Source organism: Diabrotica undecimpunctata, chromosome 4, assembly GCF_040954645.1.
Source record: "Diabrotica undecimpunctata isolate CICGRU chromosome 4, icDiaUnde3, whole genome shotgun sequence".
Taxonomy (NCBI): Eukaryota; Metazoa; Arthropoda; class Insecta; order Coleoptera; family Chrysomelidae; genus Diabrotica; species Diabrotica undecimpunctata.
The window spans coordinates 96816143-96960321 of NC_092806.1; the positions used below are offsets into that span (position 1 = coordinate 96816143).

The 144179-nt window shown below is 32.9% G+C and overlaps 4 protein-coding genes and 2 non-coding genes across 7 annotated transcripts in view; 4 read left to right on the plus strand and 2 right to left on the minus strand.

Moving 5' to 3' along the window:
- Nucleotides 1-570: 570 nt before the first annotated feature.
- On the plus strand, nt 571-26949 carry LOC140439810 (uncharacterized). 2 transcript variants are annotated; one of them, XM_072529959.1, is made up of 3 exons: nt 571-1029; nt 1092-1217; nt 6129-8730. In XM_072529959.1, the coding sequence occupies exons 1-3, from the start codon at nt 909-911 to the stop codon at nt 7109-7111; spliced, it is 1230 nt and encodes a 409-aa protein (XP_072386060.1). In that variant the 5' UTR covers nt 571-908; the 3' UTR covers nt 7112-8730. The 2 variants fall into 2 exon arrangements, with proteins under 2 accessions (XP_072386060.1, XP_072386061.1); XM_072529960.1 differs by lacking the exon at nt 6129-8730 and adding an exon at nt 25567-26949 and having other exon boundaries at nt 592-1029.
- Nucleotides 26950-49182: 22233 nt separating this feature from the next.
- On the minus strand, nt 49183-57763 carry prel (preli-like). The gene is made up of 4 exons (XM_072529961.1): nt 57435-57763; nt 57092-57305; nt 52348-52503; nt 49183-49655 (listed from the first exon to the last, which is right to left on the minus strand). Exons 1-4 carry the CDS (start codon nt 57524-57526, stop codon nt 49479-49481), a joined length of 639 nt encoding a protein of 212 aa, XP_072386062.1. The 5' UTR covers nt 57527-57763; the 3' UTR covers nt 49183-49478.
- A 4401-nt stretch (nt 57764-62164) lies between these two features.
- On the plus strand, nt 62165-62236 carry TRNAQ-CUG (transfer RNA glutamine (anticodon CUG)). Its single transcript has one exon. It is a non-coding gene; the product is annotated as a tRNA-Gln (tRNA).
- On the minus strand, nt 62183-75492 carry LOC140438832 (uncharacterized). Its single transcript, XM_072528475.1, has 3 exons — nt 75115-75492; nt 69549-70640; nt 62183-62272 (listed from the first exon to the last, which is right to left on the minus strand). The coding sequence occupies exons 1-3, from the start codon at nt 75490-75492 to the stop codon at nt 62183-62185; spliced, it is 1560 nt and encodes a 519-aa protein (XP_072384576.1).
- A 57806-nt stretch (nt 75493-133298) lies between these two features.
- TRNAK-UUU (transfer RNA lysine (anticodon UUU)) lies at nt 133299-133371 on the plus strand. Its single transcript has one exon. It is a non-coding gene; the product is annotated as a tRNA-Lys (tRNA).
- A 381-nt stretch (nt 133372-133752) lies between these two features.
- Ide (Insulin degrading metalloproteinase) overlaps nt 133753-144179 on the plus strand; it is a 163888-nt gene continuing 153461 nt past the window's right edge. The window contains exons 1-2 of the mRNA XM_072529962.1: nt 133753-134203; nt 134264-134308. Coding sequence (XP_072386063.1) covers nt 134151-134203; nt 134264-134308 — 98 coding nt within the window. The 5' untranslated portion in view covers nt 133753-134150. The remainder of the gene's footprint in view (nt 134204-134263; nt 134309-144179) is intronic.

Sequence of the window (144179 nt, forward strand, 5' to 3'; positions counted from 1 at the left end):
CTGTCCACGATTTCTTCGTAAGAGCCACCTGCAAGCCCAAAGGCGTCTGATCTTTTTCTTCTTACTGCTGTAATCTGTATGCAGTTGTTGCCGGCGTGTTATTATTAAAAGTTGGGAAGTCATTGCAATCAACGATTTATTTTCCATTATAATGGTTTAAAAATCTAATAGTTGATACCTATACTGTGTCTAATATCTCTATGACCATAAACAAAAAGAAAAATCAAGAAAATCTCACTCATTGTCACTCATATCATAAGTCATAACTTATCATGCAGTGTAAACACGATTTTTTAAAACATCATAGAAACGAGGAATCATAACAAATCTCATATGATATTGTCATATGATAAAATCATGTAATGTAAAGTCTACTTAAAGTAGACTTACGCTACCAAATTTGACAGGCCGCTCCGGAAGTAGCGTATCGGTAGCGGTTTGATTTTGCAGACTTTTACTCAACAGTTGTGGAGCAGCTCCGTCTGCTGAACGCGCCCAATGACGTTACGTCATTGGTGCGAATTGCGAATGGTCAACCCCCTACAATGACACTTGTGAATCATAAATTGTAAATTTCTCAATAAGTTTTTATTGTATATGCATTTAATTATTATCTTTAATTTAATTAAAATCTATGAATTTTTATATAATTTCAATGCATTTCTATAATATTATCTGAGAGTATGAAAAAATTGAAGATATGGCAACTCTGACACCATTTAAGCTTATGCATAGATAAGAGGGTTAGGTTAGGTTAGAGCTTATGTTAAATGTCAAATAAAAGTTTGGTTATAAATGGGTGCCCTAAACTCTAACCAAAACTCTAACTCTAAACTAATTAACTAATCATTACCCAATATTTATTTTCGTTATCAGTGTAGTAAGGGGGTAAAGTTAATTTTTTAGCTATGGAATTTAATATTGAAATTAAGGAAGAGTGTGTTGAATATGATCAAAGACATATAGAGACTCAGCTATCAACATCAACATATCTTGGGCACTTGAAGAATGATCCAGAAAATAAATCAGGTAAGTTAAATAAAAAACAATTCAATAAACAATGTGATATACCTAATTCCTATTTTTATTAGCTGTGGTAGTAAAAACTGGCATTAAAGAAGAGTTTGTTGGAGGTGACCAAAGATCTATAGAGAGTCAGTCATCTACATCCTTCAATCTGGAATACTTAAAGAATGAATCGGATGAGTATAACTCAGGTAAGATAAATGATTAAAATGTGAAGTTACAGCTTTCATTTATTGTGTAGTTACTTTTTCCTTGACACCTAATAGTAGAGGAGGAATGATTTTGTATGTGTGTGTACTTTTTAATACATTCAAGAGATTTTATGTGTCAGTGTGATTTTTTTCTTTTTGTTTCTATTATACTTGTCACCTAAACTTGTATATATTTGGTAAATTGAGTCTTTTTATGTTTCTACTGTATCCTTTCATAATACCAAAGAGTATAGACCTCAGTTTATTGAGTACTAGTACAAGCTTAGGAGCTTTAGGAACCTTAGATAAAGTACTGGAATGAAAATTAATTAATAGGTTAAATCCTATTATAGGGATGCAGATATAATATAAAAAATGGTCATTTCCTGCAAAAATTATCAGAAATCACTATAACCCAAATATCATTTTATTTGACATCACCAGATTATTTACAAATTGTCCTGTAAATAGAGACCTTGACACTAGAACTGAATTATCAGCTATGATGAAACTCTTAAAATTAAGTACTAACATCTATTTTCAATAAGTCTAGTCAATGACTTATAAACAAGACTTTAGCTTATCAATGGACTCTTCACTATCTCCATTATTAAAGATATTTTTTTTGGAACAATTTGATGAAGAAAATATTTTGGATAAATAGGACCAAAATTCCACATTATGGTGTATCAGATGTTCTCTATTTGGCCTCACAAACAAGGATCACTGAACCATCTTACTTATCGAAAGACAGTGTAGAGAAATACATATACTTAATTGATAATATGTACCAAAAGGCCATTGACTGAAGTCTTTCAGCCAATTTACAGAATTAGTATACATACTTATATGCATTAAATTATTTGTTAAAACTAAATATAATACAATAATTAAAAAAATAGTGGTAATTACAGTCAGGCATGAAAGAAAGACACTCAAAGAAAGTTGTATATTGTCTTGATATGTAGAGGATTTCTTCAAATGATATTTTCAGTTATGTTTATAACATGCATATTAATCAATTCCACTATCAATTAAATCTTTCTCTAATAAAGAATAAAACAAATTATTGAGTCTCTTATTTATGTTCTATTCCATGTTATTGTAAAGTTTTCTATTTGATGGATTATGGAGTGGGTTGTCAGGATGACACATTCTAGTAATTTGTCAAAGACTGGCTGTTTCACCCACTTGATAACTTTACAATTATAGAAAATTGTAGAACCATATTTCACCCTGGGTTTGCAAATCACATTAATATTGACAACAGTTTCAATTATAACTTCCTCATTCTTATATGTTAAGCTTCTAAAGTGTTTTGCTGCAGTTTAATTTTTCTTTTTATACATGATGTGTGGTAGTTGAACTTTATTGTTATCTATTTCAATTCCCAAATACATGACATATTGGGAGGAGTTAATAATATTGTTTCATATGTCCATAGGATTAAAGATATTTAATTAGAGATTAAGTTAAATATTATTAGTTGTTGTGTTTTAAAGGTATTTATTATTAATATTGATTTATCGGCCCAAGATATTGTGTCATCCACCTACCTAACTTTGTAATAAGTTAATTGTAAAGTAAAAGGGAAAACTCCCAGTGGTTGGCTGTATACCATAGTTTAAAAAAACTTGCATAGAAGTAAAGACCTCTGGTATATAATGGTATATTTTATTAATAAAAAGTATTTAAAATTTATCCAAAAAGATTACAAATCGTCAAAGCGTTTTTGGTCCAGTTGGACCATCATCAGTGAAAAATGTGAAACTATATTCCCACTTTAAAATGACAAAATATTGACTGTTAATTGCTTGAATTGAGTCAATGTATGATCCTGCATTTGAGCAATGACATTACCAACTACATGATAAAATGATAGAAACTATTATATATTGATAATAATTAAGTATATTTGTATGATAATGATTGAAGGAGAAAAAGAGATTGAATAAATAATGATATCCACTAAATAATGTTTCTCGTCAGTTTGGTTGCCTATGTAGACAACTATTAGCTTGTTTAAAGAGGGTAAGTAAATTGGATTAAAATAAATAAATCTCTATGTGAGAAAAGGTATATACAAAATAAAGTTATGGAAAATATGAATCTGAATGTGAAACCATATCAATTAATTAACTATGAATCAATATACAGAGAGGGAGAAATTGATACAACTATGATGGTTCTTTTCTGTCCTGCTGTATGGAGTGGAAGCGTGGACTCTAACTGAGGCTATCCTTAAATGCTTGACAGCCTTTGAGATGTGGGTATACAGACGACTACTGAAAATAAGCTGGGTTGACAGAGTTAGAAATGAGGAGGTCATTAGACGGCTGAACCAAACTACACAACTGGTCAATATAATAAAGAAATGCAAGCTGGAATACTTCGGTCACATTATGAGACACCCTGAAAAATATGATCTTTTACATCTGATCATTCAGGGAAAGATCCAAGGTAATCGTGTTCCTGGTAGAAGAAGAACATCATGGCTGAAAAATCTAAGGCAATGATATGGAAAATCAACTACATCGTTATTTAGAGCTGCTGTCATTAAAGTCACGATAGCAAATATGGTAGCCAACATGATATCCAACGATCGATAATGGTCATGGAACTAGAAGAAGAAAATGATGGTTGTAGATTGAAATTTAATTTTACACTTAATTCTCATTCACTTCAAAATCAAATTTCAATCTATAACCATCATAGTTGTATCAATTTGTCCCACACTTCTTCTTCTTCTTCTTCATGTGCCTTGTCCGTTCCGAACGTTGGCAATCAACATGGCTATTCTGACTTTGTTTACGGCAGATCTGAATAGCTCAGCAGATGACAATCCGAACCATTGCCGCAAGTTTTGGAGCCACGAGTGTCTTCTCCTCCCTGGACCCCTTCTGCTGTCTATTTTCGCTTGAACGATTAGCTGTAGTACTCTATATTTGTGTCCCACACTGTATATTCATTTATACGTAATTAATCGGTATGGTTTGGCATTCAGATTCATATTTTCTATATACCTTTTCTCACATAGAGAGATATTTTAATCCAATTTACTTACCCTTCTTAAACTATTATAGCTAATTGTTGTCTACATAGACAAGCAATCTCACAAGAAATATTATTTAGTGAATATCATTTATTCACTATATTTTTCTCCTTCAATCCTTATCATACAAATATAATTATTACTAATATGTAATAGTTTACCTCACTATCATTTTATCACGTAACACATTCTTACCCAAATTTGTAATGTCATTGCTCAAATGCAGGATCATACATTAACCCCAGTCAAGCAATTAACTTGTTTTTGCTAGCTAATAATATAACTTTCACAATTAAATTTAATTTAATTTACCTAGTAACTTAATTTTCTTTCACTTTAATTTTAATTATTGTAACAATATAATTCTTTAAAACAATTTTACACGCGTTTTTGTCATTTTAAAGTGGAAATATACTTTCAGGTTTTTCACTGATGATGGTTGACTGGACCGAAAATGTTTTGAAGATGTGTAATCCCTTTGGATAAATTTTAAATAATTTTTATTAATAAAACATGCCATTATACACCAGAAGTCTTTACTTCTACGTAATTTTTTTTTAAGTTAATTGTACTTATTTAGATGTATAAAATGGTAATAAAACCAACAATTACCTACGCATCAGTGGTATGGTGGCCAAAGGTGAAGAAAAAAAGTGTCATCCTCACACTAAGCAAGGTGTATCAGAATCACAGGGGTTATAGTTATAATATAAATGAAATTGGGGATACCTAATGGATGATGATTTCTAACCATATGGTACCCAAATATATATGGGCACCTGGGAATATACGACAATGAAAGAGCTGATGCACTTGCCACAAGAGCATTAGCTACAGAATACTTCGATCCAGAGCCAGCCGTGGGAGTGCCAAAAAAATATGGTCCACGACAGGAAAAAAGTCTGGATCTGAAAGCAACATAACTCTTATTGGCAAAATGCATCTGGCCAAACCCATTGCAAAATATATATTGGACGGACATGTGCTAATAGAACTGAAGCACTGTGGAAAACAAGCAGGAGTCAGCTAGGAGTCATAACAGGTTTCCTTACTGGACATGTGCTAGTCAAGGGATACCTACATACAAAGGGCGGTTTCATGGAGACTTAAGCTGCAGACTCTATAGCAGAGAACCTGAAACAGTCAATCATATCGTGCATGACCGTGAGTTATTAGATTATAGGCAGCAAACACTTTTTGGAGACAACCAAGAGACTTGAAATATATGATATCCATCCACTAGACCTGTATAAACTGTAATGGGTATCTTCAATTGGCTTAAATATGACCAGTTTATAACAGAAGGGTTTCAGGAAAAAATATATGCCATATTTCCAACTCTGTGACTGCCCCTAATGTCATGAGCTTAGTTTTATTTTCGTTTACCAGACCCATCTCTCCTGCCGAGTTGGAAAGTGCAGCGCATGTCTCCCTGGATTTATAAGTCGTATATGCAACAAGACCCATGCCATCTGCATAGGCTAGTATTTGGGTAGACTTATTAAAAATTGTACCTCTATTGATGACATCTGAGAGAACTATGCTAATAGATATACTAAGGGTTAGTTGCCATAGCAACAGTGATGTTGATGTTATGATTGATGTTAAAGATGGGATATTGTGCCATTTGATAGCTGTGATTGACTTATCATATACTATACTGATTTCTCAAGACTTGCTTAAAATAAAGGTGCAACTTAAGCATCAACAAGACAGAAACGTAAGTGAATAAAAAATATTTAGTATATGATTGGGTAGAAATTTGCTGTCTGCAAAAGCATTTTATGATTTCTCCTTTACTTTTTTTATTATTTTGTCTGAATTCATTTTTCTCTTGTAAAAAATGGTTTGTATTTTAGGTTTTATTCAGGAGGAGAACAAAACGAAAATAATGGAGACTATTTTCGAACATTCATCCCATAAAGGACACTATATGAGTCGACATAATGAAGGCAAAACCTTAAATAAAAATATAAAAGTTCAGACTAGAAAGCGACCTTACAATTGTAAAATTTGTTTCAAGAAGTTTTCTCAAACATCTAAATTGAAAAAACATTTGATGGTGCACACTGGAGAAAAACCTTACAAGTGTGAAATTTGTTTTAAGAGGTTTGTTGAAACAGGAAATTTGAAACAGCATTTGAGAAAACATACAGGGGAAAAACCTTACTCGTGCGATATTTGTTTTAAGCAGTTTTCTAAAGGAAGTAATTTGAAAAACCATTTGGTAGTACACACTGGGGAAAAACCTTACCAGTGTGAAATTTGTTTGAAGAGATTTATTCAAAGAGAGAGTTTGAAAAAACATTTGAGAAAACATACAGGAGAGAAACCTTACACATGTGAAATTTGTTTTAAGCAGTTTTCCACAGCAAATAATTTCAAAACTCATTTGGTAGTACACACTGAAGAAAATCCTTATAAGTGTGATGTTTGTTGTAAATACTTTACACGGAAAAGCACTTTGAAATTGCATTCTATAGTACACACTGGAGAAAAACCTTACAAGTGTGAAGTTTGTTTTAAGCAGTTTAGCCAAACAGGTACTTTGAAAAGACATTTGACGACACACACTGGAGAAAAACTCGGTAATTGTGATATATGTTTCAAACAGTTTACACGTAAAACTGCTTTGAAATTACATTCTATAATACACACTGGAGCAAAACTTTACAAGTGTGAAATTTGTTTCAAGCAGTTTTCTCGAGCGGGTAATTTGAAAGAACATATGAGAATACATACTGGAGAAAAACCTTACAAGTGTGAAATTTGTTTTAAGCAGTTTAGTGTTGCAAGTGGATTCAAAACACATTTGAGAAAACACACTGGAGAAACACCTTAGAAGTGTGAAATTTGTTTTAAGCTGTTTAGTCAAATGGGAAGTTTGAAAATGCATTTAAGAGTGCACACTAGAGAAAAACCTTAGAAGTGTGATATTTTTAAAGCATTTTACTGATAGGGGTAATTTAAAGACACATTGGAGACTAGGTACACACTGGAGAAAAACCTCACAACTGTGAAGTTTGTTATAAGCAGTTTTCTTAATAAGTTCAATTGAAAAGACATTTAATACAACACACTGGAGTGAAATCCTACAATTAAACTGATTTTTTTTACAGAGAGATAATTTGAATTATCGACCACATCGACTTTTAATTTAGTGCATATTTTTACAAATAAAAACACCCGTTTTCACTGTCATTGTCTTTACATCCCAAACTTTATAAAATACATGCTAGCCCCTACGCGATAGTAGTAAGATAATTTATAATTTATAGTGAAAGTTTGGACATCAACAACAAAACTTTCGCAGAATTCTGCATTCGTCATAGTAGCGCCCAACAAAAAATTTTTCTTCTAGGGAGTTTCGAGTGATGGGGCATACAAAAGGGATAGGTTATTTATAACTTGACTAAAAATGGCTACACATTGTCATTTATACACACGGAATTCCACAAGATTGAATAAAGAAAACAAAAACAAAAAACATCAAAAGAAATCCAAAAACACTCACACGAAGGATTCAAAGATGACAACAATACCGTATGCAAAGGGCGTGTCAGAAAAATTGAAAACGATAGAAAATTAGTACACTATCACAACAACCAACACACCGAGATCTATCCTGTCCAAAGCAAACACAAAAGAAAAATTAAAAAATTGCATTTATAAAATACTCTCTAAATGCAACAATTTCTACGCAGGAAATACCGCAATACCACTAAGTGCCAGAATAAACTTGCATGAAACATACATCGAGAACAGAGACTTCAAGAAGTCCCATATACGCAGACGTGCCTGGGATAACGAACACAAACCACAATGGAAAGATGCATCAATAATCATGAAATAAACAGACCCGAAAAAGAGAAAATTCAAAAGGAAGCTATCATACTACTTAATGAAGAAAAATGTGTAGCAAATCCATCAAGAAAATGTATCGGGTTTTGAATAAGAATACTAAAGAACTCAACAACAAGAATATATCAACAATAGCGGAGTAACAGGAGGTCGAAAAACATCACCTACAATCTTATACACAACACTTATGCAACACACAATACATAAATCTACGTTGTACAATTTACTTTACACAATTACGTTACGGTTTACACGGTAATGATTTAGTAAGTACGCCTCATAAATGCCGAATTTTTTGTGAAATGTGCCGAAAAAGTAAAAGCAAACTCAAATTTTAATGTTTTCTTTGCTGGAAATTAGGAAAAGTGACCAACAAGTAATAGAATAACTAAAAAACATAGTGAAAAGCCAACAAAAATATGTAATTCTCTTAATCATAAGAAATAATATTGTTTAAAGTAATCAAGATTTTTAATCTTTCAAAACAATATGGCTGATATGCACATAAAGTAAAATTTTATGTACATTCGACATTGTTGCCACTTTTAAAAGACCTAAAAACTTGACTTGAAAAATTTAATCTAATTTAACCTAACTAAACCTAACGAAACTTAACCTAACCATATCTAACCTTAAACTACTAACAAACCAGTAATTTTTGTTAAAAGTAGTTAAGAATAAAATTTTTTAATCTAACCTAATCAAAGTTAATCTAAACTTGCTAACAAACCATAGACGTATATATTAACATAGACTGAGCATGCCAGAAACGAGCAGTGATGACATCTTTTGCGGTTGTTCGTTTGGTATGTCTCTCTATAGCGCATTGAAACTCCTCACTCGCTCTCTCCCGAACAAAAAAGACGCTGCTATAACTTGGTGTAAGAGACACAACTAACAACGACAACAAAGATAGTGTCGTCATTTAGCTCTACAGACTGCTCGGTCTATGTTAATTTATACATCCATGTCCAAACTGGTAATTTCTTCCTCTTCGTCTGCTCGCAATAACTGCTTTTTCTCTAAATCTTTACATTATACAAATTTAAAACCATAACTTAATTTTTACTAAAGCAAAGGTAATTGTTTGGTCATCTTAGAACGGGACTCTTATAAAGTTACATCTTTCCTAGAGGACAACCATTTTACCCTTTTACCAGTTGACCCTTCTAAAAGATTTATATTATTCTGAAGCTATTTTCTTGTGGCATTTTAAAGTAATTACTATTTAAATGGGAATAAGCCACAATTGTAGGTTAAAGTAAGTTTATTGACGTTTTAATTTCCACCTCGGAAATCGTTCTCAAAATACAAACATTAGTAAATTAAACAATTTTTTTTAAATTTGTTTAATTTACTTAACTTATTTAATAAACTTACTTTAACATTTCTTCTTCTTCTTGTAGTTCCTTCTCCTATCGGAGGTTGGCTATCATCACAGCTATCCGTACCTTATTGGCGGCTGCTCTAAAAAGTTCTACTGAGCTGCAAATATACCACTCTCTTAGGTTTCTCAGCCAGGAAATTCTTCGTCTTCCTATGGAACTTTTACCCTTGATTTTACCTTGCATTATGAGCCTTAATATCTCATATTTTGCACCTCTGGTAATGTGACCTAAATATTCCAGCTTTCTTTTTTTGATGCTTTATGACCTCGCAATCCTTTTGTAGTCTTCTTAACACTTCTGCGTCTGTAACTCGTTGGGTCCATGGTATTTTCAAAATCCTTCTATAGCACCACATCTCAAATGATTCCAACTTCTTTATATTATCAACTTTTAGTATCCAGCTTTCCATTCCATACAACAAAGTCGAGAACACGTAGCATCTTAAGGCTCTTATCCTCAGATCCAGAGGAAGGTCTCGATTGACAAACACTGTTTTCATTTTTATAAATGCTTGTCTTGCAATTTCAATGCGTGCCCTTATTTCTCTACCTTGGTCATTGTTTTCATTTTTATAAATGCTTGTCTTGCAATTTCAATGCGTGCCCTTATTTCTCTACCTTGGTCATTGTTTTCATTTACCCAGGTTCCCAGATATTTGTAGTTATTCACTCTTTCTACTCGTTTTCCCTCGATATCTAGCCTTCCTACTGTATGTTGCTTAGAAATAATCATGAACTTGGTTTTCTTAACGTTCATTTGTAGTCCATATTTGATACTGACTTGATGTAATCTATTTACTAAGCGTTGTAATGCTTCTAGACTGTCTGCAAAAATAACGGTGTCGTCTGCGAATCTTATGTTGTTTAAGATTTTTCCGTTTATTGATATACCCTGTTGTTCCTCTGATATTGCTTCCTTGAAAATAGCTTCGCTGTACATATTGAATAACAATGGGGACAGCACGCAACCCTGTCTAACACCTCTTTTGATTTCTATTGTTTCTGTTTCGACATCTTCGATTCTAATCTTTGCTTTTTGATTCCAGTACAGATTGACAATAACCCGTATATCTCGACTATCCACATTCTTTTTTTTCAACAGTTTTACGAGTTTCTGATGTCGTACTCTATCAAAAGCCTTTTGATAATCTATAAAGCAGACATAGAGATCCTGGTTCATATCTAGTCGTCTTTGCGCGAGAACGTTAAAAGCGAACAGAGCCTCTCTCGTTCCTAGTCCTCCTCTGAATCCAAACTGGGTGTCATCTATATCTTCTTTTATTTTTTTGTATAGTCTTCCATGTATTATTTTAAGAAATATCTTAAGTGTGTGGCTTATTAAGGAAATTGTTCTGTACTGGGAGCATTCTGTCGCATGTACTGACTTTGGTAGTGTTAAAAACGTGGACATCAACCAATCTTGGGGTATTATTCCTGTTGTATATACTTTGTTGAACAGATCTAAAAGTATATGCAGTGTTTCTTCGTCAATGCATTTAATTAGCTCAGTGGGTATCTGATCTGAGCCTACTGATTTTGTGGTCTTTGCATTTTTAATTGCCTGTTCTAATTCGCACATTATTATTTTCGGTCCTGTTTGTTCCTGTGGTTCTTCTTGTATCATTCTATCATCGTCGAATAGTTTCATTATGTATTCATTATGTATATATATATATATTATGTATTAACATTTAATTGTGGCTTATTCCCATTAAAATAGAACTCTTGTATCTATTTTATCTAAATTCATACTCCAAACTATAAAAAAATTAACTAACCTTACCCCTCAATTCTCAGTCTTAAATTGTTACCAATTTAAGTTACCAATTTAATCAATTAGTTGACAAACTTTAACTCAATAATCTAAATCTATCTATTATCAGATTCAACAACCAATTCAATTTTGGTATCTACCGCAAACCCACCCAAACTGACCATGTCATATATTCTTTTTCAAATCATCCTATTTCTCACAAATTATCTTCTTTCAGAAGTTACATTCAGACTTCTTATCATTTCTTTGTCCACTGATGAATTTAATATTTCAATTTAACAAGGAATTGTTAACATTTAATATTATCAAACAAATAGCGGCTAACAATGGTTATGATCATCATATCATTAATAAACTTATCAGAAAAAAATAATCTAAATTACTTCAACATTCAGCATTTATTTCAAATTATTCTATTTCCCCTAGTTATAGATCTTTACCTTTTCACAATTCGGTCATATCAGAAAAAATTAAACACATTTTACTGAGTTACTCTAACATTAGTAGATATAAATAGGCGGAAGATCAGACTTCCGGTCCGGTCTGTAAGACCGGCCCGAAAGATCCGATCCTCCGCCTACATAGGAAGATCCCATCGTCCGCCACTTGTATAGGATTAGGAAGATCTAATCGTCCGCCACTTATATAGAATTAGGAAGATCCTATTGTCCACCCACGGATCGCTGATAACAAATCCTCCCTACAGGAAAGATCACTGATAAGAACAGCAAGATCGGAAATCTAAAAATAAAGAATCCGTTAGATACGAAAAACCGTTACATAATCTATCAGGTAAGAAATAAAGAGGAAGTTCAAAAATAAATCGGAGTAAGATAAGAATAAATATAAGATAATAAATAACCGTTGATAAGGTGGAAGTCCAAGATAATAAAAATTGTTAGAGAAAAGGAAGTCTGAAAATAAGTATATTACTGTTATAAGATAAAATAAGAAAAACAGTTAATTAAGACCAGAAAGCTTATCAATAACAAGAAATGACAGGATATCTTATCACTGCAATCATTATTATAAATAAAAGATTATTACAGCAGTATTTATTTGTATTCAATACTTTGTCAAGATGAAGTGTGATCAGTGTCAACGAGACTTTGCTAACAAAAGCAATTTAACTAGACATAAACGAAAAAGTTGTAGAGGAGTAGAAAATATATCCAAGAAACGAAAAATTGATCTGCCTGTTCTAGAAAATCTAGGAGATGGTGTTGAAAGCCTACAACAGGCATTCCAGTGTCGTATTGCCACTTACAGGTTTCGTGTTAAAGGAGACTGTATAGATCCTTTGCAGTTTATAAATGAAGTAAAGCAAAAAGTGAGTGATGTGTTGAGTGATTATATTAGAAATCACCACAGCTTAAAGGTTAGTTTGGAACTTTTTGGACTTTATTTTATACCTGCTAAAGAAATAACAGAAATCCTCTGATCTCAACCAAATTTACGATGACTTTAAAGACATAATAATGACCAAAGCTTCTGAGTTTGAAGAAGCCAAATCTGGCTGAAGTTTAAAAAAAGTTATGTTTCTGAATTTATACATTAACAGGTACAGTCCTCTGACAGCGTCTTCGTATACAATATTACCTTGCTCAGTTGAAAAAAAAGGAGGTACACTGAATATAAAAAATCAAGATAATGCCTGCTTCGCTTGGAGCATTAATGCGGCGATATTCCCACATGATGGTGATCCTACTAAACCAGATTCATATCCCCATTATAATACAATGCTCAGTTTTTATGATAGAGATATACATAAATTCGAGCAGTTAACCAATATATCTGTCAACGTGTTTGGGCTTGAAACATATTTCAAAGATGGAAAAATGGTCACCGAAGTAGTTGGACCTTTCTACCATACACCCAGCCGCCAAGCTACTCATGTGAATCTTCTATTAACAACAGATGATAATGGAAACAGTCACTACTGCTTAATTACAAATTTATCAAGACTTGTGCGAAGTCAAAAAACAAAACATGAACATCAAGTTTTTATTTGTGACGGATGCTTACAATTTTTCATAACCCAGCAACATTTAACCACACACCAAGAATTCGACTGCAACCATCTGCGAACAGAGGTGCCATCTACCAATTTAAAAATAAATAAATTTGGTGAGTACAGACCTGAAAACATACTTACATTTATTAATTTTGCAAAGCAATTAGCGGTACCGTTTGTCATATACGCTGATTTTGAGAGTTTATTGAAATCTTTTGCTTACACTGAACCTAACAACAAAGAATCCTTCACTTTAAAAACATATGAACACGAACCTTATTTGCTTTTTACCTCAAATGTAATTTTAATGATACATGTTCTAAATATTATTCTTATCGGGGGCCTAATTGTGCAGAAGTTTTTACTGCTATGATTGATGGTGTAGTACAGGAACTGTATCATAAACATCTTAAACATGTTAAATCAATGAGCCCATTAACAAAAGAACAAATTAATGAGTTCAATAAGACTACTTCGTGTCACATTTGCACCAAGCCATTTGAAGCAGGAGATGAAAAAGTGCGAGATCATGATCATTTAATTTCGGAAAACAATTTTCGTGGTGCCGCCCACTCGGTATGTAACTTAAACTATAAAATTCAAAATTATATTCCTATCATCCTACACAATTTGTCTTATTACGATTGTCATCTGTTTATCAAAAAACTATGTATGGACGAAGAGCGTATTGATGTAATTGCACAAAACAAAGAGAAGTATATTTCATTTTCTAAATATTTATTAGTGGAAAAGTCTAATGGCCCCAAAGTTCCAAATGTTTATATGAAACTGAGGTTTGTAGACTCTTTCCGCTTCTTAGCAAGTTCTGTAGATAAATTATCTGAAACATTAAAATCAGATCAGTGTAATGAAGTAAGGAAACATTTATCCAATGAAAAAGAATTTGGATTGATTAGACAGAAAGGTGTTTTTCCCTATACATATGTAGACAGTTTTGAGAAATTGAACGAAACGTGGTTACCAAGTAAGGAATGCTTTTACGATAATTTAAAAGGAGAACCCGTTTCTGACAAAGACTATAAACGAGCTTCTGAAGTGTGGACAATTTTTAAATGTACTACACTTGGTTCTTATTCCGATGTGTACTTAAAATCAGATGTTCTTTTATTGGCAGATATCTTTGAAAATTTTAGGAAAGTTTGTCTAAACCAATACAATTTAGATCCTGCGCATTACTTAACATCGCCTTTCCTAAGTTGGGATGCTATGCTTAGATGTACAAAAATAGAGTTTGAAATTTTGGTAGATATCGATATGGTTCATTTTTTCAAGAAAGGGATTCGCGGCGAAGTGAGTCAATGTTCAAAGAGGAAAGTTGTTGCTAATAACTCATTTGTATCAAATTATGATCCTTTACAACCAAATGCTTATATTATGTACTTAGATGCAACCAACTTATATGGAGCTGATAACGGATTTGATATTTATAAATAGTATATGTAATAGGAAATAAGACAGTGTTTACCTATTAGAAATAAAAACCTTGGGATAATTTTTTTGAAGATCATAGACAAATACACAATTTATAAATACATTGTTTTTTAATTGATATATTAAACTTGAGTATACCATTGAGGTTAAAAATGAAATAAACCTGTTTGTGTTTCACTAAGTTTTATTATTTTCAATATTACAAAATACACATCTTTCTGTGAAAGGGCCACATGTGTCACCCCACTCGTGTTTAAAATAGTTCTTTTTGCAAGGTAGATATTGGTCCAGTTCATTTCTGATTTCTTTCGGAATTTTCCACCAAACGGAGTAATGTACTCCAACAAAATTGAAATAATGTTTTCTAATTGACATTTTTTCTGAGATACTACTACTGATTTAACTCGTTTAGGTTCTATCATACTATTATTCTTTTTGAATCTTTGGTAATCTTAAAATACAACTCTCCACTTATCCATTTTACGCTTGACTGAAAATTGTTATATCCTATTAGCCTTTCTGAATGTTATTATCGCTGATCCTTGTTCCTCCGCCCGTGTGTTGTTATCGCTGATCCTTATTCCTCCGCCCGTGTGTTGTTATGTCTATAGGCGGTAGTTTTAATGACTTCCGACCGTGTGTTGTTATCAGTGATCTTTCCTGTAGGGAGAATTTATTATCAGCGATCCGTGGGCGGAAAATAGGATCTTCCTAATTCTATATAATTCTATATAAGTGGCGGACGATGGGATCTTCCTAATCCTATATAAGTGGTGGACGATGGGATCTTCCTACGTAGGCGGAGGATCGGATCTTTCGGGCCGGTCTTACAGACCGGACCGGAAGTCTGATCTTCCGCCTATTTATATCTACTCATATTTCTTTCAAAGTTGGCAACACGCTAAATAAAATTCTTACCAACACCAAAGATTCCATTCACTACATGAACCGCAGTAGAGTTTACAGATTGTCTTGCTCTGATTGTGTTGCTTCATATGTTGGTAGAACAAATATATCTTTATCGACCAGAACTGCTGAACACTCTAAACGAGACAATACTTCAGCCATATCCCATCACCTGAAAGTCAGTAAACACAACTTGAACATCTCAGATGGTGTCACATTTATACGTAACATCCAAGACAAAAATATCTTAAGCTTAGATCTTTATGAAGATTTGAAGATTGTTAGAGACATAAGGACTGGTCCCAATTGCGTCAATCATCACTCCTTTAACTTTGACTTCACTCCCATACACCGTCAACTTTTTTCATAACCCTCGTCTCAAATAGAAGGCCGTAGATGTAAAAAAAAACAGGTTTCTTGTTTAAAAAAAATCGTGAATGGAGTGAGATATCAAATGCAGGACAATTATTCCATGTGGCAGAAGATTGAGAAGCCTTTGCAGTGGTAATCGCCAACGTCGGATAACTCTGATATGGCACGTGAAGAAGAAAAAGGTCGTTGTGCTCCATTCTACTTAAGTACCATTTAACTTTCAATCTTCCAAACTAATCACCTACTAACACCTCCTTGAAACTTGTTTCATTGCATTATCCCTTCCCAATTTTCACCTTTCTATTAATTTCCTAACACAGTAATTAAAATTATAAATCTTAATTATCTAGCCCAACTTTTTATTCTACATCATCAATTTAATTTATCCGTTCTAACTTTTGACACCCCAATTCCAATCTCCATTTTTATCTTTTCCATTACAATTAACAATATTTCTCTGGCTTTCTTTTATTTGTATCCATAATGTTTTAAAATATTTTCATTAATTTTTTTAAGCTTCCTTAATAGTATACGCTCTCTGACAATGTCCATTTCACACCTTCAATATTCTGAATTTTTAAACATTTCAATTCTCCAATTGTTCAACTTTAATAAAAGAAAAATACCTTTTTTCCTGTTTTTACTCATGATTTACTATGGAATCACTAAGGAGAATTTTACTGTCATCATGGCATGTGGTTATGCTATGATTTTTCTGACGGATATTCTTATATATATATATATATATATATATATATATATATATATATATATATATATTCAGGGATTCTACAGTATTCACTGCCTTCCCTCGCTCAACCGTTTCCATCTCTCACTGTTGTCCCATTCTCCATCGTTTAGGCTTCTCTTACTCATGGCGTCGTCTACTCCGTTCCTCCAGGATTTTCGGGGTCGTCCTCTTTTCCTCCTTCCTATGGGGCTCCATTCGGTTATTCTCTTTATCCATCTACTGTCACTAGTTCTTCTTACATGTCCATACCACTTTAGTATTTTTTGTTCTATGTATGTTACTTTGTCTGTTTCTATTGATGTTCTTTGCTTTATTTCGTCATTACTTCTATCCATTCTTGTTACTCTGCAGGATCTTCGCAGGCATTCCATCTCTGTTGCTACTATCTTACTGCTGTTTTTCTTGTTTATGATTCAATTTTCAGCCCCATATGTCATAATACTTCGCACTAATGTTTTATAAATCTGTGTTTTTGTCTTCATATTTAGGTGTCTATCCCACCATACTGAGTTAAGTTGTCGGATTGCTGTTCTTGTTTGTCCTAATCTTTGTGTAATTTCTTCCTCTGTTGTTGTCTTTTTCGTGATTATAAACCCCAGGTATTTGAATTTATCCTTTCCTTTGATTGTTACGTTGTCATCAATCTGTAGATCTTCTGTGTCTACTTCACTTGTAGATAGGTACTGTGTTTTCACGAGGTTAATATCTAGGCCAGCCTTGGTATATTCTTCTTGTAGTTTCTTCATCATGTAGCCGAGGTCGTCTTGGTCTTGTGCAATCACTACTTGATCGTCTGCAAAGCTTAACGTATATAGGTATTCGTTTCGTACCGGTACTCCTATGCCTTCGCATTTTCTTTTCCATGTAGTCAAGGCTTTCTCTAAGTATATTTTGAATAGGGTTGGAGATGTGGAACAACCCTGCAGGAGCCCTTTTGTTGTGGTGAAGTCTCCTATGATTCTTGTTCCCATTTTAATGGACACTATTTTCTTTATACAGAGCTTTTGTAGCTTCTATGAGTTCCGTCTGTATTTCTAATTTGTACATTGCCTCCCATAGTTCTGACCTTGGTACAGAGTCATACGCCTTTCTCAGGTCCACAAATGCCAAATGTATATCTCTATTTTTTGCTTTTTTCTTTTCCAACAGTTGTTCCATTGTCTATATGTGGTCTATGTATGATCTTCCTGCCGTGAAGCCTGTCTGATCCTCCTCGATTTTGCCTTTTATCGCTTGCTCTATCTTTTCTCGCATATCTTCCCATATAATCTTCCTATTGATGATATTGCTTATTCCTCTGTAGTTTTCGCATCGTTTTCTATCCCCTTTCTTAAATATAGATGTCATATGCCTCCGTCCATTCCTTAGGAGCTGTTCTCCACATATGGCTTTCTGAAATATCCATTGTATCATCCGGTGTAATTTTTTTGATCCGTATTTTATAAGCTCAGGTGAGATGCCTCCAGGTCCCAGTGCTGTCTTATTTTTGATTGCTTTTATGGCCGTTCTCATTTCCCTATCTGTTATTTCTATTTCTTGTTGTGGGGATCTGCTTCGTCTTCGCCTGTTTTCTTTTCCAATGAATTGTGGTCTTTGTTCTGTTAACAGTTCCTTGTAATAGTCCTTCCATTCTTTGTCCTGTATATTTCCCAATTTAATTTTTTCTTTTGGATTTCCCGGATATTCTTAATATAGTTAAAGTTGATTTCATGTAATTGAATGAACTATCTATCTTACAATAAAATCGTCCCAGGAACGCAACACAGCAATATCATTTTAAATTCGTCTGAATTGTCGATATAAATGAGTCAGATAAAATTAAATCATTATAAGCATTTTTCACCAAGTAACAAAAAACAGAATTTGTTTAATTTATTGTTTGTATTTTGAGAACAATTTCCGAAGTGGAAGTTGAAATGTCAATAAACTTATTTTAAATTTTCAATTGTGGCTTATTCTCATTAAAATAGTAATTACTTATTCACACATCTTAAAGTTTACTTTAACTTAGTTGTCAATTTAACTCCGGCTTTGAACTCAAGCTGTAAATTTTAAAAAATTTTCATACACTTTCTCCTGGGGTACTTTCAAAAATATATTAGAACACAACAGCTCCAATTAGGTTTTTAAACATATCATCAACAAAACACTCACTCACCAAACCCACTCTTACAGACACTGCCTACTGCAATTTTACTGACATATTTAGATACACTTAACTTTTTGGACCTAATGGTGCTTTTGAGTCACTTATATTTGTGCCTATTCATAATAAAAATTACCGTGATTGGCATATATACTAAAACAATTTTTAATTGAAGGTGATTACTTGTCAACATCGCTCTTAACCATAACTTTTCAACGAAATCATATTCCACTTATCAATTTAGCGTACCAAAAAAAAATTTAATTATTTATTTAAACACATACGTAATTACGTAAACATTCAATCTAAGACCGATATAATTATTAAATTATCATGTTTTTTTTAACGGGTATCTTATAGTTGTTTAATAAAATTTAAGTAAAATTTTATTCCTATTAGAAAGTACCTAATAGAGAACTTCAAAAAACAGAAAACTTTGGAAAATACTTTTTTTTTTCATTAGACTAAAAACAATCTGAAATTTTAACATACGATCTCGTCATTACACATCATTCTCTATTTATAGAATTGCTGAGTGCTCCCCCCACACAGGGGGGATGAATGAACCACCCCCTGGGGTGGTTCATTCATCCCCCCTATCTACAGCAGCCCATTACTTAGTAATAGGCTGCTCCAAAAGGAGACACACACCGTACACTAGATACAAGTAGAAACAAAAAAACATGTATGTTAATTGATTTCTGTAATGTAGTCAAGTTCTTTGAGAATTCATTTAAGATTTCGGCGTCAGTAGTGGAAGCTGAATAGTGACTCACCCCACTGACGCCAACAGATACAACACAATAAAATAAACAGTTCACCTTTGTTGCAGTCTCCTCTCTTTCTCTTCCTTGCGTTTTATAGTTTGTCACAAAACCAATGATCAAGTCAAAAATTGTTTTGTTTTTAATTGATTTATCCATTAGTTCATGTAGCTCGCCTAGAGGTGACCCCAGGCGTATATAATAAGTATTAGCATGCCTTATCATCTATTTTATCACATTACACACTTTTACCCAAGTTGATAACGTCATGACTCAAATGCATGACCACACTTTCACTTCATTCATGTAAAACCCTCGATTAATTTGTTTCTGATCCTAGAGATGGCTCTACTGCGGCATACTACTGTGGTAATTTTTTTAACTTAATCGTAGATTTCTACATGACGACTCTGTAATATTTTCAAACCCTAATATAAATTACAGTTTTCTATAATTATATCCATTGGCTGAGGTGCCAAGTTGTGCAGACTGTAATTTTATCAAATACCTAGTAGACCAAATAAGCAAAGATATCTTTAACAACATCTTTATGTATAATATTTTACTGCTCCGCTGTGTCAATCGGAATGTATTAAAGTTACGCATTTGCAAGAACATAATCCACACCATATCATTGAAAAATGACACATATTTATTATGTAAACATTTTTATCGACAAAGAGGTACTTAGCGGCGCTATCTGTGAATATCGTATTACCACTAAATTTATACATGCAATCATATATTAGATTTTTGTTGATAGAATAGTTAAAAATTAAATTATCTGGTATTTAATATTTTAGTGGGATTTATATGAAAAATGGTCAATCGTCAAAAATGTTATTTAAAACATGCGAACATGTCTTTCTTTTGGTCTGTTTATTACTGGTTTCAGGTTTGTTATCTTCCTTATTAGTGCGTCTTTTTCTCTTCTTTGTATGTGTCCAAACCATCTCAGTCTGTGTGGATTAATAAATTTTACTATGTCTTCCCCTTCGGTTATATTTCTATTTCTTATTTCATGCTTTATTAGTCTTCTATATTCTCCTTGTTCGGGCTTTATTGGGCTGTTTATTCTTATCATTTTGCTTTTAATAATTCTTACTTTTTCTTTATATTTTACTTTTTATTTATATTTTTATTTTCTTTATATCTATTTTCGTACGACATATTACTTTCGCTACGTATGCTATCACTGGTCTAATTGCTGCTCTATATATTTTTGTGTTTGTTTTTTGCTGTTTTTTATCTTTAAGTAGTGAATGATATTTCCAAAACACGATGTTCTTCTCTCACCTTGTGTGCGTGGTAGTGTCATGCGTTGGATGTACGATTTGGGGTAGTTGATGCCTATTTAGTTATCACGGTTCTATTTGGTCTAATTAGTTCTTCAGTTTCCGTATTCGACCATTTTATAAAGCCAAATGAGTATGTGAAAAGTGGTATTGCGTATGTGTTTATTGCTTTTACTATGTGCTTGAAATTAAGTTTGCTTTTGAGTATTAGTATCCCAGATTTAGTCATACGGCTCACACTCCATCTAAGGGGAAAATTGACTCATCCCAGATACCTACGGTATCAAAAGGATTGAGCTCTGGTGGGACTCTTTCCGTGTTACCGAGCCCTAGGTGGCTTGATATGTTGGAGTATCTCCCAAAAATTTTCGTACACATCTGGACGTTGAGGGTACTACAGCTTTCTGCATAGTCTTGTAGAGATGTTCATTCAGACCTAGCTTTTTTATGTTTTCTAGGAGTTTCTTTGGAATTACTCCAGTAGTAGAGAGAATAATAGGTATTGTCTGGGTACTTTCCATTCTCCACTGTCTTCGTATTTGAATTTCCAGATCCCTGTACGTGGCGATTTTTTCGTTCTGTTTAACACGAAGATTATGGTTGTTGGGTATCGCCACATCAATTAATGTTATTTGTCTCTTTAGTTTAATAACTAGTATGAGATCTGGTCTATTATGTGCCACTGTTTGTTCTGTGAGCACAGTGCGGTCCCAGGATAGCTTGTAGTTGTCATTGTCAAGTATACTCTCAGGAACGTATTGATAATATGGAAGATGGTTTGTTTGAAGAAGTCCCAGTTTGATAGCTATCTCTTGATGAATGATCTTTCTTACTGAGTCGTGCCGTTCCTTATATTCAGTTGCAGCAAATGCCTGACAGCCCCGGTAAGATGTTTGATGGTTTCCTGAGCTTAACATCCATATCGGCATTTGTCATTCTGGACCTGAGGGTCTTTGACGATATATTTCAGGTAATTTTTGGTTTGTATAACCTGATCCTGAATGGCTAGTAGTGAATCTTCTGTTTCAGGGAACATCTTTCCTGACGTCAGCCAATAGTTCGACGCTATATTGTCGACATGGTCTTGACTGACCTCATTGGGATGTCGCCCATGCAGAGGTTCACTCATCAAACAGAGAAAGAAATAGGTATGAACCCTGTGACTGTAAGAGAGATGATCGTGAAGATGACTGGAGGAAGTACGGAGGAATGGAATAGTGTTCACAATTACATCCGAGCAGTCATTAAAAAGAAAGAAGAAGAAGAGAAACACCAACCGAGCCAACGACAGAGATAAGATCTAATTACTATTTTAATGGAAATAAGCCACAATTGAAGGTTAAAATAAGTTTATTGACGTTTGAATCTTTGATCTTTGATCTTGCACTAATAACTTGTTTATACTCCAACAATTAATAGAAAAAAGAATAGTAGTTGGTACCAAAGTACATCTAGCCTTCATCGACCTAGAAAAGGCGTATTATACAGTTCCAAGACTTAAATTGTGGCAACAACTCGACATTAGTCCATACCTTTTAGGAATAATTACAGAAGTATACAGGGAGAACACTACTTACCTAAAAATCGGAAATAGACTATCAGAGCCAATAAAAGTAACTAAAGGACTAAAACAAGGATGCATAATGTCACACTCACTGTTTAATTTATATATTGAGGCAGCCCTCCATAATTGGAAAAACCACTGCCTGGGAATGGGAATCCCCATAAGAAATGACGTACTGTTCTTCCTGAACTTTGCGGATGACCAAGTCGTCCTAGCTCAAGATTTTTATGATCTAGAATTTATGATAAAGCGTCTATACAGAGAATATGTAAAATGTGGGTTACAAGTCAGCATGAAGAAAACAGAATATTTAGTTATCAATTCAGATGCAAGGTTTGAAGTGTTGATCGACGAGGACGTGGAAATCAAACAAGTGGAAAAATTTTAATATTTATGTGCACTCATTACTAAGAACGGCTTGGGACAAACCGAAATTAAACACCGAATTACTCAGAGACGTAAAATTGTAGGATATCTGAACTCCTTATGGTGGGATCGCAACATTTCCAAAAGGAACAAAAAAAGAATAGGGCAAACCATGGTCGAATCAGTTCTTTGTTATGGCTCTGAAGTATAAACAATTGTCAATGCAGACCTGAAGAGAAGATTGTTAGCAGTTGAAATGGATTATTTGAGAAGAAGTGCTAGAACATCAAGCCAGGAAAGGAAGACCAACGCTACAGAAACGGTCATTGACAGAATAGAAAAAATGAGGTTCAAAATGGTTTGGACACCTATTGAGAATGCCTGACGAACGTTGGCCCCAAAAACTTCACAAATGGATGCCCCCCCGGAAGAAGAAAAAGAGGTAGAACTTGACGCTCATGGAATGAAGGAATTAGAAGAGCGATGGAATCGAAAGGTTTGGAGGAGGAGCATGCCTTAAACCGGCAGAATTGGCGGAGAAGAACGGGAATACGGCGATAGCCGTCTCCAAAATAAATTGTATTTACAAGTTGGCTTATTCCCATTAAAATAGTAATTACTTTAAAAGCCACAAGAAAATAGTTTCAGAACAATAGATAAGATTTAGATAAGAGAAGTGAGTGTTCCAAAAATGTCTTCACCCCACTTTCGGAGTACGGTACGTGCGACAGTCAAATGCACACAAGTAAGAGAGGGTGGTTTTAGTTGGTAGGCAGGATAATAGATACCTGAATCTTTGGCACTGCTATCTTTAGTACTTTAAATTAAACTAAAACCCAAATTTTATGGACTCAAAATGGAGGTAGCATAAAAAAATTTCAAACCCCCCCCTCAGACAAATTCTGTGTACGATACTGGTTATGCAAGAAACACTATTTTTATAAATACTAAAATAATTAACCATAAACGCCTAAATAGGTTTTTAAAACTAAATAGGTTTTTTATAGATATATTACTTATAGAGTGTAAATTTTATGATATCCTACTTTCAAAATAAAAGTTGCAGTATCTACTATTCTGTAACTCTGTAAGTTTCAGCATGACCGGTTCAAAGTTCAAACCGATAACATTCCTATTAAATTTTGTTGTTATCTGCCAAAGTGTTGTACAAAGTAATTGATATGGCAACCCTGTTAGTGTGACGTTTTGCTTGAAGCGTTTCGAAGCCGAACGTAATGCTATCTATCGATGATAAATACTACCATTGCTTCAGATGGAGCCATCTCCCTACATTACGATTTGAAGGCGGCAGTTCAAGACATAATTCTTATTTAACGAGATTTTTCATATGTTTAGGAAAAAATATTTAACTTTTTGTTGCAAATATTTTCCACTTTTACAGTTTTAAATATGTTGTTATTAAAAAAATTTTCGGTTTCTTACCGGTAACTTTATTATAAGCCGAAACATATTATTTTTTCCTATTGGAACAAAACTGTAAATTCAAAAATTTTCAAAAAATTCATAAGTATTTCTTATAATCATATCTTGATGCTGTAAACAAAATAAACAAAATCCTATGTTTGGTTTTCCCGCTTTATACTTGGAAAAAAGTAGTTTTTTTGAGTTTTTTCAAAAACGAAAACATGAAGTTTGTTTAAAAGTTGTCAAAATACTTCTAGACATCACATATACCTTCTCAAATTTTTTCAAATTTTTTGAATTTGGGGTTTGTCTTTTGGGGGGTGCAGATTGTTTTTGTTAACAAACAATTTAACTTCATAATTAATTATTTATTAAATTCATCTTTTTAGCAAAATTTTCAAATTTTAATTACAATACTATGTTGCTTTAAAATAATTTTTACACAAATATCCCTAATGGATTATTGTTTGGGTCACCAAAAATCCACTATCCGCTGTCTTGAGGATCTATCAATTTCAACAAAATAAATTTTTACTTAACTAGTTTCAACTACTTTTAATGTAAGTATTTTCCACATGTATCAGTCAAAATTTTACCTTATGTTTCTTGTCATTTTAAAGTGCAAATATACTTTTAAGCTTTTTTACTGATGATGGTCCGACTGGATCGAAAACTTTTTGAAGATTTGTAATCCTTTTGGATAAAATTTTTAAATTATTTTAATAAATAATATACCATTTATACCAAAAAGTTCTTACTTCTGTGTAAATTTTTTAAACTATGATATACAGTCAACCACTGAGATTTCCCCTTTTACTTTGTTATTTCTTATTATCTCTGATTCTGCGTAACTTACGTGTTAGAAATGCCTCCTAATCCTAAACTGACTGTCAGTAACCCTTCCACTGAATTTGAATCAGTGCAGAGAACTTGTGCCTGAAATGTAGTATAAAATAAAGTGATCATAGTTTGTGACATGACACCTGTCTGTTCATGTTACTAAATCGTTGTTGTGAGCTATGTCTAGTTCCTTGATTTTTTTTTGTTTTACGTAAAGTTTTTGAAGAAACTTATGAGATTGTGTGCGACTGTTAGTGATGCTAGTGATATATGCTGTTTCATTGAACGAGGATATTGATTCCAATCACGAGAGTAAATTATAGTTATCCGATGAAAATATCAATGAAAATAAATATATAATTATGTAATTTGTATTTTAGGTCGTTTCCATGAGGATATGAAAATTGTGGAAATATTAGCTGAACATTCATCCCATAAAGAAAAAAATAACAGTCGACACGCCAAAGAAATAACAGTACTAAATGCAAATATTAAACTTGAAACTGAACAACTTGCTTACGCAGGTGATTATAGAGAGCAATTGAAAACGCACACTGAGGAAAAACCATACAAGTGTGAAATTTGTGGCAAACTGTTTAACCACGCGGGTCATTGGAAACAACATTTGATGACACACACTGGAGAAAAACCTTATAAGTGTGAAATTTGTTTCAAGCAGTTTTCTCGAACAAGTGATCTGAAACAACATATGAGAATTCATACTGGAGAAAAACCTTACAAGTGTGAAATTTGTTTCAAGCAATTTCCGCGAACAGATACTTTAAAACAACATCTGACAATGCATTCTGGAAATAAACCCAAGTGCGAAATTTGTTTCAAGCACTTTTCTCGCACATTTGCTTTGAAAAAACATATGGAAATACACACTAAAAAACGTTACAAGTGTAAAATTTGTTTGAAGTCGTTTTCTCAAACAGTTGCTTTGAAAGAACATATGAGAATACATGCTGGAGAAGAACCTTACAAGTGCGAAATGTGTTTCAAGAATTTTTCTCACACAGGTGATTTTAGAAAACATTTGATGACACACACTGGGGAAAAACCTTATAAGTGTGAAATTTGCTATAAACAGTTTACTGGAGCAAGTAACTTGAAGAAACATGCGATAATACACACTGGTCAAAAACCTTACAGTGCGAAATTTGTTTTAAGAAGTTCAATGAAACAAGTAATTTAAAAAAACATTTGATGATACACACTGGTGAAAAACCTTACGAATGTGAAATTTGTTTCAAGCAGTTTTCTCGAGCAGGCGATTTGAAGCAACATATGAGAATACATACTGGAGAAAAACCTTACGAGTGTGAAATTTGTTTTAAGCGGTTTAACCACGCAGGCAGTTTGAAAAAGCATGTAATGATACACACTGCACAAAAACCTACCAATAATTAAAGGTATTGTAATAATAAATACATTTAATGAAATACTCGATAGGATAATAACCCATTATTATAGACCAGCATCCTATTTACAGATTACTGAAAATTTTATTTTTTCATCCCTTAAAAGTTGTTTAAATTTAAAGAAAATTTTTCCATATATATTATAAGCTGTAGTAAACTGAATTATAATTTGGGTTGTATTATATTTCCAATATCCTTTCAATAAAAAATTATAAACATGGGATATATTTACTGACTTGTTTAGATTTCCACATTTAGTAATAAAAGTTTCTTACCGGCCCTTTTTTATAATTTACTGGATTATTCTTCTATCTACTGGAAATAAAAATTGTTGATTCATCAGTATAAGTTTTATTTTACTAATCTATAAAAATTACACTTAAACTTAGCGTTATCAAAATGTGCAGCATCGTAGTATTCAGTGGAGTGTGAACCTGTGCACAAGTCGTTTTATTTTTTTAATTTTACATTTTCTAATTGCGATTTGCATAAAAAGTTTTATATTTTACCATATTTAGGAGAAATTGTTCCGCAGTAACTAATGTTTTAAAGAATATTATTTTGGATAATAAATGTAAAAATAAAGTAAATGAAATAATTGCAAAATATTATGGACATAACTGATTCAAGCAATTCATACGTGGAAATTCTATTCTACAAATGCTACATTTGACTTTTATACTGGTAAAACAATTATCGCGAATATTTGACTTCAGATTCCAAGAGTAGTACTTGATATGTTAGATTGCATTTCTGAACCTGCAAGCCACTGGATATTTTTTTAACAGTTTATTTACCGGCAATAATTTTTTTATTTCATTCACACATACATTATTTGAATATCGAGCAACAGGAGCCTTGCAGGAAAATAAATTGGTGAAGTGTCCTATAAAAGATACAAAAAGTCTTGGTAAAGAAGCTAATGGATCATATGATTTTTAATTTGATGTAAATGAAGAAATACTTTTTGTAAAATTGAACGGTAATAAGTGTGTTACTATAGCATCTAATCAGATCAGATCGGCAACGGTGTACTAAGCAGATAAAAGTAAATTTATTTTTCTCCTACTAAAATAACTCGCTTTCAGTAAAAACTAGTTTTTGAAGTGATAACACAGTGTAGACAATACCAAAACAATACTGTGGTGATAAAAGTAAGTAAGGTTATTTACAAGTCGAAACAGTCATACTGGTGGAACCACAAGGGTGGAACTCTGTCCGTTAGTTTTGCGACGTTGCCAAAGTTAAAAATAATTCTGCTAACTTGGGACTGGTAGGAACTGGATATTTAAGCGGTTGAAACGGATCTAGTTCTTTTCGCGGTCCTTAGAAACAGATATGATGCACACGGACAGTGATCATAACGTGTCAGAAGGCAAGAAGAGAAAAGATAGGGGGTTAACTTCACCTTTCCTGCAGAGTAAAAAAACTGCCAGGACCCCAAGCAAAAGAAACACAAGGGAAGAAGATTCAGAGGATGAGGACGACGTTATGAGTATGTTCAAGAAGATGATGGGGGAACTGAAAGAAATCAGGAATACAAATAAGGAATATAGAGAAGAGATGATAGCGCCGAAAAAAGAAAATATAAAGATAAAGCAAGAATTGGAAGAAACAAAAAACAAATTAACCCAGATTGAAAACAAAGTAAAAAGAATTGAAAAACAGATGAAAAGAAATAACAGTAATTACGGCTCTACCAATAGTCGCAACACATGAAACACTCTTAAAAAATAAAAGATTTTATACAAAAGCACCTAAAAGAGGATGTCGAAATAGAATCTGCAATAAAGCTAAAAAAACAATATACATATGTCTGTTGCCTATGATGACCTGACCGAAAAGAAAAGACACATGAGGCAGAAAATTGTAAATAAAGGCAAGGAATTAGGGGCTGAAGGTAAAAACGTGAAGATAGGGTACAAAAAACTAACTGTGGATGGCATAAAATGGGAATGAGCCGGAAATGGTACTTTCAAACGAGAAAATTCTAGAAATATGGACCCAAAAAACGGCATATAGTAGTGGAAAAAGAAAAAAAACACCTATTATGCCGACAGACCCTAGCGATGAACAGGAAAATGAGTTTAAACAATAGCAAAACAAAAAATAAGAATACGTACCTAAATTTTGCGACATGGAATGTACGAGGAGGTAGAATTAATTAACCTAATAGAAGAACTTAAAAAATATAAAATACACATCATACCAATACAAGAAACACATTTGACTGGAAACAATATTATACAACAAAAATCACATTGGGCGAAAGTAAACATATGAATACAAATGATAATAGCCAAAGATTGATTACATTCACAATTGAAAACAGGATGAAAATAATAAGTACCTACACATTTCAGGGGGAAAAAAATATAAAGGAACGTGGAAAGTTCCGGGATCCAATGAAACTAATCACATAGACCATATCTTAATACAAGAGAAATTCTCCAATTTAATAACAAAAGTGAAACGATAGCATCTAATTTTAATAATATGGAATCTCTCGCACAAGCTAGTAGGTGGAATGACAAGCTCAATGGAAAACGTTTATTTCTTAACCGCAAGTATATATTGCATTCATAGCAGGCATGGATTAACACCACTAGTTGTACTTGCAATCTTCTTTAAGCGTTTGTAGTATTTTGCTTAGTTCAACTGTGTCAAAGGCTTTGTGAAAATCGATAAATATTAGCAATAGAGGTTTATTGTATTCCGTTACTTTCTCTATTAGCATTGTTTATTAACACACCGTAACTACCGTTAGATTTTATGACATTAATTGTATTTTATTTTCGCGGATATTAAACAGTGGGTCGCCGAGTCGTACATCCAAATCGTAGCCGCAGAATTGGCAGGGTTATGCTTTCCGACGCTGAATCACTATCTACGACATGAAATGCCGTACGTAAAATTTTGAATTTCTCTCTTGGAATTACGTTTGCAACTAAAGGCAAACGCATTTCGTCACGCCAGTATATGTATAATCGTTGATAAGGGATACAACTCATAATGAGATGTAACCACAATGAGTTTTTTTTTAATTCTGTTTCCTTAGTGTTCAACATACGACCAGTTTTTCGGAGTTGGTAATTATTATTACACATAGCAGCATGCTAAAAAAAATCATCATCAACATAACCTTAAATATTGATGTGGATTTCTGATGGAGGTTGATTGTCTTACTGAATAACTTTGATCTTTTTGAATTTTGATTCAGTAGATCTTTGACTACTATTGTCTCCTAGTACAATAGCGTTTTTATAACCAGAAGAACAAGAACGTTCTTCGATGTGAATGATATTTTATAACGGTTTAATACTTTCTATTTCACCTATACTTTCTACTTCTGAATTATCTCCATCACCAATAAGCTGCAGAACTAAATGATCCGTTAATTCGACTTCTGCAAACAATAAAAAATAAGTTAACTAAAAAAAATTATAAAACCATATTTTCTTCTTCTTGCAGTGCCGTCTCCTATCGGAGGTTGGCTACCATCACAGCAATCTTCACTTTGTTGGCCGCAGCTCTGAACAACTGTATTGAACTGCACCCATACTACTCCCTTAAATTTCGCAACCAGGAAATATTCCTACGTACCACATTTCTCTTTCCCGAGATTTTTCCTTGGATTATGAGTCTAACCAGAGAGTACTTTTCTCCTCTCATTATGTGGCCCAGATATTTCAGTTTTTTCGTTTGTATGGTTTTTATGACTTCGCATTCCTTCCCCATCTTCAGCAGAACATCTTGATTTGTTACTCTTTCTGTCCATGGTATTTTCCACATTCTCCTGTAATACCACATCTCGAATGCCTCAATGTTTTTGATGTTTATCTTTTTCAGTGTCCAGGCTTCCATGCCGTACAGCAGAACGGAGAAAACATAGCACCTTAACATTCTCGTTCTTAAGTTTATATTTATGTCCCGGCTGCATAGGAACTTTTTCATTTTGACAAACGATTGTCTCGCTATCTCTATTCGCCTCTTGATTTCTCTTGTCTGTATAGCTGTGTATAGCTTCTTTGTTACAATCATGAATTTAGTCTTTTTGATGTTCAGTTTTAGACCATATTTTTTGGTATGGGTGTTTATGTTTTCCATCAAAAACTGTAAATTTGCTAGGTTATCTGTTACTATTAGCGTGTCATCAGCGTATCGTATATTGTTAATTAACTCTCCGTTAATGTTCATACCAATGTTTTGCTCTAGGAGCGCTTCCTGACATATTGTTTCGCTATATATATATTGAATAATAGTGGAGAAAGCACACAACCCTGACGCACACCTCAACGAATCTCAATTTCTTCGGTTAACTCATTATCAACTTTGATTTTTGCTGTTTGTCCCCAGTACAACCTGGATATGATGTTAATGTCGCGACTGTCGATGTTTTTGCTTCTTAGGATTTCATACAGCTTTTGGTGTCTGACTTTATCGAAGGCCTTCTCAAAATCTACGAAACCTACGTAGAGGTCTTGGTTTACATCCAAACATCTTTGCATTAACACACTCAGACCAAACAAAGCTTCCCGTGTTCCCAGTCCACCTCTGAATCCTAACTGTGTGGCGCTTATGTCTTCTTCTAATTTATTAAATATTCTTTTGTGAATTATTTTTAAAAATACTTTTAGTGTGTGGCTCATCAATGCTATAGTTCTGTGGTCTGAACACTCTCTGGCGTTATTCGTCTTCGGGATTGTGACAAAAGTAGAGGAGAGCCATTTCTTTGGTATGATGCCTGTTCTATAAATTGTGTTAAAGAGGTTCACCATTATTTGAAGTGCGTCGTCGTCTATTAGTTTCAACAATTCTATAGGAATTTCATCTGGTCCTGCAGCTTTACCCCCTTTTGTGTTCCTTATAGCATATTCTACCTCGCTTTTTAGGATTTCAGGCCCTGTTGTGTCGTCTGTAGGTTCTGCCACTGCTATTTCTGGTCTTTCGTCTGCAAAAAGTTCTTCAATGTATTCTGTCCATCTTGCCAGTTTTTCATTTAAATCTGTAATTATTTTACCTTTTTTGTCCTTTACTATCGATGCTTGTTTCGCTTTTTTACCTGTTATTTCCTTGATCTTTTTATGCATGTTAAAGCTATCGTACTTTCTATCATATTCTTCTATTTCCTTGCAGTTGTCCAGAACCCAGTTCTCTTTGGCTTCTCTAATTTTTCTCTTAATTTCACGGTTCACTTATTTGTATTTTGTCTTGTTGGTTTTATTTCTTCGCCTTTCCTCCATGAGATGCAAAATTTCGTTTGTCATCCATTCCTTTTTCTTAATTTTGCTTGGAACTAAGGAGCCTTCACCAGCTGTCATAAGGGCCTTTTCTATCTCCATCCATTTATTCTCTACATTGTCTGTGTTCCTATTTTTTGCAGCGATGTTTCTAAAATTGTTGTTTACCTGTTCTCTTGTCCTTTCCAGTATAGTTGCGTTTTTCAGTTGCTTAACGTCTATCTTTTGTTTAACTGCACTTTTCTGTAGTTTCTTGAATCTTATATTTACTACAGCCACCACCGGATTGTGATCCGATTCTATATCAGTGCCTGGATAGGTTTTTGTGGACGTGATGGAGTTTTTAAACCGGCTTCTGATTAGTATATAATCGATTTGATTCCTGACGATGTTGTCTGCATTATCCCTTGGTGATGTCCACGTGTACAATCTACGGTTTGGCAATCTGAACTTTGTGTTCATTACTACAAATTCTTTTTCTTGGCAAAATTGTATGAGCCGTTCGCCTCGGTCATTTCGTTGTCCAAGTCCAAATTCACCAGTGCATCCATCAGTTTTCACCTTACCAACTTTAGCGTTGAAGTCGCCCATGATTACGGTGACCTCTTCTTTTTTGGTCGATTGCAGAATGTATTCAAGTTGTTTGTAGAATTCTTCTATTTCCTCATCCTATTTCTCTGCTATCGGTGCATAGACTTGAATAATGTTAATTTTTCCTTTGTTCGACTTTAGTTGGATTGCTATGATTCGTTCTGAATATGGGGTAAAACTTAGTACCGATTTGTTGACTTCCCTTTCTACTATTATTCCGACGCCATAACGGTGTTTTGTATCATCAGTTCCCGAATAGTAGAACGTGCCGTTTCTAGTTGGACATTTGCCGGAACCTTTCCACTGTACGTCGCTGATACCAAGTATTTTCACACGTAGTCTTTCCATTTCTGTTGTTATGTTGATTAATTTTCCGGCTGCATACAAGCTTCTTGCATTCCAAGTAGCTATTCTCATAACTTTATTTTTAAGTTTCACGACTTTGTTCGCCACTGTTCCCCCCGGGGAACCGATTGGGGAACTTTTTACTCCGGAATATTTCGTTTTGAACATTGTCATTGATGGTTTTTTACAAGGGAATCCATTTGGATATTTAATGCAGTGGTTTCCCGTTGCCTTCTGCATCCTGATGCCGTTGACCACTGTCTTGGTTCCTCCACCCGAGCTTCACCAGCTCCTCCGCCCGAAGCCGTTGGCCGGTAGATGGGGGATTACTTATACCGGTAATCGCTCGGTTACTAGAGGGTGTAGTAGAAGGAAATATAGTGACCCGTCTGCTTTCGGAAACCTAATCGCCATTCAGGGCCAGAAGAAACAAGAGTTGGCCAAGAGAGGCTGATAGGAAAGATTAAAGACATTTTACTCGAGACAAGTTTAAAAAGAGTAAAATGTGAAGACAATTAAAATTAGTGAAAAATGGTACTTACTACGACCACTACCATCATCAATATACCGACATTTTGTTTCACCACTGTCTATTAACATTATTATAAGACGCGTTAGGATACATTTAGTATGATTCACGTACTATCATTTAGAGCTATTTTGACCCTGAAACGATGAGTTAATGGGATATATTATATATATATATATATATATATATATATATATATATATATATATATATATATATATTCTTCTATAACGTTTTGTGACTAGGTGAGCATTAATCATATAGATGTATTGGGTTTTGTAGTCGTCGATTGGGCTTTAAGTAAAATTCTTTGAGGTCTGTGAGATTATTTAACTCATTATCAAAACCGTACAAAAAATAATAACTACATTATAAAAATACAGTTGTTATTAATATACAGACTTACCCTTGTGAGGATGCTATACTAAAACTACTAGCACAACCTAACATAACGAATTTAATTTATGTTTATAATTTTCTTATTTTTCATCACTTTATCAACTTGTTTTTTTATAAAATATTATTACACTGGACAGTGTACATGTGTCTCTTCTATTTTTGTTTTATATATATATATATATATATATATATATATATATATATATATATATAACATAACAAAAATAGAAGAGACATGTACAGTGTAGTGATACATAAAGTTAATACTAACAATCGCTGATATTTATTATTTTTTGATTACGTTTGTTATGATTAGGACAATTACATTAATTTTTTTGGCTTTTCACATAATTTTTATTTTTTTGTGTTTTTGAGTTTTCCTTTACTTTTTCGGCGCAGTTCACAAAAAATAATGTACAATAAGTTGTCATAACATAAAACATGTTCGAGTACTTGGAGAAACGAAGAGGAGGCCTATGTCCAAAAGTGGATGATCTTGGCTGATTAGATAGATATATACATAGAGTGTACAGTAAGCTAATTGACAGTGTATGAACAATTTGTAAGAGAAATCTTAAAAAATAGGTATAAAAAACCATCTTTTATTCTATGGATTTTCAGCTAGTTCATTTTTGCCTAAATGTGACACCATATAAATTATCAAATTAAGTAAGTAACTAGTGATAAATTTTAGTATTAATTTGTCCATAATTGTTATTTGAATCAATTCTAGTATTAAATAATGTAGTTAATAACATTTTTTTCTGTTTTAAATTTACAGTAATATTTACATTTGATAAATTCACATAATTATCGCAAATTTGTCATTACTGACTTAGTAAAATATAAAATAGGTAAAATTTTTACTACATGTTACCCAATTTTATATCATTAAGTAGACTTTTGCTGGACATTTTATTATGCTTCGCTTTGTTTATTAAAGATATTAATTTGTTTTACAGTTGTGTTCATTTTAATACCTGTCTCCTCTTTTCTTCATTAATTTTTCATTGTAGAAAAATGTTTATGGTTGGTTTGTATTTTAGAAGAACGAAATGAAAATTATGAAAACAACTGAATATTCTCCTACGAACCTATGAATCTCCTAAGGACAATATAGCAGTGGAAACTGTAAAGAACCAACATTAAATATAAGTATGAAACTTCAGACCAGCCAAGGACCTTACATATGTCAAATTTGTTTAAACCAGTTTTCCCAAAACTTTAATTAAAAAAACTATTGATGATACTCACTAGAGAAAATCCTTACGAGTGCGAAATTTGTTTTAAGCAATTTAGTCAAAAATGTAAACTTTAAAAAAGCATTTGAGGGTACACACTGAAGAAAAACTTTACCAGTGTGAAATTTATTTAAAGCACAAAAGTAATTTAAAAACAAATATATGAGATCGCGCACTGGAGAAAAACCTTACAAGTGTGAAATTTGTTTTAAGCAATTTAGTGAAATGGGAAGTTTAAAAAAGCATTTGAGGGTTCACACTGGAGAAAAACCTTAATTACAAGTGTGAAATTTGTTGTAAGAAGTTTTATGTGGCACACCAATTGAAACATGTAAGTATGCTCACTCAAGGAAAACCTTACAAGTGCGAAATATGTTTTAAGCAGTTTACTACAGGAAGAAATTTTAAACAACATATGAAATCGCACACTGAAGAAAAACCTTAAAAGTGCGAAATTTTTTTAAGGCAGTTTACTTACGGAAGTAATTTGAAAAATCATTTGAGGGCCCGCACAGGAGAAAAACCTTACAAGTGCGAAATTTTTTTAAGCAGTTTATTACAGGAAGTACTTTGAAACAACATATGAGATCACACACTTAAGAATAACCTTACGAGTACGAAATTTGTTTTAATCAATTTACTAGAGGAAGTGATTTGAAAACTCATTTGAGATTGCACACTGGAGAAAAACCTTACAAGTGTGAAATTTGTTGTAAGGAGTTTCGTGGAGCATATCAACTGAAACAACATGTAAGTATACACACTAAAGAAAAATCTTACAAGTGTGAAATTTGTTTTAAGGTGGTATGTCACAATGTTAAAATTTATATATACTTTTTAGGTATAGTTATCGTCACTATTTTAAAACAAATCTTCAACTTATGAATATGTACGTAAACTGTCTATTTTAATATCTAGTTAAAATTTCCAAAGAAAGCAGTAAATTTCTCATAACTGTACTTAAATGAATCCATGTCATAACTTACGTGGTAACGTGCCTAAAAATTGGTATTGTGTAATAATTTTTGAACTTAGGTACCAAATACTACGTTAAATGAATTACTATCCAAAAACGTATATTTTAAGCAAGTATTCATTATCCATACTGCCGTAATTTTTAAATTAACTGTACCTAAAGATAAAATTACAATCAAAAGCTGCAAACTAGGAATTTTGTTGATATTACCGTAATAAGTTGACATTTTGATGGTGAGAAATTAGTTCGGCTATCACTTAATAGATGGGAAAATAAGTTCACGTGTCATTTAGTAGAAGGCAGCAGTGATGTATTAAATGGCGACAGATGCACGTTTGCCGAACTTAAGATCTGCAAAACATTGAAAACTAGTTTTGTGGTTATGCCAATTGTCTATGGGTTATGCATGGTTATGCAGTAACCATAGTAATACGAATCACGTGGTTTTGTTTAGCAAAGCGGCCTCTATCAGTTAATATTTTGGCTTTGTTTAACTTTCAATAATTATGATTGTATAACGTCACAGTGTCTTACCAATACAAGTATACCGCACCGTGACGTTATATAATCGTGGTTGAAAGTCAAACTGGTTAGTCAAGTTTACTGGGGGTCAGGAGATTATACTGGTTTTTACATAATACATAAATTACATAAGCTCTAGCATGTCACGTTGGGCTTATCTAAAAATAATTCCAGTTTTATTCACTTTCGGGCAAATTTAATTTTTATAGACAAAACAATATTATGTAATCATGGATTAAATTTTGTGGATTAATTATTTCCGTAAGTGAAAAAGATTATTGAAATTTACTTGACTCATAATTAGAAATAGTCCAGTCGTTGACCCCTAAAAATCATACGAACAAGATGGATTTTGCAGAAAATATTAATTTTGGGATCCCAAAAAAGATGCAAAAAAGTTTACCACTTTTATCCCCGGACTTCCCTCTAAAATCCCCCTAGCAGGGGGGTAAAAATTAAAAAAATCGATTTACCAAGAATCTGTACATGCTAGAAAAATATGTTTCAAATAAAAAATATAGCTGAGATAATTTTAAACAAAAATGTTTATAAGCATTTTTTGTGTACAATGAACCGCTCTCTTAAAGCAACCGTCGATTTTGCATGTCAATCACGCGCGCAAAATCAATGTTCAATAAAATTTGTATCAGCTCGACGGTAAAAATTCAATATCTTTTTGATTGACTAACATTGATTTCGCGCGCGTAATGTAATCGTTGTTTCTTCTGATGTAAAATTTTTTGCATCTTTTTTGGGGACCCAAAATTAATATTCTCGGCAAAATTGAGCTTGTTCGTATGATTTTTAGAGATTCAGTGGCATTTTCGTCTCTGACGACTGGAGTAAAATGAGATGAAAAGCTGAAATTTTCAGAAGAAAAAACTTCCACTGTTGACATATATATTCGAAAAAAAAAAACTGTTATTGTAGTGACGCTGTTTCTCAACAGACTAACGTATTTTAGATTTCTTAGAAATACTGTTCCTATAAATAAATAGTAACTTTATCTTTATTCACTTGAGAATTACCATAATCCCATTTTTGATCATTATTTACCTGTTTTTCAAACAATTCCAAATATCTTGATCAGTTTATCAGAATAAATATTTTTGAGCAGGTAAAGAATTCAGAATTGTTAATAAAATATTTCCAAATTAATGACAGTCAGAATTAGTCAGAATTTACCCTTTACCATTATCAAAAAGCCTCTTTTGTTCAAGTATCATGGTCATCAAATTATTATAAAAAGGTATTTGTTATCGATTAGAGAGATTAGTAAAATTTTGTTTGTATTACATTAGCTTTTCCTATTCTCAGAATTCTCTACACAAAAAAGAATGAAGAAAAATATGATTATTTTTATTAAATTTTAATTTGAAAAATCAGTAAACGTTTGAAATTAATTAAAAATGTGTATAGTAGGATAAATACTAATAATAATAATAATTAATATGTTTACTTAAAAAATTCCCTAATCAGTACATCGTCTCTCCACCGCAGTGTTGGTGTGAGGAAATTAAATTTTACGACTTTTGGGAATGTAGGAAGTATCATATTAATAATATTAGAATTGCGTAGATATGGTTAGTCGAGTTTGTACCACCAAAATAAAACTTTGAAGCCATACTTGTGTAATTTAATACAAAAGTAAGTTTTGTGTACTTGAAATTTAATTTAAACTCAAAGGTAAATAAACAACAACACGATACAAAAATTACATGGAATGATCCAATCCGAAAATTAGAATTTTTAAAACTTCACTATTCACTAATATCAACTTACATTGGAGAATACTACCTATTAAGAGCGAACTCTACCAATCGTAATTTCCAGCACTTGGCATCGGCAACTGGCAACAACGTCGCTGTTCAGAGAATTAAATTTCGAGAAAATTAAAATATTAGAACATGATGTACGTGCTGCCATGTACTCAAAGAATTGTTAAACATTAGTTTATTTGAATGCCACTCATTTTAACTGCGGCGTGAACATACTCCCTTAACCAATTTAGTGAAACGGGAAGTTTGAAAAAGCATTTGAGGCTTCACACAGGAGAAAAATCTTACAAGTGGGAAATTTGTTTTAAACAAGTTTCTCAACTAGGTGATATGAAACGTCATATTAGATTTCACATTAAAGAAAAACCTTAATTGTGAAGTTCCGTTTATGAATGCATACTAGAAAAAAACCTTACAAGTAAAATTTGTTTCAAACAATTTTATCATAAAGGTAATTTAAAAAAAAATATGATCCCATGATTGAAGAAATTTCAGTTCATTTATGACTTTATATTAGTAGTTATTATACTAACATGATACAACTTTCTTGTTTCGTATAATTAAATAAATTATTGTTTATTTACTCATACAACTGCTGTGTCTAATTATTAAGGATTAGTCCTTTAAATAACGAAAAACACATTTGTTTTAAACAATTTTCTCATAAAAGTAATTTAAAAAAATATATGATCCTATGATTGAAGAAATTTTAGTTCATTTATGACTTTATATTAGTAGTTATTATATTAACATGATAGAACTTTAAATTATTGTTTATTTACTCATACAATTGTTGTATCTAATTCTTAAGGATTAGTCCTTTAAATAACGAAAAACACATTGAAATACTCAAACAAATATTCTTGAAAACTGGCAAAGGTTTCTGTCTTGACCCACATCTAGTTTGCCGCGAGATATAATTGCAAAAATAATAATAATAATAATAATACTCTCCCGTTTTATACCGCTTCGCGGCTTTGGGAGTATAGCAGGGTAGTCTGCTATATCTAGGGCCTACGGTATACAAGGAAGGTAACATGGCCAGTGCTACGCTTCAACCGCCTATTATTACCCCTGGTTTTACCCAAGGTACTCATTTTTATTCAGACTGAGTCGACCTGGGGCCTATAGACATTTTTTTAAAATGTCTAGTTGTTCTTGCCGGCGGTAGGATTCGAACTCCGAACCACCGGCTTGCGAGGCAAGCATCCTACCGCTTGCGCTACGCAGGCCCTCAAAAATATTAATTACTTTATTAATTTAAAATATAAGAAAACAGAACATGCCGCCCACCTTGAACTACTGAAGTTCAAAATGAGGGTGTCGTTTGACATCGATAATCCAGGAAGTGGACACAATTTTTTAACGCAGCGCTTATATTCTCTAGTTTTTGCTTCCAGCTTTCTGACGATGCCGTCCTCTCCAGGGTGCACTTATGTGATGCGTCCAACTGACCATTGCAACGGTGGCAAATCCTTCAGATTTCCAACGAAAAAACGATAACTTATTCTTGAGACACTTCACTAACTTTTGTATAGCACCATTATTTTACGAATATTAACTCGACTTTAATTTAAAGCGACAAAATCACAAACAAATAAACAATTCTATTTTTTCGACGATAACTCAGTTCAATTCTTCAAATATCCCACTCGAGGACCATGCCTTGACCCACGGCTAGTTTTACGTGAGATATAATTGCAAATACTATTACTTTATTAATTTAAAATATAAGGAGAAGGAAGTTTCCTTAGTTTGTACATATACATTCTTAATTTTATCCTTTGTTGTTACTTCATTTATCCATCTATACATTCTGGTTTCTTTCACATGCATTTGCTATTATTCTTTCCTATTAGTTGTCCATCAGTACCATACATTGTAATTGGAATATGCCTTTCAAATTCATTTTCTTTTTATACTTATTCAAATGTGTTAGTGTCTTTTACACTATTTGTTATTTTTTCAGCAAAAAATATATTTGATTAACTGTTATTTTACCACAATTTTATGTGCATAAATTAAAATTTTAGTCTAAGTACTCGAAAGTTTTGGTGTTCAGTTTGTTGAAAGCTTTAAGTCTACAGGTTTAGCTTTGCTTTAAGCTTGTGTATACCTAGAATATGGTAAATACCTGCAAATAAATTATGTATTTACAAATAAGTATATCTCACATCTAATATCTCCATATGGCTCCTATTTATCAATGGAATGGGTTAAATGAAATATATATTTTATTTCGTTGAATATACAGGGTGTAACAAAAAAGTAGTTAATACATTTGCCACATATTACGATGACAAAAATGATCAGGTTTACACACGGACATATGTTTAAATTTATGGAATGAAAACCGTACTATGATTTGTATTTGACGTTTTATTGCCATTGTTTTTATTTATTTTTCCTTGCATTTTCTATTCTTTTGTCACTTTCTATAATACATATCAGTTTTTATTAAAAAAATTGTATTATTGGATTTCAAAAATATACATTCGGTGCTAAATACGATTGAAAATTATTTGGTTATGTGGCGACAACTGTCTTCTATTATGCCTTACGTTAAAACGATATTCTGACGTCCTTCCGCAAAGGTCTATTAAAACGATGCAACTATTAAACATATAAAAATATAATTTTCAACTGATATTTAATAAAAGATTAAGATAAATACACGATTTTCACTTTTATTACATATAGACGCTTTTTAAGAGCATGTAATTCAACACCATTTAGAATACTTAGAGAAGGATACTGAGAAAAATATATGGTCGAGTACAAGAATAAGATGCCACTTGCATAATCAGAAGAACGGTGAAATCAATGGATTGAACTATAAGCATGATATTGTACTATTTATAAAAAATCAGGCTAGCATGTCTGGGATATATTGAGTGATTAGTAGATATATCATTTTGCAAAGTAAAAACGTTGCACGTCACAATTTATATAAAGTGACGTCACTTATATTTAAAATTTCCAGAACGTCAACCTTAGAGTTCAAATTTTTCTAACACAGTTAATAATACGAAACCCATACGGAGCTGCTCGATCTTTCATAGGCGTCAACATGGTATAATAATCAGAAAAATGTAATATTCCTCAAAATAATAATTTTAATTAAATAGATTAGACAATTGTACGCAACTGATACGGGAATACTTCAATTTTAATGACAGTTCAGCATGTGGCAAAATTGTTTAAAGCGTTGCCGCTTTTTTAGAGTAAGAATTTTGTTTATTTTTTGATTTCTTTCACAATTTGATCATAATATATTATATATTAATAAATTGTATTTATAGATATATATTAAATTTAGATTAATAGCTTTAGAAACTAATTATTGTTGTGTATTGTGATTGTTCTATGCCAAAACAACTAAATAGTCTGTAGAAAGCTGATAAGCTTTCATATAAGATAGATTATTTTGAAAAAGAAATATTGGCCGGACGTTTTTATTATTAATGCTCTAAAATTTAGAATATATAATTTTGTATTAAAATGTTTTCTTATGTATTTTAGTGTGGTGCAGTAGTCTTAAAACTAAGTGTTTTACTGTTATTAATATAACAGTTTGACAAATAGTTGACATTTTAAAAATTCCTCACTTTCGATGTTTTGGCAACGCTGTGGGGTTCTGACGTCGTAAATCTTGAATGACGTGCAATCATTTTTATATGAAAAATTCTATACAAAAATAACAAAGAAGATATTAAAACAAAAAATATAAAAACGACAAAGATATTGTGACAATGGAAACCGATAGGATAGAAAGACAAAAGATATGAAACCCAGAATGATATGTTTGGATGACGTGAAGGATGACCTTAGCATTATGAACGAAAGAGAATAAAGAAGTGCCCAGTATGCCAAACGGGCAAATACCTACCCAGGATTATTGATCAACACAAAAAGAGTAAAAAAAATTATTTTTAATCGAAAAGTACTTAAATTTAATAATATATTTTTGAACAATATAAATAGGGTAAAAGCACCAGTTATTGACCTCTTAAGGAGAGCACGTCGATATATCTATGAAATGTTTTGACACTGTGGGCTATTATGACTATTTTTGACATTATGGAATTTTATTATTATTTCTGCATGTTGCACAATTTTATTATATTAATCTTTCATGTCTGAAATTATTTTACATTCTTTTGTAAATGTGCAAATGAACCAGATATTGGCCACACTGGTCCAGTTATTGACACGATATGTATTAGTGATTGGCCATCATTATTTAAAGTGATATTTTACCACTTAACTCGTAATTTAGGATAGGTAGGTAGGTAGGCAGGTACCTATTTGGGTAAGCAAGGATTTTGTAATGAGTGTGGACACAACAACAAACAGCATGCCAAAGTAAACCTTTATTTTTTATTCTGACAAGATTGGCAAACATATACTTGATCTGTGTCCTCATAGAATCTAGTTACGCAAGTTACATGATATGTTCTAAGACACATTTGGCATCCAATGTCTTCCTTATACTCTGTAATATTTAGTACACATAGATAACACACACCTTTATAAACTTTTTGATTTTTAAAATGTGATGGAATATTTGATACCAAGTTTGTATTTTTAAAGTGCGATAGAATGTTTGATACCGAATTACGATTTTTGAAGTGTGAAGTAATATTTGATAATAAACTATCAGACAGAATTGTAATTTTTGTTGAGGACTGTTTTGTATTATCATCAAATAATTTTCGTTTGGGTACAATTTTTTTCTCAGGGCTTGGAGATTTAGTGTGGGCGAGAAATATTTTGGAGATAATCTTAAATTCGTTTCTGGTGTAGGTGACTGCTTGAAACTATCAATATTATTTTGGTTATATAATAATTGGAATAAATTCTGCTGTAGGAACTTTAACAAATTCAGGTAGTGGAAGCTCAAAACCTCAATATTGTTACTTCTACTTTCCTCGTCTAGAGGTGTTAACACTTTCAATGCTTTTTTTGACTTTTCTTGATATTTTGAAATGGGAAAGTGAACTTTTACACTTTTTTTTTTAGTTTTGTTAAGGTCATTTCTATGAGTTGTATACTTTCCTCTTCAGACTTTAGAGTTTTAACTATTTTTTTGATTATCCGAGCTTTTTATTTTCTTTTGGTTTTCTTTCATAGGTTGTTTTTTTCTTTCTTTTGAGTTTTTTTTTCTATATTTCTTCTATCTGAGGAAGAACAAATGGAAGCTATTGAGTTTGCTTTTTGCCTTTTCGTGCTGGAGTATCTGGCCATACTAATTAAGTCGCAATAGATTTATTTGTAGTATTTACAGGTATATTTTCAGAAATGTTTAGGGTTGTTTCGGTTTTTTTGGATAGATCTTCTTTAACCGATTTCGTCGCACTTGATTCAACTTAATTTATATGGTCTTATATTCCTTGCATGTTGAAAATTTCATCATTCTCGGGTGCTATCAAGGTTGCGTTCTCGATTTCAGGTATGTTTACAATTTCAGTATCATCTATTATTACAGGTATATCTTCTTCTTCTTCTTAACATGCCATACACCAAAGTGCGTAGGCGACTATCTCATTACTAGAATTCTGTTCTTGGCGGCGTGACACAGCTCGCCTGTATTGTGTATTCCTGTCCATTCTTTAATATTCCTTAACCAGGATAATTGTTTGCGGCCGGCTCCTCTCCTACTTTCGATCTTCCCTTGTAGGATTAACTGTGGTATTTCATATTTTGCTCCTATCAATATGTGCCCAAGGTAACCAATCTTGCGTTTTTTAATTAATTCAAAGAGTTCTCTTTCCACGCCGGCTCTCTTAAGGACGTCATCGTTTCGAACTCTATCCACCCAAGGTATGCGCATCATTCTTCTCAATGGCCACATTTCAAATGCTTCAAGTTTGTTGATAGATGTTTTTTTCAAAGTCCACGTTTCCATGCCATAAAGCAAGATGGACCATATGTAGCACTTGACCATTCTGTAGCGTATTTCGAAATTTAGGTTTTGATTACATAGGAGAGGTCTGAATTTCACAAAAGCTTGTCTTGCCATTTGTATTCGGGTTTTTATTTCTTGTTGTGGATCCGATTGGTCATTGATTGTGGTGCCAAGGTTTCACGCGTTTTATGCGATCGTCACCTAAGCATATTATCGGGTTTTCTGGAGGGTTTCTGCTAATGACCATATATTTCGTTTTCAAAATGTTGATTTTGAGGCCATATTTTTTACCTATGCTATTCACCCTATCAAGTAATAACTGCTGATCTTCCAAATTATCAGTTATAATCACTGTGCCGTCCGCATAGCATAGGTTGCTAATTGGTATGCCGTTCACCTTAATGCCTAATTCCGTGTCTTCTAATGCTTCCGCAAATATATTTTCAACATATAAATTAAAAAGCATCGGAGAGAGTACCTATGCAGCCTTGGCGGACACCTTTCCGGATTTCAAATTCATCCGTATATTGGTCTTGATCAATCCTCACCTTTGCCATTTGGTTCCAGTATAGATTCTGAATAATTCTGATCTCCTTCTGGTCAATGTTGGCCCTATGTAGTAGTTCCATCATGATATCATGTTTAACATTGTCAAATGCCTTCTCGTAGTCGATGAAGGTGAGGTAGACATCTTTTCGTTGATCTAAACAGTTTTGTATTAAGGTGTTCAAACATAAAATTGCCTCTCTTGTTCCTAGTCCTCCCTTAAAACCGAATTGTGTTGACCCGCTAAGTTCTTCTAGTGTCTTGTACATTCTTAAGTGTAATATCCTAAGGAAGAGTTTCAGCAAGTGACTCATTAAACTGATTAAGCGGTGTTCATTGCATTTTGTGGCATTAGCTGTTTTTGGGATCAACACAAAGGATGACTGCAGCCATTCTCGCGGAATGTAACCAGTATCATAAATTCTATTGAACAGCTTTACCAAGATTTCGATATTCTCCTCGTCTATTAGTTTTATTGCTTCTATATTAATTTTATCTGGACCTGTTGCTTTATGCATCTTTGTGGTTCTAACTGCATATTCTATTTCACTTCGCATTATTGATGGCCCTGATAAGTTTTCGGAAGGAAGTTTGCGCGTTGGTTGTGTTGGTCTTTCGTCATTAAAAAGTCTTTCTGCGTATTCTTTCCACGCCATTGCTATCTCCTCTTCTGACTCTATGTATTCGTTTCTATCGTTGCGTATTCTTGTTCTGTGGTGGCTTTTGTGTATATTCGATATTTCTTTGATCTTCTTATGTAGTCCAAAACTATCTCCCTTTTCTTGCAATTGTTCTATTTCGTTGCACCTTTCCACCATCCAACGTTCTTTTGCTTTCTTAACCTTCTGGCGAATTTCTTTGTGTATCTGTTTGTATTTGTCTTGATTACGTTGTTGTTTATGTTGTCTTCGCTTTTCCATTAGATCCATAATTTCGTCCGTCATCCATTCGTTATGCTTTCTCTTTCTGATCTGTGTTTTAACTTCCCTGTTTACTGCCAGAATCGTTCCTTTAATATCATTGACCATCTCTTCGATATCATCATTTTGTTCTATTATTCGCATTCTTTCATTAATTTGATTTGCATAACTCTTCTTAAGATTTTCGTCTCTCATCAGTTCTCTTGTATTTATAGGCGTGCTGGTGTTTGTATTTGTTCTCTTAATTTTTGCTAGTTTTAACCTCACATCTGCTATTAGCGGATTATGATCGGATGCAATATCAGCACCTGGATATGCTGCGATTCTTTTGATAGCGTTACGAAATCTTCTGTTTATTAAAACGTAGTCAATTTGGTTTCTAATTATTCGATTTGGACGGTCTCCTGGTGATTTCCAAGTATATAACTTACGAGGCGGGAGCTGAAACCATGTGTTCATGACGACAAAACCGTTCTCCTGGCAGTATTCACACAACAGGTCGCCTCTTTCATTTCTAACTCCAAGGCCGTACTCTCCAATTATGTCTTCATATCTTCCTTTACCCACCTTGGCGTTAAAGTCGCCCATTATTATGTTTATGCCCTCTTTCTTTGTTAGTCTTATTGCTTTTTCCAGATCTTTATAGAACTTAGTTATTTCTTCTTCTGACTTATCTGTGTTGGTGCATATGCTTGTGTCACATTTATGTTTACTGGTTTGCCTGTCATTTTGATCAACATGACTCGTTCGGAAATTGGAACAAAATCTGTCACCGATTTACTGGTCTTCCTGTCAAGAGCAATAGCCACTCCATGTCGGTGATGTCTATTTGTTGGGTCACTACACGAGTAATAAATAGTAATCTTATCTTTCGTAAACTGTCCAGATCCAGTCCATCGGACTTCACTGACTCCCATTATATTTATTTTCAGCCGATTCATTTCCTTTATAAGGTTGTGTAGTTTTCCTGGTTCATAAAGACTATTAACATTCCATGTTGAAATTCGTTGGATATCATCTACTTATCTCGAAAGGTACACAGGTATACCATTTATCTCGAAAATAGCTTCACTTGTTTCTAAAACTTTTACTTCTTCATCTATACCATTTTCTTGTTCGTGGTTTGGAGAAATTTCTACTGACGACTTTTCTGCAAATGCTGAGTAGATTTGTTTCAATATTTGGTAATCATTATATTAAGTTTTACAATTATTTCGACATTGATGTTTAATTTTGTCATTGCCAAGTATTTCACAAAATTGTTTATAAGAAATTGTTGTATTTGGATCAATGAGTGTTAGCAAATCTTTGTGCTCATCCAGATTACCTCTTCAAATTCTTTCCAAAGACATTTTGAATAGTCAAGTGCAGACGAATTCCGCATGCACTAAACCCACTTCTGATAACATTTGGATTTGACATATCTACAGCAGATTTTAAAACTGGAGCAAACTGTACTTTCGTTAACACTTTTTGGGGGTTGCCTCCCCTAAACTGAAGCACAGCTTTGTTCCAAAAAGTTTTTAGAGGCTTAAACGCAGCCACATCCGCTGGTTGCATTGATCTCAAATCATAAAATAAATAAAATAATAAAATATCAAACTAATATTACGTGTAATATTATTTTGATCTAAATAAGGATTAAATATATTTCCAATGTATTTGTAAAAGTTTTTGTTGTCCATCCAATCCATTATATTAAACCAATACCCCACGAATTCGGCACAGCACTTAATATATCATTAGGCAGTCTCTTATGGGGATAAATTATCATCGGAGGTAAAATATTTCCCATTGCAGAAAATGTGAACATAACTGTTAAGTTAACCTTTGGGTTATGTTTAATTTCATAGACATTAAACCTTTTTATTTTTGGGACATAGATAAAAGCATGTCTCGTCAGCAATGAAGATCCTTGTTGGGTTTTGAAGAACATCTTCAATTCCTTTTTTATCTAGATAAAATTTTATGTTGTTAAACCATTTGGTAATGTCTCTTTGGTTAATGTTTGAACTTGCTGATGTCACTCCCTCTAAAGTCTTTAGGGAAATGTTGGGATTGCGCTTCAACAATGCTGATAGCTATGTTCTACCTGGTCTATTTTCAACAAATGGATTCATTCTAGGGTTATTCCCTAAAAATGTTTTAACGAAGTCCTTAATGTCGTCAACACGAACAGAAAATCCTCTATTTTGACAATGAAAAATCCAGAGTTTAAGTTGTTCCTTTATTCCTCGAAAGAAATGGATCTGGTCCATGCGTTATCTTGTTATGAAATTTTTCACTTTTACGGTAACTTATGGTGGCTCTGGGAATATTGAAAACTCTTGAAGCTTCTCGCTCACTCATACCATATTGAATTAGCTCCAAAGCCTTTTGAACATCGTTTTCGGAAGTGTTTTCAGTTTTAGATCGTTTTGGCATAGTTGCTAAAAAGTACAATAATTAGTTATTGGCCACACATAAAACACTAGTCATTAACATATGTCAATCACTAGATTCTTACAAAAAACTAACGTCTGTATTGATAATTTAATGCATTAGTACCTAGTTGGCCACATTAAAATTTACGTTATTAAAATAAATAGCGTTAGATTCGTTATGCATTTTCGGACAGGTCATACACTATATTCTCACAATAACATAAAACATAAAGTAGAAAGAGAATTTCAGTATATAGTACCTACTTACCGGCTAACACAAGTTTCTCTAGATATGTAAATAACAAAAAATCACTAGCAAACTAACGGCACAGAATAGTGTCTCAATCAACATCGAATACTGACTAAAACAAGGTGGTTACCTTGAAACTATATGTGTCATACTCTAGCAGACATGATGCCAAACTTAAAAAAAAGTAGTCAGATTTAATAAAATATCAACATTTTCTAAATTTTAATCAAAACATATTAGAGGCTAATAATTCACTCATGGCCAACAACTGGTGCATTTACCCTACCCTGAGCAGGAATGTACACGTCATCGGGTCGATAATTCAGCGGCGTGGCAGATTTAATCAACTTGTAGTTTAGAAGGTTCAAATATTTAGTCATGTTTCAGTCAGAAATTTTTCAAAACCAACAGTATTAAATTAAAGATAAAACTCCTGTTTTTAATTGGAATTTATATTGAAATTGTAATAATGTCTATATTCTGGTTTTTAAGCGTACATTTTACAATCTATGGAGTGAGTAACACCGAGCCGCAAGCCTCCATCTCTTACCGTACTGCTCATCTATAGTTCGATCCGATACACCATTTAGAATTAGCATATTAGTACCTAACAGATCCATTTAGAATTTTAAACTACTACGTTAGCCTTTTTGTTTTCTGGCCAGGGTCTGAACCAGCGACCAGTAGATCATTCACAGTGAAATGAATGCGATTCGTTTGCCTGGTCCGCTTGGCTATCTTACCGATAAAATAAAGTAAGTAATTTAGTTTAATGAAAATTTTGATTCTCGCACTTTGAGCTCATTTGGAAAAGTTTGAAAATAGAAAACAAATCTTATTTTAGCGACACTGTTAAAAGTGAATGTAGAATAAGTACATAAATTGAAAAAAAAACAAGACGCAATCAGAAAGAAATATTTATTGATATGTTGTAGAGGTTTTAGTGATACTCTTACCACCATATAATGACCAAAAGTCTTAATAAAAATAATACAGAAAAGAATGTTTGAAATGAATACCAATCACTAACACCTACTGGCTTATAATTTTCTATTATATTTCAAAAATGTCTACGTTTTGAGCATCCAATCTATTCATTGTTTACAAAATGACATTAATTTGTTCTATTTGATACAATTACAATAATTTTACATAATTTAACATTATAATATAATAAATGTTTCGGTTTCCAAGTTACTTCTACGATTGGTTGGGATGTAGAGAAGCATAGATCGGCGCAGCTTTGGACTTTGCCAGTTCAGATGCATTTTTAGCTGCATCCTTCAGTTTCGCCGTTGCCTTAGCAGTGGAATAACTTGAAGTCAGTGCATTTTGTTGTGGATATAGGTTGGAGAGGACATAATTAAAACCACCCACCTTAAATAAACATGTATATCATTATTTTCGTTGATTTCGAATTTGGTAAAAACTGTTAAAATATTATCAAAGAGTGTAGACTTTCACCCATTGTATTCCGGGTATATAGGAGGTTGTCTGTTCATTTTCATCCATCGTCATACCAACAAAACCGATATAAAAGTCTAAGATCGGCCAAAGATCCAACACAACTTGTTTCCATTAGAGAAATTTACCCGATTCACTGTAGTTTATAGTTCAGTGTACAACAAAACATAGTGTAAATAATCGTTTGATTGGGCATAGGCGCACCTATCGCATAAGGTCCGTGCGGAATATTAGCTGTTGCAGAACACAACATTACAGAATACAACTATCTAATTTTATTTCAAGAAACACAAGTGCTTAGAAGAACATCAAACTACTACCCACAGATGTTCAGAGAGGCTATCGAAATCTAAAAACCCTAGATACACTTAAATCGTACAGAAGGAAGTTCAAACAAGATGTGAAGGGAGAAACCCACTCAGTTAGAGGAAGAGAGACAGGACATTTGCACCATTGCCAATTTATAATGCCTGCCAAAGATGCAGATGAAACAGGAAAAAATAATTCCAGACCTATAAGTCCGGAAAACAATGTATCATCAAAAAATATTAGTCTACATTCAACAATTTTTTTCCAGTTTGAAATTTATGATAGAGGTCACCGAGGCGGTTCTAGATATACCACATTTATTAGCTCTGTTTTAATAACCCAAGTTACTGGGTGTTAAACCCAAACGATTCACTTACTAATCACAACAAAAAATCCAGGTCCGCATTAACAAAAAAATATAAAGTAATAATTGTGACCTTGAAACAACACTGTATATTGAAATTCAAAATCCGTTTGCATATTTGAAAAGAGCACAAAAATCAAGTTTAAAGGTGTATTTCAATTTTTTTGCGTAGATAATTTAATTACGTCAAGTTTTAAATTATACTGAAATTTTTAAGAACTCTGAGACTTTTAGTAATAAATTCTTGAAGTTACTGAATGAATACTTATTTGAAAATACTAAATATTTGTTAACTACGTTGGTTTTCCGTTTTGTATCTGTAGACCAATCCAGTTTATATTTTATAAATTCCGGTTCGTAAATTTTTAATAGTTTTTAAAACAGCTTTTAATACTCCAGTAATTACAATTAAAAAAAATTAAATCGAAATTTAATAAACTTAAGATAATAACTTAAAATATTGCGAAGTGATTTTAGGATTAATTTGGGTTATTTCTACGCATTTCCCCCATGCTGCTTGTGATTAATCAACTCAAGCTCGTATATTGTAAGAATCTACATACTGTAATACAACATTCATATCCAAGATTCAGTCCAGACACCCATGACTTTGACAGAAGATTATTATTTATGTCAGATAATTTAGATCAATCCACGAATTTCTTCTCATCGTTGTTAGTATATATTTGGTCAACATCGTGAAGAGCCGTAAGCTGCAGTACTTAGGACATATAATGAGAAATCAAGGCAGATACGAGCTACTTCAATGCATTTTGCAAGGTAAAATTGAAGGAAACAGGGTCCCATGACGAAGAAGAATATCCTGGCTTGCTAACCTGAGAGCATGGTATAGAAAGACCTCAACACAGCTATTTCGTATAGCAACTAACAAAGTCATCATAGCCAGAATGATCGTTCGGAACGGACAGGCAGAAGAAGAAGTTGTTAGTATTGATTTATAAAAATGCCTCATCAATTTTCCAGTGAAGAATATGCGGATATTATCTTTATTTATGGATTTTGTGATGGAAATGGGCTAGCCACAAGAAGTACTCTCTTCTTTAGGTTACAATTACTTTACATTTTTTTGTTAACCTGAACCTGGATTTTTCGTGTGATTAGTAAATGGATCGTTTGGGTTCTGAATGAGACATATGTGTACTAAATATCAAAAAATATACAGGGTGGTTCTAAAGTTATGGATTCAGAAAGAAATGAGCAAAATCTATAAAACACTCGCTATAAAACCGATAAGAGCCAGTAAATGTCGTATATCTAGAATCACCTCAGTGACTTCTATTCACCATTTAACATATAAATATTTCCGTTTCCAATAAAACACCCTGTATTTGCAAATAAAATTTTGTAAAGCTTAAACTGTCTAGCACAAAACTTAAAGTAGTCTTACTGTTCAGTCGATTTTTTGCCCTTCAGATGTTAAAGTTTTGTTAATTTTCCGGGTGTTCATCTCTTGGTTGTTAATTTCCGGTTGATTGGAGATATTTGCAGACGTTTCGTCAAAATCACATTTGGCACTTTCTTGCTTCTTATTCCAAAGTAGGATTAAAAATGAATGAACACCTTGTTTACCTTCTAAACAGATTGTGGCAGTAGTTAGTGTTTATTATTTATTTTTCTTCCATTAATGATGTCCAATTCAAAACGATTTTGGTCAATTTTGAAGCAGCTTATCTATGACTTCATTAGCCTCCCTTCCGTTGTGAATCAAATTCGATATGACAGTAGTTGGAGAGTTGATATTGATTATTAGAGATTTGAACAGAACACGTTGATTTTGTCTTGACGGTTGTTAAAACAACCTCCTGTTGTTAATATGCCTTATTAAAGTTAAGTAACGTGTGTCTATCCGTGAGTTAAAATATATTTTGCGATTTGTCTACAAGTTCCGGTAATTAATTCTAAATTACTTACCATTTTATGGCAATTCTTCTTAAATCTTTCATAGCCAAATGCACAAATAGCTCTGCTAAATCCTTTAATTTGTGAATCAATCCAGGCGTACCTCATAGCTACTGTTTTACCAGGATGTTCCTCACTCTCGGTATACACTACTTTTTCTGTTACACTCTGTAAAAAATAGTATTTGTAAATTGATTGTAATACAAAACAATCGATAAATTTCGTCTAAATCTATTTTCGCATTTAACAATACCTATTCGAAATAAAAGTTGAAAGTATATACAATTATTTTTTTTTTCAGTAAACAAAACTATTTAAAAAAAAACGAGAGTAGACCAAAAAAATAAGTAGGGGTAAAGGGCAATAAACAAGTATATAAATGATGACAAGGACAATGCAAGCGTTATCTTGAATCAAGGTCATTATCAAGAAAAAATCAAGAACTAATGAGAAACTGGGCCTACATAAAACTACAGAAGGATCTGTTTCCGATCTGAATATTCACTTTCATCTAGGGGTTTTATTTTGCCAATTATACGACTATTACTTTAATGTAGAGTATAATAACTCTCTACTATCAACTACCAACTCCTTAAAAACGCCAAATTTAAAAAATAATATTTTTGATAATTTTTTGAAGTTGTGTATAAAGTTGCTTGAAATATTCTGAGGTCATTTATCAACGATATATTCGTGTTAAGCAACACCAAAAACCCCCCGTAATGATTTTTGACTGATTTTAAACGAAAATAATAAAACTCCACGAGAAAAACTCCACCCAGGTAGCTCGAGGACTAACGTAAATTAATTCATTCTTGTCAGTATTTTATAAACAATTTTTTTATAAATAAATTTTTAAATTTGAATATTTTAATTTACTAGTCCCATCGTAAAGTACGGCTAAAATATATTAAAAATACATTAAAAGTACGGCTAAAACTACATTAAAAATGATAAAATGTTATATATAACAATTGTCTTTCATCTTTGTTCTTTTTTCTCTAAAAGCTACGTATAAATAGAAAGGTTTGAAATATGTTTCTTCTTCTTCTTCTTTTTATATAAACATGACTCTGTCTGTTTTTCAATGTGCCTCCAGTAAGTTGTCGTTACATCGTTTTTGTGGTATTCCTACTGGTCGTCTTCCTATTGCCGTCTTTACTACTCTATTTGTTGTCATTCGGCTTATATGATCGTTCCATTCTACTCTTCTATTTCTTACCCAGTTCTTAATGTTCTAAACCTTGCATCTATGTTGTATATCTATACTTCTAGTTCTGTCCCATAGTGTCTAACCATAAGTAAGACACTAAGTGTTTTCATCTCTGCTGTTTCTAACATCCTTTTTGTCTTATCTGTATCAGGTTTTGTTTGTGCCGCGTATGTCATTATTGGTCTGATGACCGTTTTGTAAATTCTGCCTTTCGTTTCTTTCCCGATATTTTTATTTCTCCATATTGTTTCATTTAGGCAGACTGCGGCTCTGTTTGCTCTATTCACTTGATCTTCCACTTCAGTTTCGAGCTTTCCGTAGCTTGATAATGTAATGCGTAGATATTTAAACTTTTATCACTTGTTCTATTATCTGACCTTCCAGCTCCAATTTACATCTTAGTAAATTTACTGTCGTAACCATGCATTTTGTCTTTTTTGGAAAAAATAAACATGTTAAATTTTCTGGCGGTTATATTAAACTAAAATATGTTAAAAAATAATAATTGTCTTTATATGACATTATTTTAAAACGAGAAATACCTATAAAAATTTAAACAGATGATTCAATGTTGTTAATCAGATTATTTTAGAACATCGTGAAAACTAAAAACGCAGAAGATAAACTGAACCGCCTCAAACAATAGCTACTTAGCAAAAATGAATGTACTGAGTAAATATTAACGGGCTTAAATCGAATGCTAATTGTTTATACGAGACTTAATCACTCACTAAAACAATCATGGTTATCCTCTTGCTCATTGTCTATGTCTGAGTAATCAAAAGAACTTTCATACAAAAGTCTTACTAATTCACTCTTTGTAAGTGGACATTTTCTATCCCACACACTACTTGTAGTAGTTTAGAACTTTTTTTCTTTAGTAAAACTGCACAACTAAACGCTTGCCCTTTTAAACATAGACTAAACAAAACCCACAATAAATTTTTGAAACCATGATGCAGGTGGTCACATGCAGGTGGTCACATAGCGCCATAGAGGTGCCAGTCATGTACCCATAAGACATTGAAAACCTTTTTTATTTATAAGCTGCACTTATAAACATTCATACAAGGACTCAAAACAAAGCAGTCAAATTATATGTGAAGTGAAATTTAACACTAACATTTATTTTAAAATTGACAATTGTTTAAAATATGAACTGGCGATTTCAAGATGCCACGCACTTACTTAAAGGTTACATAATCACTTTTATGCTGAAGCCAAGTTGAGATTCTTTTCCTCTAAAGAAAATATTTTTCTCCATGCATACCACTCTCAATATCATGATCGAGTGAAATGGAGAAACATTGGCAGGACCAACTTATGATAACTCATGATAACACAATAGCTATGTATATTAAGTTAGGTTATCCCCATTTGGTTATCAGTTGAATTCATATGGTGCATACACCAACATTTTATTTTTATACTTTATGAACTAATTGTGAACAATTGGTGCTCCACTATTACAATGTGCAAGAACTAATTTTAGTACTTTATATTACCCATTACATTATACAACAATTGATTGACAGTTGGTAATGTTTTATTGACTATAATTTTAGTTATAGAATATATAATATAGCAATATTTCACTACTTGCAACATTTATTCTACCTAACAATACCACAAATGAAAAAAATATATGACATGGGGTCATGAATTGCTAAAAATATAAGTTTACCACATCTTAAAAAAACAATAAAGTATATTTACATAATCGTGTAATTCCATAACATTATGACACCAAGTAAAAAAATAATAAATTCATTGAACCAAACAATATTTCACTCTTGGTTAGTTGTTCAAATTGTAGAAACATTAAAGCATACTTATTATAGAGTAAAATAATTTTTTGTGTCATTTAAGTATATCATTGAAAATTGATTTAATTTTATGCATTTCTACTATGAAATATGCAATAGGTACCTTAAGATAAAATGCTTTCTCATATTAGTGAATAATAGATAGTGCCTATTGAAGATTCACATTATATATTAATGCATATTCTGACTTTATTTAGTTAAATAAAAATTACCTTATATATTAATTAAGCATACTATTGCTATCTATTTATGAAAAACTTTAAAACATGTTTTGTATTTGTAAACTAATGTAACAATTTCTTGTTATTAGTTGTAGAATCTGCTTCTCAAACTAAGCTATTGGCTAATAATAATAATAAGTGTTAAATATGTAAGGAAGAAAGTTGTTCTCTGAATTTTGATTATATACATATTTATTAGTTTTACATTGAAGTTATAAATCCTAATTTTCACAGTAGTCCAGAAACCTATGATAAGGATTTAGCTGGGGTGATTAGACTAATTTATTAATCATATATACAAGGTTGTTCTCAAAAGTTCTGATCTAAGTTTATGACATAAGCTTTATAAGCCATCAGCTTTTGGTATCAAAATAATCACAATTCAACTTAACAATACTCTCCCATTGGTTCTTTAAGTCACTCTAGTAGTTCTGAAATTCATCTCTATGTTGTCTTTTAAGTAGCATTTTCAATTTTGGAAACATAAGAAAGAGTCACAGGGTACTATGTAGGGACTGTAGAGAAACTGGAATATTTTAACTCTGATATTATCATGTCCCTATTCACCCAAAAATGGGCCTGTTTGCTTCTAATTGCTAGTACTATGATTTCTTTAATTATTTATGGTGCACATTAATGCAACAATTTCCAATATGGGCTCTCAGATGGAATCTCTGATTCTGAAGACTATTATTTTGTTTCTAGATCATAACCTTACACAACTCATCACTGCTAATGATCTTTTTGAGTATATTTTCATAATTAGTAACCATTTTCCAGTTGTCCTGAGCAACTTATAAATGAATCTTTTTCTGCTCTTGTGTTACAAATTTTCAAGTGAATTATCACACATGAATTATTGCCAAATCTACAGACAGAATTCTAGAAACAGTTTTCAGAATTTCAATATTGTGTTCTAGTTTCTGCTCAGTTAAATAATAATCTACTTTAATTGGAAATCCCACACTTTCAATATTTTCAGGTGTTGTGAACAGAACAGTATTTTTTCATACATTTATTTCCATTGGATGTAGCTTGCATATCTCCATCACTTTCACCAATAGAAACATATTAAAAATACATAAAAGTAAAAAGAGTTCATGAATAGTTACTCATTCTGCTTGTACCCTAAAGAGTACAACAGGTTTGTTGCTAAGCTATGAATGACAGTCAGATATATTTGGAATAGACTGGTTATAGTAAAGTATAAAAAAGAAGGTTTGTAGGGTGTTTATACTGTCTCTAGGTAGCATTACTAGGTAGATCCATGATATTCTAGTGTTTTTAGTTTTGTAAGAATGACGAACACTGATATTGCATACCTAATAAAATACTTTCTGATGCAAATGAAATATATAACATTGCCAAAAAATGTAAAAGTGTGAACCAATGCAAAAGATTAAACCCTAAAGCAACCTACCATGATTGATATGAATGATTAAACATTTTAAAAATCACTGTTTATATAGGAAATATAAATATGTCTGGTTACTCACCATCACTTTAACATACCCCAAATTTCTTGTGTATGTAGTAAGAACTTTATTTTTTGGATCAACAATGCTTTCTTCAATTATATTTACATGTCTTGAGCTCATAAACCTTTCAGCCCATTTTGGAATGCTATTAGTCTTTGTTAAAAGCCTTTTGGAAAACAACTTTCCAGACCTTACTTCTCTTTCAACTGTATCTTCAGTCAGCACATGTTTACTAAAAATATAAATACAGATAAGGAAAAAATACAAATAAAAGTATGTAGATTCCACAAAAGACTTTGACCTCATAGCGATTAGGTGAATATAATGAACATTAATTTTAATTTTAAATGTAAATAAATACCTATTAGGATTGGGATATCTTTTCCAAAAGCCTTGTGCAACTTGGTCCCAGGTGTAATTAAATATCGTAGAGTCGGAAAAAAATTTTGGCATTGTAGAGTAAAAAGTTCAATTACAAAGAAGTTACAATTTTGATTAAATTAAGGAATGTTGATTACAACTTTCTGGTTTCTCTTTTACACAATATCGTATCCATATTTTGAGGAATAGGCGAACAACACTCATCAATTGTTGGAGATAAAGGCAAGGCTTTTAAAATGTCTAAATTTGAACAAGGTAAACATACATGACATACATAACCTAATTTCGATCTTTAAACAGAGAGAGAAGAAAAAATCTGGATATTTTTACGATATCAAATTTATTCCTATTGACGTCAGTCAGATTGAAGAAGTAGGGGTATATTCCCAGTGGCGGAGAATATATTTGTAATAATAGTAAGTGATATTCGTATTTTTGTAAATATTGAATTAAATGAGAAAGAACAGTTAAATTATTTTCAAGGTAACTAATACTTTACTTAAAATATCATTATAATCGTTACCTATTGTTGTTACCAGAAAATATCAACTATCAACGATTTATTGCTAATTACTGATATCATTTACTTGAAGGTTTTTCATTCGTAAATATCTTTTTGTTTTAATATTATAGGTATATTTATAATTCGTTATTTGGAATTAGGTATAATATTTACGTTAATAGTATAAGGATACGGACTTTAGCCCTTGTATGCGTACCCAACTTTACTAATGTTGTTACATACCCGGGTCTTTCCTTAAACGCGTACCTCAGTAAATAAACATTAAAAATTGGTGTCGGAAGCAGTAAGTAAATTAATTGGCTTGCTATAGCTCGTACAAAGAGTAAACATGATTTTCAAAGTTGACACAGGTAGCGCACTGTTACTAAATATGCCATGCAGGCATTTACTTGGAGGGTCCAGGCACTCTGAAGAAAAATAAACCTTGTATTGCAAGTGATACATTTTCTTTAGGTTTTTACATAAATTTTCATTTATTCTATTATTACGTCATCCATATCATATGCATGAATCAAATAAAAAATTATTCAATATTGAATTTTTCTGAATGGTTGTTACCTAGTTAACGTGGCGTGTATAATTTGAACTCGATTATTTGTGCTTAAAAAATAAAAAAAAAAGATGGTACAGCAGGCGGCACGGTAGATTACCGCGAAGCTTCATACTATGCTTTCTGTATTTTAAAAATTTAAATAATATAACAATAAAACACTAAGGCGCATCTATGGAGCGGTAAATGAAAATGGTGTCTGGAGAAGACGATACAACTTCGAACTCTATAGGATATACCAGGAACCAGATATCGTAAAACACATAAAGATAGGACGTCTGAGGTGGGTAGGCTATGTAATGCGAATGGAGCAAACCGACCCAGCTAGAAAAACGTTCCTTGATAGACCTATTGGTCAAAGAAGAAGAGGAAGACCCAGAACAAGATTCCTAGATAGCATCGATGAAGACATGAGAAATATGGAAATACGTGCTTGGCGGAGGAAGGCGATGGATAGGGATGACTGGAGAAACATTCTTGGGGAGGCTAGGACCCACACAGGGTTGTAAAGCCAAAATGATGATGATGAACAATAAAACACTGAAAACTTTGTTTTCAAAACTTCCACAAAATTTATTATAATATTTTATCACTACAGCTGTTTCGGCAGAGTGCCTTTCTCAAGTGATCTATTTTTGGATGTGTTTACAATTTATAGTCTTTAACTACATAGGTTGAGGAGGGGAGAACTGTTTGCTTCAAATTGGTCATTCAGAATCATGTCTGAATTTTTTAATTTATTAATTTCCATAGATTTTAATAAAGATAGCTTAAAGCCTTTATTTTGGATGTGAAGAATTTGAAATTCGTCATAAAAAAAATGATTATGATCTAGAAGGTGAAGTGCCTATGTGGAATCTGTTTTCCTATTATTTAAAGCCCTTTTATGTTCTGCTATACGTTTGTTAAAAGTTCTACCAGTTTGACTGATGTAAGTTTTTGGACAATCGCCACATTTAAGTTTGTATACACCACTGAGTACGTGTTTTTTATTGTGCTTATGTTGTGTAGGATGGGATGATGAATTGTGTATAGTCGTGTCAGTATGGAAAGGTTTATGAAATACGGAGAACTCGAATGTTTATTTTTAAGTCTGATGATATTTAAATCTAAAAAATTAATGGATTGATTTTGTTCTGTTTCTATTGCAAATTCAATATGACTATGGCGTGAATTAATATACGATAAAAATTGGTCAAGTTGTCTGTTAGTTCCCGTAAAACATACCAGAACATCGTCTACGTATCTCCACCAAGCCTATTTGGGAACCTAAAGTTGCAGCCTATCGTAGCATGTTACATAAATTAATAGAAATTCCGATGTCAAAATACAACTTTGAGACAGAATTAAATATGGTTAAGCAAATAGCAGTAAACAATGAGTACAAAGAACAAACAATTAATAAAACTTCAAATCAAAAACTACACAAGAAAGCCATGAAATTAGTATTTCCACCACCAGAGAAAAGACCCAGTCAGTACCTTCTGCTCGATTACATATACAGGCAAAATAACAACAAAAATAGCCAAACATATAAAAAAGAAAGGAATAACACCAGCTTTTCGAACAAACAACAACTTAGGCAAATATATTAAAAACAACAAGAGCCGAAAGAAAAAGCAATTACACAGCGGTGTATACAAACTTAAATGTGGCGACTACCCAAAACTTACATCGGTCAAACTGGTAGAACTTTTAACATACGTATAGCAGAACATAAAAGGGCTTTCAATAATAGGAAAACAGATTCTACATACGTACTTCATCTTCTAGATCATAATCGTTCTTTTAATGACGAATTTCAAATTCTTCACATCCAAAATAAAGGTCTTAAGCTATCTTTATTAGAATCTATGGAAATTAACAAATGAAAAAACACAAAAATGATTCTGAATGACCAACTTGAGACAAACAGTTCTCCACTCCTCAACCTATTTCGTTAAAGGCTATAAATTCTAAACACATCCAAAAATAGATCGCTTGAGAAAGGCACTCTGCCGAAACAGCTGAAGTGTTAAAATATTGTAATACATTTTGTGGAAGTTTTGAAAACAAAGTTTTCAGTGTTTTATTGTTATATAAAATGAATTTCCATCAAGTAACAGTCGAATCCATCAGTTATGTAAATAATATTTTTAAAATTGAATACATAAAGTAATTTTATTATTTATATTTTAAACAAATTATATTATATTAAAATAATTTAATAAATTATTATGTTTGATCCTAACGCCACCTACTAATGTACTAACAAATCATACGTTGTTTATTTCTGATAGATATTAAAAATAAGCTCTAAATAAATATTATTTGATAGGAAATTTAATTATTATATAAACCAAACAAGATGTTTAAAAATAATTATTGTATTTATATGAAATTATTTTAAAACGAAAAATTGTCATAAAAGTTTAAATAGATGATTCAATATTTTTATTAATTGGATGACATTTATGACTTTTAAATTTTGACAATCGTTACGAATCAAATTTTTTATTGACAGATATTCTTTTAAGTTTTTTCTTCTCGACATGGGAAATCTAGAATTGCATTCCATATCATATCGATTTATCTAAGTAAGATCCTTTCATGAACTTATACTAAAAATACGAGTAAATGAGGATATAGAAAATACAGTGAAGATTTGATTTCACGTATAGTGCTTCTATAATTCGCTTATAAACGCCTCAATAATTTCATCAAAGCGCCTCAGTAGGAAGCACTCGTCAGAAACTATCTTTTCTATATAATTTATCCTTTAATTAAAAAATTATAAATATTAAAACAACACCAAAACAAACAAACTGTTAGTATTAGTATCGAACAAAATTATTTTCTAAATTCCAAAGAAAGATGAAGAAGTCTCAAGAAGATGAAGATTCTTTTAAAAACATAAACAATTGGTCCGATAAAATAAAATTAAAAAAAACGGTGGTTTAATATTGGACAATGCAAATCCTCACATTACTGGACAAAGCGGCACGAAGATTTCTGTTTGTTTAACTTTTACTCTTTATTATGTAGTTATTCATCTATTGACATTGTTCTTTAATATTATAAATATTACTAAATTTAAATATTCTTGAGCTTGGTAGCCGACGCCTATGACTAGGAATAAATTGAACAGTAAGTCTTGTTTGTTGCCAGTTATTTTCATCTTTTGTTCGTACTTATCAAGAGTTCCTTTTTTTAATATATTACATATATATAATTTTTTAATAAAAATAGGAAAACATTTTTTATTAACGGATATACTTTCAAATTAGAAGCCGTTGTGTGAAGGTATCAAAAGGTTAGGATGCCATCGACAAACATATTTCGAATATTTCAGACCTCTTGTAATCTGAGTGACAATAGAAAACTTTGGCAACCATGGTTTAAGTTTGCAGAGAGAGAAAGAAAATCTGGATAAAATCACTTTGTTGCGCAATTCACAAATGGTCACATTTTGACAGCTGTTAATGTTTCTTCGTGTTTTACACAATTTCTGGATAAGTTTATATTGCAGTTAGATAATCTGTTTTTAGTTGTTATTAAATATTTGTAAGTTTGAGTATTTATTTGTATCTTTTTAAAAAATAAATTACAAATTATCCTAGAACTTAATAAACTCTAAATTTTCTGGATGAGATGTCAAGGTCCTATGGTGTAATGGTTAGCATTCTGGACTCTGAATCCAGCGATCCGAGTTCAAATCTCGGTGGGACCTTATCTTTTTCTTTTCTGTATGTGAATAATGATTATTCTGTTAACAATAATAATACAATCTAATAGTAAAATAAAAATAATTTTATATATTATATTCTAAACCTCAAATTTATTTTCCTTATTTGTACGGTGTTCAATAAATGTTAGGTAATGATAATAATACCCCGTTTGGATTTATAAATAAAAGACTTTTACAGAACTTTTGAGCTTTGTCACTTGAAGTTTTTCATCCACCCATATATTCTTAATACTCAAGCCCATACTCTCAAATGCTTATTGAGCCTACAGTATCCAGTCAACAGCCCCACTATCATCCTAACAATCCTTCGATTCTGGGTTAGTAAGTCGACTGTGAATTTGACTGAATATTTCTTAATGAACTTTTTAGCCTGTGTTTGTCGTGGTGCATTTTTCCACCATTCTAAAGATATATCTTGTATCCATTTATCTGCTGCTATTTTGTGTATATCCGCTATCGCAAATCAGAAATCCGGGTCAACACAACGTTGAAATCCGAAGACGGATTTACTACAAGCAAACATTGAGAGTTTCGGAATATGGTGGTATCAAAGAATATTGAAGGAAAAAATTGAAATATGTGATGTACTCGACCGTTAGGTACTTGATGGAAGTTAATTTTATCAAGCAATAAAAAACTGAAAACTTTTGTTTTCAACACTTTCGCAAATTTTATTATAATTTATTATCACTAGAGCTGTTTCGGCAGAGTGCCTTTCTCAAGTGAGCTATTTTTGTTATGCGTCTAACACTTTATAGTCTTTAACTGGATAAGTTGGGGAGGGGAGAACTATTTGTCTCAAGTTTGTTATTCAGAATTATATATGTATGCTTTAATTTGTTAATTTTCATCGATTCTTATAATGAGAGCTTAAGGCCTTTATTTTGAATGTGAAGAATTTGAAATTCGTTATTAAAATAATGATTACGATCTAGAGGATGAAGTGCATAAGTAGAATCTGTTTTTCTCTTGTTGGAAGCCATTTTGTGTTTTGCTATTCGTTTGTTAAAAGTTCTACACGTTTGACCGATGTATGTTTTTGGGCAGTCGCCACATGTAAGTCTCTATACCCCACTGTGTTAGTGCTTTTTTTAGCTCTTGTTGTTCTTAATATATATATATATATATATATATATATATATATATATATATACATGACATTAGAAGTGTTAAACCCAGAAGGAGTAATTTCTTGAACTTAATTTTTTTGGCAACAAAATGACTATATTTAAAACATGCTATGATAACAATACCAATGTTTTATCTCTTCTACTTTTTGTAAAAATAAAGTTTTATCTTCTAAATTTTTTGTAAAGAGACTGACTTGTGAAAACCAGTTCGTATAGAAATTTTTAGTTATTATTCCTCGGTCTAATTGTATTCAGTGTAAGAAAATGCCTCGAGTTCGAATACACCATAATCGTGTTAATTGTACGGCAATGACGGTTATGCGTGCCTGTCGTGTGTGGACAAACGAAGGTAGAGGAACACGAAGAAGACTAGCTGGTCGACCAAGGCGTACCACAGAGCGTCAAGATAGGCGCTTTAGATTACTGGCTCTGCGAGACCGTTTTGCTACTGCGTGTCAAATTGCTGACCAATGGTTTGGAGTATTAGGTAGACCTGTTAGTATGCGTACACTATACCTTCGCATTCGAGCCTTTGGACTGGTTTCATTCCACCCACAACTAGTGCTTCCTTAGACTGCGGACCACTGTCATCAACGTTTGAATTGGTGCAGAGAACGGCAGCATTGGGTAGCAGAATGGCGTAATGTATCATTCAGCGATGAATCACGATTCTGTTTAGGAATGCATAATGGTCGTAGGATGGTAAGACGCCGCCGTGGAGAACGACGAGATATCGGGTACGCTGTTGAGAGGCCTGTATACAGGACAGTTGGGGTAATGGTTTGGAGGGCTATTGCCTATGGTAACCGATCACCATTTGTGTTTATGCGCACACACATTTACCACAGCTGCGCGTTATGTTGAAGACATCTTACAATATCTCGACGGCCCTCGAGACGTCCTTTTTCAGCAAGACAACGCGCGTCCCCATATTGCTCATCAAACTATGGACTTTCTCCAAGAAGCTGGCGTTAATGTGTTGCCACGGCCGCCGCGTGCTCCGGATTTAAATCCTATCGAAGATGTATGGGATATAATGGGATATATAAGGAGACTGTCCACTTTGCACCATCCTCCACAGACTCTGGCACAGTTAATACATGAAGTTTAAGTTGCTTGGAACGAGGTGCCACAAGCAGACATTGAACATCTCATTTTGTCCATGCCTAGACGTATACAGGAGTGTATTCAGCTACGGGGTCGCCAAACACATTATTAATTTTTTTTTGATTACTTGTTAATAAAAATTCTTGACAACGTTATCGTTTCATTCTTGATGTAAATCTACCATGTTGTCAAAAAATTAAGTTCAAGGCAAGTTCATTAATAAATTATTATAAAATAAATTAGTATAGAAAAAAATAATTTTTAATAAAACTAATAATTAGTATTTTCTCCATTGGTCTGTGAGCATGCCTGTAAGCGATTTGGCATGCTGCCGATTAACTGGTCGAGCTGGGCTTGCGGAATTCTTTCCCATTCTTCACGAGCAGCATATTTTAGTTCTCTAAGTGTAATAGGGGGATTGTTTCACTTCTTGATGCGTTTTTTGAGAACGTCCCAAGCATGTTCAATAATAACGTTCATATCAGGGGAATTCGAGGGCCACTGTAATGTAGATGTTCCTTCTTCCAGAGAATTTTGTACTGCTGCTGTTCGATGAGGAGGTGCGTTGTCATGAATAAACACAAATTCATCACCTACCGCCCCTCGGAATAGACGTAGGACAAGATTTAAAACTTCCTCGATGTACACAGCACCAGTGACTCTTCTCTCCAGAACCAGCAGTGGCGTCCGTGTACCACTCATAATACCACCCCAAACCATAATACTGTCACCTTCAAATGGGACACGCAGTTGGGCTATTTCTAATCGGGCTTGTCGTCCTGGGGCCCTCCAAACCAGTGTTCTTCGCGAACCAGGTACCAAGCCAATTTTTGACTCATCAGAGAACATCACGTCATTCCAGTTAGGACCATGATGCACCGTTTCTCTAGCCCGATGCAACCTTACTATTTTGTGTTGGTAGGTTAGTTTAGGAAAAAGTAGCGGTCTTCTACGATACAAATTTACCGTATTTAGTCTGCGTGTTATTGTTTGCCGTGAAATATTCAGTCTTTGAAGCCTAGAAATTTCTCTGGATATACCATTTGTAGATTTCAGACGATTTCTACGAGCTATCAATGTTATTTGCCGGTTTTGTGCTGCTGTTGTACATCGACTTCTACCCCTTCTGGGACGATCCTTGACGTCATTTGTATCTTGGATTTTTTTTTAAATTTTCGGTACAGCACTCTAAGTATCATCAACAATATTCATGATATAACTTTGACTCAAGCCCTGCTGTAACATAACAATTACTCTAGATCTGTCAAAATGAGATATCACATTTCTAGAGATTTTTAAAGGCTCAATTCAAATTTAAACAAAGACTGAAATAATGTGTAAATACGCTAATCAGTTGAATGTGACCAAAATCATACAAAAACGATTCAAATTTTTTTATCATTTTCATTTAAAAACGCTCTAGAATGAATATCAACAACAGTTTTAAAACCACCATAGGCGTATGTATATTATTTGTACGTATTCCAAGCTTTTGGACATGTATATATATATATATATATATATATATATATATATATATATATAAAAGTATCTTAAGTGTATATATATATATATATATATATATATATATATATATATATATATATATATATATATATATGTTAGATCACTAATCACGTATTTGACTTTTTAAAAAAGAACTTTATTTGTTACAAATTAAATATTAAATTAATTTAAAATGACTACATTAACTGGACTGGTCGAAGTTGCAGCTAAGAGTGGTTCCGGCATCTGAGAATGGTAATTTATATGTTTGGTATGAAGTGCTGAATTGCTGTTCCCATGAATATTGGCCAACGGTTCGTACAAAGTTCTAATGCGTGCTCAGCGGTTTCTATGGGAATGGGATGATGAAATCTGAAGTCGGCGAACTTAAGCTAGTTCAAGGTTAATATTTTCTCATATAACAGCTCCCCTTATTAGTGAAAAGTCAATGCCATTGCTTTGACTTTTACAGAGTAATTGGTGTTTCTGCTTCGCTTTCTTGTTGGACATTGGGTCTTCTTCTGAAGGAGGCTAAGCCCTGAAGTTTCTGTCTAATGGAATTTCTGCGTGGTAATGAAGTTGGACGCTGATCCTGGGACAAGGAGATTGCAATTTTTGGGAATATTTTGGTTCGGTATTTGCAGAAAAGGTATAAGATAACTAGGATAATAATCAGGGATAAGGTTGATATAGTGAATAAGGGTAGATGTTCCTCAATGAATGATTGGCTCATAATATGGTCCAGTTCTTCTGAATATTGGTCCAATTTGTGTTGTGCAATATTTAAGTCATCTACGTTGATCTTACTGAGTTTAAGTGGTTTCAATTTTGATAGGTGACTCTTTGTCTCAAAATGGTCACAGCATCTGTAGGGTACGTTAACTGGGTGACTTCTATACGTGATATTTGTATATTTCTCAATTTGGTCTCTAGCATGAATTCTGGTACTGCCGATGAATGCAATACATTCGGGAATTAATCTTAAGATTGAATTTGTTTTGATTATTTGTGTAGTGACGTCTTTTCTTGCACATTTGATTGTTACTGGTAATGGATCGGAAATGGTTAGTAACCATAAATTTCTGTCAATTTCTTGTACATTGTAACCTTGTGCCAAGAGCATGGACATCTGGCAAGTTTTTGGTAAGTTGCTAAGAGGTTTCAAAAGCTGGGCTTCACATATAGCATCTGTGAAGTGTCTATGGGATACGGAAGAATGTCTGTACACATTCTTTGGTTTTGACTAATTTGTTTGCATTTTTCGGTGTCCATGGGTAAGACATATGAAATTGAATCATCATCTCGCGCTATGTATTTATGAACAGTTGAAAGTATATGATGAAAACCAGTTTGATTATCTAATATTGGTATTGAATATAATTGATACAAGGTGAATATTTCGGGATCAACTAACGGAATTTCGAGAACGAAAACAATTTTTGAATCAAGCTGATAAGCTTGCAGTTTTATTATGTCAATATACTGAGCTATATTTGACATATAAGTGAGTAGAGGCAATACGTTATTTTGTAATGACTGTGAGATTTCTTTTAATGCGTCCATTAAGTCTATGGGCGAAATAATAGAACTATGTAGAATTTGCAGGCGAGAGAATGTTATAGAATTTAGTATATCATTTAAATAATTTTCTAAAAATACGTAGCTTTCCATTAAGGACTCACATAAATCTAGTATTTGTAATTGTGCTTGGTAAAAGGATATGTCATTATTAATGTCCAGAAGTGTAGTCTCGATAGTTTTTAAGTCTTTGTTAAAAGTTTCTTCGTCTATTTGCAATTTTTGAATTGTAGTGTTGAAAGTTCTTATAACTGAAGTGGTAACAGATATTTGATTTTTTAGGAGATTTTCAATTTGAGTTTCATCGGAATTTATCTTATTTATACATTTATTAAAGTATTCGCCATCAGAGGCGTCTAAATTTTCAGTAATAGATTTCCAGATTGTTCCAATACCATTTACTAAACCGCGTTTTAGGCGTTTATTATAAGGTACTGTGTCAGAGGTTATTTCTTTATATTTTAAATTAACGGAGTTTGAGATTTGTTTTAGCAGACTAACATGTGTCTGTACTTCGGCTTGAAAGGCAAGTTTTCTCGGTGTATCCACGTTAATAAATTTTTCTAACAGGTTTTCCAAAATTCTGTCATTATTGGATATTGTAGTTTTGATAGGTAATAATTCTTTGTAAACAAGTAAAGTCCATTTGTCATTAGATATTCGTATAGTTCCTTTTTCATGAAAAAATATTCCAATTGTGTTATTAATTGGAGTGAGGAGAATTTGGGATTGGACGATAGGAAGGAGTCCATAGAATCTGTAAAGGAAAATTATTCAAAATAAGGTTTGAGTCTGTCAAAATTTACTTTAGAGGTTTGGTTAGTTTTGGGGTTAAGGATAATTGCGGAATTTGTAAAAACTTCTTGAATTTCGAAAGGTCCATTAAAAAGATTATCCGATTTTGATTTAATTTGTGATTCTTTTACGTAAACTTTGTCACCAATTTTAAAATCAGGTCTTCGTTCTGAAATATTCTCGTCAAATCTTACTTTCGCCTTTTCTTTCTGTCTTTCTGTTTTTGCTCTGGCTACTTTGTAAAAATATTCCATGCGGTTATTCAGGTCTCGAATATATTTACTCATTAGTGTTTTTTGATTGTATAGAGTTTCTGGTGGTCGGCCTGCAGTGTGCCCAAATATAAGTTCATATGGTGTGAAACCGTGGGTCTTATTCTTTGTGTTGTTATAGCATATTATTGCATAAGGAAGTATAGTAAAGGGATGATCGTTTGGGTTCTCGGCTTGATTTGCTCTAATCATTTCTGAGAGTGTGGCATGAAACCTTTCTATAGATCCATTAGATTGTGGATGGTTAACGCTAGAAAATGTTAGTTTAATGTCGTATAATTCGCATAGATCTTTGATTATAGCATTCTCGAATTCTCGACCGCAGTCACAATGAATTCTTAGTGGTGTTCCATAGTGTTGAAAAAAGAGTAGGAGTGTCTTGACTACTGTTACTGCCTTTTTGTCTTCCAAAGGATAGGCTTGCGTGAATTTTGTCAATTCGTCACGAATAGTTAAAGCGTAGTTCCTAGTAGGGTATTCGAATATATCCATATTTATTCTTTCGAATGGTGTTTTTGGAGTTTCTGTTATGACCAGTGGTCCACTTAAGTTTTTCCTGCAAATCTTAACTTTTTGGCAAATTTCACATGCTTTTACAAATTTCTCTACATCTTTTGTTAAATTCTTCCAATTGTATTTCTGCTTTATTCTTCTGACAGTTTCGTTTATTCCTCGATGTAAGTTGTTTTTACCGCAATGGTAATGATCTAAAATTTGAGGGATTTCGTCTTCGCTGGCTGTTTTAATTATATTTTGACAGATTCTTAATTTTAATTCTTTGTCAGCAAAAATATAAGAAAATATCTCTAGGATAGGTAGTTCGAGATTATTTTCGACACAATATATTTTTGATTCGTCGAATTGATCTTTATTTGCAAAAAGTACAAGAAACAAGTGTGATATTACTCGTTCGGGATCAAACGGTAATGGTATAATAAAATATTTTCGATCTTTTACAGTTTTGCTGTGTACAATATTAATTCTTCGGTTACTATATTCCATGTTTTCTTCGAATATGTCATTCATTATTTTCTCGTGAAGTTCTTCAAGTTTATTTTGCCAAAAAAATGTAACAATATTTTTGTTGGATTTGTCTAATAAGTCCGTATTCGATGTTTCAATTTTAGAATAATCGATTATTGACTTTGTTCTATACAGTTCGATAAACTTGTCAAGTTCTTCGGACATTTTTTCTATATTTTCTTCATCGTCGTCTTCGTTTTCTTGAGTTTCCGTATCATCTTCATTCGATGCATGTAATGAGATTTTTGATTGAAAGTTTGCACAATCCTTGAAATGGTTAATCTTTATCCTTGAGAGGGCATCTGCATTTCTGTTTATTTTTCCTGCGCGATGTTCTATTTTATAATTGTATTCTTCGAGTTTTAGGCGCCAACGCGCTAATCGGCTTCCGGGATCTTTTATCGAGAAAAGCCATGTAAGGGGTCGATGATCGGTAATCAGGGTGAATTTTCGGCCAAAAAGATATGGTCTAAAATGTTTGACTGCCCATACGATAGCTAATAGTTCTCTCTCTATAGTCGAATATTTTGTTTCGGCACCGCATAATGTTCTGGAGGCATAAGCTATGGGTAAATCTTTTCCAATAGGGCCTTGCGATAGAACAGCTCCAATCGCGAATGCACTAGCGTCAGTTGTTAGTAAAAATGGTTCCTCAAAATTGGGATATATAAGTATTGGATCTGAAGTTAAAATATTTTTGAGTTCGTTAAAGGCTTCTTTGCAATCAGAATTAAAAATAAAAGGTACGTCTTTCTGAAGTAGTTTCGTAAGGGGTTTAGAAATTTTGGCAAAATTTGGAATAAATCTTCTATAGTAACCGGCTAAGCCTAAGAATGACTTTATTTCTTTGGTGTTCTTTGGTTCCGGGAAGTTTTTGATGCAAGATATTTTAGCTGGATTTGTTTTTACACCATTTTCTGTTACAAGGTGGCCCAAATATGCTACTTCTTTTCTTAAAAATTCGCACTTGTCTGGCTGTATTTTTAAATTCGCTTTTCGTAACCTTTTAAAAACTTCTGTTAGTCGTGACATGTGATCATGAATAGTGGGTGAGTAGATAATTATGTCATCCATATACACTAAGCATCTTTCGTTTTGTATTCCTAAGAGGATGTTGTCCATTACTCTCTGGAAAGTAGATGGAGCATTCATTAGTCCGAATGGCATGCGAACAAATTCGTAATGTCCATTTTCGACGGAAAAGGCCGTTTTCTGGATGTCTTGTGGCTCGATTTCAATCTGGTGAAATCCAGACGCTAAATCTAGTGTTGTGAAGTATTGGCATCTTCCTAGTTGGTCCAATAGTTCTGATATTTGTGGTAGAGGATAACGGTCTTGTACTGTGAGTTCGTTGAGTTTTCGATAATCAATAACAACTCGCCATTTTTGTTTTCCTGACGCATCTAATTTCTTCGGTACGACCCAGACTGGACTCGACCAGGGCGAGACGCTTTTCTGGATTATTCCTTCTTCTAACATTTTATTAATTTGCGTCTTTACCTCTTCCTTATGTATTTGAGGATATCTATAGGATTTAGTGAAGACAGGTTTAGCGTTGTTTGTTTCGATTTTGTGCTTGATTTCGTTTGTGAAGGTCAGTTTGTCGCCTTCGACATAAAATATATCTGCGTATTCAGTACATATATCTAGAATTAGTTCTTGTTCTTCGCAATTTAGATGATCAATTCTTAGTTGTTCTTTAATTATTCGTGTTCTATCTACTACGGGTTCTTCAAAATCATTTCCGTTGTAGGATAGGATTGTCTCCGAATTTTTGAAAGGTTCGATTGAAATGTCTGAGAATTCGATTGTCTTCGGCATAGCATTAGCATTTAGTACAGAAGTTAAGAATTCTCCATTTTCATCTACATGGACTAATGCATGAGGTAATCTAACTTTTTCTATTTCTTGAGCTGATAATATGGCATCTGTATTTGATAAGTTGCATTTTAGTCTGCATATTTGTTCGGTCCGGCTGTCAATGATAATTCTGTTTTTTCCTTTTATTCGTTTTCTCTCTGGTCTTTCAAGATTTTTGTCTTGATCTCGGTTTTTTACGATAGTATATTTTTCATTTATAGGGTTTTGATATTTTAAGTTTGATTCCTGTTTAGAATCTGATTTAATTTTTATTTTAGGTTCGTTTTGTGTTGTTTCTGTAGGGTGTGTCGGTGTTTTGTCTTTAGGAGGTGTGTTTGTCTCGTGTCCTACTTTGTGAAGGGTGACAGTTTTAAAATTTGTATGCAACTGTCGGGATTTGAGATCTATTACGCATTCATAATGATCTAGAAAGTCTAGGCCTATTATGCCATCGAAATCAATGTCTAAATTGAAAATAAAGACTTTGTGAGGATTATTGTCAGTGAAGGGAATCAGGACAGATTCTGTTATTAACAATTTTTGATCGGTTATACCTTGAATAGTAACGTTTTCAGGAAATCTATTATGATAATTGCGTGCTGTGTTTTCTTTGAAAACAGTGATTCCAGCACCTGTGTCGATTAAAAGTTTAAAAGTGTTGGTAGCATCGTTAATGTAATATAAATTTTTGGAACTCATTGTATGAAATGGGGTTACATGAATGTCTGTTCGGGAAAATTGAGATTCGGGTGAAAGTTGTCCAAGTTGAGTGCTTGGATTTGTTCTTGGATATTTGTAATATCCGTTGAGGGGTTCGTATGATTGGGAGGATGATTTCGATTCTGAAGTGAAAGAAAATCCTGATAATTTTGTGTGTTATCGGTTTCGTAAATGTTATCAGTTTGTGGATTATTTTCTGTATAATAATCTGTTTCATAGTTTTCATAATTATCGGTATTATAATAATTATCTGTATAGTATTCGTCTGTATAATAGTTAGTCGTCATTTCATCAGGGTATTCGTTTAAAACATGTGCTCTTTGGAAGTTTGGGTTTCTTTGAATAACAGATGGACGATTTTGATTTTGATTTTGAGATGAAAAGGAAGGTCTCTGTTGGTTGAAATTTGGATTATTGTACGAATATTGATTCCTATTAGGGTTCTGATTGTTTTGATAGTTGTTAGGTCCATTATTATATTGGTTTTGGTAACCGTGTGGCCTAGAAAAAGTTTGGTTTAGCTGTACGAAACGTGAAGAGCGGCATTCACTATTTAGATGACCAATGCGGCCACAATTTGTACATTTTGTAAACTGAGATGAGGGTCTTCTCATTGGTTGAGAGGGTTTAGGAATAGTTGATCTAGAGTTAGATTTTTGTTCTTCAAAATATGACAATTGAAGTTCGCGTCTAATACGATTGCTTGCTTCAATGAGATCTTTTGGATTACTAGCCCTAATAATTTGTCCTAGACGAGGTTCTAAACCGGTTAAAAGTGTGTTTAGGGCCATGGTATCGATTAAGTCACATTGGGCAGTTTTTTGATCTGGGGATAAATTTGCTACTTGGATCGAGGCGTGCATTTTTGCATTCAGAACTTGTAAACGGTTAAAGAAAGTTAGAGGAGATTCGTTAGATAGTTGTCTTAGTCTTTGTAAGTCTTGTATTAAGGAGGTCAGGTCTCTACTGTCTCCGAAATGTAGATTTAGTAATTGTTTTATTTCTGTATAAGAAATTGGTTTTCTAGAATTAATAAGCTGTGCAGCTTTACCTTTGAGTTTATTTTTTACGTGAATCGTTAATAGAACGCGCTGATCGCCTGTGGCCATTTTAAAAGCACAGTCGCACGCATCTAAAAATGTAGAAAGAGAAATCGGATCGCCTTCAAATTCTGGGATAATAGAAAATATTTCCGAAAGCTTGTATGGTTCGATTTCTTGTTGAGTCTGGGAACGTGTCTCAGGCATTTTTCGAGATATTTTTAAACGAAAATGAAAAATAGAAGTATGGAGAAATATAAAATGTATCAGTATATAAGGGAGAAACAAAATGTGGTGGTATATAAAGGGCAAAAATGTATCAATATAAAAATATCAAATAATATATCAACAAAAATGTATAAAATATACCAAATAAAAATATATCGAGAGAAAATATACCAAAATATAGCAAGTAAAAAAAATATGTCAATAAAATATCAGTATAAAATAGTATGTAAAGAAATATCAATAATTTCAAATATTAGATAATCAACTTGTATTTTCTTTTATGTATCTTGATTAATTGACTTGCAGTATAGTCAATTTCGTAAATTATTATAACAAAATTATTAACGAGATGATTCAAAATCCACTTACATAAAGAAGAACATCGGGACGCCTTGTTCTCTCTGCTCAGCTACCAGGGGCTTCACTAGGTGTTCCTTCCGTAGTTTACAGGAGTGAGGTTGTTCGGAGATGCTTTCTTCTTTAAGGGTTGTCTTGTTCTCTCTGCTCGGCTACCAGGGGCTTCACTAGGTGTTCCTTCCGTAGGTCACAGGAGTGAGGACTTCCGTAGATTCTTTGTTCCGTTAAGGGATGAGAATCCGCCGCTGCCAGTGAGTATACACGTGTTCTAGCAACGTTAACCGGATCCTACTGACTGCGCCAATTGTTAGATCACTAATCACGTATTTGACTTTTTAAAAAAGAACTTTATTTGTTACAAATTAAATATTAAATTAATTTAAAATGACTACATTAACTGGACTGGTCGAAGTTGCAGCTAAGAGTGGTTCCGGCATCTGAGAATGGTAATTTATATGTTTGGTATGAAGTGCTGAATTGCTGTTCCCATGAATATTGGCCAACGGTTCGTACAAAGTTCTAATGCGTGCTCAGCGGTTTCTATGGGAATGGGATGATGAAATCTGAAGTCGGCGAACTTAAGCTAGTTCAAGGTTAATATTTTCTCATATAACATATATATATAAATATATATATGTATATATATATATATATATATATATATATATATATATATATATATATATATATATATTTGCTTAAGTTGTTGTTTAGCTTTCAAAAGCTTTAGTCCTTTCTTTTTTATGTGTTTGGCTATTTTTGATAAGTTGCCTATAGGTATATGTAATCGAGCAGAAAGTACTGGGTGTTTTCTCTGTTGGTGAAAAGACTAATTTCAGGGCCTTCTTATGCAGTTTTAAGATAGAATTTAATATCATTATACAAATAGCAGTAAACAATGGCTACAACGAACAGACAATAAACAAAATTTTATACCAAAAACTGCATAAAAAAGCCCTGAAATTTTCTTTCGACCAACAGAGAAAAAACCCAGTACTTTCTACTCGATTTCTAAAGGTGGAGTTGCGTCCCAATCTACATTAAGTAGCCAAAGATGCTGAATAATAGCCTTCACTATCAAAGTTACAGGATTAAGAACACTATAAGGATCGAATGTGTGAGCTATTTGATTAAAGAGATTAAGTATTGTACAGGAGGATTGGAGAGGTAAAATTTTGTAAAGAAATGGCTCGGATAACTTGCTTCACTGACTAGATTTACTAATGTTTGGAGCCTAGTATTACTCCCTCTCGTCTAACATCCAAAGCCTCCCTAAAGATTTCTTCAGAGTACAGATTAAAAAGACTGGGTGACAAACAACCCTGTCGTACACCACGTTTGATAGGTAGTTTTTCAGTACGACTATCTCCAATTTGGATAGAACCTACTTGATTGTAATATAAGTATTTAAGCAGTCTTATATCGTAGGGGTCAAGTCCTGCTGCCCGCAGACAATTGAAAAGTGTATCGTGTTGTACTCTTTCGAATGTCTTCTCTAAGTCGATGAGACAAACATAAACGTTCTTTCGGAAATCACAGCCTTTTTGTAAGGGAACACGCTTACAAAATAGTACCTCCCTATTTCCTAGACCATTTCTAAATCCAAACTGCTTACTAGCCATTCTACTTTCGCACAGAAGGAATACTCGGTTTTGTATAATTCGTAAAAGTATCTTAAGTGTGTGGCTCATCAAACTGATTCATCGCATCACTGCATTTGGTGGGCCTGCTTTTCTTTGGTAATGTTATAAACAGTGACTCCAACCAATCATCTGGTATTATTCCTTCGTTGTAAATTTTGTTGAAGAATATAGTTAAGAAGGTAATGTTTTTCTCTTAAAAAAAGTTGTTCAGCAGTTTGTTGTTATTTTTTAATTTAATTATATTTATTTCATCTTTTAGCTTTGCTATTTCACTAGCTATGCTTATTGGAGCTCGCATCCCAAGAGATTTTTTACATGTGTTGTTTGTTTTAGAAAGGCAAAGTTTTTATACTAAATTCTTTAATGAGTTATATTATAACATATTCCAGATGTGATATTTATAAAATGTTATTGTTTAATTGACCAAGTTTCTATTATCTTCTGCTGTCATTATCTGTTTTGTTTTTGCACGATATTTTTCCAATATTAACAACTGTTGAGACAGCTTGAGACAAATATTTTCGACCACCATGGAATGTGTCTCAAGGTGGCCTACAATATTATCACCTAATCTGCAATTATATTTTTTATTACAGGTGTCTCGTGGTCGAAAAAGAAAATCTAACAAAGAATTGTTTAGCACAGAGGCTATGAAAAGTGCTGTAGATAATGTTTTAAAACATAACTTTAGCTATAGAATAGCAGCCGAGAGAAATGTGATTAAACAATAAACATTAGTGCGATACGTAAAAAAAGCTAAAGAAGCTTTCTTCTTCTTGTTGTAGTGCCTATCAGTTTCGGATGTTGGCGACCATCATGGCAATCTGTATTTTGCAAACTGCTGCTCTGAACAGATTTGTGGTTGTTGTGTTAAACCACGTACGTAGATTTTTCAGCCAGAAAATCCCTCGCCTTCCTGGTCTTCGTTTTCCTTCTACTTTTCGTTGTAGAATTAATTGCAGCAACCCATATTTTTCGCTGTTTCTCATGATGTGACCGATGTATTCGATTTGGGCTGTTTTTATTGTGGTTAGCAGCTCTAAAGAAGATTCCAATGACGTATTATTGTATATACGATACTCGAAAGGTGTTAAATTATGAACAAGAAATATTTCGCAAACGCAGATTTATAAAACATTAGTGCGAAGTATTATGACATATGGGGCCAAAAATTGGATCATAAACAAGAAAAACAGCAGTAAGATAATAGCAACAGAGATGGAATGCCTGCGAAGATGCTGCAGAGTAACAAGAATGGATAGGAGAAGTAATGACGAAATAAAGCAAAGAACATCAATAGAAACAGACATACTAACATATATAGAACAAAAAAGACTAAAGTGGTATGGACATGTAAGAAGAGCTAGCGACAGCAGATGGATAAAGAGAATATCCGAATGGAGCCCCATAGGAAGGAGGAAAAGAGGACGACCCCGAAAATCCTGGAGGAACGAAGTAGACGACGCCATGAGTAAGAGAGGACTAAACGATGGAGAATGGAACAACAGAGAGAGATGGAAACGGTTGAGCGAGGGAAGGCAGTGAATACTGTAGAATCCCTAAATATATATAAATATTTCTTAAAAATTATGTAATACAATGCAGCACAATCTGTTACGGAAAGTCTACAAAAGACATAAGGCAACTGGCTTACGAACTCTATCCATATAACAAAATTCATATGCCTTAGAAATGGGAAGAAATGAAGTCTGATGGACTTGACTGGTTTCATGGTTTCAGAAAGAGACATCTCGAACTCAGTATCCGCCAACCGGAAGGTTGCAGCTTATCCAAGGCTGCATCATTTAATCGTTGTAATGTGGATGCATTTTTTTTTCTCTTCTCCATCGAGACACAAAATTTAGCAAAAGACAACGGAGTTACCATGCTCACTTTACCGTCACATTGTTTCAACAAATTCCAGCTACTGGTTTTAGCCGTTTATACTCCATTTAAAACATACTATAACAGTGCTATGGACTCATGGATTATGAGAAATCTAGGAAAGCCAATAACCATTTTTCAAATCGCGGAATGTGTCGGATATGCATTTGTAAAATCTCTGACCCCTAGTAACATAAAGACAGGTTTCAAAAAACGTGGAATAGTTCCTTTTAATCAATACGTCTACGATGAGAGTAACTTTTTGATTCGTAACATAACCAATAGGCATAACATATTAGAGGAGGATGATACGAATCGTAAAGAATGTCATCCAAGCTGCAGCAAAAAATTTGCCAAATAAAGAGCCTGGTTTTTATCAAAATGAAGAAATTGACGAAACTGACAAGAAACGTCAGCTCTTCAGAAGATCAGAATAATTGTTTGGTTATCCTAAAGCAGGACCCCAAAATCTCAAAATGAGAAGAAAAGGCCGAAGCAAAATTGTAACTGAAACGCACGAGAAGTTAGAAATCCCGGAAAAACATGAGAAAAAAGAAAGGAAGCAATTGCTCTCTCTAAAAGCTCCAAGAGACAATTAACAGAGGGTGCTTTAGCTGTTGCACTATCATCATCCAGTGACACTGACACTGATTCATCTGTGTCTGATTCCTCAGGTACCGAATCATTCATAGATTTTGAGTTTGGTCGTTATCAGACTTTACCTAAGATTAATTCTTGTACGCTGTTGAAATTTCGTGATAAAAAATCAGTTTTTTATGTAGCGAAAATTATTGAAGTAAAGACAACGTCATTTAAATTTAAATTTAAAGTGACATTTTTGCGTCATAGTGTTAAAAGTAAAAACCCATTTTTGTTTTCCGCTGTTGAGGACATATCGCATATTAATGAAAGTGACGTTAGATGTATGCTGCCACCAATTCTTAATTGCAAAGGTAAAAAACCTCAGAAGTCCTTTATTTAATTTGGCGTCAAGTTCGATAATAAAGACATTCGTTGAGAATTTTGATTTAACTCGTTTTGTTGAAGTTTATGTATATATATGTATTATTTGATATTTTGAAATACATAACGAATGTTTTAAATAATTATGGTTGTTTTGGATTTGTTTTAAATGGCCAGTTTGAGACACAAAAGTGTTTTTAAAAATAATTAATAGTAAAAAAAACTAATTTGTGATTTCAAAAGACTGCTATTCTGTTTGACTTTAAATGGATTCAATAATTGAACTTTTAAGAACTAAAAGAACATCGGTAATAAACAGCTTAGATTGTAAAAAATATGATAAATGTCTCAACGTGGCCACGTTCCCCTACGGTCGAAACGTAAATTTATACTTTGCGCATGCGTAAGTCATAGCTGTTTAGATAATCCATTGCATCTACCTAAAATGTCAAGAGCGGCATAAGAATGAAATAATTTGAAAAGTAAATAATAGAAAAATGTTTGAGAGAGAATTAAGGTAGAACAGAACAAAATGCAAAGAAGTTATATAGAAATGTAAAGTTTGCTTTTATTTTTAGAATTATAAGTATAAGTAGAAACTTTGTATTGTACCTATTATTTAAGATTGTAACTTTTTATAAAAACCGTAGGCTTTTAATATGTATTGAACTTTATAAATAAATACTTAGATATTTTGAACATAGTTTCTTTTTTATACTAAGTTTAGCAAATATTAAGACCAAATCGGAAAAAGATTTCTCACAATACAGCTTTAAACTACCGATAATAAAATTATTAATTCCTTGCTGTACTAGAAGTGCGGTTAATCAGAATTATCTTTTGTTTTATTTATTTGAATGTTTTAGACAATATGGTACTGTTAAACTTAAGTTTTTTGTTATTACAACTTGCTCCTCAAACTTTAATGTAGACAACCAGTCGAAATTCAAATTAGACAAGTGCAAATCTTAATATATCTCATATATTGTGTTGAATATATGTACAATGTATTTGCACAGTGTTTTTTTACCCGTTTTTTATTCAAAAACAAATTATAATATGTGCATTGGCCTCATTAGCCCACTATTTGACCTGTGTTAATTAATCTGGGTTATCATTACCCAAACGGTTCACTTTCCTGAGGAGTATACATAGTGTAGCGTGTTAAATAAAATGAGCGGTTCGAATTTATATAAATATATTTATTTATAAGTTTACAGTTCGATAGTATCTTAACAACTCCACTAACTAATAACATCATTACATATATATACCAAAAGTATTATTCTAGAATAATCTAAAGTAGTCCCACCTCTAATTCGCCTACGTCACGGGCTGTTCTCTCTCGCACTCGATATCGCCGGAAACTTCTAGTCGCTTTCGAGATGTAACCGTTACACGAGCCGCGCTGAATGCATGTTCGTAACACTGCTCTCATCTTAGATCTGAGCATCCCGATCAGCAACTCTATATGTAGGCCCAGGATGGCGGAATCTACAGGACTCTCCAGCTGTACATGAACCCTTTAGAAAGAAATAACAGTCTACTGACTTTGAACGATTCGATCTCATTGGGTTAATGCAACACACAGTAATTCGTACGCCGGTTTCTCGGAAGATCACTTCAAGCATGCTTCTGACAATCTTCCAGTCCAGATTATTTAGTGCATGGCCTATCTTGGGTAAGGCCAAATTCTTGATGTCGTAATTGCACACAATTTTCTTCAAATTAGTTAGAGCACGCCATATATCCTCGTAGCTTGCCCTGTCTGTATACGACTTCCTGGTCACCATATACAGCAAAGATCGAGGACCATCTTCTAATCTCAGTATTTTCCCAACTTTAGGCTGCTGATTTTTTAACTCGTCCAAATGACCGAACTTCTTATAAAATACGGATGAGATTCCTTTAGTCGTCTCAAGATCTTGGGTAACACAGTGGGCCAGAGAGACGTTATGCAGAACACTAAAAAGATCCTGGTGAACTTCTGTAGTCGCGCCGAATCTAGCACTCTTGCTCTCTGCATAATTTGACATAAATTCATTGAAGCTTGGTCGCCGGTCATCTTTGATCTCATGTTGAAGGGTTCGGGCTTCTTCTGTTTCATTTGAGCCAGCATAAGGTGCAAGACGATATATGTGAACTACTTTTGGTTTACCTTTCGGCAACTTCTTAATTCGGTATATTACGTCATTTATTCTCTTTTTAATTTCATACGGACCCACCCATTGTCTTTGTAGTTTAGGAGACAAGCGACGACGACGTTGTGGATTATAAAGCCAAACAAGATCACCTACTTCATAGCTTTCATTCCTGCATCGAGAATCATATTGATCTTTCATTCTGTCACTGGCTAACTGGATTTGTTGTCGGGCAAGTTCATGAATATTGTTCATTCTTAACTTCAGGCGGTCGACATAATCTTCGCTTGCAACATGTTCTTCGGAAGGTGAGCAGCCAAACTCTAGGTCGCAAGGCAGACGAATCTCACGACCTAACATCAGGCAGGTTGGAGTCTGGCCTGTAGTTTCATTCACGGCCAAGCGGCAGGCCATTAGGAATAAATGAATATGCTGGTCCCACTCTCTTTGATGTTTTGATACAACTTTGGACAGGTGTTTACCCATCGTTCGGTTCATGCTCTCGACCATTTCATCTGATTGAGGATGTAGGGGTGTCGTTCTGGTCTTATTGACACCAATCAATTTACAAACGTTTTGGAAAAGGGTTGACTCGAAGTTTCGCCCTTGGTCGGAGTGGATCTCCAAGGGAACACCAAATCAGCTAAAGAATTCTATAACAAGTACCTCTGCAACGGTAGCAGCTTCTTGATTTGGTATCGCATAGGCCTCAGTCCATTTCGTAAAATAATTCATGGCTACCAGGATATATTTATTTCCATCGTTCGTCACTGGAAGTGAACCTGCAATGTCGATTGCTACTCTTTCCATAGGACTGCCAACATTGTACTGTTTCATGGGTGCCCTCTTTTTACCAACTGGACCATTACTGGTTGCACACAGTTCACAATTCAGGCACCATATTCTTACATCATCTTTACAGTTCACCCAATAGAACCGTTCTCGAACCTTTTGCAGAGTATTCGTAATACCAAAGTGTCCACCGGATGCACCGTCATGCAACTGACGCAATACTCCTGACACTTTACTTTTAGGTACAATCAACTGAAGCTTAGTTTCTGTACCATCATCGTTGTCAAAGGTTCTATAAAGAAGATCATCCTTTAGCACTAGGCAATTCCATTGGCTCCAGTAAGACTTGACTTCAGGACTACATGTACTAATGTCTTGCCAAGACGGTCTTTCACTTCGACGCATCCAATCCAATACTCTTTTTATTCATGGATCATCTGCTTGAGCGTATTGTAGCTGTTGAGGCTGCCATTGATCATTAATGACGGTGGTTCGTCTCACGGGGCAAAGTCGTTCTTCTAATTTAAGACAGTGATTACGATTTGCACTGTATGGCCGTCTTGACTGAGCATCAGCATTTGAATGACTTTTTCCAGCCCAGTGTTCAATCTGTTCTAGCTTTCTGACTGTTGTATTATTTTCTTGCAATTTACGGCGAAAGTGACCTACGACGCCATCATTCCAACATCTGGTTTCGCGTCTCTTCGACATCGCGTTACGAATTACTTTTCGTACGATTTCCTCCAGACGTTTATTGTTTCGTTCGTTGCTCTCTTCAGAGGTTCGTACTCGACAGCTCCTTGAAGCTCGACTAGCTGTCTCGTGTTCTAAGGCAATGGCGAGCGCTTCATCTAAAACTTTCGGTCTTGCTAGTCGTAATGCTTTCTGTAGTTCACTGTCTCTCAATTGAAGGCATCTACAGCAATTTCTTCCAAAATGTTGTCTGGTACCTCTGGATAAGCCAACCGCGCTATACGAGCAACATCTGCTTCAAATTGTTACAAATTCTCACTTGCTCGTTGAATTATACTTCTTATTTGTACTTTGTAGACTTGTTGTAGATGGGCATCTCCGTAACGTTTGTCTAGTCGAGTGAACAAGGTCTGGTAACATTTTTCTTGACCCTTTGGAATTGATCTTAGGATATCCGCAGCATCACCTCGTAAAGCAGCAGTCAAGGAAACAGCTTTTTCTTGTTCTGTCCAATGATTGGCTGTCGCAATAGATTCAAATTGTCTAAGGTATATGGACCAAGTAGACTTTCCATTAAATGGTGGCAATTTGAATCTAATATGATATGTCGTTTCGTATCTAGGTGATTCTTCTTTCACTACCGGATCTAGAGCTACTGTATTAACTGGTGCTAGCACTTTCGTGTTAGTTATCATGATCTCTAATTGTTTGATATTCTCTTTTACGTTGTTTACATTTTTCTGTATCTGATTGAATGTTTTAGAGACTTCTTCTAATTTCTCATTTTTCTGAATACATACTTCTTTAATTATTTGAGAAGTCTCGTCGAATCTTCTAGAGATATTTTCGAATTTTTCGTCATTTTGTCTAGCTGCTTCTTTAATAGTTTGAGACATATTATCAAATCTTGTGGAAACGTTCTCTAATTTATCATTTTTTTAGAAGTTTCTTCAATCATTTGAGACGTTTCATCGAATCTTTTGGAAACATTCTCGAATTTTCCATCAATTATTTTAGTTAAAACGGCTTCTTCTGCTCATTGAAACTGGAATGTCTCTGGATCGTCTCCATTCTTGCTGAGAACAGTTTTCAGTCGTTCTTGGAGTATCTTCTTGGACCCGCTGCAGTCTTCATCGCGTTCTTCTAGTTGATCACGCAACTGTTTTACTGAAAGTTCTACTAGCAGCATCTTTGATCAGGCACACACGTACCCTTTTAAATGTTCTTTCGTACAAAGATCACTACCGAACTACGCGGATGTTTCCGACGAACAATATTTTTCTAAAGTTCAAAAGTCTTTGTCAAAAGTCACTGATGAATTTATTTTTTAAATAAATCAATTATCCTCACACCGGACAACAACTGTAGTGAGATTAAATAAAACGAGCGGTTCGAATTTATATAAATATATTTATTTATAAGTTTACAGTTCGATAGCATCTTAACAACTCCACTAACTCATAACATCGTTACATATATATATATATATACCAAAAGCATTATTCTAGAATAATCTAAGGTAATCCCACCTCCAATTCGCCTACGTGACGGGTTGTTCTCTTTCGCACTCGATATCGTCGGAAACTTCTCTTCGCTTTCGAGATGTAACCGTTACACGGGCCATGCTGAATGCATGTTCGTAACAATAGTTTTTAAAATTAGATGGACAAGACAACTCATAGATCGATTGACAATTGATTATCCAGCACTAGATATGAGTGTGTGACTTTATAACAAATAAAGTTAAGGTGCCCACCGGAAAAAGCGTATCTGTAAAAGACCGCTGTATGGAACTAGAATTGGAAATTTTTATCCGATGACTTCGTTAACGACCTGGATGGTGTCTGATGGTGTTAGCGATTCTCTTTCAGATTTAAGGTCGTGGGATATTATCATGAACGTTGCGTTTCCAGCACATAGCGTTTAGTTTCCGAAAAATATAATTTAAATGGTTTTAAATATGAACAACTCACACTGTCCGGAACGTAGCGTTTCAGACACTTAACGTTTCCGTTCAGTATATTCGAAAACAATATTTTACTGATGCCGACGGCTACGTAACTAGTCGTAACCGGTTGGTAAGGATAATGTGAATTAGATGTCCGTCGTTTTCCCCTCGTTGTTTATTTAGGTATTTGTTTGATTTTAATACAGAGTATTTAAAAAAATAATTTTCGAGGCTATTTTGTCATTTATGCTTGTGTTTTTATTGCTTTGTGACAATTAATCACGAAAGTCATAAACAATTAGGACTTTTGTACCGAAGTGATACCTCTTCTTTTTAAAAATACTTGTTGGTTTGATATGTACGGCTTCGTTAAATGTAGTATTTTGTTTTTTAACTGAAGGTGTAATTAAATTTAAAACATATTTAAACTGAATCCTGTTCATTCTAAAATATCCATAATATTTTTCATCGTCATCAATTAATTCTCTGTATAAAGTCCAGTATTCACCTTACTTCTTCCTTTCTCTTAGCATTGGATGTACTTCAAACCTTCTTTTTAACACAGTTTTTCATTCTTCATCGTTAAGTAGAAGAGCAATTGCACATAATTTTTGTAGAGAAAAGCGATATCATATCTTCACCGAACCAAACTGAAACGTTCTATGTATGAAAATTCTATGTATGAAAATGTGAACGCGCAGTCCGATTGCTGGAGTGGAAGCGCTACGTTCCGGAAACTATATGTGCACGATAATATGCCGCGACCTAAAGACTGTCACTCTAATTTGTCGAGTGTTTAAAATTAAAATTACGAGTTAGGTTGTTGATAACTTTGTTTTGATTCGTTATAATGGTCAAAAAGTAAACTGGAAAATTACTAAAATACTTCTGTCTGTTGTAAAATGGACTGGAAAAATCTAGGTTTTAAAAATGACCTCAGTAATAAGAATGCTTGAGTAATTGTATCGACCACTTAAGAGCTTTTAAAACTTTTAAGTAGTAATCTTTGTAATAAGATGACCAACACGGGATATGTGCTTTTTTACTTTATCCTTACGTTTTTTTTCAGTTGGTTTTGCAAACAAACAGACATGTTTTTTTATAACGTAGTCTTTTAGAAAAAGGAAAAAAATCGGATAATTTCGACCGATATGATAATATCCACCATTATTAAACATGGGCATGAGTCACAAATATACACTGACGCTTTTTCAGCGCTAGTACAGTCAGTATGGAACTAAGTTACACATGAACGGCTCCGCCACCTAATGTCATTATCATGTCCAAATTGTTCACAAATGGTACATATTTTATTACATTTTCTTCTCTTTTTAACTGGAGTTTTCCCCTTATTTGTAACTTTTCCAGTAACCTTTTGTATCTTTTCTAGCAAATTTGCGGAGTGTTACAACTATTCGGTAAACAGCTCTTCTGTAATCCATCCAGATTTCGAACATTTGTTTATCGCTCCTGCAGGACCATTTTTTTTCCAAATCACCTTGTTTTTCCCCTTTTTTTGACAATATCCGACCCGGATTGTGAACATTAGAAATACCCGTTTCGTCCAAATTGTATATGCGATGAACTTCAAAATGGTATTTTGCAAATAGCGACTCTAGATTATTAAAAAATATATCCATTTCGTCTTTGTTGAACGTGGTAACTCTGCTGATACTAGTGGCTTCCAGTTTTCGAAAACTTATTTGCGGACAACGTCGCATAAACGAATAGAACATATCCTTACCACACATTCCTTTAGCCGTATTAAAAGTATGTGGAATTTTATTTTTCTCTACATACTTGAATACCAACGTGCGTATACTTTAAGCAGTCAATCCATAAAATAATTGTGACAGTGTTAATATCGTATGAACAATTTCTTTTTTCCGATCTTCGGAAAAAAACAGGTATTCGTCCCAACTTAAGTTTTTTTAGTTGAAATGTACCTCTTTCTTGGAGTGTGCCATACGGGACTTCAAATGTTTTAGCAGCACTAGTAATTGATAATTGTTGTTCTGTTACGGCCTTTATCACTCTTTTCATGGAATCCTCCGTCCATGAAGCACTTCCTGTTTTTCTAATGTATGTTCGCAATATCTGAAACGAAATGTTATCTACAAAGTTTACTCTTAGTATGCATTTAATATAAAATGTCTTTTACTTTTACTTATTATACTAAATTATACATCAATTAGTTTAAAGTGTAATATTGATCCCTGGAGGGTAATATCGACCACTGGTGGGTAATATCGACCAGAATGATCGATTTTACCCGAGACAGTAGGTACACTTATCATAATTTTTTTGTAAACTAAAAATATAGATTAAACATACGTAAGATTGGATACAAATTATGGCAAAATATCATCTGTATCCATAAAACGTAAAATTCATTACATTTAGAAAACACAACAGTAGGTATTCTTACCTTAATAAAAGTAACCCGCTTTTAATAAAGAAAATATATGTAAAAGCAAAACTGATAAACTATATTCATTTTACATATTCCCAATTGTCAACAAACAGGGTCGTACTGAGGTGTATCATATGATTTTTAGAAATATTTACTTTTGAAACTATTAGTGTAAGAATGTCTTGGAATTTAATCATTGTGGGCAAAATTTAATGTTCCATTGAAGAAAAATGTGCTAAAATAAAATATTCATTAACTGAGAGATACGTAACAAAGTGAATATTTTGAATAAAGTAGCATTGTCATAAGTTTATCAAAGCATAAAAACATACCATTTAAATTACTCAGAGTTTGAGGAGCTACATGTGCTGCTGACTTCATCTGGATTTATTATTATGGGTTCGATATGGTTCTCTATTATTTTGTCCAACTTCCACATTTTGGACTCGACTTTTTGTTGAACGTGTTGCACACATTTCTGCCACGTAGTTGGACTAATATTATTTATTGCATCATAAAAAATATTTTTCACATCTGCAAATTTAAAAGTAGTGTTTTTGGCTTCTAGATAATTTTTTACTTCTGCCCAGATGAGCTCAATTGGATTGAGCACACAATGGTATGGGAGCAGCCTTAACACTACTTTGTTTAGGCTTTTTGCCATCTCATCAATGATATATTTACATATTATATTGTGTCTTATGTTCCTTAACGACAGCCAGCAGTTACACTTTTAACATGTAGTCCTAAAAACCCTATATTTTTTGATTTCAGTCACACTTGGATGTCAGCTTTTCGAGAAGCAGTAGTTGGAATTTTTCCAATTTTCTGGAATGATAAGACGCGTTGTCTAATACGATGATGGAGTTGTCTTCTAATCGGGGCAGTATATTTTTGAACCAATTTTCGAAAAATTTCCCGTCCATCTCTTCATGGTAGTCCTAATTTTTTTTTTATTCAAACACCCACAGCCCATCTGGAACAAACTCATCTTCACTGCCAATGTGACAGATTATTAGTCTTTTTTCTTTTCCTGAAAATTTTATTATTTTAAAAATTACTTGAAGTGAAAAAGCACATTTACCTGCAGGATTTTTTAACCCCGTAGAAAGTTCATCTAAAACGCTTGTTTATAAGACGTTACCGAATTGTCGACCCATACTTTAGATTTGGTGTGACCAGTGTTTAGCCAAGTCTCGTCTAAGTAGTAAATTTTACGGTTTTCATTTCTGTAGGACTTAATTTTTATCAGAAATTCTCGTCTCCACAAGACAATTTCGTCCCTGTCCATCAAAATGCTGTTTCTCTGACGACGTTGAAACTTAAAATTTATTTCTTTCAATAATTTAAAAAACGTAGTTCTTTTGAAGTTAGGCAAAACCGGATCTTCATTAACAACCCTCAGAACTTTGTCTATTGTGGGTATTTCATTTCGAAAAAAGAATTGATGATTATTCTGCTTATTGCTTCTCTGTCAAATTCATCCAGCGAGTTAACGACTTAATACGACTACACACGCCTACAATAGATAAAAAGTAACAATATTTGTTAAATAAAGTGAAAATGCGCACTCTAAAATAAATAATGGAGTTATATAACTTAATGTACTTAGTTGATTGAGAGAATGTCAAAATAGCCTAGAGAAAAATAATATGTATTGTAATAAAACCAGCATCATCGAAAATATCGGTAAAGTTATGAAACTGCATTCTGTATACTTTTTTAAGTTCATAAATATTCCATTCACTCACGATAAAACCTCCCCAAAGAACAGCTTGTATTGACATGACATTTGGCATACACATAGCTAACATATTAAATAAAAAAAGTTATATTGTGCCGATGTGTTTTGTCCTAGAGGTGAGTTTCACCAATTCTCAGGTGTAAAAAAACATATATATATATATATATATATATATATATATATATATATATATATATATATATATGTTATATGAGAAAATATTAACCTTGAACTAGCTTAAGTTCGCCGACTTCAGATTTCATCATCCCATTCCCATAGAAACCGCTGAGCACGCATTAGAACTTTGTACGAACCGTTGGCCAACATTCATGGGAACAGCAATTCAGCACTTCATACCAAACCTATAAATTACCATTCTCAGATGCCGGAATCACTCTTAGCTGCAACTTCGACCAGTCCAGTTATTGTAGTCATTTTAAATTAATTTAATTTTGTACTATTATTTAATATTTAATTTGTAACAAATAAAGTTCTTTTTTAAAAAGTCAAATACGTGATTAGTGATCTAACAATTGGCGCAAAGTCACAGTAGGATCCGGTTAACGTTGCTAGAACACGTATATACTCACTGGCAGCGGCGGATTCTCATCCCTTAACGGAACAAAGAATCTACGGAAGTCCTCACTCCTGTGACCTACGGAAGGAACACCTAGTGAAGCCCCTGGTAGCCGAGCAGAGAGAACAAGACAACCCTTAAAGAAGAAAGCATCTCCGAACAACCTCACTCCTGTAATCTACGGAAGGAACACCTAGTGAAGCCCCTGGTAGCTGAGCAGAGAGAACAAGGCGTCCCGATGTTCTTCTTTATGTAAGTGGATTTTGAATCATCTCGTTAATAATTTGTTATAATAATTTACGAAATTGACTATACTGCAAGTCAATTAATCAAGATACATAAAAGAAAATACAAGTTGATTATCTAATATTTGAAATTATTGATATTTCTTTACATACTATTTTATACTGATATTTTATTGACATATTTTTTTTTAATTGCTATATTTTGGTATATTTTCTCTCGATATATTTTTATTTGGTATATTTGATACATTTTTGTTGATATATTATTTGATATTTTTATATTGATACATTTTTGCCCTTTATATACCACCACATTTTTTTTCCCTTAATACTGATACATTTTATATTTCTCCATACTTCTATTTTTCATTTTCGTTTAAAAATATCTCGAAAAATGCCTGAGACACGTTCCCAGACTCAACAAGAAATCGAACCATACAAGCTTTCGGAAATATTTTCTATTATCCCAGAATTTGAAGGCGATCCGATTTCTCTTTCTACATTTTTAGATGCGTGCGACTGTGCTTTTAAAATGGCCACAGGCGATCAGCGCGTTCTATTAACGATTCACGTAAAAAATAAACTCAAAGGTAAAGCTGCACAGCTTATTAATTCTAGAAAACCAATTTCTTATACAGAAATAAAACAATTACTAAATCTACATTTCGGAGACAGTAGAGACCTGACCTCCTTAATACAAGACTTACAAAGACTAAGACAACTATCTAACGAATCTCCTCTAACTTTCTTTAACCGCTTACAAGTTCTGAATGCAAAAATGCACGCCTCGATCCAAGTAGCAAATTTATCCCCAGATCAAAAAACTGCCCAATGTGACTTAATCGATACCATGGCCCTAAACACACTTTTAACCGGTTTAGAACCTCGTCTAGGACAAATTATTAGGGCTAGTAATCCAAAAGATCTCATTGAAGCAAGCAATCGCATTAGACGCGAACTTCAATTGTCATATTTTGAAGAACAAAAATCTAACTCTAGATCAACTATTCCTAAACCCTCTCAACCAATGAGAAGACCCTCATCTCAGTTTACAAAATGTACAAATTGTGGCCGCATTGGTCATCTAAATAGTGAATGCCGCTCTTCACGTTTCGTACAGCCAAACAAAACTTTTTCTAGACCACACGTTTACCAAAACCAATATAATAATGGACCTAACAACTATCAAAACAATCAGAACCCTAATAGGAATCAATATTCGTCCAACAATCCAAATTTCAACCAACAGAGACCTTCCTTTTCATCTCAAAATCAAAATCAAAATCGTCCATCTGTTATTCAAAGAAACCCAAACTTCCAAAGAGCACATGTTTTAAACGAATACCCTGATGAAATGACGACTAACTATTATACAGACGATTACTATACAGATAATTATTATAATACCGATAACTATGAAAACTATGAAACGATTATTATACAGAAAATAATCCGCAAACTGATAACATTTACGAAACCGATAACACACAAAATTATCCGGATTTTCTTTCACTTCAGAATCAAAATCATCCTCCCAATCATACGAATCCCTCAACGGATATTACGAATATCCAAGAACAAATCCAAGCACTCAACTTGGACAACTTTCATCCGAATCTCAATTTTCCCGAACAGACATTCATGTAACCCATTTCATACAATGAGTTCCAAAAATTTATATTACATTAACGATGCTACCAACACTTTTAAACTTTTAATCGACACAGGTGCTGGAATCACTGTTTTCAAAGAAAACACAGCACGCAATTATCATAATAGATTTCCTGAAAACGTTACTATTCAAGGTATAACCGATCAAAAATTGTTAATAACAGAATCTGTCCTGATTCCCTTCACTGACAATAATCCTCACAAAGTCTTTATTTTCAATTTAGACATTGATTTCGATGGCATAATAGGCCTAGACTTTCTAGATCATTATGAATGCGTAATAGATCTCAAATCCCGACAGTTGCATACAAATTTTAAAACTGTCACCCTTCACAAAGTAGGACACGAGACAAACACACCTCCTAAAGACAAAACACCGACACACCCCACAGAAATAAGACAAAACGAACCTAAAATAAAAATTAAATCAGATTCTAAACAGGAATCAAATTTAAAATATCAAAACCCTATAAATGAAAAATATACTATCGTAAACAATCGAGATCAAGACAAAAATCTTGAAAGACCAGAGAGAAAACGAATAAAAGGAAAAAACAGAATTACCATTGACAGCCGGACCGAACAAATATGCAGACTAAAATGCAACTTATCAAATACAGATGCCATATTATCAGCTCAAGAAATAGAAAAAGTTAGATTACCTCATGCATTAGTCCATGTAGATGAAAATGGAGAATTCTTAACTTCCGTACTAAATGCTAATGCTATGCCGAAGACAATTGAATTCTCAGACATTTCAATCGAACCTTTCAAAAATTCTGAGACAATCCTATCCTACAACGGAAATGATTTTGAAGAACCCGTAGTAGATAGAACACGAATAATTAAAGAACAACTAAGAATTGATCATCTAAATTGCGAAGAACAAGAACTAATTCTAGATATATGTACTGAATACGCAGATATATTTTATGTCGAAGGCGACAAACTGACCTTCACAAACGAAATCAAGCACAAAATCGAAACAAACAACGCTAAACCTGTCTTCACTAAATCCTATAGATATCCTCAAATACATAAGGAAGAGGTAAAGACGCAAATTAATAAAATGTTAGAAGAAGGAATAATCCAGAAAAGTGTCTCGCCTGGTCGAGTCCAGTCTGGGTCGTACCGAAGAAATTAGATGCGTCAGGAAAACAAAAAATGGCGAGTTGTTATTGATTATCGAAAACTCAACGAACTCACAGTACAAGACCGTTATCCTCTACCACAAATATCAGAACTATTGGACCAACTAGGAAGATGCCAATACTTCACAACACTAGATTTAGCGTCTGGATTTCACCAGATTGAAATCGAGCCTCAAGACATCCAGAAAACGGCCTTTTCCGTCGAAAATGGACATTACGAATTTGTACGCATGCCATTCGGACTAATGAATGCTCCATCTACTTTCCAGAGAGTAATGGACAACATCCTCTTAGGAATACAAAACGAAAGATGCTTAGTGTATATGGATGACATAATTATCTACTCACCCACTATTCATGATCACATGTCACGACTAACAGAAGTTTTTAAAAGGTTACGAAAAGCAAATTTAAAAATACAGCCAGACAAGTGCGAATTTTTAAGAAAGAAGTAGCATATTTGGGCCACCTTGTAACAGAAAATGTGTAAAAACAAATCCAGCTAAAATATCTTGTATCAAAAACTTCCCGGAACCAAAGAACACCAAAGAAATAAAGTCATTCTTAGGCTTAGCCGGTTACTATAGAAGATTTATTCCAAATTTCGCCAAAATTTCTAAACCACTTACGAAACTACTTCAGAAAGACGTACCTTTTATTTTTAATTCTGATTGCAAAGAAGCCTTTAACGAACTAAAAAATATTTTAACTTCAGATCCAATACTTATATATCCCAATTTTGAGGAACCATTTTTACTAACAACTGACGCTAGTGCATTCGCAATTGGAGCTGTTCTATCGCAAGGCCCTATTGGAAAAGATTTACCCATAGCTTATGCCTCCAGAACATTATGCTGTGCCGAAACAAAATATTCGACTATAGAGAGAGAACTATTAGCTATCGTATGGGCAGTCAAACATTTTAGACCATATCTTTTTGGCCGAAAATTCACCCTGATTACCGATCATCGACCCCTTACATGGCTTTTCTCGATAAAAGATCCCGGAAGCCGATTAGCGCGTTGGCGCCTAAAACTCGAAGAATACAATTATAAAATAGAACATCGCGCAGGAAAAATAAACAGAAATGCAGATGCCCTCTCAAGGATAAAGATTAACCATTTCAAGGATTGTGCAAACTTTCAATCAAAAATCTCATTACATGCATCGAATGAAGATGACACGGAAACTCAAGAAAACGAAGACGACGATGAAGAAAATATAGAAAAAATATCCGAAGAACTTGACAAGTTTATCGAACTATATAGAACAAAGTCAATAATCGATTATTCTAAAATTGAAACATCGAATACGGACTTATTAGACAAATCCAACAAAAATATTGTTACATTTTTTTGGCAAAATAAACTTGAAGAACTTCACGAGAACATAATGAATGACATATTCGAAGAAAACATGGAATATAGTAACCGAAGAATTAATATTGTACACAGCAAAACTGTAAAAGATCGAAAATATTTTATTATACCATTACCGTTTGATCCCGAACGAGTAATATCACACTTGTTTCTTGTACTTTTTGCAAATAAAGATCAATTCGATGAATCAAAAATATATTGCGTCGAAAATAATCTCGAACTACCTATCCTAGAGATATTTTCTTATATTTTTGCTGACAAAGAATTAAAATTAAGAATCTGTCAAAATATAATTAAAACAGCCAGCGAAGACGAAATCCCTCAAATTTTAGATCATTACCATTGTGGTAAAAACAACTTACATCGAGGAATAAACGAAACTGTCAGAAGAATAAAGCAGAAATACAATTGGAAGAATTTAACAAAAGATGTAGAGAAATTTGTAAAAGCATGTGAAATTTGCCAAAAAGTTAAGATTTGCAGGAAAAACTTAAGTGGACCACTAGTCATAACAGAAACTCCAAAAACACCATTCGAAAGAATAAATATGGACATATTCGAATACCCTACTAGGAACTACGCTTTAACTATTCGTGACGAATTGACAAAATTCACGCAAGCCTATCCTTTGGAAGACAAAAAGGCAGTAACAGTAGTCAAGACACTCCTACTCTTTTTCAACACTATGGAACACCACTAAGAATTCATTGTGACTGCGGTCGAGAATTCGAGAATGCTATAATCAAAGATCTATGCGAATTATACGACATTAAACTAACATTTTCTAGCGTTAACCATCCACAATCTAATGGATCTATAGAAAGGTTTCATGCCACACTCTCAGAAATGATTAGAGCAAATCAAGCCGAGAACCCAAACGATCATCCCTTCACTATACTTCCTTATGCAATAATATGCTATAACAACACAAAGATAAGACCCACGGTTTCACACCATATGAACTTATATTTGGGCACACTGCAGGCCGACCACCAGAAACTTATACAATCAAAAAACACTAATGAGTAAATATATTCGAGACCTGAATAATCGCATGGAATATTTTTACAAAGTAGCCAGAGCAAAAACAGAAAGACAGAAAGAAAAGGCGAAAGTAAGATTTGACGAGAATATTTCAGAACGAAGACCTGATTTTAAAATTGGTGACAAAGTTTACGTAAAAGAATCCCAAATTAAATCAAAATCGGATAATCTTTTTAATGGACCTTTCGAAATTCAAGAAGTTTTTACAAATTCCGCAATTATCCTTAATCCCAAAACTAACCAAACCTCTAAAGTAAATTTTGACAGACTTAAACCTTATTTTGAATAATTTTCCTTTACAGATTCTATGGACTCCTTCCTATCGTCCAATCCCAAATTCTCCTCACTCCAATTAATAACACAATTGGAATATTTTTCCATGAAAAAGGAACTATACGAATATCTAATGACAAATGGACTTTACTTGTTTACAAAGAATTATTACCTATCAAAACTACAATATCCAATAATGACAGAATTTTGGAAAACCTGTTAGAAAAATTTATTAACGTGGATACACCGAGAAAACTTGCCTTTCAAGCCGAAGTACAGACACATGTTAGTCTGCTAAAACAAATCTCAAACTCCGTTAATTTAAAATATAAAGAATAACCTCTGACACAGTACCTTATAATAAACGCCTAAAACGCGGTTTAGTAAATGGTATTGGAACAATCTGGAAATCTATTACTGGAAATTTAGACGCCTCTGATGGCGAATACTTTAATAAATGTATAAATAAGATAAATTCCGATGAAACTCAAATTGAAAATCTCCTAAAAAAATCAAATATCTGTTACCACTTCAGTTATAAGAACTTTCAACACTACAATTCAAAAATTGCAAATAGACGAAGAAACTTTTAACAAAGACTTAAAAACTATCGAGACTACACTTCTGGACATTAATAATGACATCTCCTTTTACCAAGCACAATTACAAATACTAAATTTATGTGAGTCCTTAATGGAAAGCTACGTATTTTTAGAAAATTATTTAAATGATATACTAAATTCTATCACATTCTCTCGCCTGCAAATTCTACATAGTTCTATTATTTCGCCCATAGACTTAATGGACGCATTAAAAGAAATCTCACAGACATTACAAAATAACGTATTGCCTCTACCCACTTATATGTCAAATATAGCTCAGTATATTGACATAATAAAACTGCAAGCTTATCAGCTTGATTCAAAAATTGTTTTCGTCCTCGAAATTCCGTTAGTTGATCCCGAAATATTCACCTTGTATCAATTATATTCAATACCAATATTAGATAATCAAACTGGTTTTCATCATATACTTTCAACTGTTCATAAATACATAGCGCGAGATGATGATTCAATTTCATATGTTTTACCCATGGACACCGAAAAATGCAAACAAATCAGTCAAAACCAAAGAATGTGTACAGACATTCTTCCGTATCCCATAGACACAGATGCTATATGTGAAGCCCAGCTTTTGAAACCTCTCAGCAACTTACCAAAAACTTGCCAAATGTCCATGCTTTTGGCACAAGGTTACAATGTACAAGAAATTGACCGAAATTTATGGTTACTAACCATTTCCGATCCATTACCAGTAACAATCAAATGTGCAAGGAAAGACGTCACTACACAAATAATAAAAACAAATTCAATCTTAAGATTAATTCCCGAATGTATTGCATTTATTGGCAGTACCAGAATTCATGCTAGAGACCAAATTGAGAAATATACAAATATCACGTATAGAAGTCACCCAGTTAACGTACCCTACAGATGCTGTGACCATTTTGAGACAAAGAGTCACCTATCAAAATTGAAACCACTAAAACTCAGTAAAATCAACGTAGATGACTTAAATATTGCACAACACAAATTGGACCAATATTCAGAAGAACTGGACCATATTATGAGCCAATCATTCATTGAGGAACATCTACCCTTATTCACTATATCAACCTTATCCCTGATTATTATCCTAGTTATCTTATACCTTTTCTGCAAATACCGAACCAAAATATTCCCAAAAATTGCAATCTCCTTGTCCCAGGATCAGCCTCCAACTCCACTACCACGCAGAAATTCCATTAGACAGAAACTTCAAAGCTTAACCTCCTTCAGAAGAAGACCCAATGTCCAACAGGAAAGCGAAGCAGAAACACCAATTACTCTGTAAAAGTCAAAGCAATGGCATTGACTTTTCACTAATAAGGGGAGCTGTTATATGAGAAAATATTAACCTTGAACTAGCTTAAGTTCGCCGACTTCAGATTTCATCATCCCATTCCCATAGAAACCGCTGAGCACGCATTAGAACTTTGTACGAACCGTTGGCCAACATTCATGGGAACAGCAATTCAGCACTTCATACCAAACCTATAAATTACCATTCTCAGATGCCGGAATCACTCTTAGCTGCAACTTCGACCAGTCCAGTTATTGTAGTCATTTTAAATTAATTTAATTTTGTACTATTATTTAATATTTAATTTGTAACAAATAAAGTTCTTTTTTAAAAAGTCAAATACGTGATTAGTGATCTAACATATATATATATATATAATTTCCAACTCCAGGCCTAGAAGGCCCATGGCTTGGGTTACTATTCTTTTCCATTCTTTTCTGTTTGTTGCTTTGTTTTTCCAGTTTGGTATTTTAAGTTTTTCTATGTCTTTTTCAACATCCTTCTTCCACCTGGTTTTCGGTCTGCCCTTCTTCCTTTTCCCTCCTATTCCTCCCATTAGCATTCTTTTTGGCAGTCTCGTGTTTTCCATCCTTTGGATGTGTCCCAACCATCTCAGTCTTTGTGACTTTATGATCTCTACGATATTCGGTTCTCCATACATCTCCTCTAATTCCATATTTGGTCTTTTTATCCATATATCATTCCATAATTTACCTCCAAATATTTTCCTGAGGACTTTTCTTTCCCAGACTTGCAGCAAGACTTGCTCGGATTTGTTCATTGTCCATGTTTCACTGGCATATTATACAATAGGTCTTATTACTGTCTTATATATTCTTATCTTAGCCCTTCTAGATATGTTTTTGCTTCTTAATTAATTGTTTAGTGCAAAAATACAACGGTTACCGGCCATAATTCTCGCTTGGATTTCTTTCTTCATATTTGGTCTTCTCGTGAATGTCGCTCCTAAATACTGAATATTTCTACTTCTTCGAATTTATATGTTTTTTCATCTGTATTACTGTCAGATATTGTTCTTGTAGGTAATCTCTTTCTGTCCATTCCATATATTTGGTCTTTTCTTCATTTATGTACATTCCTTTCTTTCTCGCTTTCATTTCTAATCTTTTTATTGTTTCTTTTAATTCTTGCTTACTTCTGGCTATCAGTACAATATCGTCAGCGAATGGTAAGCATTGGTGTTTCTTTGATATATAAGTTCTGACCTGTTGATTCCAGCTTCTCTGATGGTAACTTCGAGGACGATACTGAACAACAGCGATGACAGTGGGTCTCCTTGTCACACCCCTCACTGACCTCAAACTTATCTGTTTCTCCGCCATTTATTTTAACCCTATTCTCTGTTTTTCGGAGTGTCACTTTTACCATTCTTATCAGTTTTTCACTAATTCCCATTTCACGTAGTGCTTTGTATATTTCTTTGCGTTTTATCCTATCGAACGCTTGTTTAAAGTCGATGAATAGGGCCATTGTAGGTTTCCCATATTCGTAGCTTTCTGCTTGTATTTCGCGCAGTAGGAAAATTTGATCTACTGTGCTGCGCCTCTTCTGAATCCACATTGATATTCCCCTATGTCATTATCTATATTTTGAGATAGCTTATCTTTTATATATACTGCAAGTATTTTATATGCAACATTTAGTTCTATTAGGGCTATTCCCCTGTAATTGTGGCATAAACTTTTGTCGCCTTTTTTGTGAAAAGGGCACAGTATCGCTTCGGTCTATTCCTTCGGTAATTTTTCTTGTTCCCATATGTCTTTTAGCAACTTTTCCAAATGCTTAATTAGTACTGGTCCTCCATATTTAAACATTTCAGCTGTTACTTCATCTCTTCCTGGGCTCTTATTATTCTTTAGTTTCTCTATTATTTCTTTTATTTCTTTTTCGTTAGGCGGTCTTTCCGCTATTCGTTCTTGATCGACATTTTCCTTCACTTCTTCTTCCTCTTCATATTCTGTTGTGGGAATTTCATTTAAAAGTTCTTCAAAGTATTCTTTCCATCTGCTCAATATTTCTTCGTCACTTACTAAATTTCTTCTACTTTTGTTTTTGTAGTGTCCAGGTTTTCCTTGGTACCCCTTTTCTCATTTTTCACCCCTTGATATAAGTTTCTAATTTCTCTATTTGTATAGCTCTGTTCTATACATTTTAATTTATCTTCATTGTATTTTCTTTTCTTAGATCTTATTATTCTTTTGGCTCTTTTCCTTTGTTCATTGTATTTTCTCTCTATCTCTGTTGTTTTTTCTTGCATCATTTTCATCTTAATTTATTTCGTTCATCTAGTTCCATTTTACATTCATCGTCGAACCATTCTTTGTATTCGTGTTTTATATTTCTATTACTGGCCTGAGCTGCTTTGGTCATACATACTTTTATTTGCATCCATGTTTGTTCAATATCCCCACTTTCTGCAATATTTCTAATCCTTGACTGACTATTCCTTCATATTTATTTTGTTCCTCTTCTGTCAGTAGTCTCACAGGTTTAGTTGCTTTATACTTTTTCTTCTGCTGGTTTCTAAGCACTGGAATAAGTTGTTTTATTTGTATTCCAACTATAAAGTGATCTGAATCTGCATCTGGACCTCTGTATGTTCTTATGTTCTTTATACATTTTTGCATATCTTTTTCGACAAGCACATGATCAATTTGGTTTATGGTTTTCCCATTGTAACAGTCGTTACTTTTACTACTATTTATACTAAAGTCATTTCAGAGATGTAGTATGGGTTGCCTAACTTTAAGTGTTCATTTGCTCATTAAGTGTGTATTTTTAATAATTTAAGTGTCACTCTGATCTAAATTTGGTACCATTGCAAACCAGAGAGATGACAGGAGATTAGGGGGAGTGGAAACAGGCTCTTGGTTAACTTGGTTAACAAACAGTGAATTACAATTCACTTTGATCGAGAGTTTGAAGTGGTACAAAGGTGGTAGTTAGCGAAAGAAAATCCAATTAATGCATAGAATTTCCTTCACTTCAAGAAGTTAAATGTTTTAAGTATAACCGTAACCATTTAATTGACGGTGTTTTCGGAAACTCGGAGGCTGAAGTGAAATTTCTAGCACGGAATTGAGTAGCTATCTGGTAACTATTTTTTTTATATTATAAAAACTAACTTTTTGTTCCCACATCCCACATCCTTAAGGTATTCAGAATGACCTTGGGTCACGAATTCAAGCATAGTATGGCCGCTTACAATTATTCTGGCATGAATCTGATTAAAATTCTGAATTTTCCGTAAATCTCTAACATCTATTCCAATTTCCACAGATATTTTAATGAATATCTATTATTCAGATTCATTATTTCATATTTTAATATAGTATTTTGTTCAAGGCCATTATATTTTTACTCTATGTGAAGCAAGGTCACGCTACATCCGATTGGATGGGTTTTTTTTTTCATCTACTATAATTATCTTTTTGCTCCGGTTTAATATGCTGAAAGAAACTTTCCTCACTTCTTCTTTGATTTCTTTTTATCAATGTTGAGACTAGAAGTAACGGGGAATTGTTTTCAGCCACCTCCCATGGAATTATAAACTTCCTCAGAACATCCGAGGGAGAGTACCACTTCAACTCTATAAAAATCAGGGTCATTGGGACAAGCCAGGGGGTATTGTCTACTTCACCCTAATTTTTTTTCTCCAGCCTGCACCTAGAGGTAGGGCAGGACAGTAACCATCGGAACTGAGCCAATTAGCACCAGCTCCGTGCTAATTTCGGACCTCAAGGAGGACTTCGCTGGGACACCGAAGCCATTCGGGAGTATCCTTCCAGAAAACTGTTTCACCTAGGAGGACAGTTGGTTTTTACTTCAGAAATATATATATATATATATATATATATATATATATATATATATATATATATATATATATATATATATATATATATATATATATATATATCTTGTTTCACCAGGTATAGGTTTTTTTTTATAACATATATATGTGTGTGTATATATGTGTATATATATGTATGTATATATATATATACCTATATATATATATGTATGTATATATATATATATATATATATATGTATATATATACATATATATATATATATATATATATATATATATATATATATATATATATATATATATATATTAATTAATATAACTCCCCTTGGTGTAAGGTATCCGTAAGTTTGAGCTCAAATTCTACACAGAGATTATCTTCCATTGTTTTTTTGTATTAACCATTTATTTCATTATTAACTTTAATTATTTCATTATTTGTTTACTTAACTAATTTTTTTATATATTTCATCTTGCGTTATTAACTCTGGTCATTATCCCTTCAGGATAATAGACCGTTTCAATTGTTTAACTTGGCTTGTTCCCATTTATATATTACTTTGTTTATATTTGAATTTATAGGTGTTTAACAATATTGTTGGTCATATTGTAGGTTAGTATAATATATTTATTTGGCTATACGTTCTTCCAACGTTAGCATTATTTTGTTTAGGGTTGTTTTTTAACCTAGATGTGGGTTGTACACTCTATATCAGAATTATATTGTGAAATTTTCATATACTTTTGGTAACTTTTAGAAGTTAACTTTTGGTTAACAGAAGTTATATTTAATAAACTTGAATTTGTTTTGCATATAATTTTTTATTAATATTTCCTTACCTTTTTACATTTACAGCATTTTTGTTTATTACATCAACTTTAATTAATATTAGCAGTATACGATACCTGGAAGAGTGACCGTTACTCTTTTTAGAGTAGTATCCCTCTTCTGGCGCCCTCAATTTGTTTTCTTTGTTAATTTTCATTAAATCTATTCATTTTTAATATCTTCTTTTCTATCCATCATACATATTTTCCTGATTTACTGTCTTTAAAAGGCATGCAAATTGGCCGTATCCATCCTTGAGTTTCTAGTGGTCATTCTCTTGCCTACATTGCTAGCCTAGCCACATTCCGTTCAATATTTTTTTCATACTTCTTTACTTAATTGTTATCTATTTTACTTCTATAGAGTCTTTCTTGCAGATTTCCAGATTTCCCCAATATTTAAGAGTTTACTATATATATATATATATATATATATATATATATATATATATATATATATATATATATATATATATAGACCACTCTTCTTATACATCTCTCCTCCTACACACCCCAGTTTTTTGCTACATCGGCGTCCCAACGCGGTGCCTTTTCCAAGTTTTTGGTTTTAAGACAGTAGCTTTTAGCTGATTTCTTTTTTTTTTCTTACTTGAGTTTTTGTATTTTTGCTTTTTCTTTTTTTACTCATATTATTGCTGATTTATTCTATCTTTAAATTTTTTATTAATACTAAACAGGTATACTTATACTGCTGTATTGATTTATTAGTTTATTTATTAGATTTATTAGTTATTAATATTTTGAGACCTCAGTGATAGGTTATAGTAGTACAACTTACATTCTAGGTTGAATTTTGTATTTTTATTGAGAACTTATTACCTACACATACTTGTATCGTATATTATATAAACTTTTATTCCTACAGCCAACAGTATTATACTTATAGGTACTATTAATTGTTGCATATATATTAATATTTGGTTTAGAATAGTTATAATTTACATATAACTAGAAATTATTTTGAGTATTTTAGTAAGATAACTAAGGTATTTATTTGATTATATATATATATATATATATATATATATATATATATATATATATATATATATATATTATTTTTGCTGGCTATTTTGATCTTGGTGGTGTGTTGCGAATAATTTGTCCACATTTTTTTTGCAACTTAGGTATAATTAATAATTAGTATTTCATATTTCTGATCTTGGTATCATTTTGTCCATATTTTTCCTCTCATCATGTGTGCTTTCAAAGTTGAGCATCTTTTGGTAAACGAATTGGATTACGAATTGAATGTTAGGGGTATAACGCCTGCAGAGTCGGCAAAGGTTGAAGACAAACGCAAGCTTTTGCGTGGAGATTTAAAGCAGAAACAGGACAATAGGAGTTTTACTCAGATTTCTGCTACACACATCCCTTTCGATGACCAACAGAAAGGAATATCCGAAACCTTAGATGATTTGTCGACGAGAATAGGAGTTTTCAGGGGAACTGTACAAGACAACTTGTATGCGCGACTAACTTCTCGTTTAGCTCACATTTCTGGCCGCGTACATTTGTTACATTGCACTACTGAAGAGCAGGAATCTTTTAAAAAGACTGTTTCTCTGAGAATACTTACATTGGAGGGTGAACTTGATTCTAGAGTTAATTACATTGTTACATCTACTCCTAATGCTCCAGTCAATGTAGTTCCTAGCTTCGCATACTCCAAACCTGTGCAAGTACACAAATGGGGTGTTTCATTTTCTGGTGAAAAACAGCACACTGATGTGATGTCATTTATAGAAAGGGTTGAATGTCTTCGTGTTTCTAGAGGTGTCTCTGAAGCTTTTGCTGCTTCTGCTGAACTGTTCACCGGTACAGCTTTTACATGGTTCATGAATAATAGAGGTAGTTTTTCTTGTTGGTCTGATCTGGTACACAAGTTGAAGTCAGATTTTCTTCCTTACTCATTCCAGGATGATCTATTGGACCAAATCAAAAACCATAAGCAGAAACCTGGAGAATCTGTCACCATGTTCATTAACACTATTTTGGGCATGTGTAGCCGTTTGGAGACTTCTTTATCAGATTCTGCTAAGATAAAAATTATTCTTAAATGTCTGTTACCTTTTTATCATCAACAGCTAGCTCTTATGGACATCCAAACTATTGATGACCTTACTGTAAAGTGTAAACGTTTAGAGGAAACGTTATCCTGGTCCTCTTAGTCTTCATCCACATCTCGACCTTCTTCTAATTTTTCTTCTCAGCCAAACTCTTTTAGTCATCGTTCTTGGCAAAATAAGGGCCCTGAACGTAATGTGTCAGTTGTAAGTTCTATCGTCTGCTGGAATTGTCGTCAGTCTGGTCATTCGTTTGTTGAATGTTCGATCCCCCGCACTCGTATTTTCTGCCATGGTTGTGGTAGGGAAAACACTCTAAAGAGAAATTGTTTTAAGTGTTCGGGAAACGAATTGTCGGAGGTCCGTCCCCTGAGCGTTTCTCCGTTCACCATACAATCAGGGAATCAAACCCAAACTTCAAACGAGACCGCTGGTCCAAGCACATCCAGCAACCCAAACCCATCTCCGAGTCGGAAAGGGAAAGGGGTAACTTTCAAAAAAAGCAAAGCACACCACAGGACAAAATCAGTCCCGAAATTAACTACAAATCATGAAACGTTGAATCCGCCTGTTTTAAGTGATCACAGATGGTCAACTACCAATTCTTCTTTACCCAGTAGCGTTAAACACAATTCTAATGATTACAGTAGTGAAATAGTTCCATTATCTTAGTTAGTGAAATACTTTAGATTTAGATTTAAATTCTTTACTAGTTAGGAAGGTTAATGATAATAGGCCTTATTTACCCATTAAGATTTTAGGACAAGCATGCTTGGCGTTGTTAGATAGTGGCTCTAATATTTCATTGATAGGTGCACATTCGTTACATCTATTGAAAAATGCAACTTCTTCCATTATGCCCATTTCATCTTTGCAGGTATCTACTGCAGATAGTACAGTTCAGTCTATTACAGGCAAACTTCAAACTAAAATCACTGTTGCAAATATATGTAGAGAAATCACATTTTATCCTTCTGTACAGAATTCTATAATTTTAGGCATGGATTTTTTTCATTGCTTTCAATAGCACGTTAAGTTGTTCTGATTTTTCGTTTTCAATTTCTGAATTTAATTTAGCTACTCTGAGTGCTATTCATGATTTTTCTAGTCTATCTAGTTCTGAACAAAGGCAATTAGAGAACATGATCTCTAAATTTACTACTCTTTCTTCCAAAGACAAACTAGGTCGTACGTCTTTAATATCTCACACTATTGAGGTGGGAAATCCCACTCCTTTTAGACTTTATCAGTATCCCATACCTCAAGCATGGCAGGCTGATTTAGAAACAGAAGTCGATTCGATGCTCTCGTTAAACATCATAGAACCTTCTACCTCGTCTTACTGTAGCCCTCTATGGTTAACGAAAAAGAAGGATGGATCCTTTAGGATCTGCTTTGATGGTCGGAAATTGAACAGTATTACCACTAACCGGGATGCTTATCCTATCCCCAGAATAGATGTGATTTTGAGCAAACTTCAGAATGCCAAATACATCTCTTCTATTGATTTGTCTAAGGCCTTCTTACAGATCCCATTGAGTGAAGAGAGCAAGAAGTATACTGCTTTTGCCGTCAGTGGCAAAGGACTATTTCAATTTGTCACTATGCCTTTTGGTCTTGTTTCTGCTCCCCAGACAATGTGTCGTCTGATGGATTTAGTCATTGGTCCTCAGTTAGAGCCCTATGTTTTGTATTATCTGGATGATATTTTAGTTGTTACTCCTGATTTTTCCCTTCATATGGAAATTTTAGATAAGTTGTTTTTACGCCTTAAGGAAGCTAATCTAACGATTAATTTAGATAAGTGTCAGTTTTGCCGTCCTAGTCTTAAGTTTTTGGGTTATGTTGTTGATAATCAGGGTCTAAGGACTGATCCTGATAAAATTGTTGCCATTAAGAATTTTCCTATACCTAAGACCACAACCCAAGTCCGTAGGATATTGGGAATGTGTGGTTATTATCGTCGGTTTGTACCATTTTACTCTACCTTGTTGTCACCTCTTACTGATCTTCTGAAGAACAGGAAAAAGGGACAAACTATTACTTGGACTCCTGAGGCAGATGAAGCTTTTAGGCGCGTTAAAGATGCTTTAACGAGCGCTCCAGTCATGATGTCACCTAATTTTAATGAGCATTTTTATTTAATGACTGATTGCTCTAATACTGCTTCTGGTGGCGTGTTATTTCAGTTGAAAGATGGCTCTGAACACCCCATCGCTTATACGAGCAAGAAGTTGAATAAGGCACAGAAGAACTATTTCACTACGGAGAAAGAACTCTTAGCTATTATCCATGGGTTAGAAGCATTTCGTTATTATTTGGAAGGTCGTAATTTCACTATCATTACAGACCACAGTTCTTTAGTATGGCTTCATAGCATGAAAAACCCTTCACAGAGAGTTTCCCGATGGATCTGTAAACTTGCTGCCTATTCCTATAAGATTATCCATAGAAAGGCAAACGGGGTAGTAGTTGCAGATGCTCTTTCCCGTGTCCATGACATTAACGTCTTAGATCTGTCCTCTTTAACTCCTGACGCGTGGTATCAGAATATGATTGATAGATTGATTGATGAAGACCCACAAAAGTATCCTGATTTTAAGGTAGAGAACAATGTGCTGTACAAACACATTTTAGGTCCGGTAGAGACATTATCTAATATGTCCGACTGGAAAATAGTCGTACCTACGCCAAATCGGGAAAACATTTTGCATATGTTTCACGATGAGGTTACTGCTGGTCATTTTGGCTTTTATAAAACGTATCACCGTATTGCAGAGTTATATTATTGGCCCGGCTTGCGCAAATCTGTAAAAAAGCATATTGCTAAGTGCATGGTTTGTGCTACTTGTAAACCAAGTAATTTACCACAAGCTGGACTCATGGGTTCCTTCAGGAACATTGATTTTCCTTGGCAAATGATCTCGTTGGATCTCATTGGACCATATCCTCGTAGCTACAAAGGAAATACCTATTGTTTAGTAGTTGTGGATTATTTCACTAAATTTCCTTTAGTTTTTCCTCTTCGTCAGGCCACAACTCCAGCAATCGTGAAATATTTGGAGGAACAAGTCTTTTTGTTGTTTGGTGTTCCTCAAATTGTTTCCTGTGACAATGGTCCACAGTTCGTGTCTAAGGCTTTTAAAGACCTTCTCACCAAATACAAGGTTCAGAAGATCTTTTATAATGCTGCGTACCATCCGCAAGCAAACCATACTGAGAGAGTGAATCGAAGTATTGTCACAGCCTTGAGATCATACACTTTCCCAGATCACAGAGCTTGGGATCAATATATTCACTCCATAGCTCAAGCCATAAGGACTTCTGTCCATGAAGTGACACAGTGCTCCCCATCATACTTGAATTTTGGCAGAAACATTGCTTTATCTGGTGACTATTTTGGGTTAATTTCTGAAAATTCCGCAAATCTCCCTCAAATATCCGAGAGACTTCATCGTCTAGATGACCTTCAATTTTTGCTGATATCAGGAAGAAGTTAAAAACTTCTTACCTCCGGAACAAAAGTCAATACAATTTGAGGAAGAGAGATTTGCGATTCTTTGTTGGCGATAGAGTTTTAAAGAGAAACTTTGTAAAATCAAGTAAAGGTGATGCTATTTCGGCAAAATTTTGCCAGAAATACATTCCGTGTACGGTTGTAAGGGTAATATCTCCTTTGGTATATGAATTAAGGGACAATTCGACCAACAAACGAATTGGTCAATTTTATGTAAAGGATTTACTGCCTGATAACACCATCGACGAGGTTAGTTCTTCATCCTCAGAAGAAGACTAACTTAACACTTTCGTTTAAGCTAATCTCTTTCTCTGTTTGTCTTTAGCTTATTTTGATTATATTTTGCATTTTAGTCTAAGATTTTCTTAATCACCAGATAACGTAGGTACACCGCTATTTTTTGTATCTTTTGGCATTGGTTAATGACTTCTATAACTTATTAGATAATTAGTATGTATGACTTACATTTTTTTTTTGTATTATAAATGATGCACTTTATAATGAATTAATATTCAAGTACTAATTTTCCCAGGAGAATTACTCCTTTTAACCTCTTATGATACGAGGGTTGTTTAGTATATATTTACATATTTAGATTTATACTTATAGTTAATCCTATTACTGATAAGGAACTATGGAACTATGTTGTTACACTACTGGATCATATATTGTGTGTTATATTTTTGATATTTGATTCCTTAGTATTTGTTTTGATATATTTGTTCAATATTTGCCAATTTGGAAAGATGTGATTTTTTTTTATCTTTGGTCTGCTTTATTCTCACTTGTCACGAAAATCTTAAATACTCTACAAAAATTTATGTCCTGATTCCATATACAGGATGGTTCTGGAATTAGTTTGGAATTTTGAAGTAGGTAAGGATGACCGGCGTCCTTCTTATTTCTTCTTATTTATTCTTCTGAATTTTCTGTCAATGAATCTGTCAATACTCAGCTTTAGTGAATACGTGGGTTCGAGATTGTTGCTCAGCAACTGATCACTGCTGCTCAATTAGGTTCGTACTATATGTGTTTATTGCAGAGTAGGCAGATGTTTATGCCTCATAATATTTCTGGTCAGGAAATGCTCCCGACATGTCCTAACCATTCTTGTGTGATTGTCCAAATATTCCAGTTACCTTTTCACAACTTGATAGGGAAGTTTAATTAGTTCATATTAGTTATCTTACTTCAGGTTATGTTTTTTTTCTTTAACTATCCCTACACATGTCAAGTTAGTCATTTTCATTATTTAAGAGTTTAGACAAATGAGTTGTCCTCTTAGTGTAATCCCACTTCTTTCCTTAGGCATAAATTGCTGTTTAGATTTAGGACTATTCCCGGATAATTCCATGCTGCGAGAACTTGTTATAAATCTACAGTTTTGTTCAAAATTGGTTGCTTGTTCTCGACATATTTTTTTTTCTATCGTTAGTAATAGTATTATAGGAAAAGTCCACCACTTATATTTTCTTAGGATTTCTATTGGGATTTTATCGGTGTCTGGTTATTCTCATACATCTGTTGTAGCCACATGCTATAGTTAGCGAATACCAGCACACTCAAAATTTACTTAGCCTCTGAATTCCTTTAGTCCATTTTAGATTTTAGACTTTAGGTATTTATCTTTATCTTTGGTTTAGTTCAGTTACATATTACATTACTTAGTCTGAATAAGTGTGAAAATGCTGCTTCACACTTTAGGAAATTTTGCTTTATTGTAATTACTTAGTTGGTATTGGCTCATATTACCGGATGAGGGTAAGAGCTAATTTAGTTATTAGCATTAGTGAGAATTGGTCCTTTCCTGATCGTTCTTCTTTGGATATGCTCTATTTATAAATCTGGTGTCCATCGATAGTCCGATTTTGGATTCAGTGTCTGATTCCTCACTTATTTGGTTTATTTGGTTATGTAGGTTCGTATCACCAGATGTGGGTGTACGTAGACCTCATTTAGTTTTGAGATTTAGTATTGGTGTGAATGGGTCCATAAATCTTCCTTGTCGTTCTTCTTTGGATATGCTTTTATGAATCTGGTGTCCATTAATAGTCTGACTTTGGATTAAGCGTCCTATTTCACATTTATTTTGGTTATTACGTCTTTGATATACTTTGGTATGTTTACGATTTAGATTACTATTTGTGTTATTTGGTTTGGTGAGAATTGCTCCATAAATCTTCCTGATTGTTCTTCTCTAGATATATTACTATGAATCTGGTGTCCATTGTTAGTTCAATTTTGGATTAAGTGTTCAATTCTTAAACTATTTAGTTTATGATTTCTTTGATCTTAGTTTAGTATATCTCCGGGTGAGATATTGGTTGAATTGGCTCATACATTTGCCTGGTTGTTCGTCCTTGGATATACTTAGTCTTATAGATCTGATGTCCATGGATAGTTCAATTTTGGATTTAGTGCCAAATTCGACATTTATTTGTCAGCAAGAATTTAGTTGGTATATTTAGTTAATATTTGGCTTTTAAGCATATTGTCGATTGAGATTTTGATTCGACTTTGAGTCATCTGAGTTTGTGGTGTCTGGCGTAATGACCATTTTTTTTTCCCGTGATCTTTAGTTCGTGGTTATTTTTTTTTGTGTAAACTTGCGGATCAACGTGGAATGTTAGGCCAGTACACTTAGTTATTGATACTTTTAATTTTAGAAACAAAAAAAAAATTTGATTAAAATTTTTTTTTCCCGACTAGTAGGGGAATGTAACAGTCGTTACTTTTACTACTATTTATACTAAAGTCATTCCAGAGATGTAGTATGGGTTGCCTAACTTTAAGTGTTCATTTGCTCATTAAGTGTGTATTTTTAATAATTTAAGTTGTCACTCTGATCTAAATTTGGTACCATTGCAAACCAGATAGATGACAGGAGATTAGGGGGAGTGGAAACTGGCTCTTGGTTAACTTGGTTAACAAACTGTGAATTACAATTCACTTTTGATCGAGAGTTTGAAGTGGTACAAAGGTGGTAGTTAGCGAAAGAAAATCCAATTAATGCATAGAATTTCCTTCACTTCAAGAAGTTAAATGTTTTAAGTATAACCGTAAACATTTAATTGACGGTGTTTTCGTAAACTCGGGAGGCTGAAGTGAAATTTCTAGCAGGGAATTAAGTAGCTATATGGTAACTATTTTTTATTATATTATAAAACTAACTTTTTGTTCCCACATCCTTAAGGTATTCAGAATGACCTTGGGTCACGAATTCAAGCATAGTATGGCCGCTTACAATCATTCTGGCATGAATCTGATTAAAATTCTGAATTTTCCGTAAATCTCTAACATCTATTACAATTTCCACAGATATTTTAATGAATATCTATTATTCAGATTCATTATTTCATATTTTAATATAGTATTTTGTTCAAGGCCATTATATTTTTACTCTATGTGAAGCAAGGTCACGCTACATCCGATTAGATGGGTTTTTTTTTCATCTACTATAATTATCTTTTTGCTCCGGTTTCTTATGCTGAAAGAAACTTTCCTCAGTTCTTCTTTGATTTCTTTTTATCAATGTTGAGACTAGAAGTAACGGGGAATTGTTTTCAGCCACCTCCCATGGAATTATAAACTTCCCTCAGAACATCCTAGGAAGAGTACCACTTCAACTCTATAAGAATCAGGGTCATTGGGACAAGCCAGGGGGTATTGTCTACTCCACCCTAATTTTTTTTCTCCAGCCTGCACCTAGAGGTAGGGCAGGACAGTAACCATCGGAACTGAGCCAATTAGCACCAGCTCCGTGCTAATTTCGGACCTCAAGGAGGACTTCGCTGGGACACCGAAGCCATTCGGGAGTATCCTTCCAGACAACTGTTTCACCTAGGAGGACAGTTGGTTTTTACTTCAGAACTATATATATATATATATATATATATATATATATATATATATATATATATATATATATATATATATATATATATATATCTTGTTTCACCAGTTATAGGTTTTTTTTTATAACATATATATGTGTGTGTATATATATGTATGTATATATATATATATATATATATATATATATATATATGTATATATATATATATATATATATATATATATATATATATATATATATATAAATTAATATAACTCCCCTTGGTGTAAGGTATCGGTAAGTTTGAGCTCAAATTCTACCCAGAGATTATCTTCCATTGTTTTTTTGTATTAACCATTTATTTCATTATTAACTTTAATTATTTCATTATTTGTTTACTTAACTAATTTTTTTATATATTTCATCTTGCGTTATTAACTCTGGTTATTATCCCTTCAGGATAATAGACCGTTTCAATTGTTTAACTTGGCTTGTTCTCATTTATATATTACTTTGTTTATATTTGAATTTAGAGGTGTTTAACAATATTGTTGGTCATATTGTAGGTTAGTATAATATATTTACTTGGCTATACGTTCTTCCAACGTTAGCATTATTTTGTTTAGGGTTGTTTTTTAACCTAGATGTGGGTTGTACACTCTATATCAGAATTATATTGTGAAATTTTCATATACTTTTTGGTAACTTAGAGATTGTCAAAATCTAAGAAGTTATATTTAATAAACTTGAATTTGTTTTGCGTATAATTTTTTATTAATATTTCCTTACCGTTTTACATTTACAGCATTTTTGTTTATTACATCAACTTTAATTAATATTAGCAGTATACGATACCTGGAAGAGTGACCGTTACTCTTTTTAGAGTAGTATCCCTCTTCTGGCGCCCTCAATTTGTTTTCTTTGTTAATTTTCATTATATCTATTCATTTTTCATATCTTCTTTTCTATCCATCATACATATTTTCCTGATTTACTGTCTTTAAAAGGCATGCAAATTGGCCGTATCCATCCTTGAGTTTCTAGTGGTCATTCTCTTGCCTACATTGCTAGCCTAGCCACATTCCGTTCAATATTTTTTTCATACTTCTTTACTTAATTGTTATCTATTTTACTTCTATCAATTGTATCCCATATATATATATATATATATATATATATATATATATATATATATATATATATATATATATATATATAAAAATGTGCACTCGTAAGTGAATGGGATGTTATCGGTCTGGAGATAAAAAAAGACAAGAGTTGTGCTACTTTATCTATTTATTGAAGACGTTTCGCCTATTGTTCAATAAGCATCATCAGTTTATCTAAAAGAGTGTTATTAGCGATACATCTAATATGAAAAAACAATTAAGTAAATGATCTTACCTTTAAAAGATCTGTAGCATTACAATGTTGTTATTGCAAAGAAACATCAAAAAATTAATATAATAAATATAACAGCAAAAAATATAGAAACACAGAACGCTGGAAGATTCCCAATTTAACTAATTTGTTTTAAATTTCACTTTTGAAAACATTATATATATATATATATATATATATATATATATATATATATATATATATATATAGACCACTCTTCTTATACATCTCTCCTCCTACACACCCCAGTTTTTTGCTACACCATCCGGTGATCTCCACGTTCCTTGGTGTATTCTTTTGTGTTGGAAGTACGTGCTCATAATGATCATATTTCTTTCTTTCGCAAAATCAATTAGGAAGTGTCCATTTTCGTTCGTTGTTTCATGCAAGCTGTATTTTCCTATGGTGGGTACATATATTTCTTCTTTTCCTATTTTTGCATTATTATCACCTAACACTATTTTTCCATCGTATTTGGGGATATTTTCGAATACTGTATCTATTTGATTATAAAAGTCTTCCTTTATTTCTATACTTTTGTCTTCAGTCGGTGCATGTATATTTATAAATGTTATTTTTTGGTATTTTCCTCTTATTCTTAATACACATATTCTCTCTGACATTGGTTTGAAGTCAACGATTAGCTTTTTATTTACCACAAAGCCTGTGCCTAACATTCTATTTTCTCCCCCGCTGTTGAAAAATAAATAGTCGTTTATTTCCATTGAGTTTTGCCCTAATTGTTTTGTTTCTTGTAGTGCTACTATTTCGAACTTGTATTTTTTGCATTCGTCGATTATGTGTTTTAGTTTTCCTTCCTCGTACGTTCCTCTTACATTCCATGTCCCTACTAATATGCATTCGTTTATTACTTTGTTTCCAGTAATGATCTTTACATTTTGTTCATCTCTTGTACCTTTATCTTGCCAAGTCGTCTTCGTTATTTTAGCCTGTTTAAATTTTGCTGTTAGTTTTTTGGTTTTACATTTTTATCTTTTACTAATTGTCGTTGGCTGTTATTCCATGTCCATATTTCTCCATCTATGATTAGCTTCTGGAATCCTATTTTTACATTTTTTTCATTATATCCCTCTGCTATAGCCTTACTTCTAATTTCTTTCTGGATAATTCTTTCCTCCTTTGACATATCATCATTTATGTAGATTTGCTCGTCTGTTTTGTTTTTTAGTTTATTTTTATTTTTCATTACTTCAATTTTGTTCTTCACGCTGTTAAGTTCTACTAAGGTAGTATTTTCTCCTATTTTTCTCGCTCCATTTACATCTACTGACACTTGTAGTTCTTTTTCTAGAAAGTTCTCTACGGCCCCTCGCAATAGTTTTTGATCATTTGTGTCAATGTTTAGTCCTTGTATTACTACATTTTTCCTCTTTTTTTCTCTCTCCAGTTTCTCTATTTTTTCGTTTGCTGCGGTAATTTTCTTCTCTAATTGGCCTATTTGTTTAATAGCTTTTTCGTTTGTTTCTCGCATCTTTCTTATTTCATCTTTGTTGATCTTTTAGTTCTGTAATTTCCCTCTTTAGTTGCGTAATTTCGTCTCGTGATCTATATTGTTCTTTAACATACAGTAAAAAAACACACTTTCCAAATAAGTCAGGAATTGGATAAACTGACTAATTCTAGGCAACCTTTGTTCTATAGAGTTTTTTCACTGAGTCTATACTTTTCGAGTGATTTGCGAGTGAATATGTTCATTTTTCAACAACAAAAAAACAAGGTTTTTAGACGGCTTTTGCAAATAACTTAAAAAGTAAGTATTTTATCGAAAAAATATAGCTTATAAAATAGCAAAAAAAAATGGTGTACGTACAAAGCCAGAAGCACATTTTTAGCTAATGAAAAGTAGATTCTTATTCGTCAAATTCCAAATCGAATATTTCAACGTGAAAGAATAAAAAAAAAACAAGCACTTTACTTTCCCCGACAGCGAGTTTTCCCCGAAAAGTGCTTCATTTTTTTGATATTTCTCGTTGAAATATTCGATTTGAAATTTAAATTACTTTTCATTAGCTACAACTCTGTTTTTACTGAGTCTACAGACTTCATATAGGTATAAGTACATCATTTTTTTTAACTTTTTTATAAGCTTTATTTTTGCTAAGAATACGTTTTTCGATAAAATACATACTTTTTGAGCTATTTGCGGAAAACCAACTAAAAATGTGGTTTTTTTATTGAAAAATGATCATATTCACTAGCAAATAACTCGATAAGTATTGACTTTGTGCAAAAACTGTATAAAATAAAAGTTGCTTAGAATTAGTCAGTTTATTCAATTCTAGTTCATTTTAAACGCATGTTTTTTCACACCCGAGAAGGGGTGAAACTCACTCTCATGGCAAAGGCACACATCGGCACAATATCACGTTTTTTCTTTGCGTTAGCTATGTATATGCCAAATTTCATGCCAATCCAAGCGGTTCTTTACAGCAAAAACCGTGAATAAAGGGACTAAAAAGGAAATAAAACTTTTCGAAACATCAATAAATTAAAATTTCGGTTTCTCTTACCTTTATTAAAGTAATTATCGCAAGCAATTTTTAACTTTGATTAACAAATACTTTGTTTTTGGATACTAAAAGTTCACTACACATTATAAAACTTAATACTAAACACTTAAACTAAACTCTAAAAAATAACACTACCAGTAAATAACTTAACAATAACTATAACATAATAACACACAATATAATAACTTAAAAACCAACACGGTACAATTTGAATTTAAACAGACTGGCAAGTTTGGATCTTGACGACTGAGAGGGCGAATATCAACACGTGCGTGTGTTTACAGATGGGAATTTGCTAAACAAATGTACTTTAACATGCACCCAAAATTAGTGGTGCTATCATACTAACTTCCATACTAACAAACGGTGTAAATTAGGTACATTTGGCCCATCTCTCGGCCGATCGGTACATTTCGCTCGTATGGCGCCAAGTTTATGAGATTTCAAACTGGTCGATTTTGCACATAATGGTATTTTACATAAAAAGTTGGCAAAAACGAACATTTTAAAAACTACCATTTCTGACCGATTCTTGTCCTCCAAGCAGGTCATATGTAAGGTCATCTGGCAATATCCCCTTCCCAAATAACCTAACCAAACAAAGTTGACAGCTGTCACTTTGGAACACGTTTTGGCTGCGTTTAGTACTAATGTCTAGAGCCTGACCCACTACTCTGAGCCGCGTAATGTGGGTTGCCTATTATGAATTTGAATCGGGAAAATTATTGACAGACTTACGCATGACGTCCGATATCGGATAATCAGTTTTTACTAAAATAGATGTTATAATAATTATTTCTCTTCTAAAAACGGATTGTCATTAGAACAAGGCAATTTTAGTTCTATTATATAATGATTTAATGACTCCCTTTTTAACAGTTATGTTGGGATTTGATTTATAATTTAGATATATGTTCATATGCGCAACAAAAAATATTAAAAGCCAGAGCTTTTCGAGGAACTAACCATCATTTAATAAATAATTTTTATATAACTGTGCTGAATAATGTATTTCGAAACGGGGAAATTATTCATTTATTGATATTACAAAGAAAAGGTCTATAAAACGTTTTTAAGCAAGCCAAAAAAATCACATTACAAGGCATGAATGAATCAAATATGTAGCACCTTTTTTGTAGATGTATTATTCAAAAACAAACTAAAGTTATTACTATAAACAGGGATCTGTATAGCTGGGGCTATGCTTAACTTAAATAAAACAACGATTAGATAGAAAAAAAAATCACAAATTTTTAAATTTTTTAAAAATTTTTTAAATTTTTAATTTTAATTTTTTAAATTTTTAAATGTTAATATAATTTGGTACATTGATTTGTATAATATGTAATATTTTCTAAGTAAGTTTTTATATAAATAAATAGTCTATATATAAATGTACCATTAGATGAAACTTTGAAAACAATTTAGGACCAAACTGTTGACATTATCTACTGACAACACTTATTTTCATCTAAACAATGATTTCTATAAACAAAATTTTTAGGCTGTGCTTTAAATCCATTATTAGCTAATATATTGATGGAAGATTTCAAAACAAATATTCCTAATCAAAATTTAAAGCCCACAATACGTTGGAAATATGTACATGATCTGTTGGACACACTTCTGATTAATATAAATTAAAGATAAAAAAGAGGAGTCAATAAAACTTACAATCGAAAAGAAATAAAATAAATCGTTGCCTTTTCTGGATGTTTTAATCTCAAAGGAAAATAGTGGATATGGGACTCATGTATACAAAAACCAACACATATGAACATATATCTAAATTATAAATCAAATCACAACATAAATGTTTAAAAGGGAGTCATTAAATCATCATGATAGAACTAAAATTTCTTGTTGTAATGACAATTCGTTTTGAAAGAAAAATAATTACCTATTAACATCTATTTTAGTCAAAAATGATTATCCGATGTCGGACGTCATGCGTAAGTCCAAAGAATATAGGACGCTTAATCGTCTATATTCTTTGGTAAGTCTGTCAGTAATTTCCCCGATTCAAATTGATAATAGGCAACCTACATTACGCGGCTCAGAGTAGTGGGTCAGGCTCTAGACATTAGTGCGTTTAGTTTTAAGATTTTATTACACATTTTTGATTTGCGATTTCTTTATTTTTATAATTCAAGTGATTTTTGTAAAGAGGCAGTTATGAATATGCCAGAGGAAAGGAAGTGCTAAATATTGAACCAATTTTTAAAACATTACCCTTCTAGAACTTAAATCAAAATTAATCCATTGTTTTGTTTAATTTTCAATATAAACGAATATTTTTAGTTACTTTGTTTATGGCATCTTTTGCTGGTGTGTTTTAACTCTGACACATAGAGAACAGAAAGAAAAAAACCCTATGATTAAGTCTTCTATTCTCTATGTGCCAGAGTTAAAACACACCAGCAAAATATGCCATAAACAAAGTTTTATTATCTTTAACTAAATTTTAAAAATTTTAGAATGTATTTTCTCCATTATTTTATATTTTATATGTGTGTTATTAATGTTGAGTGTCAATGCTTTTATAAATAATCTCAACGACTAGTAAATTGCACTGAAGAATTGTGATATTTTATAAATATATACATATTTTTCTTATTACAGTGTCTTGAAAAAGGAATAAAACCATTCCGAAAGCTAGACAAAAAGTCAAAAGAGTGTTTCACATCCCAGCCAATTTTCTGACTGCAACCCTAATAAACTGTTTTGTTTGTATATATATATATATATATATATATATATATATATATATATATATATATATATATATATATATATTGTGTATATATATATATATATTTATATATATATATATATATATATATATATATATATATATATATATATATTGTGTATATATATATATATTTATATATATATATATATATATATGTATATGTATATATATATATATATATATTTATATATATATATATATATATATATATATATATATATATATTGAAATTCAAATTTTAGGTATACATGTAAATCATTGAATATCTACCTCTTCCGCATGGTTTCAGTAAAAAAACTTCAATAATGTAATTAATTAATATTCCAGGTAGATATTCAATGATTTTCAATCATTCAGATAAATAATGCCAATGAAAAATAAAAAAACAATTGAAGAACGTTAAAAGTAATCAATATAATGGTTACTTCCGTTATGAATGGAAATGCTAGAAACTTCAAGGTATTTCAGATTCAAAATGCAGGTCAAAAAACATAAATGCTATTTTTTTTTTTCAAATATTTTTGTATATTTGGATGAATTGTGTTTAATAACGAATTGATACATAAGCTTGTACTACTGAAGGTTTTATTCAATTTTGTGAAAACTTTGAAAACTGTTTATGGAAGTAGATAGTCTAATCTTTATTATGAAATAAATCTTTTGCAATATAGATGAGTAGAGAGTAATTAAAAGCGTTCGTTTATATTGAAAATTATACAAAAAATTGGATTAATTTTGATTTGATTCGATTGAAGATCTAGAAGGTTATGTTTAAAAAAATGGTTCAATATTGAGTAGTTACTTTCCTCTGGCATATTCGTAACTGCCGCTATTACAAAAATCACTTGAATTATATAAAAAAAGAAATCACAAATCTTACATAAAGTGCAGTAAAATCTCAAAACTAAACGCAGCCAAAACGTGTTACGAAGTGACAGCTGTCAAATTTGTTTGATTTAGTTATTTGGGGAGGAGATAGCGCCAGATAACGTCACATATAACTACCTATTATAGGGACAACAATCGGTCCGAAATGTTTTTTTTTTAATTTTGGTTTTGGCCAGCTTTTTATGTAAAATACTACTCTGTGCGGCGGTCGATACTCTCCCACTCTCCCCTACTGAATTGAGTAAGTTAGTGGCTCCCATTGCTGTGTCCTCGACGCATCAAGGAATTTGGATATCGGTTAAAATACTTGGGAATTCCAAGGTTGGCCAAATCCAAATTTCTAATTGATTCGATGCAGGGAAATTCCACTTTCGCTACGTAAAACAAAGGATTTGTTTTACATAAAAGCAGGTAGATTTTCTCTCATCGGTCAGTCGAGCTTGCTTCTTCTACTGTAGACCTAGTCGGTGCTATTATTGTCCCAACTAAGTTATTGTTTTATTTCTGATTTCCTATATACCATTTTTTTTATTTTAGCATTATTGTATATTCAGACCTTTTCAGGTTAGAATATTTGTTCATGTACTGATTGTTTGATATTTTGATTATTTTGATTGTTTATTTTTCTTGTATTTTAAGTTTAAGTTGTTCTTCTGTAAGTTAAGAACACTTAGAAATATTTATCTTGATTTTCCTATTTTATATTTTGATTTGTACTTTGTCTAAGTAGTTCTTTCCGGTAAGTCAAAGAACTCTTAGAAATATTTCTCTGATATCTGACTTGTTATTTTATTGTGTGTCTAAGTCGTTCTTTTCCGGTAAGTCAAAAGAACCCTTAGAAATATTTTCAAATCGCATTGTTATTTCTGATATTTTATCTAAGATATTTTCTTCCTTAAGTTAAGAAAATACTTAATACATTTGTCTCTTTCATTTTCTATTTTATGCTAAGTTATTTCTTCCGTAAGTCGAGAAACACTTGGCAATATTTCCACATCTTTTCTGTATTTGATTTTTCGTATTTGTAAGTCGTTTCTTCCGTAAGTCAAGAAACACTTATAAGTATTTGTATTCTTATTTTTCCATATTTGATTCTCTTGTTTGTTTTCACTCTAAGTTGTTTCTTCCGTAAGTCAAGAAACACTTAGAAATATTTCCATACCTTGTTTCATATTTACATATTTCATTTATCTGTATTTCTGTCCTAAGTTGTTTCTTCCGTAAGACAAGAAACACTTAGGAATATTTCTGCATTTTTCTATTCTTTTATCTTGTGTATTTTACTTTTCATTCTAAGTTGTTTCTTCCGTAAGTCAAGAAACACTTAGAAACATTTTCTTTGCATTGTACTTTTATACCATTTTATTTTTCTTGTTTACTAAGTTATTCCTTCCGTAAGTCAAGGTATACTTAGACTATTTTACCTGTTCTGTTTTCTATTTTTGATCTGTTATTTTGTAACTGCTCCTTGGAACTGTTACCTATAACAGATACTTGTCACGGTAACCGTTATTTTATACCAGTAGAAGTATTAAACCATTTTATCAGTGACAAGCAAAGATGGTCAACACCCGGTCTAATTCCGAGGACAAGAAGAATTTCGCAGAGCCGGCGATGGGTCCTGCAGGCCCAAACGCCCCCTCTCGGCAACATGGCGCCCAACCCACAAAATCCGAATCCACGACCCCAGGACCGTCTTCAAGCCAGCCTTCCACAGCTGACTTTATCTCTGCCCTAATGCAAGCGATGACGGCCCTATCCACTACTCAAGGCACTACACCCCAGATGCCTCAACCTGAGCCACCGAAGCCCAGGATTACATATACGAAGCCCCCTCAATTCTCAGGCCGGGACACCGAGAATCCGCTCAGCTTTTCGACAAAAGCTGAGAATTTCTTAATCAAACATAACATAGACGAGGACCAATGGATCGAGTACCTCATAGACAACTCCCTCCACGGCGATGCGAAGAAATGGGCTCAGAAATTCTCATACACGGACCTGCCATACACCACATTTCGAGACCGTCTCCTAAGGAGATACAATGACCCTGCCGCAATTTCAACCCTGACGTCGAAGCTTCATGGAGAACATCAACGTAGAGACGAATCCACGGAGGAGTTCATTAACCAGAAATCTGCCTTATTCAGACGTCTCGCACCTTACACCCCTGAGGACCAGAGGTGTATCACCATCGTAAACTTACTGAGACCCGACATCGCGATCTGCCTGAGAGCGAACATCCCCAGGACCGAGGAAGACCTTCTGACAATCGCCCAGGGCATGGAATCTGACATCCGCCGGACCGGCAAATCCCAGCAGCAGCAGCAGCAACAACAGCCGTACCGTCCCCCACGTCAGGATAACGCTCCACGACACCCTGAGGCGATAGACGAATGGAGGAACCCCAGTGGACAGTACAGGATGCCATCAATGAACCAGCCACCACCTCCAACCCCACAGAACCAGGGAAACGCCAATCGGGGCGCCAACTGAACCCTGTTGTGACGATGGTGCCCCAACTGAATCCTATTCAGGTACAACCCTCGACAGCAGGCCTCCCCCAACTCTATGGAAGGATCAACGGGCAGCAAGTGAAGATTTTGGTCGACACCGGTGCCTCCGGGAACTTCGTTCACCAGAGGTTGATCCAGAGACGGGACTTGCACCGAGGACCAGGACTGGTTCAGCTGGCATGCACGGGCAGCACATTCCGCACCCTAGGGACTGCTGCAGTCAATATGAACATTGACACTCTGGACACGACTGTAAACTGCATGGTTATGGAGGATTTGAACCACGACGTTGTGTTAGGGATGCCTTGGTTGGAGCAGGAAGAGGCCAATGTAGACATACCCCGAAAATGTCTACACGCTGGTACTGCCTGCCGAACCACCATCTACTGGGCGACCCCAGCAGAAAGGCAAGCCAAACCACAACAGCTGGAATTCCATCAAACCCCATCCCAACAAGCAGAGCAGTCAACCCAAGAGGACAATGAAGTATTAGACAACCGTCCACGTCAGCAGACCACTGAAGAAACTGAAACAGCGGACATCAGTACAGGCACACCCGAAGAAGAAGAAGAAACCTACGGCGTTCCAGTACTAGAGATGATGGAGGACGTCGACGAGGAGGAAGAACCTAGCCTGACAGCAGATGACATGCCAGACGCCGAATGCCTTCTATTGATAGAGACAATGGAGCACGGCGACGAGGAGGAGGACACCGACCCCATCCTCGACGGTCCGGTCGACATGCCACTCCGAGAGGAAATCCGGAGAAGTCACCGGACACACAAGAGAAAGAAACGACTTCGAAGACGCGAGCAGCAAACCTCAGAAGACGTACCCAGGAGCGAGATTGAAGAGAATCTCCTCCAAGAGTTCACGATGGTCGACGATGCTGACCATAGGACCCTGACCCCTCCGGACGGACGGGATGAAGGAACCACAGCGCAGACGACCGCCAAAGATGAACAAGGATAAGGTCCCATTACGACACGTGGAGATATCAAGGTGAATTGAGTAGCCTTATACCTTCACGACGTCGTAGGACCTCCTCAGGGTGAATAAAGTAGCCCTGACGGAAGCAGACGAGCCACCCGGCACACCTGGACCACCTGGGCCTACTGGACCATATACAATTAAGTTCAAATATCTTAAGTACAATATCTTAGTTTTTTTTTATCTTAAGTCTTTTACATTATATTCTTTTAGGGTAAAAATTTTATTATTGTATTTTTTTTTTATTCTTAAATTGTATTTTTCTATTATTTTAATAAATTTTCTTAGCACCGTTAGGTCTTTCAGAGGAGGGGGGATGTCCTCGACGCATCAAGGAATTTGGATATCGGTTAAAATACTTGGGAATTCCAAGGTTGGCCAAATCCAAATTTCTAATTGATTCGATGCAGGGAAATTCCACTTTCGCTACGTAAAACAAAGGATTTGTTTTACATAAAAGCAGGTAGATTTTCTCTCATCGGTCAGTCGAGCTTGCTTCTTCTACTGTAGACCTAGTCGGTGCTATTATTGTCCCAACTAAGTTATTGTTTTATTTCTGATTTCCTATATACCATTTTTTTTATTTTAGCATTATTGTATATTCAGACCTTTTCAGGTTAGAATATTTGTTCATGTACTGATTGTTTGATATTTTGATTATTTTGATTGTTTATTTTTCTTGTATTTTAAGTTTAAGTTGTTCTTCTGTAAGTTAAGAACACTTAGAAATATTTATCTTGATTTTCCTATTTTATATTTTGATTTGTACTTTGTCTAAGTAGTTCTTTCCGGTAAGTCAAAGAACTCTTAGAAATATTTCTCTGATATCTGACTTGTTATTTTATTGTGTGTCTAAGTCGTTCTTTTCCGGTAAGTCAAAAGAACCCTTAGAAATATTTTCAAATCGCATTGTTATTTCTGATATTTTATCTAAGATATTTTCTTCCTTAAGTTAAGAAAATACTTAATACATTTGTCTCTTTCATTTTCTATTTTATGCTAAGTTATTTCTTCCGTAAGTCGAGAAACACTTGGCAATATTTCCACATCTTTTCTGTATTTGATTTTTCGTATTTGTAAGTCGTTTCTTCCGTAAGTCAAGAAACACTTATAAGTATTTGTATTCTTATTTTTCCATATTTGATTCTCTTGTTTGTTTTCACTCTAAGTTGTTTCTTCCGTAAGTCAAGAAACACTTAGAAATATTTCCATACCTTGTTTCATATTTACATATTTCATTTATCTGTATTTCTGTCCTAAGTTGTTTCTTCCGTAAGACAAGAAACACTTAGGAATATTTCTGCATTTTTCTATTCTTTTATCTTGTGTATTTTACTTTTCATTCTAAGTTGTTTCTTCCGTAAGTCAAGAAACACTTAGAAACATTTTCTTTGCATTGTACTTTTATACCATTTTATTTTTCTTGTTTACTAAGTTATTCCTTCCGTAAGTCAAGGTATACTTAGACTATTTTACCTGTTCTGTTTTCTATTTTTGATCTGTTATTTTGTAACTGCTCCTTGGAACTGTTACCTATAACAGATACTTGTCACGGTAACCGTTATTTTATACCAGTAGAAGTATTAAACCATTTTATCAGTGACAAGCAAAGATGGTCAACACCCGGTCTAATTCCGAGGACAAGAAGAATTTCGCAGAGCCGGCGATGGGTCCTGCAGGCCCAAACGCCCCCTCTCGGCAACAGCTGACAGTACCCCAATAAGCGACACCAGAATTTGTTATTTATGTACTAAGACTATTTGAAACAGTACAGTCTGTAGTATTGGCGATCTTTGCTTCCTTCCAGCTTATCAATGCGTTGATAAAATAAAGTTTAAGATTGGTGACATTAACTAGTTTTATAAATGATGTAGAAGTGCACGTTTTGCAGAAATTACTAAGCAAAAACGCTAAGAATATAGTTTACATAAATTGGGTGTGTGACGTTAAAGTGTATTTAAAGGGTAAGTCTTTTAGTGTAGATCCATTTAGTTAACAGTAATATAAATGTATGTATTTGTTGTTAAAATTACCTAATATTAATAAAGTAAGTTAGATAGAGAGTGGAGTTATTGGGACAAGATCCGAGCGAGTATCCAGTAAGTGACACTAGTGTCAGCTATCGGGTTTCAGATGTTTTTATACTTTGAATGAATATTTAAGTAAGAAGCACGTAAATAACCCTGTAAATGCAATCAAAATTTTATAATTTTATGTTGTACCAATAGATGACACCCATGTCTGATATTTGTTACTATGTCAGCTACTGGGTCCAAATAATATTTGTTTAATAATTTAGATTTACTTTGCATTTCAGTTGACAATGCCGAAGAAATATTCTAATGAGACATTATGTCAAGCCCTGGCAAATATTGACAATGGAATACCTGTTCGATATTAATAATATTTCGACGCAAATTCTTGCATTCGCTGACGATATAGTTATAGTGGGCAGAAGTATGAGAGACATGGTGCAGTGTTTTACAAGGCTTGCGGACGCAGCAAGTGAATTAGGACTTGTGGTAAATGAGGAAAAAAACAAATATATGTTGGTTTCTAAAAACCCTCGAAATATCCAACAAAGAATTCAAATTAACAACCATACCTTTGAGCAAGTCGAAGAATTTACATATCTTGGATCACTAGTAAACGCAACAAACACGACAAGCGACGAAATGAAAAGACGCATAGCAATAGCAAACAGAACTGTTCACGGCCTCCAGAGACATTTAAAAAATAAAAATATAAAACGTGCACTAAAGCTTAATATATACAGGACCTTAATAAGACCAGTTTTGATATATGGGGCTGAAACGTGGATCTTATCTCAAAATGATAAAAGACTTCTTGGTATTTTTGAGAGAAAAATTTTGGGGCCCTAAATGAAAATGGGCTATGGCGTCGAAGATACAACTTTGAACTGTATCAGTTACCTATACACCGATCCAGATATTGTGAAATTCGTTTAAAGTGCAGAGACTTAGATGGGCTGGACACATTGCTAGGATGTCAGATCACGAATACACGAAGAGATTAACATTTTCAAAACCAGAGGGCACAAGAAGCAGAGGACGACCACGAATGAGATGGATTGATAATGTGGAAGAAGACCTACAGATTCTAGGGGTTAGAAGATGGAGGGAAGTTGCCAGGAATCGACAGGAGTGGCGACTTCTTTGTGAGCAGGCCAAGATCCATAACGGATTGTCGAGCCACTTATGATGATGAATACCTGTTGCCACAACAAGCAAAAAATATTGGATCCCAAGAAATACATTAATATATAAAAAAAGTGGTAAATACCCTAGAGAATGCAGAAAGGGACCTGCTACAAATTTAACCCCTGATGAAGAAAATCTGTTGGTCAAATGGTTATTTTATATTTCTGATCGTGGTTTTCCAGCAACAAAGCTTCAGCTCATTGATTCTGTAGAATTAATTTTCAAACTTAACAAACGTGAAAATAATTTCAAAAATGGAAGACCTGGCAAAAAGTGGTATTCTTGCTTTCTACAAAGACATTCAGAGTTGACACATAGAGTCGCGCAAAACCTAACCACCAGGGGTCATCTGTCAATGAAGAACATTTACGCCGCTGGTTTAGGGATATTAAATCATACCTTAAGGAGAATAATTATTACATTTTTAGTGATCCTAAACGAGTATTCAATGCTGATGAGTCGGCTTTTTATATGAATCCTAAAGGAGGCCGAGTTCTTAATCGCAAGGGAGATTACACTGTCTACAGCCATCTACCAAATGACGAGAAAGAGTGCCTTATTGTTCTTATGACAGCAAACCCAGCAGGAAACATTGCCCTAGATATGGTGATGTTTGCTTATGAAAGGATTTCACCGGGTATAATATCTGCTTCTATGCCAAAATGTTTTGCAATTGGTAAAAGTGAAAGTGGATGGATGACCGCGGAAACTTTCTATGAGTATATAACAAACGTTTTTTATCCTTAGGCTGTGGAAAATGAAATTGAGTTTGCAATTATATTTTTCGTTGATAGACATTCTAGTCACGTGACTTTGCCTCTTAGTGATTTTTGTACTGAAAGAAAAATTATTCTTATTGCATTGCATCGTAATTCGACACATATTACGCAGCCGATGGATGTAGCAGTTTTTAGACCCCTAAAAAATTGCTGGAGAAATGAAGTAAACAATTGGAGAATACAAAACAATGGTTCAAAAATGAAGAAGGAGAATTTTGGACCAGTTCTAGCAAAAGCCATAGAGAATTCCATTACTCCGAAAATTATATTGAATAGTTTTCGTGCTGCCGGTTTGTGCCCATTCAACGCCAATGCAATCAACTACTAAAAATATTTCAAGTCAAATATTACAGAAATTCACAATAATCCATTCCCCGTAGAAGAAACTCCAAAAGAAAAAACATTTCAACAAATGTTAGAGACCTACATTGACCCTGGCTTGTTACAAGAATTTAATGCAGCAGACTCGGATACGTGGAACGGAAATATACAACATTTAGGTCTTTTTCAAGTTTGGCTGAAGATCAAAAATGAAAAACAACTCAACACATTTATCGTTCCCAAATTAAATGACCCTAAAATCTCAACAACAGAAGAAGACGATTCAGATAACAAGAAGAACAGCATGGATAAATGCAATACAGATAAAGATCCACAACCACATTTTGATATGGATAATAATCCACCAGGTGGCGATGTTGCAGTTGTTGAACTCGATTTTAATGTTAACGATACAACTGCTTTAGAAAACTTACAACAGAGTCTCCTTGAAAAATCGCCTGAAAAATATACACCAATAGATGAAAAACTCCTACTCCATTTAAGAAGGCATTGTTTTGGCCAGATAAACCATGTTCTAAAGAAACCAAAAACAGAGTCGGTGAAAAGTTGCCTTCTGTTGCAACTTTCACTCAGTGAAAACAACACCATTAAAAGAAAAAAATGGAAAAAGAATTCAAAGAATAGGAAAAGCAAGAGCTAAAACGAAAACGAGACGAAAAGAAGATTCTGAAGAAAAAAAAACAAAGCGGAATTACAAGGAAAATTCAAATTCTGATGAAAAGAAGATTCTGAAAGAAAAAAAAAAACAAAACGAAATTTCAAGGAAAATTCAGATTCTGAAACATCTCTATCTCTCTATCTGACGCGCAATTAAATTTGGAATCTGATAGTGGTGGTGACATTCCAGCTATTGTTCCAACATTCAACAAATCTCATTTAAAAGAAGGTGACCATGTTATTAATATTTATGAAGATCAACATTACCCTGGAAAAATAAAACAAGTAGAAAAAAATAAGGCGTTTGTTAGTGTTAATGGTAAACAGCAACTTTAATTCGGGAAAATGGCCAAATAAAGAGGATGCAATATGGTATGATCATACTAATATTGTGGAGAAGATCAACGAACCAGCAACTTTAAATAATCGTGAAATGTACAAAGTTCTAGGAATAATAAAGTTTTCCTGTTTTAATTCGATATTTGAATAAATAAGTTAATTTTTTTTATTTAAATACCTTTTTTGATATGTCAGGTATGTACCTATTGGGTATTTTTTTTGGATTCTGCAAAATTTGCAATGCCAGGTATTGGGGACAAAACATGTATTTAAAAATACATTTTTTTTTGGCAAGTTTTATTTAAATCTAATCTTTCACATGTACAATTAGTAATAAACTTAATCATACATTCCTTTTGCTTAAGAAAACAAAAAAATCTGGGAATTGGGAGGATGTATACGGTAAAAATAATGAAATCCACATAAAATTTAAGGACGTTTCTTCTGCTCCCGAATAAGAGTTTACATCAGTGCTGGATTAAGGGGGGGCTATGGGACTATTAGCCCCTGGCGGTAAATTTTGAGAGGCGGTACGTCGCTCCCATCTCGTCTTAATTCTATATGTGGATATTTCAAATTTATTGGTTTGATTTTCTGAAATAGCATGGTAATAAAACTTCGTCTCGTCACAGATAAGATCCGTGTCTGCGGTAGCAGGTCGCACAAAAACACGTTTCATGTTTCCGGGAAATCGGCCAGCACCACTGCGCCTGGCGGCAGCGTGTCCGGCTCCAACATGCCATGTCGTCAGTCGTCAGTCGTGTTAGCGCAGTTTTCGAGACTAGTCTCAAATTTTACTTATTTATTAGTGAAGTGTTTTCGTGACGTTTCTAAAAAATGAGCAGAAAGGAAGGAGGTGCATTTTGGAAACGATAAAAGTTAGAAAAACAACAAAAATTAAATATATTAAAAAAACCCCCAAGATTCAGATTTTTTTACCAAATCCAGTCAAGATAGTATGTCAACGAGCACTTCTTTTCAAGACGATCCAATTGCAACAGTTTCAGATGTTTTAGAAGGTGGGTTTATTTGACTGTTTTAGTTACTTTTTTAATAAAATAAAATTTGCAGCAGGATCTTCATCACGTCGAGATGATTCATCCACAGCAAATTCAGACATACTTTGTGATATCGAGTTACATCCTGAAAAGAGTTCTCCTGAACGTCAAATTCTAGTCGAAAGTGGTGTTAATCAAGTTGATTTACAAGATCCAAAATTCTGGTCAAGAAATTGTGTAGATGAAGTGCTGAAAGAATTCAAAACACAGGCTCTTAATTCTTTAGACTTTGAATCTTCAAAAAGGAAAATAGGAAAACAAAACAGGTACTGCACTAAATCACTATTCTATGAAGTTTTAAAGAATGGTGAAAGAATTCGGCGTGACTGGTTTATTCCAAAAGCACAGGCTCTTTATTTTGCTTATATTGACGACTCTTTTCAAGCGAAAATTGCACTTTTTTCTTTTTTACTGAATTTGACGGCAGAAAAACGGCCAAAGAAAAATGTGACAGTCATGAAAGGCCAGTCGTTTATTTAGAACATCTTAAAAGTTTTATTTCAAGAAATTCATTGAGTATGAGAAAGATCGATGGTTCTCTGCGGCAACAGACTGAACATGAGACCACATATTGACGAAACATACTACAAAGAGTCATTAGTGTCATAAAATCCTTAGCTAGTAGGGGAGTACCTTTTAGAGGGACCGACGAAAAAATTGTTTCAACTAGCAATGGCAACCACTTTGGATTACTAGAGATGTTGGCGGAATATGATCCTTTTTTAAAAGAACATATTAAAAAATATGCTTCAAAACGCTGTGGTTCAGTATCTTATTTATCGAAAATGATTTGTTTTTTTTAACCGGACCTAGCACTTTTAGAATTATCCTCTAACGACGACGAGAAGTGTTGTTCGTAAACAATTTACACGAAAAGATGGCTACGTTAGAATTTGGTATTTATGTTGCCTTTTGGTTCGAAGTACTGGAAAGAACTGACCTAGCGAGTAAATCTTTACAAAGCGCAAATATGGACTTACATACATGTTCGTCCTTGTATAGCTTATTACAACATTTTTACGAGTCCCTTCGTGATAAATGTAATTTATTTGAACAAAAGGGGCAGCTCTTAGAAGCAGATACAGAAGAGATCCTTACACCGCAAAATAAGATTAGAACCCAAGAGCTGTATAAAACAATTGATTATTTGGCAAATAATCTGAAATCTATAGGAAAAGCTTATAAAGATCTTGCCATCACTTTCTCAATTTTATTTTCTCTAACTCTTTTAGAGGATAACGTGATTTCAGACAAAGCGTCTGTATTAGTGAATATTTATTCGAATGACTTGAATACATCTCTAGCAAGTGAGTGTATTCAATTAAAACATTTTATAATGTCACTACTACGCCAAGTTGAGTATAACAATCTAACAACTCACAGTGCTACTTTTGTGATGAAGCTTTTGCATAAAAATATTATAATTGCAACCTTCCTAAACGTAGAAATAGCATTAAGAATCCACACGGAAACTAAATTCCTGCAGCTGGCTGTATAGGGGAGAAGGGGGTTACTGTGGACCATTTTTACTTATTAGCAAATTAAAAAATATGTATAAGATTTTTATTGCTGAACTTACCTCACATATTTACGGTAAACATCAACTCAACTTTCGATGTGAATATTTTATTTGTATCTTTCTTAATAGAACAAATATTTTGATTCAAATCGGAATCAATAATTTGTCCACAATGACCCCGTGGTGGGGTTAAAGTGGACAGAGTATGGGGTTATAGTGGACGCATAGTAAAACATATACAGGAATACTGAAAACTTTATGTTAACAAAAAGAAACTACGATACATTATAAGAACTGAAATTAATATTAAATGAAAATAATCTTCCTTGCCTTTTCGTGCCAGTGTCTACTGGGTGCTCCAAAATTCCGACAATATCGTTCTTGTCGACAACTGAGACATCTTCAACTTCGGGAAATACGAAATTATTCACTTTTTTCCTTAAAAAATTAATTTGTACCTCCACATCTCGAATATCTACGATTTGGCCAACATAGTGTGTTACCGATTTTTTACCCATAAATTTTATAAGTACGAAATCATTTTTCTCCATTTGTTTGTCCATAAAAATATCGTTGTCCTGACCATCATCTCCCATCCAGCCTTCATCCTCTGATTCAAGTATTACTTCTGTAGAAGAATTGGAAGAGGAAGATTCTTTCCTACTCCTTTTTGGTTCATAGGAAAGAGATTTCTTCACTCTATTCTTTTCTCGCATTTCAGCTCTTTCTTGCGCACGTCTTTCCTTCAAATCTTTAGCCTCTTTTTCAGCTTCCAACTGATCTTTCACTGGTGTGCTCGTGTAAATAGTCGACTTTTTATTTTTTCTTGCTTTGGAGTTTGATGAGCGATCTGCTTTTAGAAAAGGGCGGCAGCTCTCAGGAGTAATTACAGCTGTTGATGTAGTTGCTACTGATGGTGAAAGCGTAATGGGAGCTACAGGTAGCAGTCTTGTGGAGATTGAAGCAACTTCTAATATTCGCTCAGGATCTTCAGGATTTCTTGGGTTCATTGCTGTTGGTGGTTCTTGATTCCTATCTGTTGTTTCGGCAGCTTCATAATCCTCATCGGTGAATACAAGACGATTTATTGGCCATAAACCAGCAGATCTGAATCCAGATGTTATATTCTTCATTGTAAATGCCACAGGAAAAGCAATACCACACAGTTGAGCAACATCATATATTTGTATAGGTCTGCCTGGATGATTTTGAAGCCAGTCTCCCATTGCAACCCGTAATGCAGCTTTATAAGAACCATATACTGCAACATCTAGCGGCTGTAGTTTGTGGCTACAATGTGGCGGAAACTATAAAAGAGTAATTTCAGATTCTCTCGCTAAGTTTATAGCTTTCAAACTTTTATGACTTGAATGATTATCCATTAATATCAGTAGAGGGTTTTCTTTAGAAGCACTTAAGTGCATTTTTATGTGCTTTAGTACTTCTAAAAATAATTCCGCAGTCATATAGCCAGACTGATGAGCCAGACCAATGCTCCCTATTGGTGCACCGTCTAAGAACCGGTCTTTCATATTCTTCCTGGGGAATATGAAAACTGGAGGTATTGCTTGTCCAGTGGCTGTTATAATTCCGCACATTGTAACATTTTCACCGCGTTCTTGAGAGGCCACAGCTCCTATTTGTTTTTTTCCCTTTTCAGCTATACGTTTGGGTGGTGGTAAGACCGTGGGTATACCTGTCTCATCTAAATTTATTATCCTTTCTGGCCTTCCTTTAAATTTATCTAAAACTCCAATGTAATTATCAAAAAATAAATCCACGTTGGATTTGTTAAAGGCTGCATCTCGTGCTATGCTTGTATTTTCAGGTTTTCTAAGAGATAAATCTCCATGTCGTTTCATAAATGAATATATCCAGTCCTTTCCTGCTATCTTATTTTTAGTCCAATTCGAAGGAATTTCTATTTGTAGAGCACTACCATACTCAAAAGCTAGGGTACAAGCCTGCTTGTAAGTCAAGCCATAATGTAATCGAGACGCCTTCTTAAGATAATTGACAATGTGTTGTTCTTGTTCATCAGAAAATATTTGGCGACCTCGAAATTTATTGACGCCAGAAACATTCAAGCTAACAATTTCTAACTCATCTTCGTTACCTGAATCATCACCAGAGGGTATATTAGCATCTTGAAGGTTCCTCTTAGCCAAAATGACTCTTTTGTGAAGCATACTTTTTTTCAATTCATATTTCTCTGCAATATTTCTCAAGCTTCCTTTTTTCTTAGGATATCCTTTATTGCACGCTCTACAACTTTTTCATCAATATCAGCTCTCGCCGTTTTTCTACTGTAAGTCCTCATCTGAAACAAAAAAGCGATTTTTATCACATGATTTTTGGAAATATAATCATTTGTGGGGTTAGTGTGGACAGCTGATGATTTGTCCACACTAACCCCGAACGCCATGTTTGACAGTAACAATGGAATGACGTTTCGAAAAATGATAATTTTATCTCATTCCATATCAAATTTAGTAATTAAATATTCCAGAAGCCATACACTAACTTAGGTATACAATTAGTTCAATAACTTCAATTTTAGTATAATTTTACTTACCGTGTGAAATAAATGGATACAACACACAAAATCACTTTCTGTCACTGGCGGCCATATTATAGAAAATATTTCAACCAACTTTTACGTGGTGTTCGGTGGCGTTAATAGTCACTTCCTGAACAGACTGGGCGGCAGATTTAAATGCGAGTTTTTAAATAATTAACTATGTCCACACTAACCCCATGTCCACACTAACCCCCCTCTCCCCTACCATGTATCACAAAAAATTTATTAAAAATCCTTTATAAAAGGTATACCTATAGTTAAAAAACCCAATGATGGAATATGGATTCCGAAAACGTTCTGTCTTTATGACATAGCCCGATTGGGTTTTTTAACTATATACCTTTTATAAAGGATTTTTAATAAATTTTTTTAGCATTAAGAATCTTCTTATCGTTGATGGTTACTAACGCAACTGGTGAAAGATCATTTTCCACTTTAAAACGGGTCAAAAATTATTTGAGAAATACGATGACGGAAGAAACATTAAATTCGTTCGCTGTTTTAAATATTAATAATGATCTGCTTACAAAATTAGATTTTAATAAAATCATCGACCTGTTTGCAAGTAGGAAGTCCGAAAATTTGTTTGTAAATAATTAAGTATGTTAATTTACTATATAAGTTGTGAGTTTGTGTCTTTGTGACTTTTTTGTATATTTGTAATAAATTACCTAATAATAATAAAATAGTTTTAATGAATTGTTAACCTAAGACGCATCTATACCTACTGGAGAGTGGCGGTATAGTATGACTTAGCCCCCGGCGGTCCATGAACTAAATCCGGCACTGGTTTACATCTAATAATTTGACAAATTTCTCAAAAAAAAACGTTTTTCTGGTAAAGAATTATGTTTGTTTTTAAGTATCTATCAAAATATAGGTACATACCGTCCACTTTTTTCAATTAAAAAGTGAACTGAATATGTGGGGTAAAATGTAATGTACAATGTAAACTTACTATGTATGAGATTTGGTTGATTAATTTGATGGATGGGACAACGTTCTACTAACGAATAGGTATAGAGTACCTACCTATCCATTAATCTATTTGTTGGTTTACCTAATCCCAGTAACTGTATCCCAAGATTTCAAATTTGAGTTTCAAAATTGATTTAAAATATTCGTTATTGCTTAATTGAAAGAGCATATAATAGAAAAAATTCAATTAAATAGATTGTGCTTGAAAAAATGTGTTAAGAAAAACAGGAATTTGGAACAATAAATTATAATTTTCTAATCGATTTCACAATTTGAAAATATAGCCAGAAGAAACATCCAATTGTAACTGCCCGGGTAGCTCAGTCGGTAGAGCATTGGACTTTTAATCCAAGGGTCCAGGGTTCAAGTCCCTGCTCGGGCGACGTTTTTTGTTTTTTTTTTTTCGTAATCATAATTAAAAATAATGTTATAATAATGTTATATAATTAATACTAAATTTAAAATATTTTTAAATTGATGTTTCTAATAAAAATTGTAGTAAACCAACAAAAAATGAAAGAAATTGTAGTCGACATGGTTGCGAACTAGTCGGATATCGGTAACTAGATATACTAAAATTATAGTAGTTGGTACGTTCGTAATCATAAATAAAAATAATGCTTATATGTACTAAATTTAAAATATTTTTAATTGATGTTTCTAATAAAAATTGTAGTAGACCAACAAAAAATTAAAGAAATAGTAGTCGACATCGGTTGCGAACAGTCGGATATCGGTACCTACAAATGTGACACACTAAAATTATAGTAGTAGGTACGTTCTCAACGCACCGCAAAGTAATACAATATTCAAATCGTCTTCTTTAAAAATTACGGTACCTGGGAGTTAGTGTTCAGAATTATAAATATCTGGTTAGTTATTTCACTTCATTTGAATCGATCGATGCGGTGAAAAAATGCTTTTATTATACTCCGTATCGGCGAACTTGTTTGTTTGTGATTATTAAAATGCCTGTTTCCTGCATCATAGCTTTCTCCTCTCCAAATTTTAGATTTGCAGTGTATAATGCAACTATATCTGGTACGAAATTTGCCTAGTAGTACAAGAGGTCAAACATTTTCGATAGGTACCTGAAGTCAATCGGACGCGTTTTCCGGTCCATCTTATATTGTTATTTTTTATACTCGAAATTTTAAAACTATGATGAAAATAGTGTTGCCGTTTACTAGCAATGTATCTTTATTTATTATATTGTGAGTATTTGCGCTCGGTATTGTTAGTTGTTTTTCTAATTTCTTGTGGATTTTTTGCAGATTATTAACTGGGGATGTCTCTATGAGATATACCGCATATAACTAGTAAGTATTTTGTTTTTTTAATTTAAATTGAATTAAGTGAAAGTTTTCTATTTGTGAAAATTAATTCTAAAAAAATATAATTCCTTAAAAAATATAAAATATAATACAATCTATTTAGCTCAACGGGATTTAGGGGTCTAGGACTTACTACCATATTATGTTTAGAGCTGTTACCTACATTTACTCATTACTTCTTTTAATTGTCTCCTGGCCCCGGTAATGTTCTTCTTATTTTCTACTTTTATATAATTTCTAAGTTTTCTTTAAAGTTATTATTCCATCTTTTTCGTAGTCCAACTTTTATTCTTTTTGTCTTTAGTTTTATCTGAAGATTAATTTTAACATTTTTTCACTTCTTTCCATATGACCTAACTCACCTTTTCTTCGTGGCTTTATTTATTTTATGTATACGGGCATTGTGGTATATAATTTATATTCCTTCATTTTTTCTGATTTTTCACACCATTTCATTATCAATTCCACCGAAGTTGATATTAGCCTTTTTCGCTACTATCTTTACAACAGGTTTTCTCAAAATCCAGGTTTCATATTCATTTGTTACTGTTGGTCTGACTACAGATTCTTATTTTTGTTTTTCTTGACACATGCTTGGACATTATTAGCGCTACATATTTTTTTCATTTTGGGAATTTGGTCTGTCTTTCTCTTCACTACATGTCCGTTGTCTTCTACTTTTACCTCATGTATTCCTGCTTTGTGTTTAAGGTCCAAATTTGAAGTAACCGTAGTATGCCATAGGTTTACCGTTACTAAATTAGTTGAACTATGATTCTACCCCAGATGAATCCTAACGTCGTATTAATCTATTTACAAAGTTTGGTTGAAATCGCATGTACCTACTGTTTCCGAACTATGATTTTCGGTTTTAGACGGACAGACAGCGCAAGAATATATGTATTATATTTACTTTCAGCCTAAATTTATCCGTTTCCTGGGTTATTATAGGTCATTTAATAAGACATTTTTTTAAGTTTTCTTTTTTGTGTGGTTGTGGCTATTATTGTTAGATCATCTGCAAAAGGTAAATTCTGATGATTGATTTTAAAAATTGTTTCTTTCTTTTATCTTGCATCTTTTTCATATTATTAAAGATTTGATGAAAGTATCGTATAGAATTCATATATCTCCTTGTAGCAGTCTTTTTTTGATTTAGAATTTGTAGTTGCTTAGTTCTACCAATATTATTATTATTTATTTATTATTATTATTATTAATATTATTATATATTAGGTATAGTATTATTTTGTGTATAGTGTATTTAATAAATAATATAAAAATATACGTGCTAATTAAAATAATGTAACAAACAATTTAAAGAGATGTTATTTTTACGGTTACTTATAAAGAAACGTATGCATTTTATATATCTTAGACCAGAAAACTAAGGATTTTCCCGTGGCATTAGTTGATACAGGTATGTTTCAAATGCTTTTGATAAATTTGGTGATAACACTATGTAATAAACAAAATATGCAAAAGACTTAACTTACTTTTTTACTTATAAACAATATATAAACAATGTAAGATCGCTATTTGATGTTAAATACTAAAGGTGAAGACCGCTAAATAATATGGAAAAGTGAGTTTTTGTAAAGTTATTTTTGTTAATTTGTTGCAAAAATTTCATAATTATTGCAAAACTAGCTTCAAAAGTTAATTTTTTGAAAATATTTAAAAACTTTTCTAAAAATGCAAAAAAAGGTTTAAAAATTTCAAGAAGTTTCATTTAAAAGTAATTCCAAAATTGAGATTGTTTATCCCGGAAATCTTTTATCTACAACGTTCTTATGCGTAAACTATTAGGTGTGCATAAATTCTGAACGCACCAAATTAAGAGAAAGCTTTATTTTATCAAATTAAATTATACAATGATTAAAAAATGTATGTTAAATATTGTATTAGGTTTGCAAAATTACTTTGATTTTAAGTTTATAAACAATTAAAATGACTCAGACGCAATAACATGTATTAAGTTTTTTTTTGTATTCGTTATTTTAACATTTTTACATAAATCCAAAAAAACCATAATATCTTATGACCCTTAAAACCGAGTTAGCCCTTTTTTTCAAAAATTCACTGGGGCTTTGTTTATAAACAATAAAGCAATTCAAATACAACCATTTGAAGGATTCAAAGTTCAAATTTGATCAAACAAACGTTTAAAAACGATTCCTTAAAAAGTGAACCGTCCATGATGCGCCAAAGATAAAGGGTTTAAAAGCGAAGCGATTTTACAATTTCAAAAACTGAATTCATAAATTCAAATATATACAAGTCACAATACATCCGGTTCCAATCAACTAAAATAAATGTTTTTTTTTTAATTTGGGGTACCTCGTGGCATACATTATAAAACTACAACGTTTAAGTTGCATAAGCAACTTAAACATTTATGTATTAAAGTTATAAATAATACCTTTTAATAATAGATTTTACAAAAATAAATTTTTTATTTGAAAATCAAATCTATACGCGTAAATTTTTCGTGAATAATACTTATTATTTTTACAATTACTTTTTCTCAAAAACATTACAAATATATTTTACACGAATTAATTGTTATAAACTTTGTATAATTAAAAATAAAAATTATGACATTAATCTGTATATATAATTAACATATAGGTAACAATTTACATACCTAATTTTACTATTTTTATTTATAATTATACAAAGTTTATAACAAATAATTTGTTTAAAATATATTTGTAATTTTTTTCAGTCAAAAAGGTAATTGTAAAAATAATAAGCGTAACTCAAGAAAAATTAACACGCATAGACTTCATTTTCAAACAAAAACTATTTTTTTGTGTAATTTATTTTTAAAGGAGAATCTTTACAACTATAATACATAAATATTTAACTATAATATTTTCATAACCTTTTCTACTAATAATAATAAGAGAAAGGTAAAACTTTGTAAAATAAATATTTATTTTAACTGTTTAAACAAATTACTCAGTTAAATAAACTATTCACAAATTAACTGATTGAATTTTTATAATCTATGCAACGAGGCATCTCAAATTAAAAAAATCACGAATTTTCATTTATTAGAACCAGAGATATTGCGACTTTTATTTTGAATTTATGAATTCAATTTTTGAGATAGTAAAACCTAGAAATAAAAAAATACTGCTAAATCGGGTTCTAATAATCGTAGGACATTTAATTTTGTTTTAAAATCCGTGCAAAAATGCCGAAATTTTAAATAAAAAAAAAAATATATGTTAATGCGTCTGAGTTATTTTAAATGTTTATAAGCTTAAAATCACGGTACTTTTTAAAACCTATTTTAAAATATTTAATTTATTACTAACTTATTATAATTACTTATTGTAATAACTTATTATAAATTATTTAATCATTAATTTTAATTTTATAAAATAAGGCTTTCTCTTCAATTCGGTACGTTCAAAATTTAAGTAGGCCTGATAGTTTATGCATAATATCGTAGATAAAAGCTTCCTGGGAGAAACAATTTCAATTTTGCAATAACTGTTGTGAAACTTCTTAAATTTTTTATTGCGGAATACATGTGATATTGTCCCTATTATCAAGCAAAGTTAAAGTTTTTGTGCATTTTTTTGAAATACCTAATTAAGTAACAAATTAACAAAAATAACTTTATAAACTTTTATTTTAAAGGATTTTCTATGCTCTTTCCGTAAAATTGTGTCAGTTTTCTATATAATTTGCCGGTTCACCCCTTTAGTATTTAAAATCAAATAGCGATCTTATATTGTCTATAATATTGCTTATAAGTAAATAATTAAGTTTAATTTTTTGCATATTTTGTTCATTATATATTATTATCACCAAATGTATCAAAAGCAGTTTGTTGTTAGATACCTGTATCAAAGAGTGTCACAAAAAAATATTTTTATTTGTAATTTCTCTGGATCTGTTATAACCGTTACTTGAAGGAAATTCATTTTATTTAACAATATAACACTGAAAACTTTTGTTTTCAAAACTTCCACAAAGTTTATTATAATTTATTATCACTATAGCCGTTTCGACAGAGTTTCTTAACTGATCTAAGTTAAGTGTAAACACATACCAAAAATAGATAACTTGAGAAAGGCACTTTGCTGAAACAGCTATAGTAATAATAAATTATAATAAATGTTGTGGAAGTTTTGAAAACAAGTGTTTTATTGTTAGATATCTGTAATAATTTATAATCTAATAAAATATTCTTTGTATGTTTTTTTGCAAGTAGGAACGTAGCAATGAAAATTGGGTGTAGTACAGACATCCCCTATTTATAGGAATACCTATGTCCTCTAAAAAAAATGTATATTTGTCAATAATTACATAGATCAAAATTATTATATAGTAAGAAATTTCCAAAAACCAATTAAGTCTTAACAAAGGTTATTCTATTTCTTGTTAAAAGATGAATACCCTACCTTGTTAATATTTTACGCTTTTCATATAACGCACTAATTTTTGATTTTTTAGTCTGATTTTTACCGATGCTTTTTTGACAAAAGTAGCAAAATAATAGATTTTTTGGGTCCATTTTGGTAATAATACACCGATAAAGAAAGAATGTTCCTTCTTAAGTTTTTTTTTATTGATAATTTTTAGAACGAATATATATATTTTAATAAATCTAGTATTGTTATTAAAGAATATTCGAAAAAACTTATTAGTCCAGAGAAATAAGGTAAAAAAGTCTGACAAGTTTTTGAGTTTTTTGGACCTCAATAACCAAAATCTCTATATTTCCTGCAGAGGGTTCGATGGACTTTTTAAATTATTAACAATTTAAGGCTAAAACTACAACATTTTAAGAACTTTCATTTTTCAGTAAAAAGTAAATAATTTTTAACGAATTTTGAGGTAATTATTTGATAAAATACGGTTAAAGCTGTAAAATGTTGATTTTAATTTTTTTTTAACGATTGATTTTAAAACCGTTTAAAACAATTTTAAGCGATTTTTAAATGTTGATTTACTAATTTTTTGCTCAGAAAAGTGTAAAAAACCTAAAAATTATTAATTTTCAATAAATCTGATTAATAAGTTTAAAAGTTACTCATTTTGTTTCTCAGACAACTTTTTTTTTGCAATAACATAACCAAAGATCAGAAAAAAAAATACTTACAATGATTTTACGGGTAGCATATATGCAAGGGAGACAGAGTTATTTTATAAAAATAATTTAAAACAGAATAAAAACCATTTCCATCATTTCAAAACTTGATTGCATAAACATTGCAATATTTTGCTTATAAACAAATTGAATAACTTTTTTGCTATTCTATGGGAGTATATATATATACATATATATATATATATATATATATATATATATATATATAATATATATATAATATATATATATATAATATATAATATATATATATGTATATATATATATATATATATATATATATATATATATATATATATATATATATATATATATATATATATATATATACTTTTGCTATGCCTGGGAAGAAATAATTTTTTATATTCAAAATGCTTAGTTTAAGCAAAGTTTAAAAAAAGTTGTCTTACGATCATTCTAAACTAAGTTAATCCATTTTTTCAAATCGGCGATACCAAAAAATTAAAAATATGAACTTCAAACTCAAGCTATACTCTTCGGTTTTTGCTGATGGATTTTGACGTTTCCTTTTATAATTTGTGTGTATTTTTTACGTACATTACAAACATGTCGTTTGTTAATAAATTTAATGTTAAATTAACCTAGTAAATTAATTTATTTTTTGAAAAAAAAAATTACAATATTTTTAGGAAGGTTTTTTTTGACAAAACAGGAATAGATATTTACAGTTAAATTAGCAATAACTTAAATATGGCAAACATATAATTTTGATAAATATGTATAGTTGTAGATAAATAATATCGTGTTGAAATATTATGAATAATTTTAGTTTTATTTATTATTTACAACAAATTATTGTAAATTCAAGTGTAACTGATATATTTCTATGTTTACCAATAAAAAACGTTCTGGAAATATAATTTTTTTTTTGTCGAAATTTGTTTAAACCATTTCCATGGTTTATTTAACAATAAATTTATTAACAAAAGGTATATTGTAAAACGAAAAGAGCATGTATCAAGATTTGAGATTCATTGTTGTAACAAATTAGTACATCATCATTTAAAATTCGTCATTTGAAAGCTTTAAACGTATTTTATAAAATAATTAGCTTTAAATTTGTAAAATATACCTTTCTTTTTACTACTGGTAAAGAAAAGTTCTTAAAATGGTGCATTTTATCCTAAAATTGTAAATAATTTAAAAAGTCCACCGAACCCACTGCAGAAAACATATTGATTATTGAGGTCCATAAACCTCAAAAAAGTTGTCAGATACCTGGCCGCGAAATACCTTATTTATCTGAACAAATATTCCAGATAATATATTACTTAAAACGTCTACTTTTTTTAGTAATTTTATAAACGATATTTTCGTTATTTAAGTGACTAATTAAAAATTATATTTTTGTTTCTGTCGCCGCTTTTATTCACGTTAAAATATATAAATATTACAGTTTCTTTGTGGTATGATTTTTACCTGCTGCTCAAATAAATACATATTTATATATCTCTACCTGATTAGCATTTGTAGTAACTACCTTTATGGGTGATACGTAAAAGAAAAATTTTAAATATTGAATTTTTTTAATGTTTTGTATAAAATATATTTATTTCATGTCTACTCATTTTTTGAATATTTGTTTTCTTCACATATTCATCTATCAATTCCTCTTTCGCACATTTTCATGGAATGACTAGGAATATTTGTAACTCTATAATTTTCTGACCATTCAGACCACTTCGCACTCTGACTTAACGGCCCTCGATTTTTTCAAATAAGGAGTTATAAAAAAACAGCGTAAACAACAGTTACCACAACGAAAGAAGACATGAACAATCTAGTTTTACAATTAAGCACAAAGGAGACGTCTAGGTGTTTCGTGGTCGGGAAATCTCTATAAAATAAGTAGATGGTTTGAACAATATTTTTGTTGTACTCGCGGTAAAAAAGCAATAAATTTAAATTCATCTCAATCGAATAACCAGACATTTTTGTAGCAGCTAAAATCACTTATCTTAAAATAGATAAAAAACACAGACTGAAAATAATATCATGGCATAATTAATAATAACAATAATAGTTGAACAGTTTGTGAATGTATCTTTGTTTCTGAGATTAACAGTAACCCACACTTATCTTCAACATTAAACAATAAACTCAGAGACTATTACAATTAAATCCAAAAGTAGTAATTTTAGGTATAGTGAAACTTAAGGTATCGTACACAGATTTGCTCTCGTTTCGCTCTCAGTATCGATATTAGTCAGGCAGCAATGTTGTTGAAATTTACATCACATTTAATTGTTTCACATATCGTTTCATGATCGTATATCAGAACATTTTTATTGATATAATTTCTAATTTTTACATTTGTTAGGTTCACCTTCGATTTTTTGACCAAGTTCCACTTTGGTTATGAGCGGTATTAATTCACATTTTTATTGGTCATAACATTGTCGTAATAGTCTAATTGTCGTCTTTTGACTATGTTAATAATTTCAGTTTGTTAATTCGATCATTATCATCATTAGCCGTTTTGTGTGAACGTGAATATACGTCAACATCAATATAGGGTAACGGGTAGAGTGATTGGCCACTTAAGGAATTACCAATTGAATTAAAATTGTAAATTGGTATCTTTTAAAGTGAAATATTTTGTAAGGGTTTTTTAATAGTAATGAAACATCAGATTTCATAAAAACTCAGGTTATTTTAATCAGAAATAATAATGTATATTAAAAATAAATACAAATTTGAAAACTTACAGAACTACACAGTTATTGGCCATACAAATATAGTTATTGGTATATAGAATTACAGTCATTGACCATTGATAAAATTCCTAATTTTCTTTTTTTGTTCGTACAAGTAAGGCACACAAAACTATTTAAGTTTTCAATTTCTTGTTGTTTCTTTGCACAAGTACCAATATGGTAGCCTCTAACACAAAATAGACATTTTATTCCAACTTTTGATTTAGATCTATTATAGGAACAAGAATAACACAATCCTGTATACAAAAGGTTATTTACAGGTGGGTTGGTGTCGTCTGATTGTTTCACCGTTATATCTGAGAGAATTTGTATTTTTTCATGTTCTGGATATCCGTCAGTTTCAAAAAATAACTTTCTTTTAGCCGACTCACCAGCACGTTTTTCTTGGCTGGTTTCCAAATTTATACATTTGCTTTGGGATATAGTCTTCAAAGTTGATGAATTCATATTGTTGCAGGCATCAAAAAATATGTTATCAATTGTGGGCAGATTAACGTTTTCCTCTACAGAATCAGTAAATTGGTTTCGTGACAATTCTTGTTTTTCTTTGAGAACAACAACATCTGGTATATGTACTCTAACTCCACTTTTCAAAGTAGTGCTTTTAATTGTATGATCAATAAGTGTATCTTCTTTCAAAATATTTGTATCTGCAATATCAACTGTATTTACTGTAACATTTTCCTTATTCTTCACAACAGTTTGACATTTTTTGCTCCCGGAATTGATTCCTGTGGCAATTTTTTTTATTACTTTCATCTTGATTTCCCTGTTTTTTTTTACCTTTATTGTTTGCTTTTGCGTCAATTCGCTTTTGTTTTCGTTCTAATTTTATTTTCTCTTGTTCTGCTTTTTCTTCAATTTTACGCCTCTCTGCATTTTGACGATCTGAAGAAGTGAGCACGAAAGGCAACCTTTCTGTTTGTTTTTTGCCCTTTCTTTCTGGGGTTTTTGGCTAAAAAAGAATTTGTTGATTGAGGTGTCAATTTCTTTAGATAATGAGTTGTCTTGATTAACTAAAGGCAGTTTATTATTGGATGTCGATTGAATATCTTCTGTCATTGTATCTTCTGTGGCATCTTTTATATTATATGTAATATCAACGTTTTCTGGAAGTTGAATTCGAAAATCCGAAAGTAGATTTTCTTCTGTAATAACAGGAATATCTTGTAAGTTGCATATGATTTCATTGTCACCTACAGGGTTAAGTGTAATATCTGAAGATATATGGGTTTCTGTGATGATAGAGGTATCTTGTATATCATTTGTGATTCCACTTGTCTCTGTGGTCTGAATCATGGGTAGATCTATGGTATTTTGAAATAAATTAAATATATTAAAGAGCAATTTTGAATCTCCAATTAGTTCTTCGCAATTATCCAAACTTTGAAATTATAATATTTTTGAGACTCTAACTGTGTCTACAAAATCTTCATATGTTATTGATTTTTTCATAGAAATAGTGTGATTAATACAAACTGTGAACAAACTTGTGAACAAAATAACTGGAAAATTAGTGTTTTTCGCAACTAGGTACTTATATAAGACGTTTCCTATGTATTCATAGAAGTTTTCATTCTTCATCCATCCCGTATCGCTACATCCTATGCCCCATTCTCGTGGAACGGTATTTAAAATATTGCTAGGAATTCGTTTATAAGGGTAAATAATCATTGGTGCTGTTATTTATCCACATGCTGTAAAGGTAAACATAGCCGTCAAATTAACTTTGGAGTGATGCTCTATTTGATATACATTTTTGCTTCCCTTTACAGCCAACACTCGTTTATTTTTGGGACATAAGAGGAAGCCATTTAAAATGCGTGAAGGGTCTTTGGGGGCGTGAAGGGCGTGAAGAATATCAATGTAACCTTTACGATGCAAGTATTCTTGAACACCGGTGAACCATTTTTTTACATCTTTTTCAGACACAACTGAACTTGCTGCCGTTACTGCTTCTGGAGTTCTCTCACTTAAATCTGGGTGT

Bases quoted from the DNA above. Each gene is read 5' to 3' on its own strand.
- LOC140439810 (XM_072529959.1), top strand. From the start codon at position 909: ATGGAATTTAATATTGAAATTAAGGAAGAGTGTGTTGAATATGATCAA. The intron at 1,030-1,091 runs GTAAGTTAAATA...TATTTTTATTAG, and splicing joins TGATCCAGAAAATAAATCAG to CTGTGGTAGTAAAAACTGGC. The intron at 1,218-6,128 runs GTAAGATAAATG...TTTGTATTTTAG, and splicing joins ATCGGATGAGTATAACTCAG to GTTTTATTCAGGAGGAGAAC.
- prel (XM_072529961.1), bottom strand. From the start codon at position 57,526: ATGCCAAAATTTTTTTCCGACTCTACGATATTTAATTACACCTGGGAC. The intron at 52,504-57,091 runs GTGAGTAACCAG...TATTTTTTACAG, and splicing joins TGGGGTATGTTAAAGTGATG to AGTGTAACAGAAAAAGTAGT. The intron at 49,656-52,347 runs GTAAGTAATTTA...TGTTTATTTAAG, and splicing joins AGAAGAATTGCCATAAAATG to GTGGGTGGTTTTAATTATGT.
- LOC140438832 (XM_072528475.1), bottom strand. From the start codon at position 75,492: ATGGCTAGTAAGCAGTTTGGATTTAGAAATGGTCTAGGAAATAGGGAG. The intron at 70,641-75,114 runs GTAATACTAGGC...TTAAAAATACAG, and splicing joins TGGATGTTAGACGAGAGGGA to CCAGACAAGTGCGAATTTTT. The intron at 62,273-69,548 runs GTAATATCACAC...TATTGTTAACAG, and splicing joins TACCGTTTGATCCCGAACGA to AATAATCATTATTCACATAC.